Genomic DNA, 135836 nt, shown 5'->3' on the forward strand with positions numbered 1-135836 from the left:
ACTTGGTCCGAGTGCACTGGGAAGCCTTCTGTTGTGCTTTACAGGACGTCACACGATCTGATGTCACCCTTCACAAAGCTCCCTAAAAACCAGGGTGGGGGACAGGGCTACCCCGTGGGCCGAGGAGGAGGTCACCCAGGTAAGAAGCATGGTGGCCTGGACCAGAATGGGGCAGTGGCAGGAGGGACGTGTTCTGAAGGCACAGCCCGTGGGGGTCTATGGGAACGAAGGACGGGGCAAAGGTGGCATCCTGGGCCTCCGGCCTGAGCAGTGGTGGACAGGCCGCAGGAAGGGTATCGTGACGGCGTGGGCGGTCCCCAGGAAGTGGGGCCCCGGGGGGCAGGGAGAAGGGACCAAGCGTCCCCCAAGGGTGTCCCGCTGCTCAGGCCCCCCTGGGCCCCACGACCAGGGCTTTCATTTTCCACTGGCTGCCCCTGGCTGCCTCCGATGCATCATCTGAAGGCTATTTCGTGAGTGCCGTGCACGGTGCCTGGCACGGGGGGGGGGGGGGGGGGGTTCCAGCAGGCAGGCCGAGCGGGGGCCCGTGGGCAGTGGGGTGGAGGACGGAGCACTGAAGACCCCAGGCTCCCTAGAAAACGTCGGGTTCCCTTGGAGACCTTGCCCAGCTCAGGCATCGACGGCTCACCCGGCCCGGGGGTGCCCAGCCCCCACCGGGGACAGACAGGTCACCGGGCTCCGCGCATCCCTTGGTGAAGCCTCGGCACATCTGGCGAGAAGCTGGACCCCGCCATGGTGACAGAGTCACCCTATCCCGAGGCCAGAGGCTGCTCCGGGGGTAAACAGGAAGGCCCATCTCTCCTCCGCTCTGCGCTCTCGTCCCTCCTTCCTGCAGCCCTGGTCACACGCCTCGCCCGGTGCCCCTCGGCCTCAAGCCGCCTGAGCCGGCCTCTGCTGGGGGCTCGGTCTACCCTCTCCGGGGGCTGCAGAGACCGAAAGCTCGGTGGTGAGGGGTCCCAGGAGCTCCTGGCTGACCTATGCCACGCCCCATTGCCTGACCGGCACGCTCAGGGAAGGTAAGGCAGCAAGACCCCTTTCCAACCAACTTCAGAACTTTCAGGCAGACTGGGAGGCAGCTGCAAGGATCCAGCTCTGCTGTGCCTGGGGTGGGTGGGGGGAAACTGAGGCCCAGAGTCTCCAGCAATGGAAAGCAAGCTTTCTCCAGCCTTGGATGCCATGCCGGAAGCCGGCCAGGCTCCAGGCCCAGGTCTCTGAGCTGCCTAGGTCTGCCCGGGACCCACCCTGCTCTCAGGGGATATGGGCCTGGGGCTCAGGAACAGTGACTCCTCTCAAAGATGACTCCGTGAGGGCAGGCTGTGTGTTTCGTGAGTCTCCACGGGTGGCATCGGGGGTGGGAGGAGAGGCCGGGTGGGGGGTGGGGGTGGAGGGAGCCCCAGCCCACCCCTCCAGGAGGCCTCCTTCCACCCATCCATCACTCCGGGGCGGCCGTGGGGCAGAAGGCACGCCTCGCCCCTCTCCAGGCCCCCCGGGGCCTCCTGGAGTTCCCCCACACCCGTCTCCTTCCTTCCCGTCCCTAACGGGCCGGGTTAGGGCAGGACCCCAGCCCTCCTCCTGCGTCTGCCCCTCAGGCTCCGGGAACCTGAGAGTGGAGGGCACAGCGGGGTTTACATGACAAGTCAGGGCGAAGCTGGGCCCTTAGCGCCTGGACCCAAGGCCTCCTTTCCTTAGACCGGTTCCGATCTCAGCTCAGGGAGGGGCTGGAGGCAGGGCAGTGGGGGCTACAGAACAGGTGGGCAGCAGGCAGAGCCTGGGCCCCACCCTGGCTGGCACCCAGGGGCCAGGGAGCCCGGCTTTCTTTCCTCTCCCCGTGTTTGTATTGTACTTCTGTGCTCTGCGGCATCCTTCCAGAAAGTTCCCTAACAAGCCCAAGCTTTAAAGGGAAAGCTGAGCCATTAACCATTCCCATAATTGGCTAATTAGCTACACCCAAAGTCAGCACCCCCCTCTCGCCCCCCACCCCCACCCCCCACCCCCCGCACTGGCAGGGAAGGTCTGAGGGTGGGGGGCTGACCCCCTGAGGGAGCGGGGAGGCAGTCGTGGAGAAAAGAAAGGCAGAAGGAAGGAGCCGACCAGTCCCGCCCCGTTCCGGCCCTGCTCTGTCCCGCTGTTCACCTGGCGCAAGTCTCCCTCCCCTGGGTCTCAGTTTCCCCATATGTACACAAAACGGGGCCGGATGCAGCCAGCCCTGATGTCTGCTGGTCTCCCACCCAGGGGCTTGGAGCACATCTCCGGGTGGGGGTCTGGGTGCGGTGGGCCGCGGGGGCGCCTCTCTCACGCTCTGTCGAGTACATTCAGCCATTGCTGAATATGGGGCGAATGTGGGGGAGGGACGGCGCGGGGGGGTGGGGGGACAGGGAGGAGGGTTTCGGCTGCCAGCTCCAGCCTCGGGGCGGGAGGGGGGGCACCACCGAGAAAGGCCCCCCAGTCCTGTGGCTGCAGCAGACCCTGCCCCAACCGTGGGGGTGGGGAGGAGGCCGGTCGCTCTGGGGGAATTTTCCAAGCTGCCCTCCACCTGCCCCTCTTGGCCAGGACATCCAGCTGGGTGGGGCCGGAGGGAGGTAAGGGCCAGCAGAGGCGCTCAAGGCCAGAGAAATGAGGGTGTTCCAGGCTGCGGGCGGGAAGTGGCCGACCCTGGAGCAAGGCTCGAACCCCCAGGACAGCCAGGGTTTGGAGTGGCCCTGCGTGATCAGGGACCCTCTGCCAACTGTGTGGTCTGGGTGTGTCCTCAGCGGCTGCCCAGCCCCGCCTTGGGCACCCATGCACCCCGATCACAGCAACTGATGCCCAATCTGTGGGTCCCCAGCACCACCTAAATGAGGAAACAGGGTCAGTCCGGGGGGCTGGGGGCTGAACCCCCTGGCCAAACCGAGGAAGCACCCCCTTTGGCCGCCCAAAGGCTCCTGCATTCCTCCATTTCCACCCTCACCCCTCCCACCCCTCAGCCTTCTGGAGGCCGAAGGAGGAAGGAGGGCCAGGGGACACGCTTTCCCTGCCCCCAAGAGAGGCCCCGTGCTGGCACAGCTCCAGGACTGGGGGCTCACTGCCCCTTGGGGTGGCTTTCCTGGAGAAGGCTTCGAGCTGATGACTGTCCCTCCCTGTCACTCCTACCGAGCCACGCTGGGTCCCCGGGACACATCGAATGGGCTGCTCTCTGACTACCGGCCTACCTTGCCTGTCCCCAGGTCTCTTCTGGCTGGGTGCCCCCACCCAGGGCTGTGGGCCCTGCCTCCCACCCTGTGACACGCACATCTGGGGGTGCGGGTACACGCCCTAGGGGAGAGTCCAGGGGCACAGAACAAACAGTCCCTTCTGCAGAGCTGCAGGAACGTGGCCTGCGGTCCCACCAGGTGGCTGGGCCCAGGGCCTTCCCAGCCAGGTCCTCTGCCACACACAGGGACCAGTGGGTCCCAGGGTCGCCAGCCGGGCCTGAGGCTGGTCTCCGGCTGCTTCAGAGTTAGAGGTCCCGGGGGACGACTCCCCCACCCCTGCCCACAGTTCGGCCAGGCCACCCCCTTGACGGCCCCCGCCCGCCCCTGGGCCTCCTGTTTATTCGCTGACAGCTCCCTGTTATCAGCGGGGAACACACACAGGAAGTCCGGCCGGGAAGGGCCCATCCCAATCCTGATTTACACGGGACGGTGCATAAAAAGCCGCCCTTCCTTGCCCGGGAGGAGCCTCCCTGCCCTGACGGCTGCCCGCAGAGCCGAGAGGGAAGCTCCAGGGGGCAGGCCAGGCGGGCGGCCTCCGGAGGTGCCTCGGGGCGGCAGGACAGGGCTGGGGTCCACCTCTGGCCCCCGGAGGCAGCGATGGTGGCCACGGCCAAGCCCGGGCCTGGGCAATATCAGGTACGGCAGGGGTGACGTCGGCGGGGGGAGGGGGGGGGCAGGGAGCGGGCCCCGCTGACCACAGCAGCTGTCGGCTGGCGTGCACCTGTGTCACCTCTGAGCTCCAGCCGCCACCTCGTTTCTTCCCGATCGGTGCCATTCCCAACGCATGGAGGGCACCCGGGCCCCTGGGCCCAGGGTGCCCGCTACTGGGTGGCCCAGTCTAGATGGACTCTGGGGCCCCGGCTTGAACCCTTGGCCCTGGGTAGCCGAGCCTCTGCTGTGACCCCTGAAAGGAGAAGCCAAATGTGGCCTGTGCCCCCCACCCTCCACACACCCTCCTTCTGGCTGACTCTGCTGTCCTGGAAAGGCCCCCCGCCCCCGAGACTGGCTCAGCCCTCCTCTCAGGGAGCCTGGGGGCCCGGGGGCATCCTCAGGGGTGGGCAGGCACTCCTGAGGCAGGTCTGGGAGGGGAGGCAGAGGGGGCACTGGGCTCACAGGGAGGAGCCCCAAAGCAAAAGTGAATATGGGACCAGAAGGAGCCCCCCACTTCCTGCCGGGCTGGCTTCAGGAGCAGGGCTGGGGGGGCCTCAGGCAGAGAGAGGCTGAGGGGGGCCTGTTTTTCCTCTACCCCCTCCACCCAGAGGGCCCGAGTCCCCACCCAAAGACCTCAGCCCACGTGGAGGCCCCTCCGGCTTTGGCCGCTCTGTTGTCCCACGGCCCCATCAGCAGTGTGTCTGACGAACCCCCATTTCTCAGATGAAGAAGCAGAGAACGAGGCCTCAGCCCGGGTTACCAGCAGAGTGAGGACCAGAGGACCCAGCCAGGCTGCAGGGGCCAAAGGGTCAGGGACAGGATGGGGGCAGGGGACAGGGCAGGGAAGGCCTCCCCAGGCCTGGCTCTTAACTCTTTACCGCTTGGGTCTGAGCGAGGGCTGCCGGCTTGGGTACGAGGGCCGGGAGACCTGAAGTCCTTCCGCAGCAGGACCCCTCTGTCACCCTCTATATCCCAGCGGCAGCTGCCCCCACTGCCCTCAGACTACCTGCCAGAGGCTTCCGGGGCCCTCTTGTTCTGGGGGCTTCTGTTCAGGCACGTGGGGTCCCTCCCTTCCTTTAGCCCCCCCAGAGTGGGCCATGCTCAGACACCCCACAGCCACTGGCTCTGCAAGGAGCCCTCGCCGCGCCCAGGAGTTTGCAGGACCCTCCCCCAGCAGCCTGCCCGCGGGGACCCAAGGCCGGTCTGTCTCTAGGCTGACGGTGGGAGCACAGGCAGAACTGGAAAGACGCATCTGGCTTCAGCCATCACGGGGGTAGAGTCTGTTAGGGCAAATGCAGGCTGAGGCCCCACAGGGGCAAGGAGCCTGGCCCCCTTCCCAGCCCCCGGACATCGGGGTGACCAAGGTTGTGCGCCAACCCACGCTATGTCTCTGACCTGCAGACCTCAGCACGAGGGAAGCACGGGCAGCCCCCGCCACCCGGAAGAGCGGCTGCCACGCGAGCCCAGGGGATGACGGAGCCCCCTCCTCCAGGTGAGTCCACAAGGGGTCTGGCTGTGCCTGGGAATGTGTCCCACACACACGTGCACTTAGGTGACCAGGGCCCGGGCTCTGCTTCAAGCGCCCCCCCCCCCAGCCCCCACCGCGCCTCGCGCATGATGATGGCCGTGACAATCGTGGTCCAGAAATGACCCACTAATACCAGCGCTCCCAGGTGGGGCATATCTACACCCGGTTCCGGCTGCGTGAGCCACGTCTTGCACTGGGCACTGCTGCCCCTGGGGCTGCCTTAGTCTCATTACAAACGCAGAAACGGAGCCCGGGAGTCCCCGCTGGTGACGGTGGGATTCGGGTGCGGGGGCTCCCTGGGGGCCTGAGGAATACTCAGGGGTGGTCCTGACTGTCCTGAACGGAGGGGGGGTGCCCGGTGGGGGTCCCGCAGGCCCCCTGACCTGGCACTCTGGTTGGGAGGGTCGCTTAGTGTCACACTCAGGATCCAGCCGGGCTCTGGTCTAAGTACGGGGTCTCCGGGCCACCGGGGTCATTATGTCCACCCCGCGTGGGGCTGCAAGGTAGTGGCCAGCTTCAATCAGCCCCGGTGCCTAGCGAGCTGGCCACCCCGTTGTGACGGCCATCCCCAGCGTCTGGGGCTCAGCCTGCGGGGTCGAGGGCTCCCCACGCGGCCTCCCGGCTGGCTGGCGTCGCGGTCCGGCGTCCCCTGCGGCCGCGCGCCCCGCCGCGGGGCCTCGGAGCGGGCTCGGGAGGGGCGGCGCGCCGCAGCGGGTGCGCGTCCGAAGCCCCGGGTTCGGGCTGACTCACCGCCGTGCCCGGGGTGGGGGGTGGGGGGCGCCCTGGCCGCGGGCCTCAGTGTCCCCATCTGCGCAATGGGGGCGGGCGCGGGGCCTCGGGGCCCACCCGGGGCGTGCCGGGGGCGGGGGCGGGGCGGGGCGGAGGGCGGGGCCGGGGCCCCTCGGCGCGGCGGCGGCGGCGGCGGCGGCGGCGGCGCGTGCGCGCCCGGCTCGGGCGGTGAGTGCGGAGGGAGCGGGCGCCGGGCCGGGGGGCGCGGGGAGCGCCGAGGGCGGGGTCTGCGCGCTGGGGCGGGGGAGGTCGGGGGCCCTGGCGCGCGCGGAGCTGGGGGGCGACGCGGAGCGACCGCGGGGAGTCGAGAGGTGAGCGGGCCGGGGGCGCCGGGGCTGCCGCGCGGGGACGCGACCCCCGGCCCTGCCCGGATCCTGCGCCGGGTCCGGAGAATGGGCCCGGCGGCCTCGGGAAAGGGCGCCCCCTGCCGGTAACAGGCGACGAGCCGGGCCGCGCGGGGGCCCGAGGGGGGCGGGGGGCGTCGCAGCCCCTCACCCGCGTCTGGGCCCCGAGCGTCGCCCCCCCCACCCCGACCCAGGGCCTGACTCAGGGCCTCGCGGGCCCCAGACCCCGTGTCTCTCCCTCCTCACCCCCACCCCCCGCGGGGCCGGCGTGCAGGGGGAGGGGAGGCAAGGGGCAGGCGGCTGAGAGGACGCTTCCCCGGTGCCCCGTCACCCCGCCTTTCCGCCCTCCCAGGGTCCTAATGTCCAGGGCACCCCTCTCGGTGGAAGGGGGACCCAGGGCCGTCGCCTTGCGGCGAGTCGGGCCCCTCCCTCTGCGGACCCAGTCCTCCCCCGGGTGGGCGCTGCGGGGATGCCGCGCAGGCAGGTGGGAGGGAAGTGGGCTGGGCTCACGCTGACCCTCCGGGAGGGTGGGACGTTATCGCTTCGCAACCTGAGTCGCTGCGGCCACCCCCGCCCTGGCTCCTCCGCCCCAGCTGGGCTGTCACCGCGAAGGGAAATGACATTCTGCCAGCCTAGCACAGGCCAGGCAGCACCCTCGGCCTCCCCCAGCCCGGGAGGAAACATGACTTCAAACACTGACTCTCCTCTTTTAAAGCGTGAGCAGGGGAGGTGCTGGGGCGGCTGTGTGTGGGGGGGCAGTTACATCTGCAAGAACTGAGCCCCGCCCCCCCCCACCAGGCACCTAGCACGGGGGGGGGGGGGGGGGGGCACAGGGTCTGTGGGCCCCTGCTGGGCTCCTGCCCAGCTCTCTGACCCACCTCTGCCTTCCCAGGGCCTGGCCTGCTCCCCAATGCCACCTGCTCCCATCCTCTCGTGCTTGCCTAGACCTCCAGGAGTGTGCCCCCTAACGGTGTGCTGTGCTCCCCCCCCAGGATCCACTCCCGAGCTCCCCCTCCCTGGCTCTGACAGGACGTGCCCCTGCCCACAGACTGCTGAGAAGCACCACACAGCCCCCCAGACTAAGTCCCAGCACCTCGGCTTCCCCCTGCCCTCCCCGCTTGGCCACCGACCAAGAGCAGGGGTGCGGGAAGGAAGGACTCTCGTCCGGCTGCCTCCCCGCCCCACGTGGGTCCATGTGACGCAGGGGGGAACAGAGCGCCGACCCCACTCCCAGCCGACGGTGCAGACCAGCTGTGGTAGCACTCTCCCCTCGGGGTGGGGCTCTGCAGGCCTCACTCTTTATGGGACCAGCTGTCAGAGCCAGAGAAGGGGCCTCTGAGACCCTCGTGGTGTCCCAGAGAAGGGGGCGACCTACCCCGATTCTACCTCCTGCCCCCACAGAAGTTCAGCTTTTTCCTGTGTGCTTTCCTGCTGAATGCCCCGTAGGGCCAGGGGCTGCCCACTTGGGTGGGACCCAGCCCCTTGGGGGCCTCGGGTGCGGTGCCTGGAGCATGGGGGCGGGGAGCTCCCCGTCTACCCAGACGCTTGGCTGCACACATAGGTGGTAACCCCCCAGACCGCACAGCGCCCTCAGCAGGTTGTAGACCAGTAATTCTGGGCTGGGGTTTCTCACATTCCCAGGAATGCTCTCCCAGCCTCCTTGACTTCCATCCACAGCACAGAGGGATGGCCTCTGGCTCCACTGGCATGTGGGAAGGGCTCCTCCAGTGCCCCCCGACCCGCTGTCCTGGGGTCCCTGGGCCAGACCGGTCAGACCCCAGTGTAGGAGTGACCCCCTCCTATACGCAGGCTCTGCCCCGTTCTCAGGGCTCCCGCATGGCCCCCGCATGCTGAGCGCCTGTACCCTCATTGCCCCCCCCCCCCCCACGGCTGGCTCCCCATTTGGCAGATGAGGACACCGAGGGCCCGAGGGCCAAGCCAGCTGGGCTGGGTTCCAGCTCTGCTCACTAACGCCCCGTGTGCAGACTGAGATTGGTCCTGTCCTGCCAGGACAAGGAGGGCGCTAGCCAGGGAGTTAGAACGGGTGCAGAGGCTCCCCCTGGGCCCCCACCTTCCCAGGTGAACTTTGCTGGACCCGCAGACACCTTCACGGTTCACCCAGACCAACGTGCCTCCGCCCCCACCGTGAGGGTGCCGGCTTCTGGTCCTGGGCCCCTGTGACTGGCAAAGGGCCGGCCTCACCTGCTGAGACAGGTTGGGGGAGGACGGGGCTGGCACTGGCCTTGGGGCTCTCCTGCTGGCGAAGCGGCTGCGCGGGACGGGTGTCACAGACCCAGGGTGCCGTCGCCCGCAGAGGTACGGGCTCAAGGAGGGGTCCGCAGAGGGACTTAGGGGGTTGTGCCTTGTGCTCCAGGCCACCGTCAGGAGAAGGCCAACCCGCTGGGACGCACGGGCCATGTGTGACTCCAGGGAGCTGCTTCTGGGGTGGCTCCTGGTGCTGGCAGTGGGTGGCACTGAGCACGTCTTCCGGCCTGGGTGAGTCGGCCCTCTGGCCGCTGCGGGGGGGCGGGGTGGGCACAGAAGCCCTCGGCCCCTCCCCAGGGTCTGGGCTCCGGGAGCCCCGGGCTGACACGCTGCTCCCCCCCCCCCCGCCTCCGTAGCCGCAGGGTGTGTGCCATCGGGGCTCCCAGGGGCCCCGAGTCTGAGTCTTTTGTGCAGCGGGCGTACCAGCCCTACCTCACCACCTGTGACGGGCACCGAGCCTGCAGCACCTACCGGTGAGTGCCCCCCGCTCCCGGCAGGGCCCCCATCTGCCACACGTAAACCCTGAGGCCCAGGAGGGCGGGTCGCCCCAAGCTGGGAAACCCGGGCCCAGAGGGGTCAAAGGACTCACTGAGTGGACAGCAGAGGCCGGCGTCCCTGTCGACTTAGGCCGGTCCTGGTCCCGGGCCGTGGCTGTGGTTAAGCTCAGACATCATCTCCTCCCTGCCCGCCCCCCCATCTCCGGAGGGGGTCACCCATCTTGCCTGCTCCCCTCTGCTTTCAGGGGGGCTCGCCCGCTCCCGGCATGGCTGGCTACAAGTTCTTACCGCTTGAGATGCCTGCCTCCCCGACACCTGCCTCGGAGCCCCAGTGGGTCCCCCTCTCCCCGTGACAGCCCCAGTGGTCACCAGACAGAGACCCTGCCCCCACACACCCAGGACATCCCAGTGGCCAGCACGAGGGGGCGTGTCTCCCGTCTTCGGCTGGCAACTCGCCTTAAAAAAGATTTTGCTTTCTGCGGGGGTTCTCAAAGACCTCCCTGTGGGATATCCCCGCACCCCCAGCTGGCCAGGAAGGTGGGGGCAGTGTGGGTGGGGCCCAGGCTGAGACCCTGAGATGCACGCCCAGCGAGGGGTGGGGCCCTGTCCCCTGCACCTGCCACTGGGCGGGCCGGCCAAGGAGGGGCTGGCAAAGCCCCACTCGGGAGTCACCCCTTCCTGGGCCTGCTCGGAGCGGGGCTGGGCATCCAGGATCCCAGGCCGCAGGTGGTTCCTGCACTGGGGGCTTGAGCGGTGCTGGCCCAGGAGGGCACCCTCAGCATCCAGGGGCCCGGCGCCCAGGGAGGGAAGGCCGGCGAAGAGCTGGGAGGACCAGCCCGGGTCTGCTGACGCCCCACTGGCCCCGCACACCCCGCAGGACCATCTACAGGACTGCCTACCGTCGCAGCCCCGGGCCGGCCTCCACCAGGCCTCGCTACGCTTGCTGCCCCGGCTGGAAGAGGACCAGTGGACTCCCCAGGGCCTGTGGAGCAGGTGAGAGGTGCAGGGCCCCACAGCACCCAGTCAGCCAGTTAGCCAACTGCTCCTGCGGCCTGGTCATGCCACACCCCATCCCCCTTTCCAGACCCCGGGCAGAGCACCTGTTGCTTTCGCCTGAGTGGAGCGCCTCCTTGCTGCACGGCGCCCCTTCCCCGGCTGCCACCCCTGCAGGGCCCTGGGGCCCCCCCTCAGTCCGTGACAGGCCTCTCCCTCAACAGCAGTATGCCAGCCCCCGTGCCAGAACGGAGGGAGCTGTGTCCGGCCCGGTCACTGTCACTGCCCTCCAGGATGGCAGGGTGACACCTGCCAGACAGGTGAGGCTGGCTCCCGTCCCTCCGGAGGGGAAGGGTCCTGTGGACACCACCCTGGGTGTCCCGGGTGGCCTGCCGACTGGCGGGTGTTAAGGGGGCTCAGTGTGGGTGCCCCTCCCTGCCCACACCCCTCTCCCCGCAGACGTGGACGAATGCAGTACCGGACGGGGCCCCTGCCCCCAGCACTGCATCAACACCGCGGGCAGTTACTGGTGCCGGTGTCAGGAGGGGCACAGCCCGTCCGCAGATGGTGCCCTCTGCCTGCCCAAGAGAGGGACCCCCCGGCTAGCCCCGAACCCCACAACAGGTAAGCTTCCCCCTTGCCCCCGCCCACGTCCTTGCTGCTGTGCTGGGAGGTGGGACAGGGAGGGCCCGAGAGGGGGCTGGGCGTCACCCTGCCGATCTGTGCCCGCGAGCGTGGGGGCAGCCAGCCCCGGGCGGCAGGCCATCTCCCTGACCCGGGCAGAAGTGGGGGGTCTTCCCCAGGGGAAAGGCGGGTGGCCGTCCCCCCCGGCGCATCACGGGACGGGTTGCCGAGAGGGGGCCTCATCTCAGCCGAGAGAGCGGAAGAAGGCCCCCACCCCGCGTCCTCTCCGCGGCCCCTGCCCGGGCAGCCGGGAGACCCACACCTCCGCTGCCGACGGGACATTATTACTTTTGGTACGCGCTGTGACACTTCAAACTCGTACCGTGAGTAATAATGCGCTGTCGGCAGCCTGGCACCAGGAGCGCAGTGTGGACCTCGGCTCGGACCGCTCAGCACCGCGGGGCCCCTGGCACAGCGTGGGGGCCGGGGCGGGGGGCACCGAGGTGTGCGGAGGTGGTCTGCGGGCCCGCCTGGGCGCCTGCCGTAGGGGTGGGCTCGCGACGGCAGCTGGGTCTGTGACCGCTGGGGCTTGAGCCCCCGTCTCCAGACCCGTGCCCCACGCTCGGCGGAGGCCGGGAGGTCTCCTGGGGGAGGTGAGGAGCCAGCCTGGGGTGTGGGGCTGGGCCTGCCCGACTCAGCACCGGGATCTCCCCAGGACCAGACGGCACAGTCGAGGAGGAGGTGCGGAGGCTTCGGTCAAGGGTGGACGTGCTGGAACAGGTGAGGCCTGGGCCGGGACCCCCCCCCCCCCCCGTTGTCTCCCGTCACGTAGCTCAGACCCTCAGAGTGGTTGCGGGGTTCGGTGGGGGTGGTCCCGGGAAGGAGGCCTCCTGGGTACTGACGGCCGGGGCCTGGCAGGGGCAGCGGGCTGATGCCGGGGAGCCCCAGGGGAGGAGGGACCAAGCTTGGCCACGCCCCCTCAGGCGGGCAGAGGGCCCGAGCCCAGGTCCACCCCTACCCTTGTCCCTGCCGTCTTTCCATGGGCCCGTTGGCTCGATGACCCCTGGAAAGCTCTGGTCCACCCCTCCTAGATCCCCTGACCCGGGACCCTGGGCCTTGGGGACTGTCACTGGACTGGCCCATGTGGTGTCCCCCTGTGCCCCCCTGTCTGGCCCTCCTGGCCCAGAAGCTCCCTCGGGCAAATACCCAGGGCCCTGCAGAGCTGGGTGTGGGCGTCGGCAGGCCTTACCGGCCAGTGCTCCCTAACAGCTGCGGAGCAGAGAGGGTACCTTCTGCCTGCCCCACAGAAGCTGCAGCTCGTGCTGGCCCCGCTGCATAGCCTGGCCTCGAGGGCCCTGGAGCACGGGCTCCCCGACCCCGGCAGCCTCCTGGCTCACTCCTTCCAGCAGCTGGACCGCATCGACTCCCTGAGTGAGCAGATCTCCTTCCTGGAGGAGCAGCTGGGGTCCTGTGAGTGCCGGGGTCCCGGTGCCCACCTCCCCACCCACGGAGCTCCCTGGGAGCCTGAGGGCTCTGGGGGCTGGGGCCAGAGGGCGGGGTGGGGCAGCCCTGCCCGGGGCGGGGGTGGGGGGGGGAGGTGGTGGGGGGCACTGACCTCTGAGCTCAGCCCTTCACCCGCCCACAGGTTCCTGCAAGAAGGAGCTGTGACGGGTTCCCGGCTCTGGCTCCCGAGAGCCGGTCACCACGGTGCTGGGTGGGGCGGGATTCGTTCCTCCTAGCTATGAATCCAGCCTCCGCCTGGCCGGCACCTCTGCACCCCCGCCAGCAGGCCCATGGCGGAGGGAAGGTACGAGGGTCTTTGTCGCTGGGCAGCACATCGGGGGGCCCCTTGTGATCTGTGTCAGAATAAAGTGAAGGTTCAGGAGCCGCTGTGTCCTTGGTGGATTGTGGAGGGCATTCTGAAGCTGCCTGGGGGGAGGGGACGCCTGCTGCCTGGGGGGAGGGAAAGGTGGCAGCCGTGGGGCAGGGCAGGGGGCTGCAGCCACACAGCCCCTCTCTACAGCCTCCTATAGAGGGTCCCGGTCCTCCCTCTGCGGCAGGGGCTGGAGCAGGTGATTTCCGGGAAGGCGAAAGTAGCCTCTAGGTGGCAAGTTGGCTTTACCCCCAGGGGGCAAAGAGCAGATCTTCAGCCTCCTTCCCCAGATCCCCGGGACGCCCACAGCCCAGTTAGGTGGACACTGCCACCCACAGAAGACAGCAATGCAGGCTGATCGTGGGCCTGGCCCCTGGAGCAGGGAGGCAGAGGCTCCCACGCTAGGCGCACGGGAGCCGAGGGCTGTGGCGTCCCGCCCGCCCCCCGAGTGATCACAAGTCACCAGGCACTTGCGAGAGTTCTTTTATAAAAAACGGAATGCGGTGCCCGGGCGGCCGCCCTGCTCCCCAAGGCCAGTGGAGCAAGGACCTCTGCTTTCTGGCTCTCCGTGAGGCCCTGGTTGCACAGGACCGGGCGTCTGGCCCCCACCTAGAGTCCCGTTTCTCCCGGAGGGCCCGCCCTGCACCCCGCTTCTGCACCCCGCAGGCCCAGGCAGGAGGGTAAAGTGTCTCAGCGCCGGCCATCCACCCTGCGGCCGCCAGCCCGTCTGGGCCCAGGCCTGCTCCCAGATCCTCCGGGAGGCCCAAGGGTGGGCTCCGTGAGGAGGGTCCAGCTGACTCTCCCCGGGGGGACATCGGAGGCCTGGATCCGAGGCCCGTGACAGGAAGCAGTGGCCTGCATCCGGGGCCAAACCAAAGCTGGGAGAACCCCGTAGGAGCAGGACACAGTGACATTTAGCAGCTGGGGCAGGGGAGGAGGTCCCTCGGTCCATTCTCCGGTCAGGCCCTGCCCCCGGTCGGCCCCGTCCTGCCCCCAGGTCCTGCCCCGCTTCGGCTACTGGGCGGGCTGGGAACCAGGCCCTGCGGTGGCCCCGTTCTCCTGGGGTGTCTTGGAGATGCGGAGGAAGGTGGTCCTCATGGCCTGGTGGCAGCTATCCATAAGCTTGGGGACATCAGCGACGGTGAGGCCACTGGTGGGGACGGCATCCAGCACCTCCACCCTGATCGTTCCTGTTGGGGGGGGGGGGCATCAGTGGCCTGGGGGCCCCCGCCAGCACCTGCTGTCCGGGCGCCCGGGTTGCGGCCTCTCTTGGCTCCCGCGCCGCCCGCGCCCCCTTCCTCCTGCTCCTCGGCCGCCCACTGGCCTTCCCTGGAGCCTCCCAAGGCCCCACCAGGCTGGGTTCTTTCCTGGACACCCTGGTCTCAGATGGTTGGTTTTTAACGGAGAATAAGTGACACAACCAAAGCTCCAAGGTACACGCTCTGCAGGTTCTGACGGCTCTAGGCGCCCCTAACAGCCCCGCCAAGCTGAACACTTCTGCGCCCTCCCGGGCACCCACACCCGCCATCGCGCTCTCATCCCCCGTGATGGTTTAGGTGGTCGGGAGTCTCACATCTGGGGGCGGGACACAGCAAGGCTCCTCCCCCCCCACTGCCCTTCAACCTTTGGCCCCACCCTCCCACCCAGGCACCGGGTGCCCACACTTAGGGTCTGGAAGGAAGGGTAGCGGCCCCGAGTTCCCTGGCTGGTGGGCGCAGGGGTACCTGGGAGGCCGCTGCCCAGCCTGGGCCTGTGTGTGTGAACTCGGGCACCTACCCCACCCTCTGCCAGCCTCCGTGTCCTCATCTGGGAAATGGGCCCACTACTGCCCACCTCAGCTCGTGGCTGGGATTCCAGATTCCCGCCTGCCTTCTCCACTCACCACATGATCACGGAGGGGCAGGGTCTGGCCTAGAGGAGCCTCCCAGAGACGGGAACTATCCCACTGGGGTTCTGGGTGTCCTAGCGGCCGAGGGTGCAATGCCCGAGTGTGGGGACTGGTGGAGGGGGGGGGGGTGCCCACTACCTGAGGTGAAGAACTTCGTCTTGTAGTTGTAGAAAGAGGAGAAGCTGGAGTAAACCACGGGGATGATAGGCACCTGTGGACAGGAAGCCACGGTGCCTGAGGACACACAGGAGCCCACCCCTGCCCACCCGGAGCCCCAAGAATGAGCCACTGGGGAGCCCTGCCTGGCCACCCGCTTGCCTTCAGCCTGAGGAGGTCCTGGGAGTGCCATGGCCGCAGGACAGACGTGCTGACCTGCCTCAGGGCCCTTCTGCATACTGACCCCCCTGGGCCGGGGACACCTTTCGCGCCCTGGGTGGCCCAGAGTTCCGTAAACGCATCCCACATATCTTCACTCAAGCATTCCTTTCCACCAGGAAGCCTCCTGGGCTGGCACACGTCCTTACGATACACATCGGTGCCCCTACGGTGCTGATGGCCCAGGGGAGGGGGGGGCGGGGTTCAGGGTGTCCTGTCCAGTTTAGCAGGAGGTTACTGAGGTCTTTGGGCCCACCCCTCCCCCATCCCGGTGCAGCTCTAACCAGGGGAGAGGACAGGGGAAGATGCCCAACCTCCTGGCTGAGGCCGTCTTCCCCCCAGCTCTGCCACACCTCAGTGTCCCCTCTCTCACCACCCCTCTCTCCCATGCCACCAGCCCAGGGAAGTGACATCGGCCCCAGGCATGTGGCAGGAGTGCCTTCCACCTCCCAGCTGGAGGGGCCGCAGGTCCAGGGCTTGAAAGAGCCTTGCTGAGGCATTGCCGGGCTCCGGGCCCCTGGGCCCCATGCACCCAGCGCATCCGGTGTGTGAGCTGGGAGCCCCTGCGAGCCGTGCTCGGGGCCAGACACCAGGGGGCGCCAGAGGCCACCCGGCACAGGTGGAGATCAGGAGAGCAGACCCCTGCCCGGCCACCTCCCAGACCCCAACTGGGCAGGAGGACAGCCCCTTCCCCTGACCCCAGACGATGACTTTCCCCTACACGAACACCCTTCCCCTGACCCCAGACGATGACTTTCCCCTACACAAACACCCCCCAACAGGGCGTGGGACAGGGCGCCCGTTCCCCACCAGGAGACCCTGCCCCGCCGACGGATGCGCCCCCAGTTCTCCCAGCATCACCCCAAAGCCCCCCTTGGACAAACTGCGCCTTGGGGCAGAGCACAACGGCCCAGCGCAGAGCTCGCAGCTCGCTCTCTCCAGGCCCGCCTCTGGCTCTGCCCAGCCCTGCCCCTCTGGACCCGCTGGTGCCCCCGAAATCCCACTCCAGCCAGCGGTTCTGCAGGACCCAACGAGCACGCGGCCTTCCCGGGCGCTCAGCAAACAGGCCCGCCGCCTCTGCCTTTTACGCCGACCCCGGCCTCCCTGCGGGGGCCCCTCGCCTGGCCAGCTCCAACCCGGGGGTGCTGGAGCTCCAGGCACGGGCGCCCCGGTGACAAGCGTGAGTCCCACTGCCCACTGGACCCGATCAGCCACCAGCCCTAGTGCTCAGAGTGGGTGAAGAGGCCCGAAGAAATGCCCTCCGTCACGGGTCAGGAAGCAGGTGCCGAGGGGCGGTGGCCAGGCAGTCGCCTTCCGCCTGAAGCCGACCGGGACCCGCTTCCCTGCCCCCCTCCCCGGAGAGGGTGCTGCCCTGGCGTACCTGGGCCTGGATCGCCAGGTAGAAGGCACCCTTCTTGAAAGGTAGCAGGTCCCCGTTGTCGTTCCTCGTGCCCTCAGGGTAGACCCACACCTTGAGCTGCAGGGGAGAGAGGGGCAGCTGGAGCGGAACCTCACAGCCCGTCCCCTCCAAAGGAGCCCCGCTCCTCGGCCGAGACCACCGCCGCTAACGCGTAGGCACTGCTCCCGACGGGCCGTTCTGCACGACAACGTGGCAGCCTGTGCGGTGCCGAGCAGGCCCGAGCCCCACGTTCACACTGTCCCTGACCACGCGATTGCCCACGGCGGCCATCACGCCCACACTCACTCTCCCTGACCAGCGCTTGCCCCCCGCGGGCCATCAAGCCCACACTCACTCTGTCCCTCACCACACACTTGTCCCCGGCGGCCACCCCGCCCACACTCACATTCTCCCTGACCATGCGCTCGCCCACGTCGGCCATCACGGTCATGGCGGTCCTGGAGCGCTGCCGGTTGATGAAGAAGACACCCCCGAGGTACATGATCAGGCCCACAGGCCCCGTGAAGAGCAGCTCCCGCTTGGCAATCTGCACGCAGCGCTTGGGTAGGGCCTCCATAAGGCCTGCAGGTGGCCATGGGACACCAGGCAGGTGGAGGCCGTGCTCAGAGCCTGGCAGCCATCTTTCCCAAGGAGGAGAGTGCCAGCCCCGTGCCTTGACCACCAACAGGCCCGGGCCGATCATGCCCTCCCACTAGCCGCCCCTGCCTCCCGCCTGCCAAGGGAGGGAGCGAAGCGGCACTCCCAGCCGTCAGCGCCCCATGCGCAGCGTCAGACACATGCAGCTTTGTGTGGCTGCAGGGAGGCACGGGTCCCGCTGGCCCGGGTCAGCATCCCCTCGCCCGCCGGCTCATCCGGGCCCGGGCTCTACCTCCCTGAAGCATCTCCCCCACAGAGACCAGGGCAGGGTCCCGGGCTGGGCCTGCAGCTGGGAAGGGCCAGCTCTCCCACCAGCCCCTCCGCGGCCCCGCCTTACCCATCATGTCCAGGATGCTCTGGTGGTTAGAAATGATGACGCACGGGTGGTCCACCTCCAGCTTCTGGCGGCCCTTTATGTCAAAGCGAAGGCCGAATAGGTACTTGAAGGTCCGGACAAACCAACTGATGATGCTAGAGAGAGACAGCATCATTGAGCAGGGCCCCGCTGGCAGGGGCCCCGAGATCCCCACGGCAGACGGAGCCCCGGCTTGCCCTCTGTCTGGCAAAGGGGAGGGCGCCCACTTCCACATCTGCTTTCCAGGGACCTGCCCGTGTGACCTCGCCCTCACCCCGACACCCCTGCTTGCTCAGCCAAGTGGGGACTCAGCTGGAAGGAGGCTGGAGGCTGAGAGCCCCCAGGGCCAGCCTGGGTCTGGTTCCTGGCTGTGTCGGCGACTAAAAACCCAACGTGGAGGGGCGCCTGGCTGGCTCAGTCGGCAGAACGTGCCCCTCTTGATCTCAGGGTTGTGGGTTCGAGCCCCACGTTGGGTGTAGAGATTACTTATAAAATTTAAAAAATAATTATAGGGGTGCCTGGGCGGCTCAGTCGGTTAAGCGTCCGACTTCGGCTCAGGTCGTGATCTCGCGGTTCGTGGGTTCGAGCCCCGCGTCGGGCTCTGTGCCAACAGCTCAGAGCCTGGAGGCGGCTTCAGATTCTGTGTCTCCCTCTCTCTGCCCCTTCCCTGCTCACACTCTGTCTCTCTCTCTCTCTCTCTTTCTCTCTCTAAGGTAAATAAACATTAAAAACTTCCCGAGGGCACAGGCGAGAGAGGAAGGGAGCCAGGACGCACACAGGCCTGGGACACCACCCGCCCCCGCCCCCGCGGGTAGCTGCTCTGGAGCATCGGGGACCCTCAGGGGCCGCCTCCAAGCAGCACGTGGCGGGTGTGAGTGGGTATGTCTGTGGGGATGTGTCTGCAGGTGCTGGCGGGCCTTGGAGAACACAGGGAGGCAGAGTGGCCTGGGACGCTTTGCTCGTACCCCGGAAGGGACCCATCAGGGGTCCTGGGGGTGACGGAGCCCAAGGCGTGAGGCTCAGTGTCATGTCAACTCCTTGCAGGGCCCCTGGGTCTTTCCCATCCCCTGCGGGGGTGGGAGGGGGGGCAGGCGACTGAACATGTGCCCCCACGGACCCAAGGGTTCCTGACCCAGAAGTGTCTCCTTCTCCCCGAAGGTTCGGGCGCCCTCCAGCCCCTGAGTTAGCGGAGGCCGTCCATGGTCTTGATGGGAAGGGAGGGATTTCCCGCTTTATACAGAAGGGTGAAGTAACCGCCCAAGGCCCAGGGATGGCTGTCAGGAGAGCAGAGACTCAGCGCTGGACTCAAAGCCAGACTCCGGTTTTTTAAATCGTCGTAAAACACACATGACCTAAAATGTACTGTCTCAACTGCCGTTAAGCACACACAGCCCAGCGGCATCGTGCACATTCACATCCCAGAACAACCTCACCCTCCAGACCCAACTCTGTCCCACTGAACACGGACCCGACCCTCCCCCCGCTCCCTCCCACTCCCTGTGTCTGTGGGTCCGACTCCTCCGGGGCCCCCTGTGAGCTGAGGCTTCAGGGCTGGCCGTGCGTCTGCAAGCTGTGTCTCACCCAGCTGCCCCGTGTTGCAGAGGGGGACACTGAGCCCCAGGGAGGCGCAGCAGCTAACGTGGGGCTGCTGGGCGGGGTGATTAGGCCACCTCCCTCCCCGGACCTGCCAGCCTCGGCCAGCTCAGGCCACGCCTGCCCGTACATCCCTTCCCGCTCCGGGGCTGCGCTAGCCAGCTGCTGGCCTTCCACGGGCCCCAGTTTCTTAGCTGCAAAGACCACTTCTCGGTCACTGTGAGGACCGAGGGGACAAGGAGGGGTCACGAGCAGGTGCTTCGCAAAGAGGAACGATGGAAATGGCCAGTAAACAGGCAAAAGCCTCCGTTTCACCAGCGGTCAGAGCGAAGCACATGGGAACCAGAACCCTGGCTGCATCTAGAGGGGAATCGGCATCAGCCCTCGGGCGGCCGGCACAGCCAGGCCTGGAGGGCAGGTCGGCATTGCCCGGCAATGGGAAATTGCCACCAGGAAGTCGGGTGACTCTCCCGGGATCGGATCCTGAGGCCGGCCCTGCGCCCCTCCAGGGTGGTCCGAATCAGAAAACGGCAGCCGTCCAGGTGTCCCCCGCCCCAGGGAGAGGTGGATTCGCGGGGCGCTAGGCAGGGCGGCCAGGGAGACCCCCACTCACTCGGGGCGCCTCCCGCCGCCGCACAGGGTCTCGGGCCACACCTGCAAGTGCACGGCGTTCTCTCTGGTGGAGCCACCCGCCCGCTTCTCTCTCCCTTTGTATCTCTCTGTCTCCCTCTCTTTAAAAATAGAGGCAGGGGCGCCTGGGTGGCGCAGTCGGTTAAGCGTCCGACTTCAGCCAGGTCACGATCTCGCGGTCCGTGAGTTCGAGCCCCGCGTCAGGCTCTGGGCTGATGGCTCGGAGCCTGGAGCCTGTTTCCGACTCTGTGTCTCCCTCTCTCTCTGCCCCTCCCCCGTTCATGCTCTGTCTCTCTCTGTCCCAAAAATAAATAAAAAACGTTGAAAAAAAAAAAATAGAGGTAAAATACACGTGACATAAAACTCATCACCTTAGTCGTTCTTAAACGTCCAGCTCGGTAGCAATGACACACCCCCACTGAGATGTGGCCGTCCCCGGCGTCTGCCTGTCTCCAGGACTTCTCTCCCTTTTCTGCCAGGATTTCTTTTTGTATCTACTGGAAGGCATTGGCTGCGGACTGGTTTTTCCAGAACTGCAGGGAATATCGTGTGCGGACCTCAGGCAGCGTGCTGGGCGCACACACACACACACACACACACACGCACCACGACACTCGGCAGCTGCCGTGACCCGGGCAGGCTGCCAAAGCAAGGTGCACGCTGGGATTGGAGGAGGCACCGGTGCGTCCCCGGGGACACAGCATAGTCTCTGGAGGCAGCACGCCCCCACCTCTCCCTCTCCTGATGTCACGTCACGTCGCGTTCCAAGGTTTTCCGTAAAAGCGGTGAGCGAGGTGAACGGTTTAAGAGTTTCTCAACGTGAAGGAAGCAAAGCGAGGACGCTTCCGGGTGCCCCCCGCGCACCTCCAGGGACAGAAAGCGGGGCTCCCCCCACCCCCGGAGAGCAGTGGCAGGTGGGCACGCCCCTCCCCCACGCCTTGCACGTGCCAAGCACTGTGCCGAGGGCCTGATGGGAACCCTCACGTTCGGCTCAGACAGTAGCCCCGCGAGGTGGGCACGCCCGGGACGTCCACCCCACGGAGGAGGGAGTCCAGGCTCAGCAGTGAAGCCGCCTGCCCAAGGTCACAGCGCAGGGACGCCAGGTGGGCCGGGACCCACTCTTAACCCGGTTTTCGGAAAACAAGCAGAAGACGCCAGGCAAAGGGCAAGCGGGAGGCGGGGGTGAAGACTCGGGATTGCAAGACCGAATTCCAGAAGCTGCTGTGAGGCCTCCCTCCCCTCCCTGAGGCTCTGTAGACACCACCCAGGCAGAAGTGACGCTGTCCCCACTCGGCCAGCCCAAAGCAGCCGCCATTGTCCTGAGCCCAGCCCCACTGGGCCCTTCCGGCAGCCAGCCGCAGAGCGTAGGGGGGCCGCCCTCTTGGGAGCCAGGTGTCCCCGGTGCTGGCCCCGGGGACTCGGCCGCACAGCTCTGGGGGCTGTTCTCCATCCCTAGCCCCCAACTCCGTGACCCCACCTCCCCAGGTGGAGCCCAGGTGGCCTGGTAGGTGCCCGCTGCCAGGTGGGTGACAGGTGCCATCTTTCCACCTCATGGCGCGTGGCCCCCGGGAGCAGGATGGTTCATCGGGCAGATAGATGGGCTGTCCTGGCCCTTCCTGGATCTTTCTCAGGAGCCCTCTACCCAACCCAGAACCACCTAACCTCTGAGCACTAGGACGCCACAGATCCGTCCAGTGCCCCAGGGGAGCCCAGGCTCCTCAGACCTTCTGCACTTAGCCTGAGGACACGTGGGGCCTTCGCAAGCTCTAGGTGAGGCAGATCCGGATCCTGGCTCCCTTCTCTGGCCATGACTTTGGGCGATGCACCTGACCTCACTAAGCATTCACGTCTGCCTGTGAAAGGGGAAGGGTGTGGACCTTGAGCCCAGGAGGCTGCGACCCTGGGAGCAACTGAAAAGTGAAATGTGGTGTCGCAAGCAGGTAAGAATCCAAAGGGGATGAGAGTGACAGCCTCCCCCTGCCCCCCGCCCCCACCCAGCCAGCCAGCACTGTGCTCCAGCAGCTGGAAGGAAGTTCAAGGCCGGCCCCAGGCTGCCTGCTGACCTTTGCCCCCAGCCCCAGACTTGGGGGCGGGAGGTGCACCAGCCCGCAGCCTAACCCTCTGGGTTTGCACCCGTCGGCCCCCCCCCACCGCCGCCACCCCGAGAGCGAGGTCTCCGAGGGTTCATCTGGGGGACAGCCCTGCCAGGAAGGCAGCATGGAGCCATCGATCTGCTCAGGGGACAGGAGGCTCCAGAGAGGCCACCTGGCAGGGCAGTAATGTTTTCCACGTGTGCGACGTGTCAGAGCACAAGGAGGGGACAGGGGCCGGGTGGGGTGGGGTTTCCAGCCTGTGCAGCAGGACGCCCAGAGGTGTTAGGAGGGGCTGTGTGGGAATGGGGTGCACACCAGGGGGCTGGAAGGAGGGGGGGCCGGCAAGCTCTTAGTCCCCAGGCAGGGTCTCCAGGGCTCCGAGCAGCACATCCAGGGAAGGACACTGCCCCTGGCCGTCCTACCCCAAGAAAAACAAAGGCAGACCTTCCCGCAACACCAGGACCCCTGGCCAGCGCCCACGTGCCACATGACTTCCCGACTGCACCGTGCCCCCCTCCGTGCCCCCCCGCAGGACCACCGAGTGGCTGGCTAAGAGGCTGGGCTGTTCTGGGTTCAAACCCTGACCGGCATCGATAAGCCCCCGGTCTCCGGCCGAAACAACGCATCGGCTGCACAAACCATGCCTCGCTGCCCCCACCCCCCACCTCCTCGAAGCTAAGAGCTACGCCACCTGGATCCTGACAGTTCGGATGGACGCAGAAGCACGCGGGCCAAGCCCCAGCGGCCCTGCCACAGCAGCGGCATCCCGGACCCCGAGAACGGCGGAGCCACGGGCCGGAGGGGCCGGAAGCTTTCCGTGGACCTGGGCGGCCCGGCTCTGGTCTCCCTCGATGCACAAAAGAGTAAAGCCTCTTGGTTAAGCGGCTCTTACCAGGATCTCCTGACCCTGCGGCGGAACCTACTTCTCACACAGGCGGCACAGAAAAGCTTTATTTTTCTCTCTGTCAAATGGGTATATTAAGGGCCTCTCCTCCCAGGATGGGGAAGACGACCTAATAACTCCACCCACCCCAGCCAACAGGGCACAATCGGCCTGGGAGGAGTTCTTAGTCTCAGCCCCCAGCCGGGCCGGGGTCTCCTCAGCTCTTCTGTTCCCATCACTGTTCCCCGCACCCTGTGAACTTGAGTCCAACAGGCAAAGGTTCCCTGGGGACCTCCTTGGCAGAGCAGGGCTGCCCCCCCCGTCCCCCCCAGGGCTCCAGCGCCCAGAGCCTGGCATCCAGCCCCGCAGAGCTGGGTGGGCACGGAGGGAAAAGACAAAACACGCTCTTGGGAGTCATTCCCAGCGGGTCGGCACCCCAGTTCCGCCATGTCTAACTCCGGGACCCTGGGCGGCCACCTCCCCCGCCCCCCCGCACTGTGCAGGCCTTATATCTGCGGGTGTCGGTCACACCCCGGACTCCTCAGCAGTCAAGTGAGGCACAGGATAACGCCCGTCCCCACAGTGGAGGTACAGCAGCCCACAGGAGACGGGAGTAGAGGCTGTGGCCTCAGGCAAGGTGGCCTCTTCCAGAAGTCAGGGCGGGGCTGGAGAGCAGAGCAGCCAGGCACCCAGGGTGCTCAGGGCTCCAGGACAAGCTGGTGAGTGAAGACGAGGCATGTCCCAGCCCCATGGGGGCCTGTGGTGAGGGGGCAGGGAGCCTGTGTGCTCCGTCCCTCTGGCACCCCCGCTCCATCCTCCCGGGTCCCGTCCTGGGGCAACCCCCCCCACCCCGCCCCTTCGGGGAACTCCTCCTCACAGCATGCCCCACCAGTGCCCCCACTATTGCCAGGGGCTCACATCCCTGTGACCCACCCCTGTGGGACCTGACGATCCAGAGGAAGGAGGCTGTGGTCTCTCCCTGGGAGAACACAGCACCTGCCGTTACCTGGCAGTATCCTGGGGTGCCCCCCCCCACGCAGAGCCTGGATCCGGGGCTGCCCTAGGGAGGGGAGGGCAGCAGGAAGCCCCCCCCCACCATCAGAGCCTCTACAGTCCTGAGGAGGACACCGAGTGGGCCAGAATCTCAGGCCACTGGGACTAAGGAGAGCAGACCCAAGCCGGGGGGGTGGGGCCAAGGGCAGGCCCAGTCCTAGTGTGACCAGCCTGCCAGGTCCAGTCACCAAGTCAGAAAGGAGACTGGTGGCTTCTGATGTGACCCCTGGGAGGCAGCTTTGAAGTCTGAGTCAGTCCTTTTAAAAGACAAGAAAGCTGCTTCTAAAGAGGCCACCTGATGACACAAGGTGGGGGGAGGGGAGGGCCACCTCCCTGCCTCCTGTCGCTTCTGAAAACCTGCTCTGGGCCCAGCTCTCCCGCCTGCCCCCCCCCCCCTTGCCCCGGGACAGCTCGGCCCGGGGCTCCCCCCGCCTCAGAACCAGAGGTGCCATCCCCTGGCCCGGCTCTTGCCAGGCAGCACCACCTCCAAGAAGGCCCCCGGCCTGTGGGTCCCTGAACCCACACCTCTCCTCCTGCGCCCAGTGGAGGCCCCTGCAAGGGGCCGGGCCGTCACAGGCATTTGCAGCCTCAGGCACCCCTGCCCTGGAGTGGTGGGGGCCCAGCTTTGGGGACCCACCCCCAAAGGAGGCCCTGCCCTTCCCTCCCCACGAGGGAAGACGGCCCGGAAGGGCCACCCCCGGGCTGTCCCTGGGGTCTGCACTCCCGTGGACGCCTGTCTGGGCTCTGGTGGTGGTGGGCGGGGGACCAGAGACCCACTGAGCGCCCTCCAGTCCCAGTCCTCGCCTACTCCGGGTACCACGGGAAGCCACCACCCCCGAAAGACAGGGCCTGAGGACCCACAAAGTGTGGGCCGGCCCCGGCAGCCTGGATGGACAAGGACAGAGGTGGGAGCAAGCCAGCAACCCTCACCAACTGCCCTGTAACCACACAGGGGGCAGGGACCTCAGAGACCAAATATCCTCACGGCAGGTCACAGCCAAGAGGCTGTTGCAAAAGCCACGGACAGAAATGGTAGCGAAAGCCACGCCTGGGATCCCACAGGGCAGGAGGACGCCCCTGCTCAGGCAGCCTTGCCCCCCCTTAGCCTCTGGCCCGGAGAGGCCCCACCTGACCTCTCCTCCCCACCCCACGCCCGCCAGCCCGCAGCACCGCACCGCCCGGCTCCCAGAGTTGTCCAGAGAAAAGTTCCAGGCGCCGCTCCCTTCCTTCCCCAGGCTTGAGGCTGGACCCCGGGGCCCAAGCTACCCTTCCTTCCCACCAGGGAGCCTCGTACCTTAGAAGAAGGGAACGGAGGGGAGGTGTCGGAGCACAGGTGCGTTCAGGGGGCGGAGGCAGGAGGAGGTGCGGAGGGGACAGGGGCGCCGCAGACTCCACGGCGCTCCGGCGAAGCCCACCCCGGGGCCGGCCCCGCAGCCCGCGGGTGAAGCAGGAGCGCGCCGCTCCCAGCGGGCCCGGCGTCCTTCCGCGCCCGGAGCCGCTCGGCCCCCCGCCGCCCCCCGCCGCCCCCCGGCGTCCCCCGGCGCGTCCCGCGCGTCCCGCGGGCCCTTGGCGGGGCGGAAGGACGCGGCGGCGCGGGAGACCCAGACCTCCGAGGCGGCCGTCCCCGGGCGCGGGGGGGGGGGGGGGGGCGGGGGAGGGCTCCCGGGCGCGGCGACGTTGTGACGCGGGGCCCCCCGCGCCCCCGCGCGCCCGCCGGGGAGCCCCGAGAGGCGCGGGCGGGGCAGGAAGGAGGGACAGGCGAGAAGAAAGTTAGGGAAGCGGAAGCGGGCGGCGGCCGGCGCTCCGCCCCACCCGGGGCTGTCCCCGAGCCCCCCCTCCCCGGCCCCCGAGCCCCCGGCCCCCTTGCCTCAAGTTCTCCACCGTCCGGCCGCCGTGCCGCAGCAGGCAGATGACCGCGGCCAGGGTGGACCCCGACACGCAGAGCGCGCAGTACAGGGAGACCTTGGCGTAGAACCGGGCCGAGCGGCTCAGCTGCACCAGGAGCAGCAGCAGCAGCAGAGCCCCCGTCAGCCACGGCCAGAGCCCCATGGCCCCGCCGCGCCCCGACGGCGCCCGCCTCGGCCCCCCTGCGCGAAGGCGACCTGCGGGCTGGCGGCGGCTGGCGGGCTCCCGCCGCGCCCGCGCCTCTTATTGCGAGGGCGCAGGGGCGGGGCGGAGAGGGCAGCGAGCGCGCCCAGGAAGCGGCTAGGTGAGGCGCGCCCGCCCCGCCCCGCCCCGCCCCGGCCCGCCCCCGCCCGCCCCGCCCCGTCCCGTCACACTCCCCCGGGTCGCGCGGCTCCGGGCGGCGCGGCCCCCGTCCCAGCCCCGCAGCCGCGCAGCCCGGTGGCCTGGACCCCGACACCGCCGCCCGGCCCCCACCCCCACCCCGGCCGCCCCGCCCCTCCTCGTGTCCCCCCACGTCCCCGCTGCCCCTTAGCCCGGAACCGGAGCTCCAAAGGCGACCCAAGGACGCCACGGCCCAGGCGCCCCAGTGACTAACGGCCGCCTGGGCCATCTGCGCCTTCGGGTCCCCTCTGGCAGTTGCAGGGTGACCCGGCTGGCCGGCCGTCGGGCGTTCTCTTTCTACGGGCCTGGTGGGCGCACCGCGGAGGCCGTAGGGATGGGGCGGGTTTCTGGGCGGGGCTGGGGGGGGGTGGTCTGCTTTGCGTGCCAGGAACAGTGTGTCACCGCTCACCCACTGTTGGTGCGCCGCCAGGAGCAGATATCAGGCGACTGCGTTCACATCAGCTCAGCGGATCAGCCAGCCTGGCGGCATCGGTGCCCTTAGCGTTGGCTCGGGGTAGAGGGAGGGGCCCCGCCTGGGCGCCCAGATGGTCCCACAGAGCAGGCTGAGGTCGTAAGGCCACGTCTCCTTCCCGTGCTTCTGTCCTGGATGGCCAGGGTGCTTGCTGTGTCTCCTGCAATTTCCGGAACGCACTCGTATGCCTGGCAAGGGCACGGAGAACAATCTTAGAGGTCCCTTGGGTGTTTCAGATGCTGAGGCAACCTGCCACCGACACAGTCTCCTGGCACCCACCCCCCAAACTGGCCTGCTTTCGCTCAAAATACGAAAGCTTCGCTCTTAGGATGAATGGGGAGCTCTGGCTCCAAGGGAGGTGGGGTTCCCTGTGTGGGTGCGGTGGCCCATTCCCAGGTGGCCCTAGCATTTCAGCCGCCTTACGCCTGTCAGTGCCTGGGAGAGAATCCTGGTTCCGTCTCGTTCCCAGTCTGAGGGGCCACCACCTCGTGTCGGTGTCCACCATCTTACAGGTGGACAACAGCCTCCCAGAGGTAGGGGTCGCCCAGCCAGGAAGTGACAGGGAGGGAGACTGGTCCCGGCCGCTGTGTCCCACACCTGCTGCCCGGAGGCTGCCACGTGCTGGGGGGGGAGGGGAGGGTGCGGGGGGGGGGGGCTGCCCCGTCGTCTTCTTCCAGCTCCCAGGGGTGGTGGTTCCAGACCCGGTGCCAGGTCCTCATCGAGACACAGAGGCTGGGACCCACTTTCACCTCCTTCCCAGTCTCATCCTGGGGAAGCATCGCAAGAAAAGAAAAGGCTCTTCCTCGGATAGGAAAGGGGAAGCGGGGCGGGGGCTGGCGAGAGGTCTGCTGGGGGGGGGGGGGGCTGAAAGACATACTCAGTCCTGTAACGTCCTATTTGGAAAGCTAACAAAACCTTTTTGTTTCCAGAAAGTGAAACCCCAGAGAATCTTCTGGGTTGGTGGAGATGCTGAGAAAAGAGATGTTCTCTAAAATCGGTGATTCCCACGTAGGTGGGGACCGGCAGGACTCCCCTCAGGTTCCTCCCCAGAGCATGGCCAGAGCAGGGACACTCTGGTCTGACTTGCCAAGTGCCCCGAGTTCCCGCGGTGGCCCAGGTGACCCGGCCATGAGTCCCGCCCTGGTCCCTGCGGGGTAACAGCTGGGAGCCCTCCAGGGCATTTGCTGGGACTAAGCCAGACAGCACATGACACCAGGTGACATAATCAAGGCTGGGTTGGCACCCCCTCCCGAGGCCCGAGTGAGCCCGCAGCCAAGGGGAGGGGACGTCACTGGGCGCCAGGTGCTGGTGCAGGGGGAGAGGGAGCGGGCGGCCCCGGGGACCTGCGGGGTCCCACAGGCAGAGCCACAGAGGCCAGGCCGCCCACAGCCTCCTTCCTCCGGGGCAGGGTGGGGCCCTGTGGTCTGCGTGTCTCTCTTGGGTTGGGTGGCATGACTGGAGGGAAGGGCCAAGGCTCTCCGCTTCTGGAAGCCAAGATAAAGTGAGCACTGTGTGACCCCTCCTCACCACTTGGCAGCTGGAACAGGGGTGGGGCGCCTAACCGTCGAAGTCCCAAGATTTGGCTTCACACCCAAGTTACCCAGTGCGCCAGAACCTCAATTTCCTAGTCTGTAAAATGGGGACACTAACCCCACCTAGCACGGCTGGGATGAAATGAGCGCGTGGCCCAGGCTGGCCCAGCAGGGGCCACTCCTGACTTTGCCACTTGTGTCTGGAGAGACCTGCCCTGGGGGGAAGTAAGGGGGGGGGCAGGACGAAAGCCCAGGAGGGGGGTGTCTCAGAGATCACGCAGGATCAGGGAAGCGGGCTAGGGAGCAGCTGGTTGCATAGGGGGGCAGGGGCAGGAGGTGGGTGGCGGAGCCCCCCATGAGCGCCCTGTCGCCTCTGGGGGGCACCTCCTGGGGAGAAGGCCCAAGGGAGCCGGGCCTCTGGCGGGATGGGAAGAAGGGAAGTAGCCTGGGGAGCCCGGCCCGCATGAGGCGGGGGCGGTCCCAGGGGGCCCGGCTGGCGTCGGGGAGGGGGGCCCGGGGGGCCTGCACAAGCCAGGCCGGGCTGCCCCGGGGCGCTCAGGCTGAGCTCAACTCGGCCGACATGTTTTCAGGCCTCTCGCGCACACCATGCCAGCCTGCCACCTGTAAATAAAGCAGCCTGTGAATCTTTCATGGGCTTGTACTTAAAAATAGATGAGATGAGGCCTCTGGGCCCAATTCCCAGGTCTCTGCAGTGGGCAGGGCCAGGGCCGCGGGGAGGCGGGGAGGGGAGGGCGAAGGCTGCCGGCCAGGGCACGTGGAGCCTGGGACGTGCGGCCCCGGACTCAGACACCAATGGGCAAAATCACCATCTGGATGTGGTTTCTGGAGCGCCTGGGTCACAGGCTGGGAGGAGGGTCTGGGAGCCGCAGAGCGACAGCCAGCGAGACCCCTCTCCTCCCCAGAGGGATTTCTGGCTGGGACGTGAAGGGACAAAAGGGGACAGAGGGAAAGGCGGAGAGGTAGGGGGACACCGCTGGACAGCGCAGGGGAGAGGAGGCCCCACGAGGAGCCAGGGCTGGAAGTCTGGTGTACGGAAGGGCTGGGCCCCCCACGCGGCCGCCCCCACGTGGCCCCCGCAGCCGTGACACGCACGTCTGACCCCTGCGCTTGGGTCAGCAGCCCACGTGAAGCTCCACCAGCCGCCAGAGCCTCAGGTCTCAGATGAGTCCTCGCAGGTGGCCTCGCCCAGCCCCCTCCCCGGACACACAGGCACACAGGGACCCAAGAAGGCATCCCCGGGACCCCGGCCAGCAACACGGAGCCCAGAGCCAGACCCAGGTGGCCCCCGTGGCCCCCAGGTGACTTGGGACCAGCTCTTCCTTCCTCGGTTTCCTGATCTGTGCACCGTGGGCCAGGATGGGCGCCCGGGGGCCCGTGAGGCCGCGTGTGAGACACCAGGCCTGCGGGCCTCTCCTCCTCGGACAGGCTGCCTTCTGGTCAGCTCACCCTTGGCCCAGCTGGCATCCAGACTCCATCAGCTGCCCCAGCACACCCCAGGCCGGCCCACCCGCTGCCCTCTGCCCTGCCCCGCCCGCTCCTGGCTTTGGCTGCTGGCTGCGGGGCTGCGTCTCGGGGCCAAGGAGCCTTGGAGGAGCCCTGGCCCGCTCTGTTGCCCTCTCACTGCTGGGGAGAGAGGAGCCAACGAGCGGTAGAGAAGGGGCGGGGGGCTGGGAGGGGGGGGGGCCCTCCATTCTGAAGGCCGGCATCCTGCCTCTGGCACGGGCTGGGGGTCAGTGAGGTAGGTTGCAAGGAGGCCCGAGGGAAGGACCGGGGGACCGGGAGCGGGAGAGAGGAAGGCTGTGCCCTGCCCACCAGGCCCTGTGCACCCTTTCGGGAAGTATGCTGAATTCCCGCAGCCCTGAAGTCAGGGGGTCTGCTCCCCTCCACCGGACTGTGGCCAGGCGGGTGTCTGTCCCCCGAGCCACGCCGGAGGCACCTCGCGCACCCAATCTGGAGACTTAGACTCACCAGTTTGGAGGCAGGGGCCCAGCTCTGCAGAGACCTGGGCCTGAGTTCCACCCAGCGTCACTGGCTGGTGGCTCTTCCCCCTGTGGGCCACCGACGGTCCGGGCCCAGCGGGGCCCGGGAGATGGGGCCTCACCTTCCGTGGGTCCCCCTGCCGGTGCCTCGGTCCCAGAGCCATGTGCCCGGGGTGGCCAGGGCCCCCCGACCTCTGCGCCACACCAGGCCCCCAGCGCCTCAGCCTCTCTGTGCAGCTGCCCCTTCCATCCCCGGGGCTTGAGAGCGGCAGCACCCCCCCCACCCCGGCCCCCTGCCTCACCGGGTCTTGGTGAACAAACGAATGAATGAGGCAGTGAGGGGATGACGGGATAGAGGAATCCTCCCTCAGGAGCCCAGAGGGAGAGCGCGCGTGCTGAGTGGAGCCTGTCAGCTCACGGAATACCAGACGGGGGACAATCGGGGACACTGTCCATAGAAAGACACCAAGGAGCTCTGGAGGTCGGGGCGGCTGGCAGGAGCGGTCGATGTGTGTCTGTGCAGGCAGAGTGGCCAGCACAGCGATGGCCCCGCGGGTATCCAGACACGAGAACGCAACGGTCGCGGACATGGACCGAGCACCGCCGACCTGCACGCGGGCCTCAGGTGCCGCCGTCCGTCCCTCGGCTCTCCAGTTTCTCCGTGGAGACCCCGCCCCGCGAGGCCGGGCGTCCGACCGCTGTCTCTGCCCGCGCAGGCGCGCTTGCTCAGATAAGGGGGCGGGGTTGTAGCCCTCGAGGGGTGGAAAGTGAGTCAGAGCCCCTAGCTCCGTTCGTGAACCCAGTTAAAGTCCAGGTGAGTCCATGGTGTAGATATAACCAAGGAAACTCCTGCGGGAGCACAGGGGCCATGGTGGAGGCGGAAGCCTGGCCGGTGGGGAGGGCTCTGGGTGAAGAGAGAAGCAGACACTGCTCAGGACCACGCGGCACAGTATGCAGGCCCGGAGAGTGTCAGAACGCCAATGACAACTGCAGCTGACCTTTCCAGAACAACCGGATCTGGCCTTTGACCTCCAGCCACCGCACGCTCCGCCACCTGGAGGCCTGGACCAATGAGTCCTGAATCCTGCCGCGTCGAGTGAGAGGTCAGAGAGAGGCAAGGTCCCCCAGTTCAGCCCCACCTCACCCTGCCTCTGCCTGGATGCCAGCCAGGACGACTGCCAACATCCACCTGAGTCACCGCTCAGGGCAGGTGTGGCCTCCCGGTGGCCCGTCCGGACACAGTCACTGAGCTGATGAGCCTGGAACCAGAAGTGCAGCCCCGCCCTGGCTCCCTCTGCTTGCGGGCTGCTGTCGGTGCGGTCCCCGGAGGTAGGGTCACCAGGTCTAGCACGGGACGCTGTAGGAGTTGGATTTCAGATAAACAGGGACTACTTTCTCAGCCCAAGTATGTCCCGTGTCATATTTGGAACATATCTCTACTAAAAAACGTTGTCTTTCTGAAATTCAGGTCGAACCGGGCGCCCGGTGTTTTATCTGGCGACCCCTCCCCCAGACTGGAGCCGCAGCCCCTGCGCCCGCCCCTGGGTTCTCGGGCGTCCTCGGGCGTCCTCGGCCTCCGCCCGCCAGCCAGCCGGGCCTCTGCCAAGCGCCGGGCAGCGCTGCCCTCTAGCGGACGGACCCCGGGAGGGCGGGGGCAGGCCGGAAGGCGGGGCCAGGGCCAGGGGGAGGAGCTCCGAGAGGCCACGCCCCCGCGGGAAAGCCGACACCCGGGGATCAACCCGAGCGGCCCGCCCGCGCCGCGCCCGCCGCGCTGCCCAGTCACCCCCTCCCCCACCGCCCGGGCTGCAAGCAGGGTGGGCTCTGGCTGGTGGCCGCCCTGGTGGCCCGCCCGGAGGCCCCCAGACGGTGCTTGGCGGGTGGGTTGCCGGCACTCGCGGCTCTGTCGGGACGAGACTGCGGAGGGGCCTTTCCGTGCTCTTTTATGATCCTGCGCTCCGATGCGCGTGCACGGCTTCCCGTGTGTGGCGGGACAGAGCTCAGTCTGGGAAGGTGGGGAGTCACGGAGGGGACGGCTGCCCGACAGCGTGAATGCGCCAGACGCCTCCCAACCGTGCCCTTAACAACAGTTAAGAGGACAAGTCCTACGTTCTGTGTATCTTGAACCAGGAACAGTCATAATTAAAAAGGCAGTGGGTTTGGGGTACCGGGGTGGTTCAGTCGGTCGAGCATCCGTCTGTTGGATTCCGCTCGGGTCATGATCTCGCGGGGGGGGGGAGGGGTGGGTTCCAGCCCCGCGTTGGGCTCTGGGCTGACAGTGTGGGGCCTCCTTGGGATCCTCTCCTTCTCCCTCCCTCTGCCCCCGTCCCCCTCCTTCTCACGTGTGCCCTCTCGGTCTCTCAAAATAAATAATAGATGAGCGAAAAATAAAGAAAAAGTAAAACAAAGAAACCAAAAAGGCAGCGGGTCACCCCCCGGCCGCGGGGGCCCTTCCTTCCCCACTCCCATCCCAACGCGACCAGCTCAAAGTCTGCCTGTGTGTTTGGCTTGAGACATGGTTTTGGGAGTCCTGGGATCCTGCTGGTGGGGGGGGGCGGGGGCTGCAGGGGAGGAAATGTAAGTGAAAGTGGGGGTACAGTCTCCTTTACAAGGACTGCCGCACCTCGTGTCTGCCCCGAACAGGTTGTAACATCGACACCATTTCCTCATTGAACAGTGACTCAGAGAACATCTGCCCCCCCACAGCGGCCAAAGGTTGCTGTCCCCCAGGAGGCAGCCCGGGACAGCCTCGGGATCAGAACTGGTTGGGAGGCCAGAGGTCAGTGGCTAGGGGCCAGAGGTTGGGAAATGAGACGGAGGCACAGAGACAGAGAGAGACAGGGCGTCCTGGCCAGGTCTCCTGACTGGTGCCTCGCCTCCTAGATTCCCTTAGATGTCCTCTAGGCCTGCAGTCTGGAGCCCCCTCCTCCAGGGGGCCCTCTGGAACTTGGCCACCAGGTGCACCTCTCCTGCGCACGCGTCTGTCTTAGCCACCAGGCAAGTAGGTCGTCCACGGCAAGTGCAGGGCCGGGTGGAATTCACACGTGCGTCCCGAGCACCTGCTCGTGGCTTCTTAGTGACGGCCGGCACGGAGTTCCAAGCACAACAGGAGATTACCAAGTAGGTGCTGCTGGGGAGTTGGAGCACGAGGTGAGGCGGGAGCACGAGTGAGTTGAATTCATGTTCTCTTGACCTTCCTCGGTGGGAATCCTGTCCCTCTCAATCAGGGATGCTGGGAGAGACCGCAGCTGTGCGGGCGGGAGCCAGGGCCCCTGCCCTCGGGGCTCGCCTTGCACCTGCCCCGACAGAGCCCAGTTTGTTCCTCAGAGGCGGGGAAGCTCCTGGGAGTCATGTGAGCTCAGCGGCAGGGGCTCCTGCGTCCAGCAGTGGAGGATGGCGGCCGCCCAAAAAGACGTGTCCACATCCTCACCCCGGTGCCTGGGAATGGGACCTTATTTGGAAAAAGGGGTCTCTGCAGATGTCTTGAATTACGGATCCTGACATGAGCGGGTCACCCTGGATTATCTGGGGGGGGGGGTCCCTAAAGCCAGTGATCACCATCCTCATAGGAGAGGCACAGAGGACAGACAGGCAGACACAGGGTGAGGCCACGGGACTCGAGCGAGGGGGCCACAGCCCAGGAGAGCCCGGAGACAGCAGGAGCCGAAGGAGGCAGGAGGCACCCTCCCCGAGAGCACCCGAGGGTGAGCACGGCCCTGCCCACACCTGCATTCTGGACTTCCAGCCTCAGAACACTGAGAATAAAGTTCTGCTAGGTTTTTTTTTTAATTTTTTTTTTAACGTTTATTTATTTTTGAGAGAGGAAGAGAGAGAGAGTGGGAGTGGGGGAAGGGCAGAGAGAGAGGGAGACACAGAATCCAAAGCAGGCTCCAGGCTCCGAGCCATCAGCACAGAGCCCGATGCGGGGCTTGAACCCACAGACCGCGAGATCACGACCTGAGCCAAAATCAAGAGTTGGTCGCTCAACGCTCAACAGACGGAGCCCCCCAGGTGCCCCTGAGCAACTCTCCTTAAACTGGCAGCATTGTAGCCAAGGAGGTTTATCCGGGACACGGTTATTGCTAATTGAAGACTTTCCCCGGGGCACCAGGTTGGCTCGGGTCAGTGGAACATCCGACTCTTGACCTCAGGGGCATGAGTTGGAGCCCCACGCTGGGCATGGAGCCGACTTTGGAAAACAATGCCTTTTGGATTCTTTGTAACTTGTTTTTGTCTCAGAATATTCTCCCCACGGAAGATGCATCCAATTCCAAAAGTGTCCTGTGTCCTCCACCCCCCAGGAACCCTCTCCTCGGGGTCCTCTCGCACCCCAAGATACAGCAGGCTAAGACAGCGAACGGACCCACGGTCAGAGATTCAGGAGAAGCCCAGTGATGCGATTACGGCTGAGGGTCCCTGTGACCTTGTGCCAAAACGTCAGCCAGGCTCAGGGTCCTTCGAAGACTTGACTGGGGCTGGGGGATTCACAGGCCGCCAGCTGCTGCTGGCCGCGGGCAGGACACCTGGGCTCCAGGCCACACTGACCGCCTGCCTGGCCAGGCTGCTTCAGTGTCCTCACTGCCTGGGTGGCGGCTTCCCCAGGGCGAGGGGTCTGAGACAGCAAGGTATATGCCAACACCCCCACTGTGCCAGGAGGTGGGGTCTCTGGGGGCCCCCTGGGGGCCTGGCCACCATGGCCACGTGGGAATAAAACCACGGCGGGAGACACTGAGGTCAGACCCAGGGCAGAACTTTCTTACTGTAGCACCAAACCCTGGAACCTTCTGGGTCTCTGGGTCCCTGCCGCACGCCACAGTCCCTTCACGACTCTCACCGGGGGGCTCTACGTGGGGGACGATTCCTCGGCGCCTAACGGATGGCCGACCTGGGTCTCCGAGGGGGTGAGCAACCCCTCAGAGCCACTCGCTGTAGGCCCGGAACCTTCTTTCTGATTCCACATCTCAGCCTTCAGCCGCCCTCTGATGCCACTGCCCACAGCGTCTTGGGTGTCATGAGTGGTGGTCACAGCCCCCAGCCTGCCCCGCCGTGGCTATCTCTGTCCCTCCCTCCACTCCCCGCCCCACCCCTGCCCACATCCCGACCCCCTGCTGGTCCTGCAGGAGCTTCTCCAGGGATGCAGAGGTCGCCAGGTCCCAGGCAGAGGCAGACGTGGCCCTGGGTGCAGGGAGCGGGGGGTCCAGGGGAGAGCCCGACATGGATCGGGTGTGGGGGTCAGGGTCTGACGGGGAGTCCCAGCATTCAGGGGGCCCGGTGGCCTGTCAGACAGGGAGGGGGGCCTCTGTACGGTGGGACCCATCCAAAAGGGGTTGCCTGGGCGGGGAGGGGGGAGCTGCATGGGAGTCCTGGCAGGGGACAGCGTTCACAAAGCGCGAGGCAGGCAAGAGCAGGTGCCTTCTGGGACTGCAGGAACGGTGGGCTGAGGGGCGGCTCACAGAATAAGGTCAGTCCTTGGCCCCAGAGGACCGTGCCACCCGGAGGGAGAAGCAGCGGGCTAACCGCCCCCTCCACCAGGATGGCACCCTCGGAGTTGTCATAGTTAGGGGCCCCTGGCGGTGGCCAGGCGGGGCCCTGCCGAGCATTTATCATGGGAAACAGCTAAAGCCTTTGACCTGCAGGTACCGGGGCGAAAGTTAATCATTAAGGAATGGGGCACAGATTCAGCCAGAAGTCCACTCACCCAGCCTTGACGCAGGAAGGAGAAAGGTCAGACAACCCTAAACACCCACCAGGAGGCAACGGGTTACGTAAATCAGGGTGGCTTCAGGCAACAGAACATTGCGTCACCCTGGAAATGGCGCGGGGGCCCTGGGCTCTCAGACCCGAGCTTGGTCCGTTCTAACGGAGAAGCGTGTGCCCCAGGGTCCCGGAGGAGGTCTGCCCCAGGACCCAGGGGCCGCGGAGGTGCCCCTCGGGAAGTCCAAGGCGCTGAGGAAAACCAGTCTTTCTGGGGCCCAAGGGAAGCCTGTCTTTACCACGACGGTTAGACCATCTCTGTGATGTAGCATCAGAACGAACACACAGCATTTCGGACTTCACTGCCAACTGCGGGTCCCCGAGAATGGGACTGAGGACTCTGGTTCTACTGAGAGAAGCAGGTCAGGGAGCAGTTGGGGGGGGGGGGGGACGTGCAGGTGCACACAACAGCGGGGGGGTGGGGGCTGAACCGCACTCCATCCACACGCGCGCGTGCAAACAGCACTCGCGGCTGACACGACAGGCGCTCGCTTCTCCGGGTTCCGGAGCCAGGACGCTGGAGGTCAGGGTCGCTCCTGGTGAGAACTCCCCGGGCTTGCAGACGGCCGCCTTCTCTGGGTGCGCGCACCTGTGGGGAGAGGTGGGGAGACAGAGACGGGGAGAGAACCGGGGGCACTAACCCCGTCACCCCCAGCCCCCTCCCAGCAGCATCACCTGGGGGGTTAGAGCTCAAGCTGTGGAGCTGGGGACGGGATTCGGGCCACAGTAAGGCTTCCCCCCTTTTACGAAAAGCGGTCACAGGTACAGTCGGCTAAAGATGAGCTAACTACACACGGGAGGTTTACACGCACACATACACACGCGCCCCTTAAAAAAGTCCCAGAAAATCACAGGGAGGTTTGCCAAAGTATCCCCCTGTGGCACCCCCAAAATCATCACCGTGGGGACAGCCACAGCCATGCTTATTCTGGGTCGGTCTGTCGCGGCCACGTGGTTCTCTGCGGGTTCCCGGTGGCCCTCTCTGCCAGAGTCAGGCCGGGAGGCCGGTGCCCCTGCGGGACAGAGCTGGACCCAGGCCCCCGCCCTGGGCTTCTAGCTGCGCCCTGGGCCGGGAGAGAGTCACCCGAGCCAGGGGCCGGGACTTCCTACCTCCCTCGCGCCCCCTTCCTAAGGAATAAAGCCAACTTTTGGTCACTTAAAAATGCCGAAATACATACGGGTCATTACAAAGCGGACAGGGGCCCCCTCCTTCTCCCAGCCCATCCCCCAAGGGGAGCGCGGTTAACCAGCCTGCTTCCGAACACAAACACGCACGCGTTATGCGGGTGCGGCCGCACGCACACCACGGGCTCGCCGCCCACGCACACGGAGGCACGCACGTCTGTTAGTCACAAACACGGTATCATTGCACACGGACCGCTTTGCGATTTGCTTTTGTGGTTGTAGCGGGTTGAGCGGTGCCCCCACGCGGCAGTTATGTCCACCTGGAACCCGAGTGTGACCTTTGTGATCTTGGCAGAGGTGCTCGAGGATCTCGAGGGGAGATCGCCCCGGATCACCTGGACGGGCCCTGCTCCCAGCCGCTGCCCTTGCAAGAGGAGAGGACACCGCGGGGATCGGGCTGGGGCCCGGATAACTCCTGCCCCTGGCCCCCATGCCCTGCAGACAGAGATGGCCCGCGCCTGGGGAGGTGGCCCTGAGCTCCTGCCAGTATCCAAACTATCCTGCCCCGCCCCCGCCCCCCCCCCCCCCCACCTGGAGAGGTCGCCCTGGGGCCCTGAGAACTCCCAAGCTTCCTCCCCTTTCCAGAAGCCCCCCCCCCAACTGAGAAAGTGACCCTCCTCCCTGCATGCCTGGAGCCCCCCCCCCCCCCCTGCTGGGGAGGTGGCGCCCCAGACGATCCCCTTCCCCTCCCCCACCCCCCCCCCCCCCACCCCCGGCCTCCTTATCCCAGCCAGAGCGAGCCCTCTGGGCCACGCACTCACCGGCCGTTGGTCTGTGCCCCGTCCACGGTGATCCTGGGCCCTCCGGGCTGAAGTTCCACATCCAGAGCCCTCGTCAAGGGCCCTCAGGACCCCGTGCCAGCTGAGACCTCCAACCTCACACCTGCTATTTCATACCTGCCCGTTGCCTCTGGGCCTCTGCATACTCTGTTCCTCTGCTGGAACCGCACTCCTGCCTGGCCGCCCCCGTCCCTCATCCTGGAGGTCCCAGACATCACCCTCCCCGGGCCTGGCCTGGGTCCCCACCACGTGCTGGGCTCCTCATTCTCACCCCTCCCAGAACACCCATCTGAAGGGGACGACGTGGCCCCTGACCTCGGTCCAGAGGTCAGCGGGGCCCAGGGCAGTGGGATGGGTTATCCCTGGAAGGGCAGTCTTCCCCGGAACCATTTTCCCTGTGACATACTTGCGCTCAAGACTACGGGGTACCAGCACCCGGGAGTTTTAGTCAGATGTGTGACTATCCAGAGAAAGACGACGTTTCCCAGCCATCTTTGCAGCAAATAAGGTCATGTGACTAAGCTTACAGGCACTTGAACAGAAGTGATAGATTATTTCCAGGTCCTTAAAGGGAGAGGCATGCTTTTCACTTCTTTGCTCTTCCTCTGTGCTGGAGTGTGGAGGTGATGGCTGGAGCTGCGGCAGCCATTTTTGACCACAAGACAGAAACCATGTCTTGAGGACTGCAGCACAGAAGGCAGGAGTTTAAGTTCCTGACAACAGGGGTTCTCAGCCCTTGGATGCTTACCCTCTGAGCACAATATGAGAGATAAATAAACTTTTCTCCTGATTAAGCCACTTTTATTTCAGGGTCCCTTGGTGAAACCTGTTATGCTTCATGAATTCTTGAGCCTGTGATGTAGACGATGTAACTACTCGGTCTGTGTAGTGAGTTGGATAGTGTCCCCCCAGACTCATATCCACTTGGAACCTCAGAATGTGGCCTATTTGGAAATAGAGTCTTTGAAGGCCAGGTGTGAAGACGCAAAGACAGAGAGGGGACACACACGGGGACGGCCGCCATGTGACAATGCAGGGGAGGGACGGCGGCGATGCAGCCACAGGCCAAGAAGCACCAAGGATGCGGGAGAAGCAGGAAGGACCCTCCCCCAGAGCCTCCCCAGGGATGCCCCCCCCCCTCCGTTTCAGACTTCCGGTCTCCACAGCCCTGGCCCAATCGATTCCTTTGTCTTCAGCGGGTCCATCTGTGATACTTTGTTACAGCAGGCAGTTATGCCCTAGGAAACCAATAGGGTTTGCAGGGTGTTCTGGCGTTTTTTTGCTCTTTTGCAAAATTACAGATTAATGACGCCCCTTCTGGGTGCCGTGGACCGTAGGAATAAATGACAGCTGCTGACCGTGTGCGGCCACTTGTGCTCGCTCACGGCGGGCGCCTGCTCTCTCACCCCACCCACCAGAACTCATCTGCGAAGCAGCCGGCGCTTCCCAGTCGGCCACGGGCCGCCGTTGCCACGGGGATCCATCACGGCGACACCCCGTGTCACCGATGGGATGCAACACACGGGACTTTGCACTGACGCAGACCTGGTCACTGCACACCAGACCCGACTCCTGCCCAGGGCTGGCTCACCGATGGTGGGGGGGGCGGGGGTAGGCGGACACCGCCTGGGCGGGCGACCCTAGCTCCTGGCAAATGACTCCATCAGACTTGGACCCTCCCTCGGGCTATGCATCTCGCCTCCGACCTCACCCCTGCGCTGCTTCTCCAAGCCAAGGAGCTGAGGGGCCGTGGGTTTCGCCTGCAATCTGCAAGGTGGTTCTTTCATCACAAAGGACGCCCCGTGGTGGGCCGGGGCTCGAGGTGGCTGGGCCCTCCACGCGTCCTGCCGTGGTGTTGCTGACCCTTCCCCAGGGTTCGCTTATGAGGATTTCTGGCTCCACCTCTGTGCCCTCTTCCGGCCTGAGCACCAGGGCTGCCCCCAGACAGGCACACGTCTGCTTGATCCCCTCCTGGGTAATGACCAGGACGAAACGGTGGGGGTGGGGCCGCATAGGTCTTCTTTGGATATTCGGTATTCTACCCTGACCCTCCTGAGCAGGATGCTGTGTCTTTCCTCCCAGGGCACCCTCTGGCCGGCCGGGAGACCCATGGGACGCAAAGTTGATTCTGGTCGAACAACCTGGACCCCCCAGCGCGACTGTCCAGGCCCTAGACCCAAGGATAACCTGGTTGAGGACACTGGGTGCCTGCAGAAATTGTTGGCGATCTGCTCGCTGCGATTTTCTGGGACACCAGCCTCCAGGGTGCCGGGGACAGCCGTGCACTGTGTCTCACTGGGAGCACTCCACTGCAAAACCACACAGGAGTTCATCTTTTCAACAAATGTGTTCGAACAACTAGATAGCCATGTGCAAAAAAGGCCAACAAAGAAAAATCCCAAAACACAGAACCAAAAACCAAACTACTCCCTGGATCTATCTCCTGCACCACGTACAAAAGTTAGCTCTAATGCTATCACTGACGTACATGTAAAACTTAATACAGTAACTCCCCCCCCCACCCCCATCCATAGGGGATACATCCCAAGACCCCCCAGTGGATGTGGATGATACTGAACCTTACACGTACAGACCTATGTTAAAGTTTCATTTGTAAATCAGGGGCTGAAACAGAGTAACAGTAACTAAAAGTTGGATGGCTGTAGCAATATGCCCTAATAAAGTAACAGGGCTGCCAGCTCTCTGTCACAACATCTCACTGCCCTGAGGCTGCCCGTCTCCTGAGGCTCTGGGAGGATGAGGTGCCCACGTGATGGGATGAAGGCGGCCAGATCTGCCAGAAGGAAGGTCACGTGGTTCTGGACCCCGGCGACCCCGGGGGGGGGGGGGGCGGTAAGCGGCAGACACAGCTGTTGCAAAACCTCTAGAAGAAAACCCAGATGTTTGCACTGCTCAGTTAGGCAAAGATTTCTTAGATGTGACAGACGTGAAATGCACAAACCACAGGAGGAAAAAATGGGTCACTTGGACTTCGTCGACCTCAGGAGCTTGCGCTCTTTTATGTTACTTAATTTCCTTTTTTTGGGATCTTGCGCTCTTTGAAAGACACTCGAGGGAAACAGAAGACAAGCCACAGACGGGGAGAAAATCTTTGCAGATCACCTGTTTGATAACGTAGCGGCAACGATGGTACCAAGGACTCTCAAAGCTCAATGACAAGGAAACAACACAGTAAAAAAGAAAATAGGGAAAAATACATTTAAAAACATACACGTTTGAGCAGGGAAGCCATACGGGTGGTTAAGAAGCTCGTGAGAAAAAATGTTCGACATCGTCAGTCGACAGGGAAATGCGGGTCCAGCCACAAAGAGACACCGCGGCGCGCTCGCCAGCGCGGCCAGAGCTCCCGCTCCCGCCAGCAGGTGCCGCGAGGACCAGGACCCGGGGCGACGCCCCGCTGACCCCAGCCCGGCGGAGTCCGGGCTCACATCTCTGCCAGCCTCCTCCACGCGGGAAGGGAAAACGCACCCTCTCACAAAACCCAAGGCGACGTTGAAGGCAGCCGGGCCCCCGCCCCTGCCCCCCGCCCCCCACGTCCGCGGGAGCGCCGACCGAGCCCGGCACCGGTGCGGGCGCGCGGCTCCGCGGGCACACGGGCGCTCAGTGAATTTCTGGCTTCTGCCGGCGACAGGCCAGACCCCAAGGCTGTCCCTGCCCTCTTCCGTTTATGGGCCGCGGGGGCGCCGATCAGGGCCGGGGCTGCGGGGGCTCGAAGGGAGGGGGCCCGCTGGTGGGGGCGCTGCGGGGCTGCACGCAGACGCCCCGGCGGAACCGCGCACAGAGAAGGGCGCACTCACCGCGTTCCCTGAAAAATGGAAGAAGCGGGCCAAGGCTCGCACTGCGTCCGTCCACCCCTCCTCCAGGCCCGCCGGGTGGCTGGCGCCGGACGCCCCCTCCGCGCCCCCACGCGCCCGACCCTCCCCAGGGCGCCCTGCCGGCGGCCGGCTCGTCCCTCCGCCCGGCGGGTCCGCCGCAGCTCGCGGTGACGGCTCGCGGTGACAGCCCCGCCGCCAAAGCCCGGGGGTGCGGGGCCGGGGCGGGGCCGCGGGTGCCCCCTCCGCCATCCGCCCCTCCCCCGCTAGCCCCCTCCCCTCCCCGCCGCTCCCCGGCGCTCCTCCCCTCCTCCCCCCGCCCGCGTCTCTCTCCCGGCGCCCCTCCCCTCCTCCTCCCGCGCCCCCGCCCCTGCCCCTCGCCCGCGCCCGCGCCCGCGCTCGCGCTCGCGGCCCCGCCCGGGCCGACCGGCGGAGTGCGCCCTCGCGTGGACGTGGACGCGGACGCGGGCGCGGGCGCGGGCGCGCGGGGAGGCGGCGGCGGAGGGCGGCCGTTGCGGGCCGGCCCGCGGGGCTGAGGCCGAGCCGAGCCGGGCCCGCGCCCGCGGGGGGCCCACCATGCGGCGGCTGCGGCGCCTGGCGCACCTGGCGCTCTTCTGCCCCTTCTCCAAAGGCCTGCAGGTAGGCGCCCCCCACCCCCCTCCCCCGGCCTCCGTGCCGCCCGCGGGCTGGGAGGGGCTGGGGTCGGGACGTCGCGGGCCGGCGGGGGCTGCGGGGTGGCCGCCCCGGCCCGCGGGGCCGCAGAAGCCCCTCCCCCACGGGCGGGACCCCTCCCCCACCCCCCTTCCCAGAGGCCCGGAAACCGCGCCGAGTCCGCGCCGGCCCCGCACTTGGAAGAGGTGAGGTTGGTTTTCCTGTTGTGGAAAACTTGGGACCCGCAGAAACGCCGTCAGAAGGACATAACCTCCCCGTGGGTCGTCTCCCAGCCGGCCCGACCTCAGGGGTGTGCCCTGACCCCACCATGACCTTGGACGAGTCTCCGTCCCCGCCAGGGGGCCCGCTGTCTGCGGGGGAAGCGCAGGCTGCCTTGGGAACCTCGGTGGGAAGCCTGTCACCGCTGCTTTGGGTGGTCGGGGCCAGGCCCACCCCCGAGACCGAAATGCACCTGCCCTCCGCAGCCCTGTTCGGAGCAGCCCACACCTCCCTGGCCTCTGCAGGCCGTCCTGGGGCAAGAGGGTCCCTGCCGTGGTGCGCCCTTGGCCCCGGCCTGGCTGTCCTCCCGTCCCCTCCGGGAAGAAGCCTGGGAGTCAGGAAACATTCGGGTTTTGTGTCTGTGGGGGACGCCCTCCCTGCCCACCTGGGCCTCAGGGTGCATCCTGGTCTCCACCCAGCCCTGGGCAAGATGGGAGCTGAGGGGTCTGAGGGCGCACCCCCAGGCCTGGGAAGTGGGGTGTGCCCTCCCCGCCCCCCCCCATCCTGAGGGAGGGGCCTTGACCAGGTTGCTGCAGAGGAGGCCCAGAGTTTGACCTAGGTACTGGGATGGTCTGGTTCCCAGGGGTTGGAGCCAGCCCCGCCCACCTGCTATTAAGGGGCCACATTCAGAGCCTCAGTCTCCCTGTCCGTGAAACATCCTTCTGGGCTAGAGGTAAGGGTTGGTGCCATGGTGCGCGTGGGGTGCTGGTGCATGGGTGACGTGGCTGTTACTGACCCCTGAGTGATTCTCCTTACTCCCCAAGTGGCTTGATTAGGAACTGAGGCCAGGTGGGATCGGGGAGCTGCATGGGACTCGCCCAAGAGTAAGCCTGTCCTGCCCCAGGGGCTCACTCACTGGTGGGAGACGGGACGCTTGGAGGGCAGGCACGGCTCCTAGAGGAAGGACCCATGTAACCCATCCAGGACCCAGTGCGTGGGGACCGCATACTGGGAGAGCGTGGAGGGAGTCTGGCAGGGCTGAGGAGCTCTCTGTGCTGGGCCCTGCAGGCAGGCTCCTGGGCCCGCGGTCACCCCGTGTGCCTGGGTCCGCCCCAGGTCCCCCCAGGCCCAGCGCTGCTCCGGCCTGCCCTCCTCCTACCCATCAACCTCTGACCCCTGCCGCCAGCCTTCAGGGCCCTCTGGGAGCTGAATGCCCACCCAAGGCCCCGCTCCCGCCACCTCACGGCATTGTGCGCCGCCGGCCGGAAGTCTTCTGACCTTGTCCTGCCACAGCGACACCCCCCAGCTCCCGGCCCCCCATCCACTGTTTCTCTGCTTTCCTGTTTTTCATTTTGAACAAATGTGACGGAAGCAGATGTGGTGGCAGGGACAAGGAGGGCTGAGGCCCAAGCCTTCCTGTTCTTCCCTGGTCCTTGCTGCCCCTCAGCGGCCCCTGGAGCTCCCCGGGGCCCTCCTGCCGCAACCCCTCCCAGGGCGGGAGCCAGGGAATCGGGAGGTGAGGCCCCCACCCAGTCCTCACTGGAGAGCCGGTGGCCCTGTCTCTCAGCGCCAGCCCCAGCCTTCAGCTAGCCGGGACCCCGGACTACGAGGACTGGAGCTGCCGCCCTGGGGCACGTAGTGTGGCTGGAGGGAGGTGGGGGGGGGGGGGGCACGGGGACCTGAAGCTCTGGGCCCTCCTGCTCTCCTGGCCCCCTGGGTCCCAGCCCTTTTCTCTGGGGTTCACCCCCCCGCCCCGACTGAGACATTGGTAACCCCATCCCCTCCGCTGGCTGCTCTAGGACGGTGGTCTGGGAGGCCTGTGATCTGCCAGGGCAGGGGGTGGGGCTGGGAGGTGGTGTCCCTGGAACCCAGGGGTTTGGGAGCTGGGTGGGACACCGAACCCTCAGCCCACCTGCTTGTGCAAGGGTCTGGGGCCCTCATGTCCTGCGATTCTGCTCATCAGCTGGGGAAACCTGGCAGAGGGGGCTGAACCCCCACACCCCAGACATCTGGGACAGGGCCTCTGGCAGTGGGGGCAAGGGCTATTTATCTTATTTATTGTTTACTGTGGGAAAATACACACCATATGAAGTTTAGTATCTTAACCATTTTTGAGGGCACAGTTCAGGGGCGTCAGGCACATTCACGTGGTCGTACAGCCGTCCCCCCGTCTGTCCCCAGAACGTGTTCATCTTCCCAGACTGGACTCTGCCCCGTTATACACAGACCCTCCCCTCCCCGCCACACCTGTGGATCCGACTTCTCCAGGGCCTCCTGTGAGTGGATCCTACAGGACTTGTCCTTCTGTGACAGGCTCATCTGAGGACAGTGATCTCAAGGTTCATCCTCGTTGTAGCCTGTGTTGGGATTCCCTGCCTTTTAAAGAGCGGATGACGTTCCACGGTGTGGACGGACCCTGTTTTATTTCCCCCCTCACCGGTCGGTCGACCCTTGGGTTGTGCCTCTCTTTGGCCCTCGGGACAATGCGGCCGTTCTCGTGGGTGTGCGAGGTCGTGTCCCTTCCAGGCTCCCCGGGTGGGGGCTGCTGAGACCCTGCCCCCTGTGCCAGCGCCACCCCAGCCCCGTCCCCCGTGCTGGCCCTGGCCCAGCTGGAACTGCCCACCGGTCAGAGGACAGGGTGCACGGGTGGTGATTTTCCACCTCGACCTTGTGCAGAGGTTACAACGTCGTCATGAAATGAGGCAAGACGGGAGAGAATTTGTCAAAAAAGGTCTTTATTCGTCAAAGTAGACTTGCCTACTCTAGGTGTCCCTTCGGTTTGAAATTTATTTTTGCCTGCCTGCGTGATTTAAAAGTCTGGGAGCACCGGGCAGCGGCCCCCAGCCCGGAGTGGGTGCACCGAGGGCGGAGGGAGACTGGGAGGAGAGACGTAGGGAGTGCCCCCGGGCGGTGGGCAGCTTTGGAAGCCGGAGCCGGGCAGGGTGCTGGCCCCGGGGGTGGGGGGTGGGGTCGGCCGGGAAGGCCGGGGTCAGTGGAGGGGGAGGTAAACGCACCCTGAACGTGGCGCTTCCTCTCTCCCCCCAGGGCCGGCTCCCGGGCCTCCGGGTCAAGTACGTCTTCCTGGTGTGGCTGGGCATCTTTGTGGGCAGCTGGCTGGTGTATGTGCACTACTCGACCTACGCGGAGCTCTGCCGCGGGCACGTCTGCCAGGTGGTTATCGTAAGTGTCGCCTCGTGGGCTGGCGCGGGGCCGGGGGCGGCATGCCCTGGACCCTCAAGACGCCAGCAGGGTGGGCTTTCAGGTGGGCCCAGGAGCACCGTGCAAAGCCGTCTCTGGCTGGCTGCGGAAGAGACGGGGTGGCGGGGAGGGGGGCACCGTGGGGACGCCAGTGCAGGTGTGCAGGACGGCACGGGCTGGCGGCTGGGCGCGTTCACAGAGGTCTGGGGGGAGGCCTTTCAGCAGGGAGACTGGGATGGACAGTGTGGGTGGCCTCGAGGGCCCCTCGCTAAGGGAGGCTGTGAGGCATGGTCCTCAGAGCCTCCCGTGGTGGGGGGGGGGCGGTCACTGCCTGTGGCCTCAGGGAATGTGACGTGTGTGAGCCACTCATGAGCGTGTATGTTTGTGGGTGTGCGTGGGAGGGGAGGGGCGTGACGAGCTTGCGTGTGCTCATACACGTGAAGGTATGTAGACTCGTGTGTGCACGCCTAGCTCACGTCCTGCTTCTGTGGACACTCGGTGACTCGGGCGGGAGGTAGGGGCCGCGCCAGCCCACGGGGCACCGACAAGCCCCAGGCTCTTCTGACCCCCCTCGGCACCCTGCCTGGCCTTCTCCCGGGCAGTCTGGAGCCCCTGGTGAGCGGGTGGCCAGGGTACTGCCGCCCCCTCGATGGGCCTGCAGGACCCACCCCGGAGCACCAGGAACTCGGGGCTCTGCACCTGCCCCACCGCAGCCGGGCAGCCTGGAAGATGAAGGGGGCCTTGTCTCCGGCGGGGGGGGGGGGGGGTCCTGTGTGGGGCTGAAGCTGGCCACGGGAGGGCTCAGGCAGGCCAGCTCTGGCCTAGAGCCCCCAGGGGCCCCAACTGGGAAGGTCCAGACGTGGCAGTGGGGAGGGAGTGGGGGGTCCGGAGGTGGGAGAACCCATGTGATGGGGTTTTCAAGAGTGTTGGTTAAGCACCTCCTCAGGACAGGCCAACACCGGGCCCCGAGGACACGGTGTCCAAGCTGGGGGGACGGCTTTCCCATTTTCTGCCTGTTCTCGGTGGCCTCCAGGAGCCAGGCCTGAGCTGGGCACCAGACACAGGGCTCTGCCCTCACGGTCCAGGGGGTCCAGGGACACACAAGGGCAGACGGGGGGGGGGGGGCTCTGGGTGGGGAGAGGCCCTGCTGTGTGGACAGCTTGGTGGGGCTGGGGAGGGCCAGGATGGGCCTGGGGAGCCAGGTGCAGGGCAGGCGACCTGGGGCCCTGGGAGGCCTGTGGTGAGGGTTGTGGGGGGATGCAGGGTGGCTGGGGTGAGGGTGGTGGGTGGGGCAGGGAGATCGGGCAGGAGGTGAGGGTTGGGGATCTGGCCTAGGGGTACAGGGAGCAGCCAACTAGAGGGTCTGCTGGGGGACCAGCAGGGGACTGCCCCTCTCCCAACAAGGGGGACTGTAGCTCCTCCGTTCCCCCCACCCTCCCCCAGGGTCTCTCGGCTGCTGAGCGCCTGGCCCTCGGTCCATGAGGACGTTTCTGCCTCGTGGGGGTATCTTCTGTCTCGCACAGGCCCCACAGCGTGTGCACGACCACGCGGCAGGGCCACGGGCAGGAGTTCGGGTCAGGTTCTCCGCGGCCTCTGGCTGTCCGGTGGGTACTAGCCTTGAGCCCCTGCCGCGGCCCGTGTGCAGGTGGGAAGCAGGCTGGGAGGCGAGGCGACACGCTGCCCCCTCAGCCTCTGTGGGAGCCCCTCCCCGGGCCCAGAGGGCAGTGCGCCCCCGCCCACCCACCTCCAAGGCTCTGCAGTTCCGTGGGGTTCTGGGGGGTCACACCCCTCGTGGCGGAGGGCGTCCCTACGAGGTGGGCGAATGGGATTTTCTTTTCTTTTGCCATCTTGATGACGGCATCGTTTGAGTGGCGCCGCGGCACGGACCCTCCTTCCCGGCTCCCCGAGCTGAGCCGCGGCCTCTGGGTTTTGTCCCCGGGCCTGCCCGCCCTCCCCCCTGCACTTTGGGCGCCTCGCTCTCCTTCCTCCAAGCCCGGCTCGGCAAGGGCCTGGGCTCCATGGCAACGGTGATGCACTTCCAGGAATGTACCCCACAAGCTCCAGTGCTCCAGATGGCCGCACCTCCCGCCTGGGGGGGGGGGGGGGGGGGAGAAGGGCCGCACTCCGTCACCGCTGAGCTTTCCCACCCTCCTCAGGGTCAGCCCAGACCCCCGGGCTTCAGGGGGCCGCAAAGGAGGGGGCCCGACCTGGTTATTGCTGCGAGCGGCTGACTGGCTGTGGGTCTGGCTAAGCCCCGGGTGTCGGGACACGGGGAGGGGCCGCGCCAGTGCCCCCAGCTGGCCCCCAGCCTCCCTGTACGCCACCCTCGGGGCAGAGGCGGGGCCCACGCCAGGGAGCAGCAGACTCCCAGACCTGGCAGGTGGGGGGCTGGGTGGCGGGGGGTGGGGGTGGGGGGGGCAGCTCTCAGGCCCTGGGAGCAGAGGCCCTTGCCAGCTGCTCCGGGTGTGGCCGGAGGCTGCAGTGGTGGTGCCCTCCCAGAGGGAGTGTCGCTTGAGAACCAGGGGGCACCTGGCAGGTGTGGTGGGGCCTCGAGCTGCCCACCCGGGGTGCCCCACGTGGATGATGGGGTGAGGACTGGGCCTGGGGAGGGGCCCCGCCTCCTCAGGCCGCTCCCTGGTGTCCCCACCCGCAGTGTGACCAGTACCGCAAGGGCATCATCTCTGGCTCCATCTGCCAGGACTTGTGCAACTTGCACAAGGTGGAGTGGAGGGCCTGTCTCTCCTCTGTTCCTGGCCGGCAGGTAAGCCCAGCGGGGTCGCAGGGTCGGGTGTGGGGCAGGCCCTCCGCTGTCATCCACCCCCCCCCCCCCACCGACATCTGCACAGAGGGCTCCTCTGGCCCCACCCAGGTATACAGCGGGCTGTGGCAGGGCAAGGAGGTGACCATCAAGTGTGGCATCGACGAGGGCCTCAACTCCAAGGCCAGGTCGGACGCGGCCCCCCGGCAGGAGCTGGTACTGTTTGACAAGCCCACACGGGGCACCTCGATTAAGGAGTTCCGAGAGATGACCCTCAGTTTTCTCAAGGTCAGTTGGCTCCTGCGAGTTGGGTGTGGAGTTGACCCCAGGAATGTGTGCACAGGGCAGGAGGCAGGCTGGGTCGGGGCCGTACCCACCAGACAGGGGTCTGGCTAACCTCGGCTGCAAGCAGACGCTTGCTCAGGGGGCCACCCCCTGGGTGCAGAGGACCCCTTCCCTGGCCCGGGGCATCTGTGGGGGGGAGCAGGGAGCTGTGTGTGCATGGAAGGTGGGGGTGGGTGGGAGCAGATGAGAAGCCACCGGCCCAGCACACCTCTCACCTCTGTGCCGAGGTGCCCACTCCCAAGCTCCCTGAGCACCAGAGGAGACCAGAAAGCCCCAGAAACAGCTCCTGGAGAAATGAAGGTGTGCCAGTGGCCAGGGAGGGCTCCCAGGAGGTGGTGAGAGGTCTTCCCACCTCCCTGGGCCGTCCCCTCCTGCTTGTGTGCGCTTGGACGGGCTCTCCCAAGCTGGCCGATGCACGGGGTCCCAGGGGCTGAACCAAGTAGGTCAAGGCTGGCATCCTGCCAGCCTAGAAACCCACCATGAGGTCAAGCCCGCGGGCCCCGAAATGACTCGGTTTCCCTCTCCCTTGGTCTCCGATGTCAGGCGAACCTGGGGGACCTGCCGTCCCTGCCGGCGCTGGTCGGGCGGGTCCTGCTCATGGCGGACTTCAACAAGGACAGCAGGGTGTCCCTGGCGGAGGCCAAGTCGGTGTGGGCCCTGCTGCAGCGGAACGAGTTTCTGCTGCTGCTGTCCCTGCAGGAGGACCACGCCTCCAGGCTGCTGGGCTCCTGTGGGGACCTCTACGTCACCGAGGGCGTCCCACACGGCTCCTGGCATGGGGCCGCTCTCCCGCCCCTCCTGCGCCCGCTGCTGCCCTCCGCCCTGCACACGGCCCTCCAGCAGTGGCTGGGGCCCGCGTGGCCCTGGAGGGCCAAGATCGCCATCGGGCTCCTGGAGTTCGTGGAGGAGCTTTTCCACGGGGCCTACGGGACCTTCTACATGTGCGAGACCACGCTGGCCAACGTGGGCTACACGGCCAAGTACGACTTCAAGATGGCCGACCTGCAGCAGGTGGCGCCCGAGGCCGCCGTGCGCCGCTTCCTGCGGGGCCGCCACTGCGAGCACAGCGCGGACTGCACGTACGGCCGGGACTGCAGGGCCCCTTGCGACAAGCTCATGCGCCAGTGCAAGGGCGACCTCATCCAGCCCAACCTGGCCAAGGTGTGCGAGCTGCTGCGGGACTACCTGCTGCCCGGCGCCCCCGCCGACCTGCGCGAGGAGCTGGGCAAGCAGCTGCGCACCTGCACCACGCTGAGCGGGCTGGCCAGCCAGGTGGAGGCGCACCACTCCCTGGTGCTGAGCCACCTCAAGACCCTGCTCTGGAAGGAGATCTCCAACACCAAGTACTCCTGATGGCGCCCCCCTCCCGCCCTCCCGCCCTCCCGGGGGCGCCCGGGGCCCTAGCGGGCCACTCCTCCCTCTTCACCCGGCCGGGCCGGGCCAGGACCGAGGCGGGGAGGGGGCCCAGCCAAGCGGCCGGTCTGCACAGAAGCCCGGGAGGTGGTGTGGAGCCCTTCCCCCACCCCCCCGCCTTCCCAGCTCTCCAGACCCCACGACCAGACAGAGGGGCTGTTGAGCTGGACCGGGAGGCTGGGGTGGGGGCGGGGGAGCAGGACGGGAGTACCCAGAGCCTGACCACCAGGGGCTGAAGGACCCTCCCAAGGTTTTGTTACCTTTAAGGACTCGTGATGTAAATAAACAGCTTTTCTGTGAGTGCCCCGGAGTCCTTTACCCTGGACCCTAGACCGGCTGTCAGCCACCTGGGCTCAGAAGTGGGGGCTGCGGACGGAAGACACGTGGCCCCCAGGGTCTAGCTGTGGGAAAAGGCCTCAGTGGGCATCGCGCTGGGGTCTCCTAGAGCCCAGCCACATCCTGGGGGTGGTGGCGGTGGGGGCAGGAGCGGTGGGGATGGGACCGAGACTGCTGAGGTTACGGCGCAATGGCAAAGGTGCTCAGGGAAGAAGCGTGGAGCCCAGCTCTGCACGGCTACTGACAAGCAGCCCATTTTCTGGCTCCAGACCACCCCTCCTGCGGTGCCGGGCTCACAGAACACACTGGAGGAATTTGGTGGGTTTCAGTGAACCCCAACGTGGAAAACCCACTATCTGGGAGAGTCTAGCATTTTCCCTGCCCCTCCCCAAAGAGAAGCTGCAGGAGCCTGGCACCACTCCCCGCCCCTCGGGGTCCCCACTGTTGAGGAGCCCAGGCCTGTGCAAGGAACGGAGAATCTGCAGGCTGCCACCTGCCCCACAGAAGGGGCAGGAGCCAGCCCCAGGGTGCGGGCAGGTGGCTCCCTCTCTCGTCCTGGGGTCACGGCTTCAAGACCTCTACAGAGTAACTGGGGACTGACTTGGCGAGCTGGGGTAAGCACACCTCCCTGCCCCAGGTCACTGGGGACAACTCCCGAGGCAGTGGGCTTTTGCAGACTGAACTCCAAGGGGTTATTTAAAGCCCTGCCTGGGAAGTGACTCAGGAACTTGGGGCGGACACCCCAGCCCACGCCCTTCTCTAAATGTCACCCGGTCAAACAACCAGGTGGCAGCTCAGCGGAGCAAAGCCGCCCCACCCCCATACCCACCGGTGCGTGCGCCCACCCACCCCGTCGCCACGGGGCCTCCGCTAAGCAGGCTGAGGAGAAGCCAAGTCAAGACGGCTTATTCAAGACCGATTTAGTCTCGAGTTTTGCCAACAGAGCAACAGTTTTATTGAAACATAAAAGCATTAAATCGTTCAGCTTACTTCACCACCGTTTGCTTAAAGCTGTTCCCAATTCCGGCCGTCCTACCGCGTTTTCAGTGTTAGTTCCTAGCACCCGTTCTACCTTAGTTGAAATAACTTCTCCCCGTCCGGACTTTCCTCCCTTGTCTGCGGGGGAAACAGTCCGCACGCGGCACAAGCAGCAGTTTAGAATCATGGACTCCGGGCAGTTCGAAACCTCTGCTGCCGAAGCCTTTGCTCCCCGAGGGACGCAGTGGCCGGGGAGGAAGAATGAGGACCCGAGACCCCCGCGCGGGGCGGCCTCCGAGTGGGGGCTCCTCCTCTGAAAGCAGAGGCGAGGCTGCTCTGCCAACAATCACTGCATCAAAAGTGGAGGCCCTGGCCCCCCGATGGATCTTGACCCCTTGTCTCTGCTCTCAACCACGTTTACTTTTCTTGGATTTTTTGCAGTCAGAGGGGGCTCAATTAACAGTTCAACACTCCCCGCCTCGCCCCGCAGACCCACAACACAGGACCGCTTTCCAACACGCCAACACTCTGCACAGGCGTTTCAGAAAGCAATGCAAAATACCTTGCTACTTCTCTGCTTTGTATCAGGGAGTGTCTCACCCTGAGCGGACGGCCTGGATCTCGCCTGGCTGGGCCGGCTGGGCTCTCCACCTGAAAACAAGGCAGGGCAGCCCTCGTCACAACCGCTACCCGAGTGCCGTTTACCAAGACCGCCCCCCTCCACTCGCCAGCGCGCTGGTCTGGAGGGTCACGCGTAGGGTTCTAGGTGGCATTGCGGCGTCTCCTTGGCAGGACAAAGCCCTCTGGTGTTCCCCCACCCGCCCTCCAGGCCCACCTCCTGCTCTGTTGTCTCAAGGGTCCTTAGAGCAGGGTGTGGGGGAGCAGGGCTTAGAAGCCCCAGCCACTCGTAGCAGCCGGGAGTGCAAAACACACACGCCCAAAGACCTCCAGAAAGCCCTCCCCAGACAGACCTACAGAACGATTGCTTCCAAGAGGGAGGCCCTCTCCTGGTCAGTCCCAGTGGTCCAAAGGCCGGCCACATGCTCACCTCCATGCGCCCGCCCCCCCCCCCCCCCCCCAAGGGTCATCTTACACAGGAGAACCCGAAGAGCAAAGCGGCTGGTGCCCTGCTCGGCGTTCCCAGCTAGAAGCCCGGAGGCAGGTCTACCTGCGGCGCGTAAACACCCGGCAGGCATGTTCGGCTACAAACCATTCTTAGTGCCCACGGTTCTGAGCACTGAGCGTAGAAATAGCCGCTTCCTCTTTGCCCCAATGTCACAGGTGCAGCAGAGAAGCTGTGTCTGTGGTGCCGGGAGGCCCGGCGTCTGAGGGGCACAGCCACCCCCCCCCCGACCCCCAGCGAGGAGACGGGGTGTGGGGGGGGTAACACCTCACCTGGTGGGGCCAGCGTCTCCTCTCCACCTCGGTCTGGACGGTGACGGTGTTATTCCGGCCCACGTGCACAGGCTGGCAGTCCCCTTCCTTCCTGGATTAAGGAACAAATACCCTGACCCCCAAAAACCACCGTGTAAAGTTGGCCGCCATTATTACTGTTACCAAGTCAGACACCAGCCTCTACCTCTGCAGGACTGTGACAGCCGTCTGGCGAGGCGCGTGGCACGGAGGCGCTTTCGAGCGGTCTCGTCCTGCCCGTCACTCGTGTTTACAACCCCGGCTGCTACGGACGAGGTGATCCTTTTTAACTTTTCTGCGGTCACCTTTAGGAGCCCCAACGGGCAGGCCGCACTGGCGCCTTAGTGCCCGATGTAGCCGGGGGGACCGCAGTGCAGCCGGAGGAGGGCCTTCCTTCCTGAGGTTGCTCAGGAAGGGTTGCTGCCCGCCCCCACTCCCCCCACCCCGAAAACTACTAACCAACGGACCAGAAAGCCACAAACCAGGGGACGGGCCAGGAAGCAGTGCCCTGCAATTCTTAAAACCGGACAAAGCCAGGATGGCCGGCCTGCGCCACGGTCTCCGCATTGTCAGAACCCTGCAACTTGACAGCTTGAGTTTCTGGCTGTGCAGCGCATCCAACTTGCGGCAGGAGGCAGAGCACGCTGACGCTCTGACCCAGAGTCATTTGAAGCAGGTTAACGGTTGGGTGCCGGTGCTCGGCCTCCCCCGAAGGAAACTTCAGGTGCCTTCATTGTTTTCATCCCCTGGGACGGGGAACCCTCAGCCCTTCAGCAGGTCAGCCTACCTGAAATCCACTCACCTCTTCTGCTCATCCCTGCTTGTCGGCGACCCACTCCTACCTCCTGCTGTCAAAGGCCGGACCGCCTCACCAACCGAGGCCACCCAAGAGCTGCGACACAACGGAAGGGCTTTCACGCGAGGCTCCAGGGTGCCAGGAAGCACATCTACGATCTAGCTCCCCGTCCGCTGTCAGACTATTAATCATCCAGACGTTCTGCAGCCGGAACGCTGGGCGTAGACAAGCCTCCCTTCTCTCTGCCGCCGAATGACACAAATGTGACACAAACGCAGCCACACCTGCAACGCCTCTGGGGGCAGTGAGCTCTGTGCCGGGAACACCAGCAACTCAAGGGTTATTCCCCTGACCACGCGGACGGTGGACTGGCCCCGTTCAGAAAACCACATCACACGTCGGGGCGGCCTTGTTCCAGCGCCTCCGTGTCGACTCACCTGAGACCCCAGGACGCCCTCCCAGGTGCTCGGTCTCTAGCAAACTCCCTAGAGAAAAAGGAAAGCAGCCCTTTCTAAAACTCCGGCGAACCCACAAGGAGCCACTTCTCGTGGGCTGTTCCGCTTGCATTGGGCGTCCAGAGACCCTGCCACCAGGCCTACTTGCGGCCAGGAACCCCCAAAACCCATTTACCGTCCCCCTCCCCGGTCCCCGCCTAACTCGAGTGTGGAAAACTAAGGTCACTGGCTGGCCGCGTATGGAGCCCGGGGGCCAGGTCTAGGAATGCCTGCTCCCACCGGGCCCCCGGCTAAGCAGCGGCATTCACACCACCACGCTTCGGAAGCCGCCTTTCGGCCACACCCGACCAGGGAATGAGGGGCAGCCGACCCGCTTTTTAAAGCAAAAACAACGCGTGGCCAGAGGCGGGAGGCCACTTTCTACGGGTCTCAACCCGCGAGGGAGGGCGGCGGGCGCTCAGCAAGGTCCGGACCCGCCCGGCGCCTGGCCCGGGGCCCGCCGTCCCTCCCGCGGCCGGCCCGGCACCGGGGGCGCACGGCCGCAGCTCGGATCACGGCTGGCGAGGCCCTGGCGGGGCGGCGGGCGCCGGGGGCTCCGGGAACCAGGCCGCGCGCACCACGCGGAGACGCCGCCACCGCCCGGAAAGGACGCGCGCACGCGCGGCGCGCCTTTTATAGTGCGTACGGCGGCCCGCGAGGGCCAAACCGCGCCGTCGTCCCCAGCACGCCGCCGCAGCGCCCCCTAGCGGAGTCTTCCGGCCTCTGCTGCCGCCTGTCGCTCCCCGGGAGCCGTCCCCAGAGACTGCCAGGCCCCACCGGCTGGAGCTCCCCCTCTCTGCCGGCGCCCCCGGCTCGGTCCGCTGCGGGCGGCAGCCCCGGGTCCTCCTCCTGGAGAGTGCGAGCCTGCGAAACGGAGATCCGGTGACCTACGTCCCGTGGGGGGGCAGGATTGCAGGAATCGATCTGTGCAAAGCACCTGTCCCGCACCCCGAGAGCGGCCCCGAACCTGGGGCCTCCTCTCTGCGAGGCTAGGCTGAGCCTCTGCCGGGCGGCGGGGGGTGGCCCTCAGGAGGATCCCCTGCGGGGAGCGCCGCCTTCACCGCCTCGGCGGGGGTCTCCTGGGCTCGGCTTCTCGCCGAGCGGGGCGGGGCCGCTAGGGCACCAGGCAGCGCCCCTCTGCTTCCTCCTTGCACCTGGAAGCTTCTGGGGTCGGGTCGGGAAGGACCCTCCAGGGATTCATTAGCCTCCTGGAGCTTTTCCCCAGCTAACAAATTACCGCTAACTGGGGCCGATGGGGCGTGGCCTGTGGAGCCGGGGTCAAGTCAGGGTAAGTTACTGCTGAGGACTGAGGACAGATCCACGAAGAATGCTACCGTGCCCTGGGGGCAGAGTGGGGAGTCCCAGGGTGCCCCCAGACCTGGCCCGCCCCAGGCATGTCCATTTTTGCCGCAAGCTCGATTTGGCTGTGAGCGCTCTGGGCAGCTCTGGGCTGCTTTGGGGAAGGAAGTACACCCTCCCCGCTCCCCATTTACCTAACAGCCCGCGGGAGGCTCTGGGAGGCTCCGTCCCAGTGGGAGGGACCAGCCAACTCTAGCTGGAGGCCTAACTCTGAGGAAAAGAGGAGTTTCTTATGCTCTGGCCACTCGGATCCAGTGCTCCAGCACCCTGGCCCTGTGCCCGGCCGTCACACTCTGGTCTTCGAAGCAGCAGGCCACTCTGTTGACCTGGGTGACCGTGGCACTGACCGTGGGAGCCAGCTGCCCGTTTCCCTTTTTGTCCCACTGGGACCGGATGGATCCCAGGTGGTGGCAGGGTGCCACCTTCTCAAACAGCATCTGGGGATCAGGGGGAGTGCCAGCAGGCCTTGCCACGTCCCAGAGCTTGGCACCCATGGTCTCCCCAGTTCCAGGGAGGGTCCCTGCTCAGAGCTTGAGCTCAGGAAGCTGAAGACATACCTCAAGAGTAGGGGAAGCCCTGGGTTTGTTCCTGCCCACCGAGAACACCCCACACAGGATGACCGGGACCCCACACTGGCCGAAAGGGAAGCGGCATGCCACTTCCTCCAAGCACCAGAAGGCAGCTCCTACCGCCCGCCTGGAGGGGGGAGGGCCATCCTTGCACCCCCCTCCCCACCAGTCCCCTGCTCAGCGGCACACTTCCTGTGGCAGCTCTACTGAGGGCTGCGTTTCTGTCTCCCATGTAGTCAGGTTCACATCAACTGCCTGATCGGTGCTGTGGCCTGAGAGCCTCTTGGGCAGATGCGAGGAAGGCGAGAGCCGTGGAGCCCCCTCTGTCCCCAAACGGGCCAGATCCCATCCAGCTTTACATCTGTTTTGCCTTCTGGAATGGTCACAGCCCATCCGAGCGGATGCACGGGGAGTGTCCTGTCCACAGTTGGAGGATAACCGAGGCCCCAGGGTTAACAACCTTGCCCAGGCCGCACGGTTCGCAACGGTGGAGCCGGGACTGGGACCACGGAACGGCGGGTCTGGGCCGCCGATGCCAGAAGGAGGCTCCCCTGCGTCCCCGTATCCAGCTCAGGTGCTCGCTGCGTCCAGCAGCCTGGCTGGGAGGGGACCCCCGGCAGTGAGGCTTCTCTTCACTCACTCCGGTCTCTGCAGCCCCAGGAAAAGGCTGGAGGGCCTTTGCTGGTGGAGCTGGCTTTGGGCTGGCAGGTCACATCCTGGACACAGACAATGGGTCTTACAGCAGATGACCCCTAGGTCTCCCAGTCCCCACGCACGTAGAGACCTCACACCCACTCTACTGCTCAACTCATTTCTCTCCCCAACGTGGACCAGAACCAAGGGTCCCATCACTGTTCCCAATCCCTTATGTCCACCACTGCTATGATGAACACCCCCAAAACAACACCTTTGAGAAACTGCGCCAGGGTTTCTCTGCTGATCCCGGGACCAGCCCTGCTGGGGGAGGGTATGCGCCTGCGGCGTAGATGGGGGCTGCGCTCTGTTGTCCCAGAGAGGGGAGCCTGTCACACTTCTCGCTGGGGATCGGCTGGGGCCTCTGCTTCCTCACGTGTCACCTGGGCTGCTGGTCCCCAGACCAGAAACCTGCCCCTCTGAAGGTGCCCAGCGCTGCGTCCCTTGGGTTTCACTTGCCCGAGTCCCTCCCAGGGAGGCCCCGCATCTCTGACGCCTGCTCCCATGGGGGTCACCTCCCCTTGGGCTGGGATGGGTCTGGTCTCCATCCCGGGGAACGCACTGATTTGGCGCATTATTTGGCCCAGAGGCCTGTGAACCGTTCTGGCCCTGGGTCGTGAGGGATGCTCTCCCCACTGTGGTGTGACCGTCCAGCCTTCTGCATCTCCTGGTTTCTGTTTGGGCCACGGGAGTACCGGCCATGTCCTGGCTGGCGTCGGGCTGTGGTGTCACAGCACGCACAGGGGTCTCCACCCCAAGACCATTGTCACCGAAGGGGCCTCCATTTTCCCACCTAATCTTTAATCCATTGCGATTTCAATATCAAAGGAGAAAGAGTCTATTTCAAACGAACACAAAGTACGAAAATGAATCTTTCTTGTCTGAAAAGTCGGTGCAGACCCAAAGGTATCTCTGGCGAGATTCCACTTGAAGGAAACCTCCAGAGTAGGTAACGGAACACGGAGAGAAAGCAGACTGGGGGTTCCCAGGGGCTGGCGGGGGCACGAATGGGGAGTGAGGGCTCAAGGTACACGGTGACCCTTGGGGACCGAGATTTTCTGCAACAATATTCTGTGGCGTGGTTCACAGTGTCGTGAGCGTGCCCAGTGCTCAGGAATTGCACAACGTAAAACAAACAAAAATTTTTATTGAAGATTAATGTGGATTATAAGGAAACAATGAACAAATAAAGTAACAGCTAAATAGAAGAGGAGAGAAAGGATAAGGTAGAAGAGGAAGAGACATTCTGGTGGGGGGTCATGGTCCGGGAATGGAACAACAATTAGATATAGAAGAAACACCCTGTGAGAGCCTTCAGGCCCTTCATTTGTGGCTGGCATCCATGTGGGAACAAGGGCAGTGGCAGGGGCAGGGGCAGGAGCGGGGAGAAGGGCAGTGGCAGGGGCTGGGAGAAGGGCAGTGACAGGAGCGGGGGCAGGAGTGGGGAGAAGGGCATTGGGAGGGGCGGGGAGAAGGGCAGTGGCAGGGGCGGGGGCAGGAGCTGGGAGAAGGGCAGTGGCAGGGGCGGGGGCAGGAGCGGGGAGAAGGGCATTGGGAGGGGCGGGGAGAAGGGCAGTGACAGGGGCGGGGGCAGGAGCGGGGAGAAGGGCATTGGGAGGGGCGGGGAGAAGGGCAGTGGCAGGGGCGGGGGCAGGAGCGGGGAGAAGGGCATTGGGAGGGGCGGGGAGAAGGGCAGTGACAGGAACAGAGTTGGGAGCAGCAGCGGGAACTGTGAAAGCAGCAGAGGCAGGAGCAGAAGCAGGACCCAGCTGACTCTGTTCAGGTGCCCGCTGTCCCAGCACAGGTCCCAGGTCATCTGCTGGCTCTCCGGCCCCAGCAGGAGTCGCCCCAGACTCCACCCCTGCCTGCAGAGATGCCGAGGACCCCGATGCCATTGGGCAGGGCTCTGGAGCCGCACCGGCTTCTGCTCCTGCCCCGGACTCTTGAGAAGGAAACAGAGTGATGGTTGCAGCGGCTCCAAGGCCTCAGGGTGAGAGGAGGGATGGTCCCCCACCCACCCAGCGCGGGCCCCCCACCCAGCACGGGCCTCTCCAGGGGCCTTTGCAGAGACACAACTCACCCCAGAGCCTCCCCGAGAAGCCACGGCCAGGAACCCACACCAGAACCTCTGCCCCCCTGCAGGCCGCAGTCCAGGGCTCTCAGTCTCTGCTCCTGGCCCCACACCAGCCCCTGGAGGCTCCTCCCTGGGTGGCCCAGCACCGCCCGGGCCCGAGAACACACATCTCCCACCCCAGCCTTCTCACCCTCGGGCTCTGGCTCCGGGGGTTCCGGGTCCTCATCCCAGGACCGGTGAACCAGGACCCTGTGGAGGGGCCACGGCGGTGAAGGAGGCCTTCCCAGGCCAACTCTAGGCTCTGCTTCCGGAGACCTCCGTGTGGCCACTCTCTCCCTGGGTCCAGGGTGGCCCTCCTGGGCAACGGGGCACACGCACAACTCTGTAGGGCAGGTGAATCGGGATTCGGCCAGACGTTTCCCGATTTCATCGGTTGATTTCTGTAAAGACAGTGACCCGCGGACGGCCCGGAGACATCACAGCCCCGCCCAGTCATCCTCACAGTCCTTCCACCCTCTCCACCTGTGGCTCCCAAATCGGACACAGACCTGAATGTGCACAGACCTGCCCCTGGGACACAGTGACATCCACCAGCAGGGCTTGTGATGAACCTCCAAGACAAGAGGACCACCCCAGCAGACCCTGTCCCTCCCATCGACCCTTGACGGGGATGTGAGCCTGACCCGCCCACCAGGCATCTGACCCCTTCATCAGTCTGCCCCTGCTCAGGTGGGCCCTCCACACACGACCCCTCCTTCCACACAGACACACACAGACACACACACACACACACACACACACACACACACAGGGGGACATGGGGGCGCACAGGTCAGATCAGAGTGGTGTCGGGCTGGACTGGATATCCCTAGGTCTCCCTGTGTTACCTCTGGGTCCCTGCGAGATAGAGACCTGAGGCGTCCTGTGCACGACCTGACCCACTGTCTCAAGGGTCGGGAAGCATCGCGGCCTCGGGCTCCCCTGAGCCGGCAGCCGGGGGACACGGGCACACAACAGGAGAACATGTTTGTCAGGCGAAGGTGTCCCAACGAATGAGCCCAGTCGGGCGCTGTCTCCAGAATGTGGGTGCCTGGTGACCCGGGTTCCGAGTTCTGTTGGGCTCTGTTACCAGGGAGGTGAGGTCACTTCCTGGGACCCCCTTACCCGGCTTCCTGCTCCCACAAGAGCCCCTCCCAGGCTGCAAAGGGCTCCCCTCCATCCCATGCCCTGTCCCTACAGTGACACCAACACAGCCCAGACATGTTCCCGCAAGGCCAGGTGCAGCCGGGGCCGTGGCTTTGGGGCCACAGCGCTGGGTTCAGACCTGGGATTTCCTCCTGACCAGTGCTGGGGCCCTGCACAGACCCCGTGCCTTCTAGGGTCCCCCGGTCTCCCGGTCTGCACAGTGGGGTCCTTGTGGCATCTACTTGTAGGGGCGCCATCAGGGAGCCACCTGTAGACACGTCCCGTGCCTGCTATCCCATGAGGCTCGTGGGCACACGTGGCCGTGGAAAGATGAGGAAGGGGTGGGCCTGGCACGGAACACACTCACGTGGGCCTGGGTCCTCTCCGGGTCCAGGCACAGCCACCCCTCCTGCCTGGGTCCCAGGCCCGGGGGAAGGTGGAGGTGAACTCGTTCAGACCCTGGACCCACCGGACACGCACGCCAGGGGCTCCATTACATTTGGGCTCGGGTCCCAGTGCCTGGTCTGGGCCTACTTGCTGGGCAGTCCCCACTGTGGCTCCCAGCCTTCCCGAATCCTAGTCCCACGTCCCTCTGTCACCCCTCCCGTCCCGGGTGGGCGGCCCATGTGACCGGGTTTAAGGGCTAGTATATAATGACTGGGTGTCATTTCCGGGCCGATTCATGGAATTTCTGGTTTCCTCTCTCCTGGGTCCATTCTCTGTCTCTGCCTCGGACTCTGTCTCTCTCTGTGTGTCTCGCAGGAGCAGGCCCTTTGGGCTCCAGGGTCCGGGTGACAACCCTCAGAAGCCTCCATTGTGGCCCGTGTCCCTCCCCAGGCCCGGTGCTCAGGTCCCTCACGAGGCCTCCTCGCCCCAGCCAGGGCACTGCCTGGGGAACCACTTCCTAATGAGGACCCGAGGCTCCAACAAGGAGGGTCTTGACCTCGGTCCCCACACCAGGGTCCATGCTTGGCCATGTGCTGCGCACCCAGGTCCTCGGTCCTCCAAGCCCCCAGGCTGCCCTCTGCTCAGAAGGACCCTGAGGGAGTAGGAAGCATTTTCCCAGGAGGGGAGATCAGAGGGCCAGGGATGAAGATCCCAGGACACAGAGTCATCTATGAGCCTGTGGGGCACTTGGGACACTGTCTACGCAGCCCATTTTAGGAGGAGAAAGCTGAGTCCTTCTGTGCTGTAGCCCCATCCGCACTTCCTAGCTCCAGGGGCCCAAGGTGTTGAACATAGGACCCCAGACCACATCCTCCTCTAGTTCCTGGCAATCCCCCCGGACACCTTGGGGACCCCCTGACCCTCAGCCGGCATGTCCTCCTCCCCATGCTGTGGGTCCCGGGCTATTGCCAAGAATCCTGATGTCCCTGCCCCATGGCCCCACTGCCTCCAGCCTTTCTCTTCTTTCCCCCGTACTACCCACCCCCTCCCAGTGTGGACTCCCCTCTGATCCCCAGCTGGGCAGTCAGTGTCAGCGTGTGCGTGTGTTTCTGTGCATGTGAGCCTTTCTGGAGCTTCCCAACAAAGCCAACCCCAGAGCCTGACGCTCTCACTGGTGCTTTGGCCAACACGGTTCAAGAAGGATCCGTCGTTGCAGGACGAGCTTTGACAAAATCTACAACCTTTCATGACAAGTGCTGCCAATGAAATAGAAATAGGAGATTGCATTATGACAAAGGGTATTTAGGAAAAAACTCACATGTGTGTCATTCTCAGTGGTTAAACACTGACCGTTCTCCCTTATGATGGTGAGTAAGGGAAGGATGCCCTCTTCCAACACTTCATTTCAACAGCGTAATGGAAGTTTGGTCACAGCTACTACACAAGATGGATAATTTAAAAGTTCTCGAATGGACAAGAAGGAAAATACGTGTATATATTCCATGACCTTACGGGCAAAATATCATGGAATAAAAACATTCTGTGTGAGATTATAATACTTTCACCAAGCTATGGGCAGAGAAGTCCAACACATATGGATCAATGGAATCCAACTGGGAATCAATGAATAAATCCGTACGGGTATGGTCACTTGTTTATGAACATGGGTGCCAAGACCGTTCCGTGCGGTAAAAACGGAGTATTCGCAAACGGTGTTGGGAAACCAGATTCCACACAGAAAAGCGTGAACTCAGAACATTACCTGACACCACGGAAAACAATGATCTCCAGGGGCACCTGGGTGGTTCAGGCAGTGAGTGGGTCATCCAACGTCAGCCCACGTCATACCTCCCAGTTCAGGAGTTTGAGCCTTGTAGCTGGCTCGTTGCCGTCATCATGGACCCCGCTTCGGATCCTCTGTCCTCCCCCCCACCGCCGCTTGCCCACTCATGCTCTCCCTCTCAAATATAAGGAAAACATTTTCTCAAGGGCAAAAATCTTAACGCCCCAGAAATCAATAAAGAGCACTTAGAGGGTAATCTTCATTCCCTTGGGTTTGGCAGTCGTGTCTCTAATGTAGCACCGGAGGCAAGGCAACCAAGGAGAAAAGAGACACACGGGACTTCATCATTGCCAAAACGTTTTGTGAATGCCTGACAATCTCAAACGAATGTAAAGAAAACCCAAAGAATGGTAGGAAATGTTGGCGCACCGTAATTCCGATAAGGGTATTGCATCTGGAATATACAAAAAAAGGGAAATGCAACCCGACACCGCACCACCACAGTAACCCGCCTTCCCACACCCACAAGGAGGGGCTCTACTGAATACACCGACATCACACCTGTTGGGGAGGATTTCGAGAACTCGGAACCCGCTTACGTAGCCGAGGGAGACGTAAAATGGTGGAGCCTCTGTAGCAGAACGTTTGGCACGTTCTCGAAGAGTCGGGCGTATGCGTATCATTTCACCCAAGTTGTCTATCGTATAACCAGAAGAATCGAGTTCGGGTGCTCTAACGAAAGCCTGTACGTAAATACTCATAGCAGCACCATTCACAATAGCCCTTTATTCGTTCGGGCACAAAGGACTGAAGTGTGGATACGGGCTACAGTGTGATGAACTCGGTGTTTGTTTCTTCAGAGAGAGAGAACGTACACAGAGTGTGAGGGGCAGAGGGAGAGGGAGAGAGAATCTGAAGCGGGGTCCACGCCCAGCACAGAGCCCGTCTCTGGGTTCCACTTCGTGACCCTGAGATCATGTCCTGAGCTGCAGTCAAGAGTCTGATGTGTAAGCAACTGAGCCTCCCAGGCGCCCCCGACATAGGCGAACTAGAAAACGTTATACTAAGTGGCAGAAACCAGACACAAAATACCACACGCTGTAGGATCCCACCCGTGTGAAAAACTCATAATGAGAAGTAAAGAAATAGTGACGGGAGCCACGTCGCTGGTTGCCGGGGAGCACGGGGGGTCGGCAAGAGCAAGCACCTGACCCTCGGCGGGGACTGGTTTTCTGCCTGGGGTGATGGGGATGTTTGGAACTAGATAGCGGTGATGGCGCCCGGCAGAGGAAGCCTAGTTAAGGTCAGGGACTTGTACCATGTTAAATGTTTAAAAGGAGAAAGTCGAGGGGCACCTGGGGGGCTCAGTCAGTGAAACGTCCGACCTCGGCTCAGATCATGATCTCACGGTTCGTGAGTTCGAGCCCCGCGTCGGGCTCTGTGCTGACAGCGTGGAGCCTGGAGCCTGTTTCAGATTCTGTGTCTCCCTCCCTCTCTGCCCCTTCCCCGCTCACACTCTGTGTCTCTCTCTGTCTCAAAAATAGACATTCAAAAAGTTAAAGCGAGAAAGTCGATTTTATATTACATTTAAGACATCAATACACGTACTCATGAAAAGCAACAAACCAAGAAAAGAGAAAGAATGCCTTCCCGGATGAGGACGGGAAGACTCCGGTCTGGAGCTGGCACTGGCCGTGTCTCGTAAGCGGTGCCGAGGCAGGCGGGAGCCGGGTTTGGCTCTGGAGCTGGTGCTGGCGGGGGTCTCGCCGTGTCGAGGGCACCGGCTCCGCGTCAGGAGGGGATGCGAGAGCGAATGCGGGGCCGGCTCTAGTCTGGGCCTTTGGCGGGCTCTGTCTCCGCGAACGTGTCAGAGCGGGTCACGGCCCTGGAGCTGGGAGCCCAGCCGACACCAGGGCGGGTGACAGAGCGACTCTGTCTCTGGAGTCTCCGGGCAGTGACCGTGGGAGGAGGTGGAGAGAAGGAGGGGGAGGCGGGAGGTGACAGGCCGATCCTCTCCTTGCCCGTACTTGGTGTCCACCGTCTCCTCCAGGCCCCCTGCCCCGGCCGTGCACCCAGCTGGACCCTGGGGGGGAGCGTGGGGTCTGTGACAGCTGGGACGGTATAGGGACATTCGGCGACCCTCGTGTACCCGCGTGTCCAACCCACCCGGCCCTCAAGTCTGCAGCCCACTGGCTGGGGTGAGGCTGATCCGAGGGCTCACAGGATTTGGGGTTACAGGGCAGCGGTCTGGAGGCAGGGTGCACACGGGATCAGTGGCACGGAGCCCCCCGGGGAGGGCACACAGCCGTGCCAGGCCGAGGACACGAGACCCAGCTGCCCTTTGCTAGGGAGGCCTGTGTGCCTGGCACATCTCCTCTCCATCCACCCAGGAGGAGAGCCTGGGCCCTGTCCACGCTGACGTCACTCCACGCCCAACCTCAGGGCCAGGTGGGAGACTGAGGCCAGGGACCGGCCCAGGACACGTGAGGTGGGCAGAGTCCAAGCAGTGGGGGTCTCCGTCCTAGGCCAAACTCAGTCCTCCCCTGGGGTTCGCCCTGGGAAGGAGACCCCTGAGATCCCGTCGGATCCCTATCAACCCCATACGAGGTGGGGCTGTTATATCTGCATGTCCCCAGACCGTACAGGCAAGCACACGCACACACACACACACACACACACACACGCACACACACACACACACACAGACACACACGCACACTGACCACCCGGCAGCGGCTCAAGGGGAGTACACCCTGGAGGGGGGAGGTGACACCGGGGCAAGAAGAAGGGGACTAGAGGCAGTTCTGCCACGGGGCAGGGGCGCCCAGTGTGCTGGCAGCATGACCAGGGCTCATACGTGGGGTGGGGAGACGTGCCAGCCTGATGGCCAGCGGGGTCTCCAGGGTACCCAGGGGGCTGCCTGGGCTGGGCACTTCCCCAGGGCACCCGAAGAAGACGGGATCTGGGGTCCTGTGTCCACCACCAGCCTGGATCTAGAAGGAGACACCCCCCTAGTGGGAGGGGGCTACGGGACAGGCCTCAGCTTACTCCTGTGTAAATTGGGCTGCATAGACGTGGTGTCCCAAGGGTCCCACAGGCTTGTCTGCTGGCCCTGGACCTCTGCCCCTGCCCCAAGATGCTCCTGGTCCTGGGAAAATGCTATCTCCTCCCTCAAGGTCCTTCTGAGCGGAGGCATCCTGCGAGCTTGGAGGACTGAGGACCTGGGTTTGCAGCACGTGGCCAAGCAGCGGACCCTGGTGTGGGGACCGAGGTCAACACCCTCCTTGTCGGAGCCCCGGGGCCTCATTACGATGGGCTTCCAGAGGTAGTCCCCTGGCTGGGGTGAGGAAGCCTTAGGAGTGAACGGGGCACCGGGACGGGAGAGGTGGAACGGGGGCCAAGGGAGGCTTGTGAAGTCCTCACATCGCCCCTGGAGCCCGCAGGTCCTGCCCCTGTGCCCCCCTAGGGCCAGGGAGGGCTGCTGCCTGGACTACACCCAAACAAACGTGTGTGTTTTGTTTTCTGGTTTCCCTGCCTGGGGCTGTCATGCAGGTGCTGACCACCAGGGGGCAGGCTGTGTCCACTGTGCTCAGTGAAGCCTCTGGAGGGGGAAGGGACGCTCAGGGGTCAAGGTGGGCGTCCCCTGCCCCCAACCCAACATGTACCTCTTACTATTAGTCTGCATGTCCACAGCGTGAGCTGCTCAGAGGCAGGTAGGGGCTCTGAGATCCTCTCTGGACGCATTCAGCTCCTGTGCCTCTCACCCTGAGCAGGGGCTGTGTTGGGCCCGGGGGCCTGAGTCAAAGGTCCCGTGAGGTCCCAGCCCTCCAGGAGCTCACAGCCCAGAGGGGGAGGTGGGTCAAAGCACAAGAGTGAATCCGTGTGAAAGGAAAGACCAACACTGTCGGGAAATGAAGCAGGGTGAAGGAGGGCGGCCAGGGGCCCTGGGTGGGTGGGGGTCTCACAGGCTTCCAGGGTGGCTCTGATGCTGGGACCCAGAAGGACAAGAGGAGCCAGTCCCACACACGTCTGCAAGCAGTGTGCTCCGGGGACAAGCAAAGCTGCAGAGACTCAGAGGCACGGAGGGTTTGTCCGGAGAGGAGCTGAGGAGGAGCCAGTGTGGCCGGAGAGAGCTCGGGAGGGAGAAGGGCGGGCCCGGGCCCCAGCCTGGAGAATGGCCTGTTGTGTATGCTGGGGGACACATTCACCTTACTTGGACCACCTCACACTTTCTGTACGAGTCTCCCGGCTCGGCTCAGCTGGGAGCCTCAGCCCCACGGTCACCCAGGAGGCCAGGGCTGCAGCCTCAGCGGAGGCTCGACTGGGGCAGGGTCCGCCTCCAAGACCGCGACCGGGCACGTGCTCTTGGCAGGATTCGGCCGGGACTGGGGGGTCTCAGGACTTCTGTGTCTCAGCCCGGAGCCTCTGCAGGTTCTTGGCACTGGGCCTCCTGGGGCAGCTCATATTGTCTGCTCTTGCTTCGTCAGAGAGAGACACACACACAGACACACAGACTGACACAGAGACAGAGAATGGACCCGGGAGAAAAGGAACCCAGAGAAACCACAGGCTTTCATGAACCAGCTTGGAAGCGACACCCATCGTTATATTCTCTCCCTCAGAACCGGTCACACGGGCCTTCCACCGGGGAGGGGAGAGGATGTCACGAGGATTCAAGAGGCTGTGTTAGTAAAAGAGGGCACGTGTCAGAGATAGAGACCCCTGTGCGTGCTGTGACGCCACAGTCTGACGCCAGCCAGGACAGGGCTGGTCCTCCCGTGGCCCAATCACAAACTGGGAGATGCAGAAGGCTGGACGGTCACACCACAGAGGGGAGAGCATCCCTCACGACCCAGGGCCAGAAAGGTTCACAGGACTCTGGGCCAATTAATGCACCAAAGCCAGTGCGTTCCCCGGGATGGAAGCCAGACCCGTCCCAGTCCAAGGGAGGCGGCCCCCACGGGAGCAGGCGTCAGAGATGCGGGGCGTCCCGGGGAGGGACTCTGGCAAGTGAGACCCAAGGGAGGCATTGGTGGTCTCTTCAGACGGGCAGGTTTCTGGTCTGGGGACCGGCCGCCCAGGTGACAAGGTGAGGAAGCACAGATCCCCAGTTCAGATGTGATGGGCTCCCGTGTCTGGGAGAGAGTCCTCAGGCGGAGAGGAGGGACCAGGGGGCTCCAGGGGGATGTGGCAAGCCTGCCGGGAACCAGCCCCTCCGGCTGCAGGTGAACCCAGGTGCCAGAGGGACCTGAACGGGACAGCAGTGCGTGGCCGGCCTCGCTTTCCCCATCCAAGGCCAACGTCTTCTGCAGCCCTTGCCACACCGCCCCTCGTCTCCAAGCAAAGTGGTCTCTTCACTCAGGTTCCCTGGTGCCCGTTCAGGACAAGGATGCCTCCCGGTAAGAAAGAGGAGAGCCGGCGGGGCTCACCCAGCGCGGGGGCCCTGGCAGACAAGCTGGCACTCGGCCTGCGGACCACGGCCCTCTCCTGCCCCCACCGGCACCGTCTGCCCTCTGTCCGCTGACCCCCACCTCCCAGGAGACGAATCCAGCCCGAGGACCGCCTCGGGGTCAGCCTGGGAAGATCTGGGTGGAAGGACAGGTGAGGGAAGACACAAGGGGTGTTCTCGACTCCCAAATCTGACGACCCAAGTCTGGGAGGAGAGAGGAAGATGGGAGGAAATGCAGGGTGTGCATTTGCACGTCTTCCTAAGAGTAGAGGTGGGTGGGTGACCCAGGGACTCGGGCGGAGACCTGACGCCTTCAAGGGAGCCGGGAGGAGGATCCGAGAGAACCAGAGCAAACCCACAAAAGCACAGGGGCGGCGGGAGGTGCCGGAGACCTACGTGTGCGGGTCCTCCAGGGCCCCCACCCTTCGCTCTGTGTGTGTGTGTGTGCGCGTGTGTGTGTGTGTGTGTGTGAGTGTGTACAACGGTTAAAAACCTTGGTGAATATGGCTTACGTGTCTTCTTAGGGTGAGGAGGGCCATGGGGACGGCGCTCCCCTTGCTGGCTGACGGGTGAGAGGCCGTACCACCTCCTGGGTGGGGTCCGGGGCTCGCTTTTGGGATCCAGGTTCGGGCACACAGCGAGGAGCAGACAGGGTGCCGAGGGCAGGCATGGACGCATCCACAAAGGGACAAGGACAGAAGCGGTTTCAGTCAATGACAGCACCTTTCGCATATCAATTCATCTGCTTATTCGAGAAAGGTAAACGTCCACTACATTGCGGGAAGGTTCTGGGGACTCGGACTTAGAACAATGAGCCAACCTAGTTCCTGCTCGCATGGAGCTGACTGGAGCAGGGAGGGGTTCACTGAGGAATTCTGGTGACAGCCATGTGGTCTCGCTGGGATCAGCGGGCTCGTCCAGCAGCTTAGGACCAAGCCAAGTGAGGCCCGCGGTGGAGGGCCTATGCCCGAGCCACCCCAGATAAGCAAGCCTCCGTTCCCTTGGCCTCTCCTTAGATTTCCCATCTGTCCCACGGGTGTGTAGGGAAACAAGCCCCTCGATTTGTCCGTGAACTTGGTCTCGACTCTTCCGGGCAGATGAGGAAGAACTTCCTGGTGGTCGGTCTCCCCACTGGTAACTCCAGGAGAGGGGTTGACGTCACCAAGGGGATGGGGCGGCACCCCCGGGGGAATGGCTAGGGATCCTTTTCTGGTTAGCGGCCAAGCTGGACTGGGAGCCCTGGCCTCCAGACTCCGTCCTCAACCTCCCTCCCACCCAGATCCTCCCGCTTGATCCCTTGCTGTGACCTCCGCCTGAGATCCCGGAGGAGGCCCGGGAATGTCTCCCAGGAAGGAGGGGCTACGTGGTCGAGCATGTGTTGGCACCCTGGAAGGAGCAAGAAGACAGGGCTCCCCAGACCTTCATCTCCAAGGGCAGGTGGAGGCAGGGCCTCTAGCCCAGTGAGTGCATGCACCTCCCTTTTGTTTGGAGGGAAGAACCTTCTGTCTGGAGCAAGGGCCAGCGTTTTCCCGGAGCCCAGCAGACGGCTCTGGAGAGCTCAGGGTAGACCCAGACATCCATGTCAGTCCCCGCGGGGCCTTGGTACCGGGACTGGGCGACAATAGGAGACGTGTCTCTGTGGACAGATGCCAGGTCTCAGGCCACCTGCCACGGGCTCTGCCCTCCAAGTTCTGGGTGACCTTGGATAAAACCTCAGTGTTCCCTGCTATAAAAAGAAGTGATAGGTTCCTCATGGGCTCGTCAAGCTGTGCTTCTGGGATTGGGGGTCGGGCCTCTAGGGGGCCGTGGACGTTCGGGGAGTCCACGCCTCATCCCGGTGTCACCCTGAGCAGCTCTGTCCCGTGTTTGCCACACAGGGCTTCTGCCTTAGGTACCGTCGGGACAGCGTACGCCCGCCCCCATATAGGTGAGGTTTAAAACCGTAAGGGCAGGTGAGCACCGGGCCAAGCCTGTCCCTCCGGGTCTCTGCTCCTCTGTTCCTTGTTGTCCTGTGCGCTCAGGGGGGACCAGTGGGTATGCAGTCTGGTTGCTCAGTCTACGGGAGTCCAGCTGAACCTGCAGGTCATTCTTTTACCAAATCCCATTGTCCCGCACTCACTAAGTCCAGGCCTCGACCCACAGCCCCCATCCTGTCCCTGATCCCACGCTGGTCATGGGGAGCAAATCTGCAAGCTCCTCTGAGACCAGCAGGCCGGGACCCCAGGAGCAGACCCAGGGAGAGGAGAGGGCTCCCCCTGCATCCGGCAGAGGAGCTGAGGGTGGGGCAAGGGGCCCAGACCCACATGTGAACGAGGGCATGTTCGGAGGGGCCTGTGTGCCCAGCAGGCTCACCCTGGGCTGGAGAGAAGGACTTGCACTTTGGAGAAGGCTGGGAGGGACGAAGGTCCAGCCTCCCTCATCCACTGTGGGGGTTGGGGCCGCCTTGCCGTTCAGGCTCCACAGGCTGGGACCTGGGGCAGGTGGTCTGGACCTTCTGGACTCGTGCTTCCTTGAGGCACATGTGCAGAGGCCTCCCTCCCAGACTCGTCAGAGGAGACACGGCCAGGAACATTCAGACCCTGAAAAGGAAGATGCCACGTGGGGGACCCCGTAGGGTCGTGCTCACTGAAGAGGTCATGGTGCTCAGCACACAGCAGGGACCTGAGTTCCCTAGCTGAATTAGGGAAGGAGGAAGGGAAGGAGGCAGGGAGGGAAACCATAGAAGCAGGGTCCACACCAGGTCAGGTCAGAGGTCCGGTCAGAGGGCGTCACAACTCGGGCCCTGGAAGGGGGCACGGGACACGTCCTTCTGTCCCTCCAGCGCTGACCTTCCTCTACGTGGGACCTGTTGACCTCCTGGATCGTCTCCAACTCCTCCGCAAACAACGCTGAGTGTTCCCAGAAGGGGGTGGGCAGGCAGGGGCCAAAGAGGGGCTACCGGAATCCTGCGCCCTGGGGGACTCTGGGACAGCCTTCCAGGTGGCCCTTTATGTCCTCCGGCACCAGGCCACGATTCCACCTCATGTCTCAGGGAATGTGCCCACCCATCTAGAAGGCCCGTTACGTCCCCATGTCACAGATGGGGACACCGAGGCTAATAACACAGCCTGGGTCACTAGTAAGACGAGCTGGTCAGGAAGCCCATCTCCTTGACTTTGGATTGTCCTACCCGCAGGTGTGCATCTTGGCGTCCTGGGGCTCGGGGTCCCTCTTCCTGGGAAACCCCACCCCTGAACTCTGGGGAGCAGAGCTGACCACCCTGCCTGGGGCCCCACATGGGGCTGGGGAAGTGCCGACTCCGGGCTCTGGGGGCTCTCCCAGTATTGGGCCAGCCAGTCCCCTGCAGGGCGAGGACTTCTCGGTGGGGATCGCTGGGGTCTCTGCTTCCTCACGTGGACACCTAGGCTGCCGGTCCCCAGGCAAGAAACGTCCCCTCCCCCTGCCTTCCTGAGAGCCCCCTCTCCCGACAAGCTCCCTCACTTCGGAAACCTTCACCTCCCTGCTTTCATCCCCCACACACCCACCGGAGGTGGGAGCCGCCGACCCCATCTGCAAAAAGAGCACCGAGGTCCCAGAAGCTGGCATAGAGCTTGCGTGTCACAGGACTCTGACGTGGTCCCGCTGTGGATGTGAGCCCAGGTCGCTCTGACCCGGAGCCTGGGCTTTGGCAGGATCCCGAAGAGGTGACCTCTGAAGCCAGCCTTAGAGGTGAGGGTGTTCTGGATGGGAGCCATGGAGCGGGGCGGTGGGAGCAGGGGGCTCGAGGGGCAGGGATGGTGGGCTCCCTGGGGGAGGAAAACACTAGGGAGGGGGGAGGGGAACACCCCGGGGAGGGCATCTGGCCCAGTTCACTCGGGGCTCTGGACGTCAGGTAAGGAGTCGGGGGTCACCGCAGCTTGCCAGGCGCAGGGACGTGACCAGGCAGTGTCGTCAGAGCCACGGCATCCTAAATGTGCAGGGAGCTCGTGGGCTTGGTATTTGCCCCCAGGCAAGCATGGATTCCCAGGCACCGGCCTGGGAGGACGATGCTGCCTCAGTCTCCCCCTCTGTAGAGCAGAGCAGGTCGTCGCCTCCTCCCGGGGCTGGATTCCCCGGCAGGTCCAGAGATGGTCTCCTGTCAGAGGCGTTGTTCAAGTGAGGTCTGTACCCGGAGAGGTCTCGGAGAGGGGACCAAGGGACGCGCCCCCTGCCAGCTCGGCGGATGCTCTCGTCCAAGCTGCTGATCGTCACGTCCAGGCCGGCACCGGTGATGCGGTGTCGCCCGCCGGCTGGGGGGACACGGGCAGTGAGGAGCTGTGCTTGCGGACCCTGAGAGGCAGAGCTCGTGAGGGCCCAAGGCTGCCCCGGGGCGTGTGGCGGCTGAAGCTGAGCTGAAGCCCGATGTCTCTGAGAAGGACCGGGAGGACAACCTGGGCCCTGGGGTCTCCGGGAGGCACTGGGAGGACAGCGCAGGCCCTGGAGTCTCTGGGAAGGACCGGGAGGACAGCCCGGGCGCTGGGGTCCCGCCTTGTTCCTGCCACGGGAGGGGTCAGTCTGCATCACCCATTTCACAGAGCAGGAGAGTGAGGCCCAGAGAAGGGAGGCAGGTGTTTCTGGGCACAGGGCTGGTCAGCAGAGCGCTGGAATACCACCTCCAGAGCCCCCGCCAGCCCGGCAGGGACCCCCCGAGCCGAGGGCGAGCCTTCCCCTTCTGCCTGGCCACGCATTCTTCCCAGACCTCGACGGTGGCCTGTTCCTTTTGGCCACAGACATTGCTGGCCGAGCAGGAGGGAGTCCAGCTGGTAGGACAGGTGTAGCTGCAGGGCACAGGGACACCTGTGAGCTACCAGGAGCCACATTGTGGTCTCTGTCCCCGAGCCTGCCCGGCAGCCGGGGTCCAGGTGCCCTAGGGGTCAGCACACACCTGGGTCTGGGCTGAGCAGGAGGCCATGACCTCAAGGAGACTCCACTCGGCCCTCTCCTGGCTCCTGCCCGGTCTCCCCTGTCCTCCTGAGGGGCTCCAGGGCCCGGATCCAGGCCCCTGATGGCTGCTCGGGCTCCAGCCGCGAAAGATGTAGAGCCTCTGGAGCCGCGGAGTTCGTGGGGCTGGAGGGAGAGCCGGCCACCGACGGGGCCTCGGCTGGGGAGGATGCGGGCCTCGTGGGATGAAGAAGGGGCCGGGACTCGGTCCCGGGGTCACGGCTCATGTATACAAAGGGCTGACATCACCGAGTGCCCGGGAGATGGCCAGTTACAGTAGCCCCCTGACACTTGGTCATCCTGGAGGTGGCCCCCGGCCTCCCCGGGCAGCTTGCCACCCTCTGACTGCTCTCGGGGCTGCAGCCAGGCACAGGCTGGACCTCTGTCCAAGGTCCTGCCAGGAAGACAAGGCGGAAGGAGGAAAGGAGAAGGGCAAGGGGCAGACCGACTTCTCCCTGCCCTGAGTCGGCCTCCACTGCTGCCTCCAGGAGCCCTGGCCCAGCCATGTCCCAGGGTCCATACACCTGGACCCTGGGGTGGAGTCTGCGGTCCAGGCCAGCTGGGTGGGATGGGTGTAGTCACTGGCCATCGTGTCCCCAGATGTCCAACCCACCTTGCCTCGCACCCTGAGGCCTGCCTGGATGGGGCGGGCATGCTTTTGGGGCTGAGGAGAGGTTCGGTTCCCAGAGCAGTTGGTGGAGGTGGGAACATGGGGGACCAGCCAGGTGGGGAGCGGTTGGATTCATGCACATCACCGGACCATCTGGATCATCTACAGGTGCTGGGTGCAGGTCCCTGGGCACACCTGGCCACCCCACGACCCAGCCGGCCCTGGGGAGGGAGGCCTGGGTACCCGGGGCACCTCCCCTCCCCTACCCCAGGGGTGAGCCTGGGCCCTGGCCACACTGATGCACTTCCCCGTCTGACCCCCAGGGACAGAGCGACCCTGAGGAGAGGCAAGGACTGGCCTAGGACATGTGAGGTGTGCAGGGTCCAAGGAGCAGGGCTGGTCTCCAGTCCTAGGCCAGCCTCTATCCCCCCCCCCCTCATGGGGATCCCCCTGGGAATGAGAGCCCCTGAGATGCTCAGGGGTCCCTATCCACCCCGTCCCTGTGAGGCTGTGACCTCTGGGCCTCTCCAGAAAGGCACGTGCACACACACACACATTCTGACTGTCCAACTGGAGATCAGAGGGGAGTCCACACTGGGAGGCCGTGGGTAATAGGGGGAAAGAAGAGAAAGGCTGGAGGCAGTGGGGCCATGGGGCAGGGACATCAGGATTCCTGGCAATAGCCCGGGACCCACCACATAGGGAGGGGATATGTGCCGGCTGAGGGTCAGGGGGTCCACAAGTGTCCGGAGGGATTGACAGGAACTAGGGTAGAATGGGGTCTTGGGGTCCTGTGTCCACGACGCTGAGCCCATGGAGCTAGGAGGTGTGGATGGGGCTATGGCACAGAAGGACTCAGCTTCCTCCTCCAAAATGGGCTGCGTAGACAGTGTCCCAAGGGGCCCACAGGCTCATAGACGACTCTGTGTCCTGGGATCTTCATCCCTGGCCCTCTGTTCTCCCCTCCCGGGAAAACGCTTCCTACTCCCGCAAGGTCCTTATGAACAGAGGGCAGCCTGGGGGCTTGGAGGACCGAGGACCTGGGTGTGCATCACGTGGCCGAGCAGCGGACCCTGGTGTGGGGACCGAGGTCAAGACCCTCCTTGTTGGAGCCTCGGGTCCTCATTAGGAAGTGGTTCCCCAGGCAGAGCCCTGGCTGGGGTGAGGAGGCCTCGTGAGGGACCTGAGCACCGGGCCAGGGGAGTGACACGGGCCACAAGGGAGGCTTCTGAGGGTTGTCACCTGGACCCTGGAGCCCACAGGTCCTGCACCTAGGAGACACAAAGAGAGAGACAGAGTCCGAGGCAGAGACAGAGAATGGACCCAGGAGAGAGGAAACCAGAAATTCCATGAATTGGCCAGGAAATGACACCCGGTCATCATGTTCTAGCCCTTAGAACCCGGTCACACGGGCCGTCCACCCGGGAGGGGAGGGTGGACAGAGGGATGTGGGACCGGGAATTGGGAAGTCTGGGAGCCACAGTGGGGACCGCCCAGCACGTAGGCCCAGACCAGGCACTGGGACCCGAGCCCAAATGTAATGGAGCCCCTGGCGTGCGTGTCCGGTGGGTCCAGGGTCTGAACGAGTTCACCTCCACCTTCCCCCGGGCCTGGGACCCAGGCAGGAGGGGTGGCTGTGCCTGGACCCGGAGAGGACCCAGGCCCGCGTGAGTGTGTTCCGTGCCAGGCCCACCCCTTCCTCATCCTTCCACGGCCACGTGTGCCCACGAGCCTCATGGGATAGCAGGCACGGGACGTGTCTACAGGTGGCTCCCTGATGGTGCCCCTACAAGTAGATGCCACTAGGACCCCACTGTGCAGACGGGGAGACCGGGGGGCCCCGGGAGGCCCAGGGTCTGTGCGGGGTCCCAGCACTGGTCAGGAGGAAAACCCAGGTCTGAAACCAGCTCTGTGGCCCCAAAGCCCCGGTCCCGGCTGCACCAGGCCTCTCGGGGACGTGTCTGGGCTGTGTTGGTGTCACTGTAGGGACAGGGCATGGGGTGGAGGGGAGCCCTTTGCAGCCTGGGAGGGGCTTTTGTGGGAGGAGGAAGCCGGGTAAGGGAACCCCAGGAAGTGCCCTCACCTCTCTGGTCACAGAGCCCAATTGAACTCAGAGCCCGGGTCACCAGGCACCCACGTTCTGGAGACAGCGCCCGACTGGGCTCATTCGTTGGGACACCTTCGCCTGACGAACATGTTCTCCTGTTGTGTGCCCGTGTCCCGCGGCTGCCGGCTCAGGGGAGTCCGAGGCCACGATGCTTCCCGATCCTGGAGACAGTGGATCAGGTCGTGCACAGGACGCCTCAGGTCTCTAGCTCGCAGGGACCCAAAGGTAACACAGGGAGACCCAGAGACAGCCGGTCCATCCCAACAGTGCTCTGATCTGACCTGTGCGGCCCCAGGTCCCCTCCCGTGTGTATGTGTGTGTGTGTGTGTGTGTGCGTGGAAGGAGGGGTCGTGTGTGGAGGGCCCTCCTGAGCAGGTGCAGGCTGATGAAGGGGTTAGATGCCTGGTGGGCGGGTCAGGCTCACATCCCCGTCAAGGCTGGAAGGCAGGGACAGGCTGTGCTGGGGTGGCCCTCTTGTCCCCAATGTTCATCCAGAGCCCTGCTGGTGGATGTCACTGTGTCCCAGGGGTAGGTCTGTGCACATTCAGGTCTGTGTCCGATCTGGGAGCAGCGGGGAGTGAGGGCGGAAGGACATTGAGGATGGCCGGGCGGGGCTGTGATGTCTCCGGGCCGTCCGCGGGTCACTGTCTTTACAGAAATCAACCGATGAAATCGGGAGGCGACTGTCGGAATCCCGATTCACCTGACCTACAGAGTTGTGCGTGTGCCCCGTCGCCCAGGAGGGCCACCCTGGACCCGGGGAGAGAGTGGCCACACGGAGGTCTTGGGAAGCAGAGCCTGGAGATGGCCTGGGAAGGCCTCCTTCACCGCCCCGGCCCCCCCACAGGGTCCTGGTTCACGGGTCTTGGGACCAGGACCCGGAGCCCCCGGAGCCCCCGGAGCCAGAGCCCGAGGGTGAGAAGGCTGGGGTTGGAATATGTGGGTTCACAGGGCTGGGGGGTGCTGGGCCACCCAGGGAGGAACCCCCGGGGGCTGGTGTGGGGCCGGGAGCATAGATGCAGAGCCCCGGGCTGTGGACTGCAAGGGGGCAGAGGTCCTGGTGTGGGTTCCTGGCCGTGGCTTCTCGGGGAGGCTCTGGGGTGAGTTGTGTGTCCCAAAGGCCCCTGGAGAGGCTGGCGCTGGTGTGAGCTGGGACCTACCCTCCTCTCACCCTGACGCCTTGGAGCCACTGCAACCATCACTCTGTTTCCTTCTCAAGAGTCCGGGGCAGGAGCAGAAGCCGGTGAGGCTCCAGAGACCAACCCAACAGCATGGGGGCCTCGGGGGCTCTGCAGGCAGTGGTGGTGTCTGGGGCGACTCCTACAGGGGCCCGGGAGCCAGCAGGTGACCTGGGCTCTGTGCAGGGACAGCGGGCACCTGAGCAGAGTCAGCTGGGTCCTGCCTCTGCTTCTGCTTCTCCTGGTTCCACTGTTCCTGCTTCTGCTCCCAACACTGTTCCTGCTACTGCCCATCTCCCCGCCCCTGCCTCGCCCCTGTCAACACCCTTCTCCCTGCCCCTGCCCCTGCCCCCACCCTTGCTCCCATATGGATGCCAGTCAGAAATCAAGGGCCTGAAGGCCTACACGGGGTGTTTATCTTACTTTATTTTTGTTATGTTTTATTTCAAATTTATTCTCTAATCCCTGACTCCGACCCTCCACCAGAATATCTCTTCCTCTTCTCCCTTATCCTTTTTCTCTTCTACTTTTTAGCTGTTACTTTATTTGTTCATTAGTTATAATCTATGTTAATCTTCAATAAAAAGTTTTATTTATTTTACCTTGTGCAATTCCTGAGCACTGGGTACGCTCACAACGCTGTGAACCACGCCACAGAATTTTGCTGCAGAACATCTCGGTCCCCAAGGGTCACCGTGTACCCCGAGCCCTCACTCCCGATTCGTCCCCCACCAGCCCCTGGGAACCCCCAGTCTGCCCTCTCTCCGTGTTCCGTTACCTACTCTGGAGGTTTCCTTTAAGTGGAATCTCACAAGGGATACCTTTGGGTCTGCACTGACTTTTCAGACAAGACAGATTCATTTTTGTACTTTGTGGCCGTTTGAAATAGACTTTTTCTCCTTTGACCTTGAAATCACAATGGATTAAGTATTAGGTAGGAAAAAAGAGGCCCCTTTGGTGACAATGGGCATGGTCTTGGGGTGGAGACCCCTGTGCGTGCTGTGACACCACAGCCTGACACGAGAGAGGACACGGTGGTCCTCCCGTGGCCCAAACAGAAACCGGGAGATGCGGAAGGCTGGACGGTCACACCACAGAGGGGAGAGCATCCCTCACGACCCAGGGCCAGAACGGTTCACAGGCCTCTGCGCCAAATATTGCTCCAAATCAGTGCGTTCCCCCGGATGGAGGCCAGACCCGTCCCAGTCCAAGGGGAGGCGACCCCCATGGGAGCAGGCGTCAGAGATGCGGGACGTCCCGGGGTGGACTCGGGCAAGTGAGACCCGAGGGAGGCAGCGCTGGTGGCCTTCAGACAGGCAGGTTTCTGGTCTGGGGACCGGCAGCCTAGGTGTCCACGTGAAGAAGCAGAGGCCCAGCCGATCCCCAGCGAGAAGTCCTTGTCCTGCAGGGGACCTGCTGGCCCAATACAGGGAGAGCCCCCAGAGCCCGGAGTTGGCCCTTCCCCAGCCCCATGTGGGGCCCCAGGCAGGGTGGTCAGCTCTGCTCCCCAGAGTTCAGGGGGGGCCTCAGCGGGTGGTGGGGTCCCCCAGGAAGAGGGACCCCGAGCCCCAGGACACCAAGATGCACGCCTGCGGGTAAGACAATCCGAAGTCAAGAGATGGGCTTCCTGACCCAGGTCATCTTACCAGTGACCCAGGCCGTGCTATTAGCCTCGGTGTCCCCCTCTGTGACATGGGGATGTAACGGGCCTTCTAGATGGGTTGTCGCATTCCCTGAGAGATGAGGTGGAATCGTGGCCTGGTGCCTGGAGGACATAAAGGGCCACCTGGAAGGCTGCCCCAGAGTCCCCCAAGGCACAGGACTCCGGAAGCCCTTCCTTGGCCCCTGCCTGCTGTCCCCCTTCTGGGAACACTCAGCGTTGTTTGCAGAGGAGATGGAGACCATCCAGGAGGTCAACAGGTCCCACGTGGAGGAAGGTCAGCGCTGGAGGGACAGAAGGACGTGTCCCGTGCCCCCTTCCAGGGCCCGAGTTGTGACGCCCTCTGACCGGACCTCTTACCTGACCTGGTGTGGACCCTGCTTCTATGGTTTCCCTCCCTGCCTCCTTCCCTTCCTCCTTCCCTAATTCAGCTGGGGAACTCAGGTCCCTGCTGTGTGCTGAGCACCGTGAAATCTCCACTGAGCAGGACCCGATAGGTCCCCCACGTGGCATCTTCCTTTGCAGGGAGTGAATGTTCCTGGCCGTGTCCCCTCTGGCGAGTCTGGGAGGGAGGCCTCTGCTCACGTTCCCGACAAGGAAGCACGAGTCCAGAAGGTCCAGACGACCTGCCCCAAGTGCCAGCGTGTGGAGCCTGGACAGAGGGTGGTCCCTGGCAGAGGAGGACCTGGGCCCACGCAGCCCGGAGGAGGAGGGGGAGCACCGTGGCGGCCTGGCGCTCAAGTCCGCTGGGAGACGGTGTCCTACCCGGACCGGCCCTGTCCCCAGGGCATTCAGGGTACCTGCGCTCTCAGGTGGCAGGCTGGCCCCGGCTGGCAGGAGAGGAGGCGCCCCTGGGGCAGGACAGAGCCCTCAGGCAGAGAGGAGGGTCGCAGGTGCTCCCCCAGGGGCAGGTGGACTCGGGCGCCCTGAGGGGGCGTCACCGGGACAGCTTGCCTTGCCAGCCGCAGTTCCCCAAATCCAAGCACAAGACCCTAACAGCCTCTGCCCCACCCCCCAGAGCAGAAACCGCTTCTGTCCTTATCCCTTTGTGGATGCGTCCTTGCCTGCCCTCAGCACCCTGTCTGCTCCCCGCTGTGTGCACGCACCTGGATCCCAAAAGCGAGCCCCGGACCCCACCCAGGGCCTCTGGGCCACAGCCAGCAAGGGGGAGCGCCGTCCCCATGGCCCTCCTCACCCTAAGAAGACACGTAAGCCATATTCACCAAGGTTTTTAACTATCGTACACACACACACACACACATAGAGTGAAGTGTGGGGGCCCTGGAGGACCCGCACACGTAGGTCTCCGGCACCTCCCGCCGCCCCTGTGCTTTTGTGGGTTTGCTCTGGTTCTCTCGGATCCTCCTCCCGGCTCCCTTGAAGGCGTCAGGTCTCCGCCCGAGTCCCTGGGTCACCCACCCACCTCTACTCTTAGGAAGACGTGCAAATGCACACCCTGAATTTCCTCCCATCTTCCTCTCGCCTCCCAGACTTGGGTCGTCAGATTTGGGAGTCGAGAACACCCCTTGTGTCTTCCCTCAACTGTCCTAACACCCAGCGCTTCCCAGGCCGTCCCCGAGGCGGTCCTCGGGCTGAATTCGTCTCCTGGGAGGTGGGGGTCAGCGGACAGAGGGCAGACGGTGCCGGTGGGGGCAGGAGAGGGCCGTGGTCCACAGGCCCAGTGCCGGCTTGTCTGCCAGGGCCCCCGGGCTGGGTGAGCCCCGCCGGCTCTCCTCTTTCTTGCCGGGAGGCATCCTTGTCCTGAACGGGCACCAGGGAACCTGAGTGAAGAGACCACTTTGCTTTGAGACGAGGGGCAGAGTGGCAACGGCTGCAGAGGACGTTGGCCTTGGATGGGGAAAGCGAGGCCGGCCACGCACTGCTGTCCCGTTCAGGTCCCTCTGCCACCCGAGTGCACCCTCAGCCGGAGGGGCTGGTTCCCGGCAGGCTGGCCGCGTCCCCCTGGAGCCCCCGGTCCCTCCTCTCTGCCTGAGGACTCTCTCCCGGAGACGGGATTCCGTCACACTTGTCTCTGGGGACCTGTGCTTCCTCACCTTGTCACCTGGCTGGCTGGTTCCCAGAGCAGAAACCTGCCCGTCTGAAGGCAACTAGCGCTGCCTCCCTGGGTTTCACTTGCCCGAGTCCCTCCCCGGGACACCCCGCATCTCTGATGCCTGCTCTCACAGGGGTCGCCTCCCCTTGGACTGGGACGGGTCTGGCCTCCATCCCGGGGAATGCACTGATTTGGAGCATTATTTGCCCCAGAGGCCTGTGAACCGTTCTGGCCCTGGGTCGTGAGGGATGCTCTCCCCTCTGTGGTGTGACCGTCCAGCCTTCCGCATCTCCCGGTTTCTGTTTGGGCCACGGGAGGACCAGCCGTGTCCCTGCTGGCGTCAGGGTGTGGTGTCACAGCACGCACAGGGGTCTCCACCCAAGACCATGCCCATTGTCACCGAAGGGGCCTCTTTTAACCCACCTAATCTTTAATCCATTGTGATTTCAAGGTCAAAGGAGAAAAAGTCTATTTCAAACGACCACAAAGTATGAAAATAAATCTGTCCCATATGAAAGGTCGATGCGGACCCAAAGTATCTCTGGCGAGATTCCACTTGAAGGAAACCTCCAGAGTAGGTAACGGAACACGGAGAGAAAGCAGACTGGGGGTTCCCAGGGGCTGGCGGGGGCACGAATGGGGAGTGAGGGCTCCGGGTACACGGTGACCTTTGGGGACCGAATTATTCTGCAACAATATTCTGTGGCGTGGTTCACAGAATCGTGAGCATGCCCAGTGCTCAGGAATTGCACAACATAAAAAAAAATAAAATTTTTATTGAAGATTACTGTGGATTTTAAGCAAACCATGAGCAAATAAAGTAACAGCTACAAAGTAGAGGAGAGAAAGGATAAGGGAGAAGAGGAAGACTCATTCTGGTGGGGGGGCGGAGACTGGGATTGGAGCAAGAATTAGAAATACAATAAACACCCCTCGAAGGCCTTCGGGCCCTTGATTTGTGGCCGGCATCCCTGCGGGAGCAAGGGCGGTGGCAGGAACGGTGTCGGGAGCAGAAGCAGGACCCAGCTGACTGTGCTCAGGTGCCCGCTGTCCCCGCACAGGTCCCAGGTTACTGCCCGGGGACTGCAGAGACAGAGACGCTCTGTCACCCGCCCCGGTGTCGGCTGGGCTCCCAGCTCCAGGGCCGTGACCCGCTCTGACACGTTCGCGGAGACAGAGCCAGCCAAAGGCCCAGACTAGAGCCGGCCCCGCATTCGCTCTCGCATCCCCTCCTGACGCAGAGCCGGTGCCCTCGACACGGCGAGACCCCCGCCAGCACCTGCTCCAGAGCCAGACCCGGCTCCCGCCTGCCTCGGCACCGCTTACGAGACACGGCCAGTGCCAGCTCCAGACCGGAGTCTTCCCGTCCTCATCCGGGAAGGCATTCTTTCTCTTTTCTTGGTTTGTTGCTTTTCACTAGTACGTGTATTGATGTCTTAAATGTAATATAAAATGGACTTTCTCGCTTTAATTTTTTGAACGTCTATTTTTGAGACAGAGAGAGACACAGAGTGCGAGCGGGGGAGGGGCAGAGAGGGAAGGAGACACAGAATCTGAAACAGGCTCCAGGCTCCACGCTGTCAGCACAGAGCCCGACGCGGGGCTCGAACTCACGAACCGTGAGATCATGATCTGAGCCGAGGTCGGACGTGGCACTGACTGAGCCCCCCAGGTGCCCCTCGACTTTCTCCTTTTGAACATTTAACATGGTACAAGTCCCTGACCTTAACTAGGCTTCCTCTGCCGGGCGCCATCACCGCTATCTAGTTCCAAACATCCCCATCACCCCAGGCAGAAAACCAGTCCCCGCCGAGGGTCAGGTGCTTGCTCTTGCCGACCCCCCGTGCTCCCCGGCAACCAGCGACGTGGCTCCCGTCACTATTTCTTTACTTCTCATTATGAGTTTTTCACACGGGTGGGATCCTACAGCGTGTGGTATTTTGTGTCTGGTTTCTGCCACTTAGTATAACGTTTTCTAGTTCGCCTACGTTGGGGGCGCCTGGGAGGCTCAGTTGCTTACACATCAGACTCTTGACTGCAGCGCAGGTCATGATCTCAGGGTCACGAGGTGGAACCCAGAGACGGGCTCTGTGCTGGGTGTGGACCCAGCTTCAGATTCTCTCTCCCTCTCCCTCTGCCCCTCACACTCTGTGTACGTTCTCTCTCTCTGAAGAAACAAACACCGAGTTCATCACACTGTAGCCCGTATCCACACTTCAGTCCTTTGTGCCCGAACGAATAAAGGGCTATTGTGAATGGTGCTGCTATGAGTATTTACGTACAGGCTTTCGTTAGAGCACCCGAACTCGATTCTTCTGGTTATACGATAGACAACTTGGGTGAAATGATACGCATACGCCCGACTCTTCGAGAACGTGCCAAACGTTCTGCTACAGAGGCTCCACCATTTTACGTCTCCCTCGGCTACGTAAGCGGGTTCCGAGTTCTCGAAATCCTCCCCAACAGGTGTGATGTCGGTGTATTCAGTAGAGCCCCTCCTTGTGGGTGTGGGAAGGCGGGTTACTGTGGTGGTGCGGTGTCGGGTTGCATTTCCTTTTCTTTGTATATTCCAGATGCAATACCCTTATCAGAATTACGGTGTGCCAATATTTCCTACCATTCTTTGGGTTTTCTTTACATTCGTTTGAGATTGTCAGGCATTCACAAAACGTTTTGGCAATGATGAAGTCCCGTGTGTCTCTTTTCTCCTTGGTTGCCTTGCCTCCGGTGCTACATTAGAGACACGACTGCCAAACCCAAGGGAATGAAGATTACCCTCTAAGTGCTCTTTATTGATTTCTGGGGCGTTAAGATTTTTGCCCTTGAGAAAATGTTTTCCTTATATTTGAGAGGGAGAGCATGAGTGGGCAAGCGGCGGTGGGGGGGAGGACAGAGGATCCGAAGCGGGGTCCATGATGACGGCAACGAGCCAGCTACAAGGCTCAAACTCCTGAACTGGGAGGTATGACGTGGGCTGACGTTGGATGACCCACTCACTGCCTGAACCACCCAGGTGCCCCTGGAGATCATTGTTTTCCGTGGTGTCAGGTAATGTTCTGAGTTCACGCTTTTCTGTGTGGAATCTGGTTTCCCAACACCGTTTGCGAATACTCCGTTTTTACCGCACGGAACGGTCTTGGCACCCATGTTCATAAACAAGTGACCATACCCGTACGGATTTATTCATTGATTCCCAGTTGGATTCCATTGATCCCTATGTGTTGGACTTCTCTGCCCATAGCTTGGTGAAAGTATTATAATCTCACACAGAATGTTTTTATTCCATGATATTTTGCCCGTAAGGTCATGGAATATATACACGTATTTTCCTTCTTGTCCATTCGAGAACTTTTAAATTATCCATCTTGTGTAGTAGCTGTGACCAAACTTCCATTACGCTGTGGAAATGAGGTGTTGGAAGAGGGCATCCTTCCCTTACTCACCATCATAAGGGGAGAACGGTCAGTGTTTAACCACTGAGAATGACACACATGTGAGTTTTTTCCTAAATACCCTTTGTCATAATGCAATCTCCTATTTCTATTTCATTGGCAGCACTTGTCATGAAAGGTTGTAGATTTTGTCAAAGCTCGTCCTGCAACGACGGATCCTTCTTGAACCGTGTTGGCCAAAGCACCAGTGAGAGCGTCAGGCTCTGGGGTTGGCTTTGTTGGAAAGCTCTTGGTACCGCTTCAGTCTCTGCACGTATTCCAGGTCTGCTCGTGGTTTCCATTTCTTCTGGAGTCAGTTCTGGTAGTTTGTGTGTGTCTCAGAATTGATGCGTTTCATCTCAGCCAATTTCCTGGTACGAAATTGTTCAGTTTTTGTCTATTCTGTCAATTTTGTAAATCTCTAGAAGAAAGAATGTTGTTTTCACCGATTTTCTCGAGGGCTCCTCTGTTTCCTCTATCGTTATAATTTCTTTCGATCTAAGATATTTAGGTTGCCTTTGATCTCTTTTCTAGTTACCCAGAGGAACCTTCTACCTGTTGTGGACACCAGCCATCCACAGGGCCACTGTCCAGGTTTGGGTTGTTGGGTAGATAAGCAACTACAGACAGGAGTGGATGAGGCTTCCAGGCAATTTCTACCTCAGCTGGCATCCCAGGCCACCCCTACACTGCAGCTGTGTCCAGGACCCCTCCTTTTGCCAGGCTGGGTGCCCAGCATCACGCTAACCTGGCTTCCCTGGACCACTCACAGCCTTAGGTCCCTTCTGCGCTCGGGGAACAAGAAGAACCATGAAGTGAGGCAGTGGTAGCAGGGGGCTCTGAGGGGCCAGGGATGGTGGGCTCCCTGGGGGAGGAAAACACTAGGGAGGGGGGAGGGGAACACACTGGGGGGGGCATCTGGACCAGTTCTCAGGGGGCTCCGGATGTCAGGTAAGGAGTCGGGGTCACCGCAGCTTGCCAGGTGCAGGTGCATGCTGATGCACTTCCCCATCTGATCCTCAGGGACAGTGGGGACACTGAGGTCAGGAGAGGCAAGGACTGGCCCAGGACATGCGAGGTGTGCAGGGTCTAAGGAGCAGGGCTGGTCTCCAGTCCTAGGCCAGCCTCTACCCCCACATGGCATTCCCCCTGGGAATGAGAGCCCCTGAGAGGCCGGGGCTTCCCTATCCACCCCGTCCTTGTGAGGCTGTGACCTCTGGGCATCTCCAGAAAGGCTCACACGCACAGAAACACACACACACGCTGACACTGACTGCCCAGCTGGGGATCAGAGGGGAGTCCACACTGGGAGGGGGTGGGTAATACGGGGGAAAGAAGAGAAAGGCTGGAGGCAGTGGGGCCATGGGGCAGGGACATCAGGATTTTTGGCAATAGCCCAGGACCCAGAGCATGGGGAGGAGGATATGCCGGCTGAGAGTCAGGAGGTCCCCAAGGTGTCCGGGGGGATTGCCAGGAACTAGAGGAGGATGTGGTCTGGGGTCCTGTGTCCAACACCTTGGGCCCCTGGAGCTAGGAAGTGCGGATGGGGCTACAGCACAGAAGGACTCAGCTTCCTCCTCCTAAACTGGGCTGCGTAGACAGTGTCCCAAGTGCCCCATAGGCTCATAGATGACTCTGTGTCCTGGGATCTTCATCCCTGGTCCTCTGTTCTCCCCTCCTGGGAAAACGCTTCCTACTCCCTCAAGGTCCTTCTGAGCAGAGGGCAGCCTGGGGGCTTGGAGGACCGAGGACCTGGGTGCGCAGCACGTGGCCAAGCATGGACCCTGGTGTGGGGACCGAGGTCAAGATCCTCCCTGTCGGAGCCTCGGGTCCTCATTAGGAAGTGGTTCCCCAGGCAGTGCCCTGGCTGGGCCGAGGAGGCCTCGTGAGGGAGCTGAGCACCGGGCCAGGAGAGGGACACGGGCCACAAGGGAGGCTTCTGAGGGTTGTCACCCGGACCCTGGAGCCCAAAGGCCCTGCTCCTGCGAGACACACAGAGACAGACAGAGTCCGAGGCAGAGACAGAGAATGGACCCAGGAGAGAGGAAAGCAGAAATTCCATGCATCGGCCTGGAAATGACACCCAGTCATTATATACTAGCCCTTAAACCCGGTCACACGGGCCGTCCACCCGGGAGGGGAGGGGGGACAGAGGGATGTGGGACCGGGAATCGGGAAGTCTGGGAGCCACAGTGGGGACCGCCCAGCAAGTAGGCCCAGACCAGGCACTGGGACCCGAGCCCAAATGTAATGGAGCCCCTGGAGTGCGTGTCCGGTGGGTCCAGGGTCTGAACGAGTTCACCTCCACCTTCCCCCGGGCCTGGGACCCAGGCAGGAGGGGTGGCTGTGCCTGGACCCGGAGAGGACCCAGGCCCACGTGAGTGTGTTCCGTGCCAGGCCCACCCCTTCCTCATCTTTCCACGGCCACGTGTGCCCACGAGCCTCATGGGATAGCAGGCACGGGACGTGTCTACGGTGTCTCCCTGATGGCGCCCCTACAAGTAGATGCCACAAGGACCCCACTGTGCAGACCGGGAGACCGGGGGACCCTAGGAGGCACGGGGTCTGTGCAGGGCCCCAGCACTGGTCAGGAGGAAATCCCAGGTCTGAACCCAGCGCTGTGGCCCCAAAGCCACGGCCCCGGCTGCACCAGGCCTCGCGGGAACATGTCTGGGCTGTGTTGGTGTCACTGTAGGGACAGGGCATGGGATGGAGGGGAGCCCTTTGCAGACTGGGAGGGGCTCTTGTGGGAGCAGGAAGCCGGGTAAGGGGGCCCCAGGAAGTGACCTCACCTCCCTGGTAACAGAGCCCAACAGAACTCGGAACCCGGGTCACCAGGCACCCACGTTCTGGAGACAGCGCCCGACTGGGCTCATTCGTTGGGACACCTTCGCCTGACGAACATGTTCTCCTGTTGTGTGCCCGTGTCCGCCGGCTGCCGGCTCAGGGGAGCCCGAGGCTGCGATGCTTCCCGACCCTTGAGACAGTGGGTCAGGTCGTGCACAGGACGCCTCAGGTCTCTATCTCGCAGGGACCCAAAGGTAACACAGGGAGACCTAGAGACATCCAGTCCAGCCCGACACCACTCTGATCTGACCTGTGCGGCCCCATGCCCCCCGTGTGTGTGTGTGTGTGTGTGTGTGTGTCTGTGTGGAAGGAGGGGTCGTGTGTGGAGGGCCCACCTGAGCAGGGGCAGACTGATGAAGGGGTCAGATGCCTGGTGGGCGGGTCAGGCTCACATCCCCGTCAAGGGTCGATGGGAGGGACAGGGTCTGCTGGGGTGGTCCTCTTGTTCTGGAGGTTCATCACAAGCCCTGCTGGTGGATGTCACTGTGTCCCAGGGGCAGGTCTGTGCACATTCAGGTCTGTGTCCGATTTGGGAGCCACAGGTGGAGAGGGTGGAAGGACTGACTGTGAGGATGACTGGGGAGGGCTGTGATGTCTCTAGGCCGTCCGCGGGTCACTGTCTTTACAGAAATCAACCGATGAAATCGGGAAACGTCTGGCCGAATCCCGATTCACCTGCCCTACAGAGTTGTGCGTGTGCCCCGTCGCCCAGGAGGGCCACCCTGGACCCAGGGAGAGAGTGGCCACACGGAGGTCTCCGGAAGCAGAGCCTAGAGTTGGCCTGGGAAGGCCTCCTTCACCGCCCTGGCCCCTCCACAGGGTCCTGGTTCACCGGTCCTGGGATCAGGACCCGGAGCCCCCGGAGCCAGAGCCCGAGGGTGAGAAGGCTGGGGTGGCAGATGTGTGTTTATGGGACCAGGGCGGTGCTGGGCCTCCCAGGGAGAAGCCCCCAGGGGCTGGTGTGGGGCCGGGAGCAGAGACTGAGAGCCCAGGGCTGCGGCCTGCAAGAGGGCAGAGGTTCTGGTGTGGGTTCCTGGCCGTGGCTTCTCGGGGAGGCTCTGGGGTGAGTTGTGTCTCTGCAAAGGCCCCTGGAGAGGCCAGCGCTGGGTGGGTGGGGGACCATCCCTCCTCTCACCCTGAGGCCTTGGAGCCGCTGCAACCGTCACTCTGTTTCCTTCTCAAGAGTCCGGGGCAGGAGCAGAAGCTGGTGGGGCTCCAGAGCCCGACCCAAGGGCATCCGGGTCCTCGGCGTCTCCGCAGGCAGGGGTGGAGTCTGGGGCGACTCCTGCAGGGGCCGGAGAGCCAGCAGGTGACCTGGAACCTGTGCTGGGACAGGGGGCACCTGAACAGTGTCAGCTGGGTCCTGCTTCTGCTCCCGACACCGTTCCTGCCACCGCCCTTGCTCCCGCAGGGATGCCGGCCACAAATCAAGGGCCCGAAGGCCTTCGAGGGGTGTTTATTGTATTTCTAATTCTTGCTCCAATCCCAGTCTCCGCCCCCCCACCAGAATGAGTCTTCCTCTTCTCCCTTATCCTTTCTCTCCTCTACTTTGTAGCTGTTACTTTATTTGCTCATGGTTTGTTTAAAATCCACATTAATCTTCAATAAAAATTTTATTTATTTTACGTTGTGCAATTCCTGAGCGCTGGGCATGCTCCCGATTCTGTGAACCACGCCACAGAATATTGTTGCAGAATAATTCGGTCCCCAAAGGTCACCGTGTACCCGGAGCCCTCACTCCCCATTCGTGCCCCCGCCAGCCCCTGGGAACCCCCAGTCTGCTTTCTCTCCGTGTTCCGTTACCTACTCTGGAGGTTTCCTTCAAGTGGAATCTCGCCAGAGATACTTTGGGTCCGCACCGAACTTTCATATGGGACAGATTCATTTTCGTACTTTGTGGTCGTTTGAAATAGACTTTTTCTCCTTTGACCTTGAAATCACAATGGATTAAAGATTAGGTGGGTTAAAAGAGGCCCCTTCGGTGACAATGGGCACGGTCTCGGGGTGGAGACCCCTGTTTGTGCCGTGACACCACAGCCTGCCACGAGAGAGGACACGGCTGGTCCTCCCGTGGCCCAAACAGAAACCGGGAGATGCGGAAGGCTGGACGGTCACACCACAGGGGGGAGAGCATCCCTCACGACCCAAGGCCAGAACGTTTCACAGGCCTCTGGGCCAAATAATGCTCCAAATCCGTGCGTTACCTGGGATGGAGGCCAGACCCGTCCCAGTCCAAGGGGAGGCGACCTTCATGGGAGCAGGCGTCAGAGATGCGGGACGTCCCGGGGTGGGACTCGGGCAAGCGAGACCCCAGAGAGGCAGCGCTGGTGGCCTTCAGATGGGCAGGTTTCTGGCCTGGGGACCGGCACCCTAGGTATCCACGTGAGGAAGCAGAGGCCCCAGCCGATCCCCAGCGAGAAGTCCTCGTCCTGCAGGGGACCGGCTGGCCCAATACTGGGAGAGCCCCCAGAGCCCGGTGTCGGCCCTTCCCCAGCCCCATGTGGGGCCCCAGGCGCGTTGGTCAGCTCTGCTCCCCAGAGTTAAGTGGGGGCCCCCGGCAGGTGGTGGGGTTTCCCAGGAAGAGGGACCCCGTGCTCCAGGACGCCAAGATGCACGCCTGCGGATAGGACAATCCAAAGTCAAGGAGATGGGCTTCCTGACCAGCTCGTCTTACTAGTGACCCAGGCTGTGCTATTAGCCTCGGTGTCCCCATCTGTGACATGGGGATGTAACGGGCCTTCTAGATGGGTGGGCACATTCCCTGAGACATGAGGTGGAATCGTGGCCTGGTGCCTGGAGGACATAAAGGGCCACCTGGAAGGCTGTCCCAGAGTCCCCCAGGGCACAGGATTCCGGTAGCCCCTCTTTGGCCCCTACCCACTGTCCCCCTTCTGGGAACACTCAGCGTTGTTTGCGGAGGAGGTGGAGACGATCCAGGAGGTCAACAGGTCCCACGTGGAGGCAGGTCAGTACTGGAGGGACAGAAGGACGTGTCCCGTGCCCCCTTCCAGGGCCCGAGTTGTGACGCCCTCTGACCGGACCTCTGACCTGATCTGGGGTAGACCCCACTTCTATGGTTTCCCTTCCCTCCCTCCTTCCCTTCCTCCTTCCCTAATTCAGCTGGGGAACTCAGGTCCCTGCTGTGTGCTGAGCACCATGACCTCTTCAGTGAGCACGACCCTACGGGGTCCCCCACGTGGCTTCTTCCTTTGCAGGGTCTGAATCTTCCTGTGCCGTGTCCCCTCTGACGAGTCTGGGAGGAGGCCTCTGCACATGTGCCTGCAAGGAAGCACGAGTCCAGAAGGTCCAGACCACCTGCCCCAGGTCCCAGCCTGTGGAGCCTGAACGGAAAGGCGGCCCCAACCGCCTCAGTGGATGAGGGAGGCTGGACCTTCGTCCCTCCCAGCCTTCTCCAAAGTGCAAGTCCTTCTCTCCAGCCCAGGGTGAGCCTGCTGGGCACACAGGCCCCTCCGAACATGCCCTCGTTCACATGTGGGTCTGGGCCCCTTGCCCCACCCTCAGCTCCTCTGCCGGATGCAGGGGGAGCCCTCTCCTCTCCCTGGGTCTGCTCCTGGGGTCCCGGCCTGCTGGTCTCAGAGGAGCTTGCAGATTTGCTCCCCATGACCAGCGTGGGATCAGGGACAGGATGGGGGCTGTGGGTCGAGGCCTGGACTTAGCGAGTGCGGGACGATGGGATTTGGTAAAAGAATGACCTGCAGGTTCAGCTGGACTCCCGTAGACTGAGCAACCAGACTGCATACCCACTGGTCCCCCCTGAGCGCACAGGACAACAAGGAACAGAGGAGCAGAGACCCGGAGGGACAGGCTTGGCCCAGGGCTCACCTGCCCTTACGGTTTTAAACCTCACCTATATGGGGGCGGGCGTACGCTGTCCCGACGGTACCTAAGGCAGAAGCCCTGTGTGGCAAACACGGGACAGAGCTGCTCAGGGTGACACCGGGATGAGGCGTGGACTCCCCGAACGTCCACGGCCCCCTAGAGGCCCGACCCCCAATCCCAGAAGCACAGCTCGACGAGCCCATGAGGAACCCATCGCTTCTTTTTATAGCAGGGAACACCGAGGTTTTGTCCAAGGTCACCCAGAACTTGGAGGGCAGAGCCCGTGGCAGGTGGCCTGAGACCTGGCATCTGTCCACAGAGACACGTCTCCTGTTGTCGCCCAGTCCCGATACCGAGGCCCCGCGGGGCCTGACATGGATGTCTGGGTCTACCCTGAGCTCTCCAGAGCCGTCTGCTGGGCTCCCGGGAAAACGCTGGCCCTTGCTCCAGACAGAAGGTTCTGCCCTCTGGTAACAAATGGGAGGTGCATGCACTCACTGGGCTTGAGGCCCTGCCTCCACCTGCCCTTGGAGATGAAGGTCTGGGGAGCCCTGTTCCTGCTCCTTCCAGGGTGCTAACACATGCTCGACCACGTAGCCCCTCCTTCCTGGGAGACATTCCCGGGCCTCCTCCGGGATCTCAGGCGGAGGTCACAGCAAGGGATCAAGCGGGAGGATCTGGGTGGGAGGGAGGTTGAGGACGGAGTCTGGAGGCCAGGGCTCCCAGTCCAGCTTGGCCGCTAACCAGAAAAGGATCCCTAGCCATTCCCCCGGGGGTGCCGCCCCGTCCCCTTGGTGACGTCAACCCCTCTCCTGGAGTTACCAGTGGGGAGACCGACCAGCAGGAAGTTCTTCCTCCTCTGCCCGGAAGAGTCGAGACCAAGTTCACGGACAAATCGAGGGGCTTGTTTCCCTACACACCCGTGGGACACATGGGAAATCTAAGGACAGGCCAAGGGAACGGAGGCTTGCTTATCTGGGGTGGCTCGGGCATAGCCCCTCCACCGCGGGCCTCACTTGGCTTGGTCCTAAGCTGCTGGACGAGCCCGCTGATCCCAGCGAGACCACATGGCTGTCACCAGAATTCCTCAGTGAACCCCTCCCTGCTGCAGTCAGCTCCATGCGAGCAGGAACTAGGTTGGCTCATTGTTCTAAGTCCAAGTCCCCAGAACCTTCCCGCAATGTAGTGGACGTTTACCTTTCTCGAATAAGCAGATGAATTGATATGCGAAAGGTGCTGTCATTGACTGAAACCGCTTCTGTCCTTGTCCCTTTGTGGATGCGTCCATGCCTGCCCTTGGCACCCTGTCTGCTCCCCGCTGTGTGCCCGAACCTGGATCCCAAAAGAGAGCCCCGGACCCCACCCAGGAGGTGGTACGGCCTCTCACCCGTCAGCCAGCAAGGGGAGCGCCGTCCCCATGGCCCTCCTCACCCTAAGAAGACACGTAAGCCATATTCACCAAGGTTTTTAACCATTGTACACACTCACACACACACACACACACACACACGCGCACACACACACACACAGAGCGAAGGGTGGGGGCCCTGGAGGACCCGCACACGTAGGTCTCTGGCACCTCCCGCCGCCCCTGTGCTTTTGTGGGTTTGCTCTGGTTCTCTCGGATCCTCCTCCCGGCTCCCTTGAAGGCGTCAGGTCTCCGCCCGAGTCCCTGGGTCACCCACCCACCTCTACTCTTAGGAAGACGTGCAAATGCACACCCTGCATTTCCTCCCATCTTCCTCTCGCCTCCCAGACTTGGGTCGTCAGATTTGGGAGTCGAGAACACCCCTTGTGTCTTCCCTCACCTGTCCTAACACCCAGATCTTCCCAGGCCGACCCCGAGGCGGTCCTCGGGCTGGATTTGTCTCCTGGGAGGTGGGGGTCAGCAGACAGAGGGCAGACGGTGCCGGTGGGGGCAGGAGAGGGCCGTGGTCCACAGGCCCAGTGCCGGCTTGTCTGCCAGGGCCCCCGGGCAGGGTGAGCCCCGCCGGCTCTCCTCTTTCTTACCGGGAGGCATCCTTGTCCTGAACGGGCACCAGGGAACCTGAGTGAAGAGACCACTTTGCTTGGAGACGAGGGGCGGTGTGGCAAGGGCTGCAGAAGACATTGGCCTTGGATGGGGAAAGCGAGGCCGGCCACGCACTGCTGTCCCGTTCAGGTCCCTCTGGCACCTGGGTTCACCTGCAGCCGGAGGGGCTGGTTCCCGGCAGGCTTGCCACATCCCCCTGGAGCCCCTGGTCCCTCCTCTCTGCCTGAGGACTCTCTCCCAGACACGGGAGCCCATCACATCTGAACTGGGGACCTGTGCTTCCTCACCTTGTCACCTGGGCGGCCGGTCCCCAGACCAGAAACCTGCCCGTCTGAAGAGACCACCAATGCCTCCCTTGGGTCTCACTTGCCAGAGTCCCTCCCCGGGACGCCCCGCATCTCTGACGCCTGCTCCCGTGGGGACCGCCTCCCTCGGACTGGGACGGGTCTGGCTTCCATCCCGGGGAACGCACTGGCTTTGGTGCATTAATTGGCCCAGAGTCCTGTGAACCTTTCTGGCCCTGGGTCGTGAGGGATGCTCTCCCCTCTGTGGTGTGACCGTCCAGCCTTCTGCATCTCCCAGTTTGTGATTGGGCCACGGGAGGACCAGCCCTGTCCTGGCTGGCGTCAGACTGTGGCGTCACAGCACGCACAGGGGTCTCTATCTCTGACACGTGCCCTCTTTTACTAACACAGCCTCTTGAATCCTCGTGACATCCTCTCCCCTCCCCGGTGGAAGGCCCGTGTGACCGGTTCTGAGGGAGAGAATATAACGATGGGTGTCGCTTCCAAGCTGGTTCATGAAAGCCTGTGGTTTCTCTGGGTTCCTTTTCTCCCGGGTCCATTCTCTGTCTCTGTGTCAGTCTGTGTGTCTGTGTGTGTGTCTCCCTCTGACGAAGCAAGAGCAGACAATATGAGCTGCCCCAGGAGGCCCAGTGCCAAGAACCTGCAGAGGCTCCGGGCTGAGACACAGAAGTCCTGAGACCCCCCCAGTCCCGGCCGAATCCTGCCAAGAGCACGTGCCCGGTCGCGGTCTTGGAGGCGGACCCTGCCCCAGTCGAGCCTCCGCTGAGGCTGCAGCCCTGGCCTCCTGGGTGAACGTGGGGCTGAGGCCCCCAGCTGAGCCGAGCCGGGAGACTGGTACAGAAAGTGTGAGGTGGTCCAAGTAAGGTGAATGTGTCCCCCAGCATAGACAACAGCCCATCCTCCAGGCTGGGGCCCGGGCCCACTCTCCTCCCTCCCGAGCTCTCTCCGGCCACACTGGCTCCTCCTCAGCTCCTCTGCGGACAAACCCTCCGTGCCTCTGAGTCTCTGCAGCTTTGCTTGTCCCCGGAGCACACTGCTTGCAGACGTGTGTGGGACTGGCTCCTCTTGTCCTTCTGGGTCCCAGCATCAGAGCCACCCTGGAAGCCTGTGAGACCCCCACCCACCCAGGGCCCCTGGCCGCCCTCCTTCACCCTGCTTCATTTCCCGACAGTGTTGGTCTTTCCTTTCACACGGATTCACTCTTGTGCTTTGACCCACCTCCCCCTCTGGGCTGTGAGCTCCTGGAGGGCTGGGACCTCACGGGATCTTTGACTCCGGCCCCTGGGCCCAACACAGCCCCTGCTCAGGGTAAGAGGTACAGGGGCTGAATGCGTCCAGAGAGGAACTCAGAGTCCCTACCTGCCTCTGAGCAGCTCACGCTGTGGACATGCAGACTAATAGTAAGAGGTACATGTTGGGTTGGGGGCAGGGGACGCCCAGCTTGACCCCTGAGCGTCCCTTCCCCCTCCAGAGACTTCACTGAGCACAGTGGACACAGCCTGCCCCCTGGTGGTCAGCACCGGCATGACAGCCCCAGGCTTGGAAACCAGAAAACAAAACACACACGTTTGTTTGGGTGTAGTCCAGGCAGCAGCCCTCCCTGGCCCTAGGGGGGCACAGGGGCAGGACCTGCGGGCTCCAGGGCGATGTGAGGACTTCACAAGCCTCCCTTGGCCCCCGTTCCACCTCTCCCGTCCCGGTGCCCCGTTCACTCCTAAGGCTTCCTCACCCCAGCCAGGGCACTACCTCTGGAAGCCCTTCCTAATGAGGCCCCGGGGCTCCGACAAGGAGGGTATTGACCTCGGTCCCCACACCAGGGTCCGCTGCTTGGCCACGTGCTGCAAACCCAGGTCCTCGGTCCTCCAAGTCCCCAGGCTGCCCTCCGCTCAGAAGGACCTTGAGGGAGGAGATAGCATTTTCCCAGGACCAGGAGCATCTTGGTGCAGGGGTGGAGGTCCAGGGCCAGCAGACAAGCCTGTGGGACCCTTGGGACACCACATCTATGCAGCCCAATTTACACAGGAGTAAGCTGAGGCCTGTCCCGTAGCCCCCTCCCACTAGGGGGGTGTCTCCTTCTAGATCCAGGCTGGTGGTGGACACAGGACCCCAGATCCCGTCTTCTTCGGGTGCCCTGGGGAAGTGCCCAGCCCAGGCAGCCCCCTGGGTACCCTGGAGACCCCGCTGGCCATCAGGCTGGCACGTCTCCCCACCCCACGTAAGAGCCCTGGTCATGCTGCCAGCACACTGGGCGCCCCTGCCCCGTGGCAGAACTGCCTCTAGTCCCCTTCTTCTTGCCCCGGTGTCACCTCCCCCCTCCAGGGTGTACTCCCCTTGAGCCGCTGCCGGGTGGTCAGTGTGCGTGTGTGTGTGTGTGTGTGTGTGCGTGTGCTTGCCTGTACGGTCTGGGGACATGCAGATATAACAGCCCCACCTCGTATGGGGTTGATAGGGATCCGACGGGATCTCAGGGGTCTCCTTCCCAGGGCGAACCCCAGGGGAGGACTGAGTTTGGCCTAGGACGGAGACCCCCACTGCTTGGACTCTGCCCACCTCACGTGTCCTGGGCCGGTCCCTGGCCTCAGTCTCCCACCTGGCCCTGAGGTTGGGCGTGGAGTGACGTCAGCGTGGACAGGGCCCAGGCTCTCCTCCTGGGTGGATGGAGAGGAGATGTGCCAGGCACACAGGCCTCCCTAGCAAAGGGCAGCTGGGTCTCGTGTCCTCGGCCTGGCACGGCTGTGTGCCCTCCCCGGGGGGCTCCGTGCCACTGATCCCGTGTGCACCCTGCCTCCAGACCGCTGCCCTGTAACCCCAAATCCTGTGAGCCCTCGGGTCAGCCTCACCCCAGCCAGTGGGCTGCAGACTTGAGGGCCGGGTGGGTTGGACACGCGGGTACACGAGGGTCGCCGAATGTCCCTATACCGTCCCAGCTGTCACAGACCCCACGCTCCCCCCCAGGGTCCAGCTGGGTGCACGGCCGGGGCAGGGGGCCTGGAGGAGACGGTGGACACCAAGTACGGGCAAGGAGAGGATCGGCCTGTCACCTCCCGCCTCCCCCTCCTTCTCTCCACCTCCTCCCATTGTCTTCCTGCCAGAACCCGGGACACAAGGGGCAGCCTGTCCCTGGCCGCAGCCCTGGCCGGGTCAGAGGGGTGGGAGGGAGACCCGGAAGGAGGGGGCACATCGTGGGGATGTCTGAGTGTTGGGGGTGGTTAGAGTTGCTAGGGACTCCCCGGGGTGCTCACTGACTTCACCCCTTCTTATACATGAACTGCGGCCCCGGGATCAAGGGCACTCAGCTCTAAGCGACCAAGGCCAGCGGTGAACGGGAACAAGGGACTCAGTCTTCACCCTCATGGAGCCCTGCCCTGACCAGCCCAGGTCTTGTCCTGGGTTGGGGCTCCCCCAGCCAGGTGACCCCCGTGCCTCCTGCTCACCTTCCTGAGATGGGAGTCACGGACCCCATTATCAACGAAGAAAATGAGGCTCTGACCCCCACCACGTGAGTTTGTGGGTCACAGGGCTGGGACATGACCCTATTGTGGGTTTGCCCCCAGGACAATCCGACCCAAAGCCTGAGCTCGCACGGGAGCCTGAGGAGGCTCCAACCCTGGAGATGAGGACGTCCTGGGTGGGGGCCATGGGAGGGGCGGTGGTGACAGGGGCCTCTGAGGGGCCGCGGCTCCGTGGGCTCCCTGGGGGAGGAAGGCCCTAGGGAGGCCGGAGTGGGGTGAGGGCTGCCCACAGGGGAGGGCGTCTGGACCAGCTCACGCAGGGCGCCGGAAGTCGGGCCAGGAGTCGGGGGTCACTGCAGGTTGGGGAGGGTGGGGATGCTCTGCCTCTGTGGCCCCAGCTGCTGACTGTGGGGGAGACGCCGTCCCTCCACTTAGGCTGTGAGCCCGAGGGCAGGGTGGTGTCTGGGCTTCACCATCGTGTGCGGGTGCCTGCACACAGCAGCAGACAGACACGGGTGCTGACGCCTGCGGTGATGAATGAATGGACACGAGGCCGCGGCTCCCATGTGTCGCTGTAAACAGCGGGGCCCGCGTCATGCGGCTCTGGGACGGTCCCAGTGAGTCAGCGAGATGTGAAGTGTTATTCCTCACCCGGCACAGTTTGAGGGCTGAGAATCCAGCAGGGAACGGGACGGGGTGTGTGCGCCTGGAGCTGACCGGAGCGGGTGCCGCTCGAGCCGGGCATAGACGCCAGAAATACGTCGCTTGCGGGTGTTCTCGTCGGCCCTCCCTCTCCGGCTGGGGACGTGGTGGCCGCCGGCCTGCAGCAGAGGGAGTAGCGGGAGGGAGCGGAGTCCACACGGCCCCCAGGCGAGGGGCAGGGGCAAGCACAGAGCTGACGCGGAGGGGCAGGGAGAAGCGCCCGGGGCCTGCAGCCTGCCCGTCTGGACACGCGTGGGGGCTAAGCAGGTGACCTCTAGCCGGTCAGTCCCTGGAGCCCCGACACTGGGGCGTCCGAGGGTGATGCCGCAGAGAGCCAAGCACCCTTTTCCCAGTTTGATGCCGACTCAAACGCCCAGGACCCACCTGGGAGCCAGGGGAGGTGGAGGTCAGCGGTGGGATTATGGGGTGTCTCCGGGCCCATCACTGTTCTTTTTCTCATTTCTAGCATCCTGTAGGAAATATGCCAGTAACTGGAACAAGGTATCACACACGATGTCTGCATAACACCCTGTTCTAGATTTTCTGAAACGAGATCCTCTACAATTAGGGTCATGGCAGACGCTGGACCCCGGCCAGCACCCCGGCGGGAGACACCGTGGCTGGCGTGCAGGGTCTGGGGCGGCAGGGCCGCCTGGCGGGGGCGGGGATGTTGGGGGACGCACATCTCCTCCAGAATCCTGCTGTGTTTCTTGGGTCTCAGCCCTCCCTGCAGTGTCTACATTTTATATTCCACCGGAAACTGGCCCAACCTTTCGTTCCAGAATTTCACATGGCCAGTAACAGCCGGGACAGAGGAGTGAGCACACAGGTGTTTCCTACAGCTGCCCTGGGCCAGTGCCCGCCTTTCCTGGCTTGTTTCCCAACTGTCCCCGAGGGCCTGAGGTGGAACCACATCGCTCACCCAGCCTGGGGGCAGTGTGGGCTCCCAGCAGGGCTGGAGGGTAGCAGGAGGCAGTGGGTGGGGACGTCGGAGGCAGGGGTGGGGACACTGGGGCAGGACTGGGGCCCTCCAACCAGGGCAGGAGAGGAGACACACGCCTGGGGCAGGGGAAGGGAGGCTCGGGCTCAAGTCGCGGGCCTCTGTCCTCACTTAGCCACGTCCTGGGACCCAGCCAGGAGGGCGCGCATCCCGCCCGGGAGTCTCCGCCCCTCCTGGTCCCGCGTGGCGCACGTCCGTGGGGGTGTTGGAAGGGTTCCTCCAGCCGCTGTGGGGCCTCGTCGTGCGCACTGGGTGTGCGCAACCTGTTGCAGGGCGACCCGTGCCCGCCCACAGTTTGCAGCCCTTGCACGGGGCTCAGCCGGTGCCCAGAGTCCACTTAGGACTTTCCGGTGCTGGGGCAGGTCTGGGTGCCCTTCGACTGCCCAGCTGCCCCGGGGGACCGGGGATCCTTTGCCTGTCCCCGGGCCTTTGTCTTGCACTGTCCTTGTTTGTGTATGAAGGGACCGGCTGGAGACCTCCGTCCCTCCATGGAGGATCGGGGACCCCCGTCATCCAGCAGGTGAGAGGGCGCATCCTCGGTACCAAGGGGAGCACCGTCCACCACCACTGCCCTCGACCCCCTCGGGGCGCCTGGGGGCAGGGGCACACCTGAGGTCATTTTTCCTGTAATGACCTGGTAGCAGGTGCCCAGCTGTAGCTAGGGAGGCTGTGTTGGGCCTCTTCTATACACAGAATAACGCGGATGTGCTGGTTTCCGAAGGCTCCTTTAAATGCAGCTGATGTTGTCAAGGTTCACCGTGAGTGCGGCATGGACCGGGAGTTCAGTCGGTCTCAAGCCTGATCATGTTCTTCAAATCATTTTTATGGTGTAGATAGGCCGTGTTCTGTATCCACTCAGCAGTCGATGGACATTGGGGGCGTTTCTACCTTTGGGCAACTGTGAGTGGCAATGCTGTGAATGTTCACGGTCAGGCTTTTCACAGGTTTTCATCCCTGGATCATATGGATACTCCGTGTTTACGTTTTGAAACATGGCCAGACTGTCTCCCAAAGGACTACATCACTTTATATTTCTGCCAGCATAGGAGGAGGACCCCAACGTCTACAGATCCGTGCCAACACTTCTTAATATCTATCATTTTAATGACAGCCGTCCTGGTGGATGTGAACTTGTATGTCATGGTGGCTTTGATTGGATTTCCATCCTAAAGAACGATGTGGAACATTGTTGGTCACTTGTTTATCGTTTGTCGAGAAATGTCTCCTCAGCTGCATTTCCCTTTTTTTTTTAATTTTTTATTTAAAAAAAATTTTTTTTTCAACGTTTATTTATTTTTGGGACAGAGAGAGACAGAGCATGAACGGGGGAGGGACAGAGAGAGAGGGAGACACAGAATCAGAAACAGGCTCCAGGCTCTGAGCCATCAGCCCAGAGCCTGACGCGGGGCTCGAACTCACGGACCGTGAGATCGTGACCTGGCTGAAGTCGGACGCTTAACCGACTGCGCCACCCAGGCGCCCCTGCATTTCCCATTTTTAAAAAAAATTTTTTCATGTTTATTTATTATTGAGAGAGACAGAGGCAGAATGTGAGTGGGTTAGGGGCAGAGAGAGAGGGAGACACAGAAGCAGAAGCAGGCTCCAGGCTCTGAGCGGTCAGCTCAGAGCCCGACGCGGGGCTCGAACTCACGAGCTGTGAGATCATGACCTGAGCCGAAGTCGGACACTCAACCGACTGAGCCACCCAGGCGCCCTGCATTTCCCATTTTTAAATTGGATGCGTGGTTTCTTCCTATTGAGTTGTAAGATTTAATATGCATTCCACATGCGAGTCTCTTAGGATATATGTCCTTAGCCGATTCATTGTCCCATTCAGTAGGGTGCCTTCTAGCTTTCGTGATGCTGTCTTTCAGTTCACCTACTTGTAGTGTTTCTTTTTGAGAGAGAGAGAGAGAAAGACAGAGTGCAGGTGGGGGAGGGGCAGAGAGAGAGGGAGACAGGGAATCCGAAGCAGCTCCAGCTCTGAGCCATCAGCACAGAGCCCGATGCGGGCTTGAACCCACGAACTGTGAGATCCTGAGCTGAGCTGAAGTCGGCCGCTTAACCGACTGGGCCCCCCGGGCGCCCCTGATTTTGTTGAACGGACGCGTGGCATTCAGTCCGTTCCGTATGTACCTCGATGATTGGGTAGCTGTGTGTATGGCCGAGTGATCACACAGCAGGGCCTGTTAACGTCCATCTGCACACGTAGTTGCACATTTTTTCTTGTCACAGAGACTTTTCAGATTTACCCCTTTGCAGTTTCCACACATGCAATGCAGTATTAACTATAGTGACCAGGCTGCACATCACGTCCCTAGGCTTATTTATTTTATCACCGGCAGCTTGTACCTTTCGCCCACCTTCCCCGGTTCGCTCATCCCTTAGCCCCTGCCTCTGGCAACCACCAGTGTGATTGCTCTGTCTGTGAGTTCTTTGAGCTCTGTTTTTAAGATCCCACTTACAAAGGAGACATGATATCTGTTTTTCTCCGTCGGACTTATTTCCCGTAGCATAATATCCTCGTCTGTGTTGTCACAAACGGGTTTCCTCCTTGTTTATGACTGACTAGTATTCTATGATATGTACGTTTCTGTGTGCGCACACTCCCACATCCTCTTGATCCGTCCATCCATCGTGGACGTTTGGGTTCCTTCCACGTCTTGACTCTGTAAGTAGTGCTGGGAGGCGGGGGTAAGATATCTTTTGGCGTGAGTGTTTCGTTTTCTTCCCCTAAATACCCGAAAGTGGAATTGCCGGATTACATGGTGTTTCTATTTTCGATGTCTTGGGGAGTTTCCATGCTGCTTTCCGCATTGGCTGCACCAGTTTACCGTCTCGTACAATTTCTTTGTTGGTACTGTGCTTGTATCCTGCAGCCTTGCTGAACTATTTTATTACTTCCGGAAGCTTTTCTGTGTATTCTGTATGATTTCCCATGTCCACAGTCATGTTCTTTGCAACTAGAGACGGCTTTCCTTCATTCCCTCCGATCTAGATGTCTGTTATCCCCCTTTCTTGCCTCGTCGACACGGCCCAGACCTCTAGGACAGCGTGGGCTGCTGCCGGGGGCTTGGGCCTCGTCCGTCTTGCTCCTGAACTCAGGGACAAGGCTTCCAGTCTTGTCTCCGTTCTGGGTGACGGGAGCTGTGGCTTGTTCGTAGGTGGCCTTTAGGAGCGCTCAGGGAGTTCCCTTCTGTTTCTGCTTTGAGCGTTCGTATCACGAAATGGTGTTGGATTCTGTCAAGCGTTTTCTGTACTTAGTGGCGATCGGATTTTACAGCAGCGTGAAAACCACGAAGTCGTGTCGCTTTCCCTCTTCCTCTGTCTTTCTCCCTCACACAAACACACAGAACTTCTCTGGAAGCTCATCAGGATCCGGATGGGAGCTCTTTGGTCCTGGTTATCCTCGTTCGGGCCGCTGTGTGCCTGGGGGTGGGCCCGTTCAGATGACACGCCCCACAAGGGACAACTAGAAATCAAAATAGTAACGATGATCTTCCAGGTGGTGGCTGCCTCTGGCACGCGTATGCCATAATTTCCTCCTCTCTGTCCCGACGATAGAGTGAGAATTTTTAGCATCAATGGAGTCGACTGTACGGGAAACAGAGCATATCAAGCATGTGTCCTAACGGGTAATGACAAGGAGGCAAAAACCCCTGCTCACCCGAGACGCATGGCAGAAGGAATACAGCATCTTCTGTACTGACTTCCTTTGTGGAAGTCCACATTCCGAAAAGACCGTTTCTGGCTTGTTTTCTGAGGCCTCGCGTCGGGAGGCCCGTTTTTCTCTTCCGGGAGTCTGGGTGCTGACGGTGTTTCCGGCCGGTCTCGCGAGCGGCAGCCCTGAGCCCACAACTTGGCCTCTTCCAGGTAAGAGGGCTTGGGGGGTCACCTGTGTCCTCAGCCAGGAAAGCATCAGCCACGCACTTCTCGGCATTCCCAGGAGGTGCCCGCAGAGCCCAGTACGCAACACGAGGCCTGGACCGGGGAGGCACTTTGCACGCTGCGTGGCGCTCGGTCTCTAAGGCCCGCAAGTGACAGAGACTCTTAAAGTGGGAACAGGAAGGCAGTTTAGCGCTGTGGTCGTTGAGGTTCTCCAGGTTTAGCTCCAAAGAAAGAGAGTGAGAAAGTCATCCTCCCTCCTAACGTAGCACAGCTGTCCCACGTACAGTTCAAACCATACAAATCCTCTCCCCGAGGAGGATGCTGAGCTCTCAGGGGACGTCCACGCTAGTCTTCGATATCCTGTGACTTACATCCTATGATGTGAAGTGAGCCGTTATTAATGCATCTTATATGATGTTACACGATAAGATGTTACACGATAAGAAGGAAGGGAAGAAAAGAAAGGTATTTGATATTCACGCATACGGTCTACAGGTGAGGAAGACGCCCTGGGGTGGATCCTCGGGCTGGGGCTTCTCTGCGCGGCGCTGGAACGTGTTCTGGTTTTGCAAAGGCACGTGGGAAGGCGCTCGCGTGGCCAATTTTCGTCCTCTTGCGGCACCAGTGCCGACCACGGTGCCGACCACGGTGCCGGCTCGACCCCCGGCTCCAAAGCTCGCACCGCCTTCAGGGCCAGCTCTTTGGTATCGAATCCGGAGTTAGGGGCGTCTCCGGCACAAGCCCAGCAGCAGATAGAGCGGCAGGTAAGGAGCGCGGGCCGGCTCTCCCACCTGAGCCAGTGTCAAGTCCAGAGCTGTTGTTCTCACATCGGCTCACGTGAGAGCCCCGGAACCACGGCCAGCTCCAGCACCGGCTCCAGGACCAGCGGAAGGGCTGGAACCAGCACAGGCACCCGCGGTATCACCGGCTGCAGAGACAGAGGCAGCTCTGTCGTCACCCGACTTGCCAGGTCCGGCACCAGCCAGCTCTGGAGTGTGGGTCGGACCGACGTACATTCCAGAGCAACGGACAAGGCAGGAGCGAACTAGACCTGGTCCTCATCGCTCCCGGCAGCACGACTAGAGCTACAGGCATCTCGAGGGCTGGAACCGTCTGCACAGCCAGCGTCAGCCCCGGAAGTGGCTTCAGCGCCAGATCCCACCCGAGAGCCAGCTCCGGCACCGGCTCAAGAGCTTGAGAGACCTGCAGAGCCAGCCAGCTCCTGCCGAAGCTCCAGACCCAGAGTCAGTCTGAGCCCCGGCCTCTGCGTCTGAGCCACTGCCACAGCGGGTTCTGTCACCAGCCCAGAACCACAGCCAGAGCCGGCTCCAGGGCCCGAGGTCAAGCCACTTCCCAGCTCGAGTCAACTCCAGGTCCGGCACTGATTCAACTGCCGAGACCGAGGCCGCTCCAGCTTTAGCTGTGGTGCCAGGTCCAAGGTCAGGGTCGGTGTTCTCCCGCCAGCCAGCCCTGGCTCGATGCCGGCTGTAGCGCTGCCTCCAGAGACGGCGGCCGCTCTCTGGCCAACTGCAGTGTCAGCCCCGGTGGTCGTTCCAGTGCCCACTTGAGAGAGAGAAGCTGCTCGAGGCCCATGTAGCGCCGGTGCCAGGGTGCACGGAAGAGCCAGCTCCAGCATCGGCTCCAGCATCGGCTCCAGAACTAGAGTCCGGACCGAGTTGAGGGTCAGAGCCTGCCACAGCAGCAGTTCTCATACCGGGTCCGGAGCAGAAGCCCCCGCAAGTGCCAGCTGCTGCGCCCGCTCCAGAGCGAAAGCTGCCTTGGGCACCAGTGGTAGACGCAGAGCCGATGCCACCTCCGGACAAAGAACCAGCTCCGGCACCGACATCCCAGCCACGTCCTGCTCTGGCACCGGCTCCGTCACCGCCTCCTGTGCCGGAGCCCGTGTCCGCTCCAGCGCCGGCTCTGGTGTCGGCGTCCGCCCGGACGCCGGGTCCGCAGGTGGAGCCAACGCCGGGGCTCCGACCAGCTCCCCCGCCGGTTTCCCCACCAGCCGGAGGGCCAGATCCAGGACCGGCGATGCAAGCGGGGCCCCCGGCACCGGGCGCGGCATCGCAGCCGCGACGAGAGCCAGCTCCGAACCAGAGCAGCTCCAGCACCATGGACAGCTCCCGCAGCGGTTCCGGGCTCGGATCCCCCGGGACTCTGGCACCGGCTGCGTCGCTCGCACGGGCTGCACGGCCAGCTGCACTTCCAGGGCCAAAGCTGAAGCCGCTGCAGCACCCACTCCGGAGCCAGAGCCAGAGCCAGAGTCCACAGCAGAAGCTCTAGCTTCAGCTCCAGAGCCATATCCGGCTGCAGAAGCAGGTCTGGGTCCTCTCTGGAGGTGCCTGCGGCTCTAGCACCTTCCCTAGAGCTGGAGCCCCGTCCAACACCGCCTCTTGCCCCAGCTGCACAGATGGGGCCGGCTCCGGCTTCAGCCCTGGGGCCAGTTCCGGGGTTAGAGCCCCCGTTCGAGCCAGAGCAGCTCCGGCACCAGCTGTGGAACTACCCACACGAGTGTCCGCTCCTTCCTCGTCCACCGCCACCATCGTGGGGGCCGGTATGGGGCTGGGGTCAGGACGGTCTTTGCTGGGCCGGCCACCCCAGGTACCCTGGTCACTCCACTCAGAGCTCGCCTGCCCGATCCCTCCTGGAGATCACAGTCCCGGGGCTCTGCACCCCCGTTTTCCCAAGCAAGGATCTCAGTGGCCCGGGAGACCGTGGAGGTTGAAAGCCGAGGCTTGTACCTGACACATGATATAAAATTTGACCCAGAAAGTCCACTTGACGGCTTGTGTCCTGAAAAAGGAGAGATTTATGCACACAGTTGACCCCTTGAGGAAGCTGGGAGTGAAAACTCACAAACGGCCCATGTTCCAGGGCTGGGGCGCTTTGGAAATTCTGATGTGGGGACACAGGATGCAGAGGAAGAGACTTGAGTGGCCAGCACCCAGCCCCAGGGAAAGCTGGCTCGGGAAGAGCACCTACCTGGCACCCGCCTCACCCCACACGCTGCACCAGAGTTTCTCCGCTGGTCCTGGGACGAGCCCTGCTGGGGGAGGGTCCGCGCCTGTGGCCGCGGATGGGGGCTGCGCTCTGTTGTCCAAGAGAGGGGTGCCGGTCACACTTCTCGCTGTGGATCGGCTGGGGCCTGTGCTTCCTCACATTGTCACCTGGGCTGCGGGTCCCCAGACCAGAAACCTGCCCGTCTGAAGGTGCCCAGCACTGCGTCCCTTGGGTTTCACTTGCCCGAGTCCCTCCCCGGGACGTTCCGCATCTCTGACGCCTGCTCCCATGGGGGCTGCCTCCCCTTGGACTGGGACGGGTCTGGCCTCCATCCCGGGGAACGCACTGGCTTTGGAGCATTATTTGGTGCAGAAGGCTGTGAACCGTTCGGGCCCTGGGTCATGAGGGATGTTCTCCGCTCCGTGATGTGACCGTCCGGCCTTCTGCATCTCCCGGTTTCTGTTTGGGCCACGGGAGGACCAGCCGTGTCCTCTCTCGTGTCAGGCTGTGGTGTCACAGCACAAACAGGGGTCTCCACCCTGAGACCATCGTCACCGAAGGGGCCTCTTTTTCCCACCTAATCTTTAATCCATTGTGATTTCAATATCAAAGGAGAAAAAGTCTATTTCAAACGAACACAAAGTACAAAAATGAATCTGTCTCGTCTGAAAAGTTGGTTCAGACCCAAAGGTATCTCTGGCGAGATTCCCCTTGACGGAAACCTCCAGAGTAGGTAACGGAACACCGAGAGAAAACAGACTCGGGTTCCCAGGGGCTGGAGGGGACACGAATGGGCACTGAGGGCTGCGTGTACACGGTGACCCTTGGGGACCGAGATATTCTGCAACAAAATTCTGTGGCGTGGTTCACAGCGTCGTGAGCGTACCCCGTGCTCAGGAATTGCACAATATAAAATAAATTTTTATTGAAGATTAATGTGGATTTTAAACAAACCATGAACAAATAAAGTACCACCTAAAACGTAGTGGAGAGAAAGGATAAGGGAGAAGAGGAAGAGTCATTCTGGTGACGGGGTCGGTGACTGGGACTGGAGCAACAATTAGAAATACAATAAACACCCCTCGAAGGCCTTTGGGCCCTTGATTTGTGGCCGGAATCCATACGGGAACCAGGGCGGTGGCAGGAACGGTGTCGGGAGCAGAAGCAGGACCCAGCTGACACTGTTCAGGTGCCCGCTGTCCCAGCACAGGTTCCAGGTCACCTGCTGGCTCTCCGGCCCCTGCAGGAGTCGCTCCAGACTCCACCCCTGCCTGCAGAGACGCCGAGGACCCGGATGCCCTTGGGTCGGGCTCTGGAGCCCCACCAGCTTCTGGTCCTGCCCCGGACTCTTGAGAAGGAAACAGAGTGATGGTTGCAGCGGCTCCAAAGCCTCAGGGTGAGAGGAGGGAAGTTCCCCCCGCCCCCCACCCACCCAGCGACGGCCTCTCCAGGGGCCTTTGCAGAGACACAACTCACCCCAGAGCCTCCCCGAGAAGCCGCGGCCAGGAACCCACACCAGGACCTCTGCCCCCCTGCAGGCCGCAGCCCGGGCTCTCAGTCTCTGCTCCTGGCCCCACACGAGCCCCCGGGGGCTCCTCCCTGGGTGGCCCAGCACCGCCCGGACCCCGTGAACACACCTTCCTTCTCACCAGCCTTCTCACCCTCGGGCTCTGGCTCCGGGGATTCCGGGTCCTGATCCCAGGACCCGTAAACCAGGACCCTGTGGGGGGGCTGGGGCGGTGAAGGAGGCCTTCCCAGGTCATCCCCAGGCTCTGCTTCCCAAGACCTCCCTGCAGCCACTCTCTCCCTGGGTCCAGGGTGGCCCTCCTGGGCGACGGGGCACACGCACAACTCTGTAGGCCTGGTGTATCGGGATTCGGCCAGACGTTTCCCGATTTCATCAGTTGATTTCTGTAAAGACAGTGACCCGCGGACGGCCCGGAGACATCACAGCCCCGGCCGGCCATCCTCAGTGTCCTTCCACCCTCTCCACCTGGGGCTCCCAGATTGGACACAGACCTGAGTGTGCATAGACCTGCCCCTGGGACACAGTGACATCCACCTACAGGGCTTGGGATGAACATCGGGGACAAGAGGGCCACCCCAGCACACCCTGTCCCTCCCAACCAGCCTTGACCGAGTGTGAGCCTGACTTGCCCACCAGGCATCTGACCCCTTCATCAGCCTGCACCTGCTCGGGTGGGCCCTCCACACACGACCCCTCCTTCCACACAGACACACACACACACACACGGGAGGGCACATGGGACCGCACAGGTCAGATCAGAGCGGTGTCGGGCTGGAACGGCTATCTCTGGGTCTCCCTGTGTTACCTTTGAGTCCCTGCGAGATAGAGACCTTAGGCGTCCAGTGCACGACCTGACCCACTGTCTCCAGGGTCGGGAAGCGTCGCGGCCAAGGGCGCCCCTGAGCCGGCAGCTGCGGGACACGGGCACACAACAGGAGAACATGTTCGTCAGGCGAAGGTGTCCCAATGAATGAGCCCAGTCGGGCGCTGTCTCCAGCACGTGGGTGCCTGGTGACCCGGGTTCTGAGTTCAATCGGGCTCTGTGACCAGGGATGTGAAGTCACTTCCTGGGGCCCCCTTACCCGGCTTCCTCCTCCCACAGGAGCCCCTCCCAGTCTGCAAAGGGCTCCCCTCCACCCCATGCCCTGTCCCTACAGTGACACCAACACAGCCCAGACACGTCCCCGCGAGGCCTGGTGCGGCCGGTGCCACGGCTTTGGGGCCACAGAGCTGGGTTCAGACCTGGGATTTCCTCCTGACCACTGCTGGGACCCTGCACAGACCCCGTGCCTCCTGGGGCCCCCCATTCTCCCCATCTGCACAGTGGGGTCCTTGTGGCATCTACTTGTGGGGGCGCCATCAGGGAGCCACCTGTAGACACGTCTCGTGCCTGCTATCCTGTGAGGCTCGTGGGCACACGTGGCCGTGGAAGGATGAGGAAGGGGTGCGCCTGGCACGGAACACAGGAGAGGGCCGAGTGGAGTCTCCTTGAGGTCATGGCCTCCTGCTCAGCCCAGACCCAGGTGTGTGCCGACCCCTAGGGCACCTGCACCCCAGCTTCCGGCCGGGCTCGGGGACGGACACCAGAATGTGTCCCTGTGTCCTGTAGCTCTACACAACTCACCCTGTCCCTCCCGGTCACCCTTGACCTGGGGTGTGGACATGACCCTCCCATCAGCCTACTCCTGCTCTGGGTGGCTTCCCCCCCACGTCCCATCCTTACAAACACACACAGCCTCACACACACTCACAGACACAGGGAGGCTCGTGCGACTCACAAGTCGGATCAGGCTAGTGTCAGGCTAGACCAGCCAGTCCTGGGCCTCCCGGTGTCACCTTTGCGTCCCTCCGGGCACATGACCACAGCCTTCGGGGGTGAGACCTGACCCCCCGTCTGCAGGTGGGAAAAGGCTCTCCCTGTGGGCTTTCCTGAGACCACAGCCTCGAGGTATCAGGACACAGCATGAGAACACGTCGCGCATTCGAAGGTCTCCAACCACGGGAGCTGAGTGGGGTGCTTCTCTAGAATGGGGGTGCCTGTGATACACACGGGGGTATCTGGGGGTCCCCTGGCCATCGGCCTGGCGTGGCTCCCCTCATGGGCATGTTCCCTGGAGACAAGGTCCCCGCCCCACACCTCTTCTCTTCCCCAACCCCTGTCACCTCCAGGGTCCACTCATCCTTTGACCCCCACGCGGGTGGTTAGTTACTGGGGGGCGGGGGACTGTGTTTCCATGCAATTGCGTGGACCTGTGCCCACTCGGGGATGCCCAGAGGAAAGGACCCCACACGGGATGGGTTCAGTGGTCCTCCAGGATGTTAGAGGCTCTCATTCCCTCGAAAACCCCCTGGGAAAGTGAAGCCCTGGCCTAGGACCTGAAACCTCCCCCAGCCCCTCTAGGCTCTGCTCACCTGGTGGGTCCCCGGCTAGTCCCTGCCTCTCCTGGCCTCAGTTTCCTGACTGTTCCATGAGCGCTTGGAGGAGGAGCTTCACCAGTCCGGCTAGAGTGGCCCCTGGCTCCCACCTTTGGGCAGGATGTGGCGCGGGAGCCTTGGGGGCAGGGAGGTGCTCCCACCAAAGGTCGAGGCAGGTGGAGCCTGGGCAGGTGCACCGGGACCACGGGACTGCGCGCACGGGACCACCTCGCGGCAGGAGCCCACGACACCTGGGTCGCACGTATCCGATCTCCGACGCCCGCTCAGTGACCCTCATATCCTCTTAGGCCTGGGCCCACGGCCACTCCACCCAGGCAGGGCGGCTGGACGCAGCGGGTATGGAGACACGGGGGCAAGAGGGAAACGAGACACACCCCCACCCTGCTGACCTGGCCCCCACACTCCACTCCGCTATTCATGCGGGCGCGTGGCTGAGCCAGGAGGAGGGGGAGGTGGACACCAGTCTAAGGGGGGAGGTCAGGCCGCCTTTCCTTCTTCCCCATCCCCTCCCCCTGCCTTCCTGAGAGCCCCCTCCGCCCACAAGCTTCCCCACTTCGGAAACCTTCACCTCCCTGCTTTCATCCCCCACACACCCACCGGAGGTGGGAGCCGCCGACCCCATCTGCAAAAAGAGCACCGAGGTCCCAGAAGCTGGCATAGAGCTTGCGTGTCACACGACTCTGACGTGGTCCCGCTGTGGGTGTGAGCCCGGGTCGCTCTGACCCGGAGCCTGGGCTTTGGCAGGACCCCGAGGAGGTGACCTCTGAAGCCAGCCTTAGAGATGAGGGTGTTCTGGATGGGAGCTATGGAGCGGGGCGGTGGGAGCAGGGGGCTCGAGGGGCAGGGATGGTGGGCTCCCTGGGGGAGGAAAACACTAGGGAGGGGGGAGGGGAACACCCCGGGGAGGGCATCTGGCCCAGTTCACTCGGGGCTCCGGACGTCAGGTAAGGAGTCGGGGGTCACCGCAGCTTGCCAGGTGCAGGGGACGTGACCAGGCAGTGTCGTCACAGCCACGGCATCCTAGATGTGGAGGGAGCTCGCGGGCTTGGTATTTGCCCCCAGGCAAGCATGGATTCCCAGGCACCGGCCTGGGAGGACGATGCTGCCTCGGTCTCCCCCTCTGTAGAGCAGAGCAGGTCGTCGCCTCCTCCCGGGGCTGGATTCCCCGGCAGGTCCAGAGATGGTCTCCTGTCAGAGGCGTTGTTCAAGTGAGGTCTGTACCCGGAGAGGTCTCGGAGAGGGGACCAAGGGACGTGCCCCCTGCCAGCTCGGCGGATGCTCTCGTCCAAGCTGCTGATCGTCACGTCCAGGCCGGCACCGGTGATGCGGTGTCGCCTGCCGGCTGGGGGGACAGGGGCAGTGAGGAGCTGTGCTTGCGGACCCTGAGAGACAGAGCTCGTGAGGGCCCAAGGCTGCCCCGGGGCGTGTGGTGGCTGAGGCTGAGCTGAAGCCCGATGTCTCTGGGAAGGACCGGGAGGACAGCCCAGGCCCTGGGGTCTCTGGCGGGGGGGGGGGGGGGACTGGGAGGACAGCCTGGGCCCTGGGGTCTCTAGGAGAGACTGGGAGGACAGCTTGAGCCTGGGGTCTCTGGGGGGGACCGGAAAGACAGTCCGGTCCCTGGGGTCCCTGGGGGTACTGGGAGGTCAGCCAGGGCATTGGGGTCTCCAGGAGGGACCGGGAGGACAACACAGGCCCTGGAGTCTCCGGGAGGGACTGGGAGGACATCCTGGGACCTGGGGCGCCTGGGGGGACCTGGAGGACAGCCTGGGCCCTGGGGTCTCTGGGGGGGGGGGACCGGGAGGACAGTCCAGGCCCTGAGGTCTCTGGGAAGGACAGGGCTCCAAACTGAGACTCACAAGCTGCCGAAGCAACTTCCTGCCGAGTTTTCAGTGAAACCGCCTCTCAGTGTATATGGTGAATTCGGGGGCTCACACATTCAAGTGCAGAGTCACAGCCAGTATAACCCGCTGACCCCCTACCATCGCCAGGGAAATAGTCACGGGGAAGAGCTCTCTGGGCTGGGGGAGCGCTCCTCCCATTTCTCCTGGCCTGGGGGGACCCCAGAGAACGTCTCCATTGTTCTCTTTCCCTCTGAGGGAGGAGCTGCCCCGAGCACCCCTGCACCCTGGGTGTCCCCGCCCCCGGGTCCCCACTGCTGAGAAAGAGGCCACAGTGACCTGTGTCCGGAGTCTGGTCGGCCACCGCTCCTGGGGCCATGCCAGGCCCTGGTGGCTGCATGGAAAGGCTGGATGGCTTTGGGGGCGGGGCCTCACTGGCGTCCCCTCTCCCCTTCCCCACTGCGGTCTGCGATCCGGGCCCTGTACGGGTGCTCCATCCGTCACCGGTACCTGCCTTGTCCCTGCCATGGGAGTGATCGCCCTGCATCACCCATTTCACAGAGCAGGAGAGTGAGGCCCAGAGAAGGGAGGCAGGTGTTTCTGGGCACAAGGCTGGTCAGCAGAGCGCTGGAATACCACCTCCAGAGCCCCCGCCAGCCCGGCAGGGACCCCCCGAGCCGAGGGCGAGCCTTCCCCTTCTGCCTGGCCACGCATTCTTCCCAGACCTCGACGGTGGCCTGTTCCTTTTGGCCACAGACATTGCTGGCCGAGCAGGAGGGAGTCCAGCTGGTAGGACAGGTGTAGCTGCAGGGCACAGGGACACCTGTGAGCTACCAGGAGCCACATTGTGGTCTCTGTCCCCGAGCCTGCCCGGCAGCCGGGGTCCAGGTGCCCTAGGGGTCAGCACACACCTGGGTCTGGGCTGAGCAGGAGGCCATGACCTCAAGGAGACTCCACTCGGCCCTCTCCTGGCTCCTGCCCGGTCTCACCTGTCCTCCTGAGGGGCTCCAGGGCCCGGATCCAGGCCCCTGATGGCTGCTCGGGCTCCAGCCGCGAAAGATGTAGAGCCTCTGGAGCCGCAGAGTTCTTGGGGCTGGAGGGAGAGCCGGCCACTGTCGGGACCTCCACTGGGGAGGATGCGGGCCTTGTGGGATGAAGAAGGGGCCGGGACCCAGTCCCGGGGTCAGGGCTTATGTATACAAAGGGCTGAAATCACTGAGTGCCCGGGGGATGACCAGTTACAGTAGCCCCCTGACACTTGGTCATCCTGGAGGTGGCCCCCGGCCTCCCCGGGCAGCTTGCCACCCTCTGACTGCTCACGGGGCTGCAGCCAGGCACAGGCTGGACCTCTGTCCAAGGTCCTGCCAGGAAGACAAGGCGGAAGGAGGAAAGGAGAAGGGCAAGGGGCAGACCGACTTCTCCCTGCCCTGAGTCGGCCTCCACTGCTGCCTCCAGGAGCCCTGGCCCAGCCATGTCCCAGGGTCCATGCACCTGGACCCTGGGGTGGAGTCTGCGGTCCAGGCCAGCTGGGTGGGATGGGTGTAGTCACTGGCCATCGTGTCCCCAGATGTCCAACCCACCTTGCCTCGCACCCTGAGGCCTGCCTGGATGGGGCGGGCATGCTTTTGGGGCTGAGGAGAGGTTCGGTTCCCAGAGCAGTTGGTGGAGGTGGGAACATGGGGGACCAGCCAGGTGGGGAGCGGTTGGATTCATGCACATCACCGGACCATCTGGATCATCTACAGGTGCTGGGTGCAGGTCCCTGGGCACACCTGGCCACCCCACGTCCCCGCCGGCCCTGGGGAGAGAGGCCTGGGTACCCGGGGCAGCTCCCCTCCATCTACCCCTGGGGTAAGCCTGGCCACACTGATGCACTTCCCCGTCTGACCCCCAGGGACAGAGCGACCCTGAGGAGAGGCAAGGACTGGCCTAGGACATGTGAGGTGTGCAGGGTCCAAGGAGCAGGGCTGGTCTCCAGTCCTAGGCCAGCCTCTATCCCCCCCCCCTCATGGGGATCCCCTTGGGAATGAGAGTCCCTGAGATGCTCAGGGGTCCCTATCCACCCCGTCCCTGTGAGGCTGTGACCTCTGGGCATCTCCAGAAAGGCACGTGCACACACACACACATTCTGACTGTCCAACTGGAGATCAGAGGGGAGTCCACACTGGGAGGGGGTGGGTAATACGGGGGAAAGAAGAGAACGGCTGGAGGCAGTGGGGCCATGGGGCAGGGACATCAGGATTCCTGGCAATAGCCCGGGACCCACCACATAGGGAGGGGATATGTGCCGGCTGAGGGTCAGGGGGTCCACAAGTGTCCGGAGGGATTGACAGGAACTAGGGTAGAATGGGGTCTTGGGGTCCTGTGTCCACGACGCTGAGCCCATGGAGCTAGGAGGTGTGGATGGGGCTATGGCACAGAAGGACTCAGCTTCCTCCTCCAAAATGGGCTGCGTAGACAGTGTCCCAAGGGGCCCACAGGCTCATAGACGACTCTGTGTCCTGGGATCTTCATCCCTGGCCCTTTGTTCTCCCCTCCTGGGAAAACGCTTCCTACTCCCTCAGGGTCCTTCTGAGCAGAGGGCAGCCTGGGGGCTTGGAGGACCGAAGACCAGGGTTTGCAGCACGTGGCCAAGCAGCGGACCCTGGTGTGGGGACCGAGGTCAACACCCTCCTTGTCGGAGCCCCGGGGCCTCATTAGGAATGGCTTTCAAAGGCAGTGCCCTGGCTGGGGTGAGGAAGCCTTAGGATTGAACTGGGCACCAGGGCAGGAGAGGTGGAACGGGGGCCAAGGGAGGCTTGTGAAGTCCTCACATCGCCCCTGGAGCCCGCAGGTCCTGCCCCTGTGCCCCCCTAGGGCCAGGGAGGGCTGCTGCCTGGACTACACCCAAACAAACGTGTGTGTTTTGTTTTCTGGTTTCCAAGCCTGGGGCTGTCATGCCGGTGCTGACCACCAGGGGGCAGGCTGTGTCCACTGTGCTCAGTGAAGCCTCTGGAGGGGGAAGGGAAGCTCAGGGGTCAAGCTGGGCGTCCCCTGCCCCCACCCCAACATGTACCTCTTACTATTAGTCTGCATGTCCACAGCGTGAGATGCTCAGAGGCAGGTGGGGACTCTGAGATCCTCTCTGGACGCATTCAGCCCCTGTACCTCTTACCCTGAGCAAGGGCTGTGTTGGGTCCGGGGGCCGGAGTCAAAGGTCCTGTGAGGTCCCAGCCCTCCAGGGCCACTCCGCCCCTCGTCTCAAAGCAAAGTGGTCTCTTCACTCAGGTTCCCTGGTGCCCGTTCAGGACAAGGATGCCTCCCGGTAAGAAAGAGGAGAGCCGGCGGGGCTCACCCAGCGCGGGGGACCTGGCAGACAAGCCGGCACTCGGCCTGTGGGCCACGGCCCTCTCCTGCCCCCACCGGCACCGTCTGCCCTCTGTCCGCTGACCCCCACCTCCCAGGAGATGAATCCAGCCCGAGGACCGCCTCGGGGTCGGCCTGGGAAGAGCTGGGTGGAAGGACAGGTGAGGGAAGACACAAGGGGAGTTCTCGACTCCCAAATCTGACGACCCAAGTCTGGGAGGCGAGAGGAAGATGGGAGGAAATGCAGGGTGTGCATTTGCACGTCTTCCTAAGAGTAGAGGTGGGTGGGTGACGCAGGGACTCGGGCAGAGACCTGGCACCTTCAAGGGAGCCGGGAGGAGGGTCCGAGAGAACCAGAGCAAACCCACAAAAGCACAGGGGCGGCGAGAGGTGCCGGAGACCTACGTGTGCGGGTCCTCCAGGGCCCCCACCCTTCGCTCTATGTGTGTGTGTGTGTGTGTGTGTGTGTGTGTGTGTGCTGTGGTTAAAAACCTTTGTGAATATGGCTTATGTGTCTTCTTAGGGTGAGGAGGGCCATGGGGACGGCGCTCCCCCTTGCTGGCTGTGGGTGAGAGGGACTCTTTTTTCCCACCTTATCTTTAATCCATTGTGATTCAATATCAAACGAGAAAAAGTCTATTTCAAAAAACCACAAACTACAAAAATGAATCTGTCCCATCTTAGAAAGTCGGTGCAGACCCAAAGGTATCTCTGGCGAGATTCCACTTGAAGGAAACCTCCAGAGTAGGTAACGGAACACGGAGAGAAAGCAGACTGGGGGTTCCCAGGGGCTGGCGGGGGCACGAATGGGGAGTGAGGGCTCCGGGTACACAGTGACCCTTGGGGACCGTGATATTCTGCAACAAAATTCTTTGGCATGGTTCACAGCGTTGTGAGCGTACCCAGTGCTCAGGAATCGCACAACGTAAAATAAATAAAACATTTTATTGAAGATTAATATAGATTATAACTAATGAATAAATAAAATAACAGCTAAAAGTAGAAGAGAAAAAGGATAAGGGAGAAGAGGAAGAGACATTTTGGTGGGAGGTCGGGCTCAGGGATTGGAGAATAAATTTGAAATAAAGTATCATAAACAAAAAATAAAAGAAAATAAAAAAGGCACCCTGTATAGGTCTTCAGTCCCTTGATTTTTGGCCGACATCCATGTGGGAGCAAGGGCAGTGGCAGGGGCGGGGAGAAGGGCGATGGCAGGAACAGTGTTGGGAGCAGAAGCAGGAACAGTGGAACCAGCAGAAGCAGGACCCAGCTGACTCTGCTCAGGTGCCCGCTGTCCCCGCACAGGTCCCAGGTCGCCTGCTGGCAACCGGGTCCCTGCAGGAGTCGCTCCAGATACCACGCCTGCCTGCAGATACGCCGAGACCCCCGATACCGTTGGGCCGGGCTCTGGAGCCCACCCGGCTTTTGCTCCTGCGGCGGACTCTTGAGAAGGAAACAGAGTGACGGTTGCAGCGGCTCCAAGGCCTCAGGGTGAGAGGAGGGAAGGTCCCCCCCGTGCCGGCCTCTCCAGGGGCCTTTGCAGACACACAACTCAACCCAGAGCCGCCCCGAAAAACCGCGGCCAGGAACCCACACCAGGACCTCTGCTCCCCTGCAGGCCGCAGTCCAGGGCTCTCAGTCTCTGCTCCTGGCCCCACACCAGCCCCCAGGGGCTCCTCCCTGGGTTGCCCAGCACTTCCCAGGCCCCGAGCATCCCATCCCCCACCCCCAGCCTTCTCACCCTCGGGCTCTGACTCCGGGGACTCCAAGTACCGGTCCCAGGACCAGTGAACCAGGACCTTACAGCGGCGCCGGGGCGCTGAAGGAGGCCTTCCCAGGCCAACTCCAGGCCCTGCTTCCCAAAACCTCCGCGCAGCCACTCTCTCCCCGGGTCCAGGGTGGCTCTCCTGGGCGACGGGGCACACGCACAACTCTGTAGGGCAGGTGAATCGGGATTCTGCCAATCGTTTCCCGATTTCATCGGTTGATTTCTATAAAGACAGTGACCCGCGGACGGCCCGGAGACATCACAGCCCCACCCGGCCATCCTCAGTGTCCTTCCGCCCTCTCTCCCTGCTGCTCCCAGATCGGACACAGACCTGAGTGTGCACAGCCCTGCGCCTGGGACACAGTGACATCCACCATCAGGGCTCTGGATGAACCTTGGGGACAAGAGGGCCACCCGAGCACAACATGTCCCTGCCGTCCAGCCTTGACCGGGGTGTGAGCCTGACCCGCCCACCAGGCATCTGACCCCTTCATCAGCCTGCACCTGCTCAGGTGGGCCCTCCACACACGACCCTTCCTTCCACATGCACACACACACACACACACACACACACAAACGGGAGGGGACCTAGGGCCGCACAAGTCAGATCAGAGCGGTATCGGGCTGGACCGGCTGTCTCTGGGTCTCCTGAGTTACCTTTGGGTCCCTGCGAGCTAGAGACCTGAGGCGTCCAGTGCACGACCTGACCTACTGTCCATGGTCGGGAAGCGTCGCGGCCGCGGGCTCCCCTGAGCCGGTGGCCAAGGGACACGGGCACGCAACAGGAGAACAAGTTCGTCAGGCATAGGCGTCCCAACGAATGAGCCCAGTCGGGCGCTGTCTCCAGAACGTGGGTGCCTGGTGACCTGGGCTCTGAGTTCAATTGGGCTCTGTGACCAGGGAGGTGAGGTCACATCCTGGGGTCCCCTTACCCGGTTTCCTGCTCCTACCAGAGCCCCTCCCAGGCTGCAAAGGGCTCCGCTCCACCCCATGCCCTGTCCCTACAGTGACACCAACACAGCCCAGACACGTCCCCTCTTCTGTAAACTGGGCTGAGTAGACAGTGTCCCAAGGGTCCCACAGGCTCATAGATGAGTCTGTGTCTTGGTATCTTCATCCCTGGCCCTCTGATCTCCCCTCCTGGGAAAACGCTTCCTACTCCCTCAAGGTCCTTCTGAGCGGAGGGCAGCCTGGGGGCTTGGAGGACCGAGGACCTGGGTGTGCAGCACGTGGCCAAGCATGGACCCTGGTGTGGGGACCGAGGTCAAGATCCTCCCTGTTGGAGCCTCGGGTCCTCATTAGGAAGTGGTTCCCCAGGCAGTGCCCTGGCTGGGCCGAGGAGGCCTCGTGAGGGACCTGAGCCCCGGGCTTGATGAAGGACATGGTCCACAAGGGAGGCTTCTGAGGGTTGTCACCTGGACCCTGGAGCCGACAGGCCCTGCTCCTGCAAGACACACAGAGACAGACAGAGTCCGAGGCAGAGACAGAGAATGGACCCAGGAGAGAGGAAACCAGAAATTCCATGAATTGGCCAGGAAATGACACCCGGTCATCATGTTCTAGCCCTTAGAACCCGGTCACACGGGCCGTCCACCCGGGAGGGGAGGGGGGACAGAGGGATGTGGGACCGGGAATCGGGAAGGCTGGGAGCCACAGTGGGGACCGCCCAGCACCTAGGCCCAGACCAGGCAACGGGACCCGAGCCCAAATGCAATGAGCCCCTGGAGTGCGTGTCCGGAGGGCACAGGGTCTGAACGTGTTCACCTCCACCTTCCACAGGGCCTGGGACCTAGGCAGGAGGGGTGGCTGTGTCTGGACCCGGAGCAGACCCAGGCCCGCATGAGTGTGTTCCGTGCCAGGCCCACCCCTTCCTCATCCTTCCACGGCCACGTGTGCCCACGAGCCTCATGGGATAGCAGGCACGGGACGTGTCTACAGGTGGCTCCCTGATGGCGCCCCTACAAGTAGATGCCACAAGGACCTCACTGTGCAGACGGGGAGACTGGGGGGCCCCGGGAGGCCCAGGGTCTGTGCGGGGTCCCAGCACTGGTCAGGAGGAAAACCCAGGTCTGAAACCAGCTCTGTGGCCCCAAAGCCGCAGCCCCGACTGCACCAGGCCTCGCGGGGACGTGTCTGGGCTGTGTTGGTGTCACTGTAGGGACAGGGCATGGGGTGGAGGGGAGCCCTTTGCAGCCTGGGAGGGGCTCTTGTGGAAGGAGGAAGCCGGGTAAGGGGGCCCCAGGAAGTGACCTCACCCCCCTGGTAACAGAGCCCAACAGAACTCGGAACCCGGGTCACCAGGCACCCACGTTCTGGAGACAGCGCCCGACTGGGCTCATTCGTTGGGACACCTTCGCCTGACGAACATGTTCTCCTGTTGTGTGCCCGTGTCCCGTGGCTGCCGGCTCAGGGGAGCCCGTGGCCGCGATGCATCCCGACCCTGGAGACAGTTGGTCAGGTCTTGCACAGGACGCCTCAGGTTTCTATCTCGCAGGGACCCAAAGGTAACACAGGAGACCCAGAGACATCCAGTCCAGCCCGACACCACTCTGATCTGACCTGTGCGGCCCGAAGTCCCCCCGTGTGTGTGTGTGTGTGTGTGTGTGTGTGTGTGTCTGTGTGGAAGGAGGGGTCATGTATGCAAGGCCCACCTGAGCAGGGGCAGACTGATGAAGGGGTCAGATGCCTGGTGGGCGGGTCAGGCTCACATCCCCGTCAAGGCTGGATGGGAGGGACAGGGTCTGCTGGGGTGGCCTTCTTGTCCTCGAGGTTCATCCTGAGCCTTGCTGGTGGATGTCACTGTGTCCCAGGGGCAGGTCTGTGCATATTCAGGTCTGTGTCCCATCTGGGAGCCACAGGTGGAGAGGGTGGAAGGACTGTGAGGATGACTGGGCGGGGCTGTGATGTCTCCGGGCCGTCCGCGGGTCACTGTCTTTACAGAAATCAACCGATGAAATCGGGAAACGTCTGGCCGAATCCCGATTCACCTGCCCTACAGAGTTGTGCGTGTGCCCCGTTGCCCAGGAGGGCCACCCTGGACCCAGAGAGAGAGTGGCCGCACGGAGAACTCCGGAAGCAGGGCCTAGAGTTGGCCTGGGAAGGCCTCCTTCACCGCCGTGGCCCCTCCACAGGGTCCTGGTTCACCGGTCCTGGGATGAGGACCCGGAACCCCCGGAGCCAGAGCCCGAGGGTGAGAAGGCTGGGGTGGCAGATGTGTGTTCACAGGGCCCGGGCAGTGCTGGGCCACCCAGGGAGGAGCCCCCAGGGACTGGTGTGGGGCCAGGAGCAGAGACTGAGAGCCCTGGGCTGCGGCCTGCAGGGGGGCAGAGGTCCTGGTGTGGGTTCCTGGCCGCGGCTTCTCGGGGAGGCTCTGGGGTGAGTTGTGTCTCTGCAAAGGCCCCTGGAGAGGCCCGCGCTGGGTGGGGGGGGGACCATCCCTCCTCTCACCCTGAGGCCTTGGAGCTGCTGCAACCATCACTCTGTTTCCTTCTCAAGAGTCCGGGGCAGGAGCAGAAGCCGGTGCGGCTCCAGAGCCCGGCCCAACAGCATCGGGGTCCTCGGCGTCTCTGCAGGCAGGGGTGGAGTCTGGGGCGACTCCTGCTGGGGCCGGAGAGCCAGCAGGTGACCTGGGACCTGTGCTGGGACAGCGGGCACCTGAACAGAGTCAGCTGGGTCCTGCTTCTGCTCCTGCCTCTGCTGCTTTCACAGTTCCCGCTGCTGCTCCCAACTCTGTTCCTGTCACTGCCCTTCTCCCCGCTCCTGCCCCCGCCCCTGCCACTGCCCTTCTCCCCGCTCCTGCCCCCGCCCCTGCCACTGCCCTTCTCCCCGCCCCTCCCAATGCCCTTCTCCCCACTCCTGCCCCCGCCCCTGTCACTGCCCTTCTCCCAGCCCCTGCCACTGCCCTTCTCCCCGCTCCTGCCCCTGCCCCTGCCACTGCCCTTGCTCCCACATGGATGCCAGCCACAAATGAAGGGCCTGAAGGCTCTCACAGGGTGTTTCTTCTATATCTAATTGTTGTTCCATTCCCGGACCATGACCCCCCACCAGAATGTCTCTTCCTCTTCTACCTTATCCTTTCTCTCCTCTTCTATTTAGCTGTTACTTTATTTGTTCATTGTTTCCTTATAATCCACATTAATCTTCAATAAAAATTTTTCTTTGTTTTACGTTGTGCAATTCCTGAGCACTGGGCACGCTCACGACACTGTGAACCACGCCACAGAATATTGTTGCAGAAAATCTCGGTCCCCAAGGGTCACCGTGTACCTTGAGCCCTCACTCCCCATTCGTGCCCCCGCCAGCCCCTGGGAACCCCCAGTCTGCTTTCTCTCCGTGTTCCTTACCTACTCTGGAGGTTTCCTTCAAGTGGAATCTCGCCAGAAATACTTTGAGTCTGCACCGACTTTTCATATGGGACAGATTCATTTTCGTACTTTGTGGTCGTTTCAAATAGACGTTTTCTCCTTTGACCTTGAAATCACAAGGGATTAAAGATTAGGTGGGTTGGGGCGCCTGGGTGGCTCAGTCGGTTAAGCGGCCAACTTCAGCTCAGGTCACGATCTCACGGTCCGTGAGTTCGAGCCCCGCGTCGGGCTCTGGGCCGATGGCTCGGAGCCTGGAGCCTGCTTCCGATTCTGTGTCTCCCTCTCTCTCTGCCCCTCACCCGTTCGTGCTCTGTCTCTCTCTGTCTCAAAAATAAATAAAACGTTAAAAAAAAAATTTTAAAGATTAGGTGGGTTAAAAGAGGCCCCTTCGGTGACAATGGGCACGGTCTCAGGGTGGAGACCCCTGTTTATGCCGTGACACCACAGCCTGACACGAGAGAGGACACGGCTGGTCCTCCCGTGGCCCAAACAGAAACCGGGAGATGCGGAAGGCTGGACGGTCACACCACAGAGGGGAGAGCATCCCTCACGACCCAGGGCCAGAACGGTTCACAGGCCTCTGGGCCAAATAATGCGCCAAAGCCAGTGCTTTCCCCGGGATGGAAGCCAGACCCATCCCAGTCCAAGGGGAAGCAGCCCCGATGGGAGCAGGCGTCAGAGATGCGGGGTGTCCCGGGGAGGGACTCGGGCAAGTGAGACCCGAGGGAGGCAGTGGTGGTCCATTCAGACGGGCAGTTTTCTGGTCTGGGGACCGGCAGCCCAGGTGACACGTGAGGAAGCAGAGGTCCCCAGAGACAGGTGGGACGGGCTCCCGTCTCCGCGAGAGAGTCCTCAGGCAGAGAGGAGGGACCGGGGGCTCCAGGGGGACGCGGCCAGCCTGCCGGGAACCAGCCCCTCCGGCTGAGGGTGCACTCGGGTGGCAGAGGGACCTGAACGGGACAGCAGTGCGTGGCCGGCCTCGCTTTCCCCATCCAAGGCCAACGTCCTCTGCAGCCGTTGCCACTCCGCCCCTCGTGTCAAAGCAAAGTGGTCTCTTCACTGAGGTTCCCTGGTGCCCGTTCAGGACAAGGATGCCTCCCGGTAAGAAAGAGGAGAGCCGGCGGGGCTCACCCAGCCCGGGGCCCTGGCAGACAAGCCGGCACTGGGCCTGTGGGCCACGGCCCTCTCCTGCCCCCACCGGCACCGTCTGCCCTCTGTCCGCTGACCCCCACCCCTCAGGAGACGAATCCAGCCCGAGGACCGCCTCGGGGTCGGCCTGGGAAGATCTGGGTGGAAGGACAGGTGAGGGAAGACACAAGGGGTGTTCTCGACTCCCAAATCTGACGACCCAAGTCTGGGAGGCGAGAGGAAGATGGGAGGAAATGCAGGGTGTGCATTTGCACGTCTTCCTAAGAGTAGAGGTGGGTGGGTGACCCAGGGACTCGGGCGGAGACCTGACGCCTTCAAGGGAGCCGGGAGGAGGATCCGAGAGAACCAGAGCAAACCCACAAAAGCACAGGGGCGGCGGGAGGTGCCGGAGACCTACGTGTGCGGGTCCTCCAGGGCCCCCACCCTTCGCTCTGTGTGTGTGTGTGTGTGTGTGTGTGTGTGTGAGTGTGTACGATGGTTAAAAACCTTGGTGAGGGGCACCTGGGTGGCTCGGTCAGTTAAGCATCCGACTTCGGCTCAGGTCATGATCTCACGGTCCGTGAGTTCGAGCTCCGCGTCAGGCTCTGTGCCGACATCTCAGAGCCTGGAGCCTGTTTCAGATTCTGTGTCTCCCTCTCTCTCTGCCCCTCCCCTGTTCATGCTCTGTCTCTCTCTGTCTCAAAAATAAATGAACGTGCCCGCTGTCCCCGCACAGGTCCCGGGTCACCTGCTGGCTCTCCGGCCCCTGCAGGAGTCGCTCCAGACACCACCCCTGCCTGCGGAGCCCCCGAGGCCCCCGATACTGTTGGGCCGGGCTCTGGAGCCGCACCGGCTTCTGCTCCTGCCCCGGACTCTTGAGAAGGAAACAGAGTGACGGTTGCAGCGGCTCCAAGGCATCAGGGTGAGAGGAGGGAAGGTTCTCCCTGGGGATCGGCTGGGGCCTCGGCTTCCTCATGTTGTCACCTGGGCGGCCCGTCCCCAGACCAGAAACCTGCCCCTCTGAAGGCGACCACCGCTGCCTCTCTCGGGTCTCACTTGCCCGAGTCCCTCCCCGGGACACCCCGCATCTCTGACGCCTGCTCCCATGGGGGCCGCCTCCCTTGGACTGGGACGGGTCTGGCCTCCATCCCGGGGTCCCTCCATCCTGCTCCCCCCCAACCCAGCGCCGGCCTCTCCAGGGGCCTTTGCAGAGACACAACTCACCCCAGAGCCTCCCCGAGAAGCCGCGGCCAGGAACACACACCAGGACCTCTGCCCCCCTGCAGGCTGCAGCCCGGGGCTCTCAGTCTCTGCTCCTGGCCCCACACCAGCCCCTGGGAGCTCCTCCCAGGGTGGCACGGCACCGCCCGGGCCCCGTGAACACACATCTGCCACCCCAGCCTTCTCACCCTCGGTCTCTGGCTCCGGGGGCTCCGGGGGCTCCGGGGACTCCGGGGACTCCGGGTCCTCGTCCCAGGACCGGTGAACCAGGACCCTGTGGAGGGGCCAGGGCGGTGAAAGAGGTCTTCCCAGGCCAACTCCAGGCCCTGCTTCCCGAGACCTCCGTGCGGCCACTCTCTCCCCGGGTCCAGGGTGGCCTTCCTGGGCGATGGGGCACACACACAACTCTGTAGGACAGGTGAATCGGGATTCGGACAGTCGCCGCCCAATTTTATCGGTTGATTTCTGTAAAGACAGTGACCCGCAGGTGGCCCGGAGACATCTACAGCCCACACGGCCATCTTCAGTGTCCTTCCGCCCTCTCCACCTGTGGCTCCCAGATCGGACACACACCTGAATGTGCACAGCCCTGCTCCTGGGACACAGTGACATCCACCAGCAGGGCTCTGGATGAACCTTGGGGACAAGAGGCCCACCCCAGCACACCCTGTCCCTGCCTTCCAGCCTTGACCCGGTGTGAGTATGACCCGCCCACCAGGCATCTGACCCCTTCATCAGCCTGCACCTGCTCAGGTGGGCCTTCCACACACGACCCCTCCTTACACACAGACACACAGACACACACAAACACACGGGGGGGGGGGGGGGACATGGGGCCGCACAGGTCAGATCAGAGCGGTGTCGGGCTGGACCAGCTGTCTCTGGGTCTCCTGCGTTACCTTTGGGTCCCTGCGAGCTAGAGACCTGAGGCGTCCTGTGCACGACCTGATCCACTGTCTCCAGGATCGGGAAGCATCGTGGCCTCGGACTCCCCTGAGCCGGCAGCCGCGGGACACGGGCACACAACAGGAGAACATGTTCGTCAGGCGAAGGTGTCCCAACGAATGAGCCCAGTCGGGTGCTGTCTCCAGAACGTGGGTGCCTGGTGACCCGGGCTCTGAGTTCAATTGGGCTCTGTGACCAGAGAGGTTTGGTCACTTCCTGGGGTTCCCTTACCCGGCTTCCTCCTCCCACAAAAGGCCCTCCCAGGCTGCAAAGGGCTCCCCTCCACCCCATGCCCTGTCCCTACAGTGACACCAACACAGCCCAGACACGTCCCCGAGAGGCCTGGTGCAGCCGGGGCTGCGGCTCTGGGGCCACAGAGCTGGGTTCAGACCTGGGTTTTCCTCCTGACCAGTGCTGGGACCCCGCACAGACCCTGGGCCTCCTGGGGCCCCCCGGTCTCCCCGTCTGCACAGTGGGGTCCTTGTGGCATCTACTTGTAGGGGCGCCATCAGGGAGCCACCTGTAGACACGTCCCGTGCCTGCTATCCCATGAGGCTTGTGGGCACACGTGGCCGTGGAAGGATGAGGAAGGGGTGGGCCTGGCACGGAACACACTCACGCGGGCCTGGGTCCTCTCCGGGTCCAGGCACAGCCACCCCTCCTGCCTGGGTCCCAGGCCCGGGGGAAGGTGGAGGTGAACTCGTTCAGACCCTGGACCCACCGGACACGCACGCCAGGGGCTCCATTACATTTGGGCTCGGGTCACAGTGCCTGGTCTGGGCCTACGTGCTGGGCGGTCCCCACTGTGGCTCCGAGCCTTCCCGATTCCTGGTCCCACATCCCTCTGTTACCCCCTCCCCTCCTGGGTAGACGACCCATGTGACCGGGTTCTAAGGGCTAGAACGTGATGACCGGGTGTCATTTCCTGGCCAATTCATGGAATTTCTGGTTTCCTCTCTCCTGGGTCCATTCTCTGTCTCTGCCTCGGACTCTGTCTCTCTCTTTGTGTCTCGCGGGAGCAGGGCCTGTGGGCTCCAGGGTCCAGGTGACAATCCTCAGAAGCCTCCCTTGTGGCCCGTGTCGCTCCCCTGGCCCGGTGCTCAGGTCCCTCACGAGGCCTCCTCACCCCAGCCAGGGCTCTGCCTGGGGAACCACTTCCTAATGAGGACCCGAGGCTCCAACAAGGAGGGTCTTGACCTCGGTCCCCACACCAGGGTCCGCTGCTCGGCCACGTGATGCACACCCAGGTCCTCGGTCCTCCAAGCCCCCAGGCTGCCCTCTGCTCAGAAGGACCTTGAGGGAGTAGGAAGCGTTTTCCCAGGAGGGGAGATCAGAGGGCCAGGGATGAAGATCCCAGGACACACACTCATCTATGAGCCTGTGGGACCCTTGAGACACTGTCTACGCAGCCCAGTTTCAGAAGAGGATGCTGAGTCCTTCTGGGCCATAGCCCGTCCACACTTCCTAGCTCCAGGAGCCCAGCGAGGTGGACACAGGACCCCAGACCTCATCCTCCCGTAGTTCCTGTCAATCCCCCCAGACACTTGGTCATCGTGGATGTGGCCCCCGGCCTCCGGGGGCCTCTTGCCACCGTCTGACTTCCCCCAGGGCTGCAGCCAGGCACAGGCTGGACCTCTGTCCAACGTCCTGCCAGAAAGACAAGGCTGAAGGAAGAAAGGAGAAAGGCAAGGGGCGGACCGACTTCTCCCTGCCCTGAGTCGGCCTCCACTGCTGCCTCCAGGACCCTGGCCCAGCCATGCCCCAGGGTCCATGCACCTGGACCCTGGGGTGGAGTCTGCGGTCCAGGCCAGCTGGGTGGGGTGGGTGTAGTCACTGGTGTCATGTCCCTAGATGTCCAACCCACCTGGCCTCGCACCCTGAGGCCTGCCTGGATGGGGAGGGCATGGTTCTGGGGCTCAGGAAGGTTGGGGTTCCAGGGTAGTTGACGGACGTGGGAACATGGGGGACCAGCCAGGTGGGGAGCGATTGGATTCATACACGTCAGCGTCACCTCTGGATCATCCACAGGTGCTGAGTGCCGGTCCCTGGGCATACCTGGCCATGACACAGACCTGGCTGACCCTGGAGAGGGAGGCCTGTGTACCCGGGGCACCGCCCATCCACCTACCCCCGGGGGCGAGCCTGGGCCACGGCCACGCTGATGCACTTCCGTCTGACCCTCAGGGACAGGGGGGACACTGAGGTCAGGAGAGGCAAGGACTGGCCTAGGACAAGTGAGGTGTGCAGGATCCAAGGAGCAGGGCTGGTCTCCAATCCTAGGCCAGCCTCTACCCCCACATGGGGTTCTCCCTGGGAATGAGAGCCCCTGAGATGCTCTGGGGTCCCTATCCACCCCATCTGTGTGAGGCTGTGACCTCTGGACATCTCCAGAAAGGCTCACACGCACAGAAACACACACACACGCTGACACTGACTGCCCAGCTGGGGATCAGAGGGGAATCCACACTGGGAGGGCGTGGGTAATAGGGGGAAAGAAGAGAAAGGCTGGAGGCAGTGGGGCCATGGGGCAGGGACATCAGGATTCCTGGCAATAGCCCGGGACCCACCACATAGGGAGGGGATATGTGCCGGCTGAGGGTCAGGGGGTCCACAAGTGTCCGGAGGGATTGACAGGAACTAGGGTAGAATGGGGTCTTGGGGTCCTGTGTCCACGACGCTGAGCCCATGGAGCTAGGAGGTGTGGATGGGGCTATGGCACAGAAGGACTCAGCTTCCTCCTCCAAAATGGGCTGCGTAGACAGTGTCCCAAGGGGCCCACAGGCTCATAGACGACTCTGTGTCCTGGGATCTTCATCCCTGGCCCTCTGTTCTCCCCTCCCGGGAAAACGCTTCCTACTCCCGCAAGGTCCTTATGAACAGAGGGCAGCCTGGGGGCTTGGAGGACCGAGGACCTGGGTGTGCATCACGTGGCCGAGCAGCGGACCCTGGTGTGGGGACCGAGGTCAAGACCCTCCTTGTTGGAGCCTCGGGTCCTCATTAGGAAGTGGTTCCCCAGGCAGAGCCCTGGCTGGGGTGAGGAGGCCTCGTGAGGGACCTGAGCACCGGGCCAGGGGAGTGACACGGGCCACAAGGGAGGCTTCTGAGGGTTGTCACCTGGACCCTGGAGCCCACAGGTCCTGCACCTAGGAGACACAAAGAGAGAGACAGAGTCCGAGGCAGAGACAGAGAATGGACCCAGGAGAGAGGAAACCAGAAATTCCATGAATTGGCCAGGAAATGACACCCGGTCATCATGTTCTAGCCCTTAGAACCCGGTCACACGGGCCGTCCACCCGGGAGGGGAGGGTGGACAGAGGGATGTGGGACCAGGAATCGGGAAGGCTGGGAGCCACAGTGGGGACCGCCCAGCACCTAGGCCCAGACCAGGCAACGGGACCCGAGCCCAAATGCAATGAGCCCCTGGAGTGCGTGTCCGGTGGGCACAGGGTCTGAACGAGTTCACCTCCACCTCCCGCGGGGCCCGGGACCTAGGCAGGAGGGGTGGCTGTGCCTGGACCCGGAGCAGACCCAGGCCCGCGTGAGTGTGTTCCGTGCCAGGCCCACCCCTTCCTCATCCTTCCACGGCCACGTGTGCCCACGAGCCTCATGGGATAGCAGGCACGGGACGTGTCTACAGGTGGCTCCCTGATGGCGCCCCTACAAGTAGATGCCAGAAGGACCTCACTGTGCAGACGGGGAGACCGGGTGGCCCCAGGAGGCACAGGGTGTGTGCGGGGTCCCAGCACTGGTCAGGAGGAAAACCCAGGTCTGAACCCAGCTCTGTGGCCCCAAAGCCGCGGCCCCGGCTGCACCAGGCCTCGCGGGGACGTGTCTGGGCTGTGTTGGTGTCACTGTAGGGACAGGGCATGGGGTGGAGGGGAGCCCTTTGCAGCCTGGGAGGGGCTCTTGTAGGACCAGGAAGCTGGGTAAGGGGGCCACAGGAAGTGACCTCACCCCTCTGGTCACAGAGCCCAATTGAACTCACAACCCGGGTCACCAGGCACCCACGTTCTGGAGACAGCGCCCGACTGGGCTCATTCGTTGGGACACCTTTGCCTGACGAACATGTTCTCCTGTTGTGTGCCCGTGTCCCGTGGCTGCCGGCTCAGGGGAGCCTGTGGCCGCGACGCTTCCCGACCCTGGAGACAGTCGGTCAGGTCGTGCACTGGACGCCTCAGGTCTCTAGCTCGCAGGGACCCAAAGGTAACACAGGGAGACCCAGAGACAGCCAGTCCATCCCAACAGTGCTCTGATCTGACCTGTGCGGCCCCAGGTCCCCTCCCGTGTGTGTGTGTGTGTGTGTGTGTGCGCGTGGAAGGAGGGGTCGTGTGTGGAGGGCCCACCTGAGCAGGTGCAGGCTGATGAAGGGGTTAGATGCCTGGTGGGCGGGTCAGGCTCACACCCCAGTCAAGTCTGGAAGGCAGGGACAGGCTGTGCTGGGGTGGCCCTCTTGTCCCCAAGGTTCATCCAGAGCCCTGCTGGTGGATGTCACTGTGTCCCAGGGGTAGGTCTGTGCACATTCAGGTCTGTGTCCGATCTGGGAGCAGCGGGGAGAGAGGGCGGAAGGACATTGAGGATGGCTGGGCGGGGCTGTGATGTCTCCGGGCCGTCCGCGGGTCACTGTCTTTACAGAAATCAACCGATGAAATCGGGAGGCGACTGTCGGAATCCCGATTCACCTGACCTACAGAGTTGTGCGTGTGCCCCGTCGCCCAGGAGGGCCACCCTGGACCCGGGGAGAGAGTGGCCACACGGAGGTCTTGGGAAGCAGAGCCTGGAGATGGCCTGGGAAGGCCTCCTTCACCGCCCCGGCCCCCCCACAGGGTCCTGGTTCACGGGTCTTGGGACCAGGACCCGGAGCCCCCGGAGCCCCCGGAGCCAGAGCCCGAGGGTGAGAAGGCTGGGGTTGGAATATGTGGGTTCACAGGGCTGGGGGGTGCTGGGCCACCCAGGGAGGAACCCCCGGGGGCTGGTGTGGGGCCGGGAGCATAGACGCAGAGCCCCGGGCTGTGGACTGCAAGGGGGCAGAGGTCCTGGTGTGGGTTCCTGGCCGTGGCTTCTCGGGGAGGCTCTGGGGTGAGTTGTGTGTCCCAAAGGCCCCTGGAGAGCCTGGTGCTGGTGTGAGCTGGGACCTACCCTCCTCTCACCCTGACGCCTTGGAGCCACTGCAACCATCACTCTGTTTCCTTCTCAAGAGTCCGGGGCAGGAGCAGAAGCCGGTGCGGCTCCAGAGACCAACCCAACAGCATCGGGGGCCTCGGGGGCTCTGCAGGCAGTGGTGGTGTCTGGGGCGACTCCTACAGGGGCCCAGGAGCCAGCAGGTGACCTGGGACCTGTGCAGGGACAGCGGGCACCTGAGCAGAGTCAGCTGGGTCCTGCTTCTGCTCCTGCTTCTCCTGGTTCCACTGTTCCTGCTTCTGCTCCCAACACTGTTCCTGCCACTGACCTTCTCCCCGCCCCTGCCCCCGCCCCTGTCAACGCCCTTGCTCCCATATGGATGCCAGTCAGAAATCAAGGGCCTGAAGGCCTACACGGGGTGTTTATTTTACTTTATTTTTGTTATGTTTTATTTCAAATTTATTCTCTAATCCCTGACTCCGACCCTCCACCAGAATATCTCTTCCTCTTCTCCCTTATCCTTTTTCTCTTCTACTTTTTAGCTGTTACTTTATTTGTTCATTAGTTATAATCTATATTAATCTTCAATAAAAAGTTTTATTTATTTTACCTTGTGCAATTCCTGAGCACTGGGTACGCTCACAACGCTGTGAACCACGCCACAGAATTTTGCTGCAGAACATCTCGGTCCCCAAGGGTCACCGTGTACCCCGAGCCCTCACTCCCGATTCGTCCCCCACCAGCCCCTGGGAACCCCCAGCCTGCGTTCTCTCCGTGTTCCGTTACCTACTCTGGAGGTTTCCTTTAAGTGGAATCTCACAAGAGATACCTTTGGGTCTGCACTGACTTTTCAGACAAGACAGATTCATTTTTGTACTTTGTGGCCGTTTGAAATAGACTTTTTCTCCTTTGACCTTGAAATCACAATGGATTAAGTATTAGGTAGGAAAAAAGAGGCCCCTTTGGTGACAATGGGCATGGTCTTGGGGTGGAGACCCCTGTCCGTGCTGTGACACCACATCCTGACACGAGAGAGGACACGGCTGGTCCTCCCGTGGCCCAAACAGAAACCGGGAGATGCGGAAGGCTGGACGGTCACACCACAGAGGGGAGAGCATCCCTCACGACCCAGGGCCAGAACGGTTCACAGGCCTCTGCGCCAAATATTGCTCCAAATCAGTGCGTTCCCCCGGATGGAGGCCAGACCCGTCCCAGTCCAAGGGGAGGCGACCCCCATGGGAGCAGGCGTCAGAGATGCGGGACGTCCCGGGGTGGACTCGGGCAAGTGAGACCCGAGGGAGGCAGCGCTGGTGGCCTTCAGACAGGCAGGTTTCTGGTCTGGGGACCGGCAGCCTAGGTGTCCACGTGAAGAAGCAGAGGCCCCAGCCGATCCCCAGCGAGAAGTCCTTGTCCTGCAGGGGACCTGCTGGCCCAATACAGGGAGAGCCCCCAGAGCCCGGAGTCGGCCCTTCCCCAGCCCCATGTGGGGCCCCAGGCAGGGTGGTCAGCTCTGCTCCCCAGAGTTCAGGGGGGGCCTCAGCGGGTGGTGGGGTCCCCCAGGAAGAGGGACCCTGAGCCCCAGGACACAAAGATGCACGCCTGCGGGTAAGACAATCCGAAGTCAAGAGATGGGCTTCCTGACCCAGGTCATCTTACCAGTGACCCAGGCCGTGCTATTAGCCTCGGTGTCCCCCTCTGTGACATGGGGACGTAACGGGCCTTCTAGATGGGTTGTTGCATTCCCTGAGAGATGAGGTGGAATCGTGGCCTGGTGCCTGGAGGACATAAAGGGCCACCTGGAAGGCTGTCCCAGAGTTCCCCAAGGCACAGGACTCCGGAAGCCCTTCCTTGGCCCCTGCCTGCTGTCCCCCTTCTGGGAACACTCAGCGTTGTTTGCAGAGGAGATGGAGACCATCCAGGAGGTCAACAGGTCCCACGTGGAGGAAGGTCAGCGCTGGAGGGACAGAAGGACGTGTCCCGTGCCCCCTTCCAGGGCCCGAGCTGTGACGCCCTCTGACCGGACCTCTGACCTGACCTGGTGTGGACCCTGCTTCTATGGTTTCCCTCCCTGCCTCCTTCCCTTCCTCCTTCCCTAATTCAGCTGGGGAACTCAGGTCCCTGCTGTGTGCTGAGCACCGTGAAATCTCCACTGAGCAGGACCCGATAGGTCCCCCACGTGGCATCTTCCTTTGCAGGGAGTGAATGTTCCTGGCCGTGTCCCCTCTGGCGAGTCTGGGAGGGAGGCCTCTGCTCACGTTCCCGACAAGGAAGCACGAGTCCAGAAGGTCCAGACGACCTGCCCCAAGTGCCAGCGTGTGGAGCCTGGACAGAGGGTGGTCCCTGGCAGAGGAGGACCTGGGCCCACGCAGCCCGGAGGAGGAGGGGGAGCACCGTGGCGGCCTGGCGCTCAAGTCCGCTGGGAGACGGTGTCCTACCCGGACCGGCCCTGTCCCCAGGGCATTCGGGGTACCTGCGCTCTCAGGTGGCAGGCTGGCCCCGGCTGGCAGGAGAGGAGGCGCCCCTGGGGCAGGACAGAGCCCTCAGGCAGAGAGGAGGGTCGCAGGTGCTCCCCCAGGGGCAGGTGGACTCGGGCGCCCTGAGGGGGCGTCACCGGGACAGCTTGCCTTGCCAGCCGCAGTTCCCCAAATCCAAGCACAAGACCCTAACAGCCTCTGCCCCACCCCCCAGAGCAGAAACCGCTTCTGTCCTTGTCCCTTTGTGGATGCGTCCTTGCCTGCCCTCAGCACCCTGTCTGCTCCCCGCTGTGCGCACGCACCTGGATCCCAAAAGCGAGCCCTGGACCCCACCCAGGGCCTCTGGGCCACAGCCAGCAAGGGGGAGCGCCGTCCCCATGGCCCTCCTCACCCTAAGAACACACGTAAGCCATATTCACCAAGGTTTTTAACTATCGTACACACTCACACACACACACATAGCGAAAGGTGGGGGCCCTGGAGGACCCGCACACGTAGGTCTCCGGCACCTCCCGCCGCCCCTGTGCTTTTGTGGGTTTGCTCTGGCTCTCTCGGATCCTCCTCCCGGCTCCCTTGAAGGCGTCAGGTCTCCGCCCGAGTCCCTGGGTCACCTACCCACCTCTACTCTTAGGAAGACGTGCAAATGCACACCCTGCATTTCCTCCCATCTTCCTCTCGCCTCCCAGACTTGGGTCGTCAGATTTGGGAGTCGAGAACACCCCTTGTGTCTTCCCTCACCTGTGGTAACACCCAGATCTTCCCAGGCCGACCCCGAGGCGGTCCTCGGGCTGGATTTGTCTCCTGGGAGGTGGGGGTCAGCAGACAGAGGGCAGACGGTGCCGGTGGGGGCAGGAGAGGGCCGTGGTCCACAGGCCCAGTGCCGGCTTGTCTGCCAGGGCCCCCGGGCTGCTTTGCCCCCGCCGGCTCTCCTCTTTCTTACCGGGAGGCATCCTTGTCCTGAACGGGCACCAGGGAACCTGAGTGAAGAGACCACTTTGCTTGGAGACGAGGGGCTGTGTGGCAAGGGCTGCAGAAGACGTTGGCCTTGGATGGGGAAAGCGAGGCCGGCCACGCACTGCTGTCCCGTTCAGGTCCCTCTGGCAACTGGGTTCACCTGCAGCCGGAGGGGCTGGTTCCCGGCAGGCTTGCCACATCACCCTGGAGCCCCTGGTCCCGCCTCTCTGCCTGAGGACTCTCTCCCAGACACGGGAGCCCATCACATGTGAACTGGGGACCTGTGCTTCCTCACCTTCTCACCTGGGCGGCCGGTCCCCAGACCAGAAACCTGCCCGTCTGAAGAGACCACCAATGCCTCCCTCGGGTCTCACTTGCCAGAGTCCCTCCCCGGGACGCCCCGCATATCTGACACCTGCTCCCGTGGGGACCGCCTCCCTTGGACTGGGACGGGTCTGGCTTCCATACCGGGGAACACACTGGCTTTGGTGCATTAATTGGCCCAGAGTCCTGTGAACCTTTCTGGCCCTGGGTCGTGAGGGACGCTCTCCCCTCTGTGGTGTGACCGTCCAGCCTTCTGCATCTCCCAGTTTGTGATTGGGCCACGGGAGGACCAGCCCTGTCCTGGCTGGCGTCAGACTGTGGCGTCACAGCACACACAGGGGTCTCTATCTCTGACACGTGCCCTCTTTTACTAACACAGCCTCTTGAATCCTCGTGACATCCTCTCCCCTCCCCGGTGGAAGGCCCGTGTGACCGGTTCTGAGGGAGAGAATATAACGATGGGTGTCGCTTCCAAACTGGTTCATGAAAGCCTGTGGTTTCTCTGGGTTCCTTTTCTCCCGGGTCCATTCTCTGTCTCTGTGTCAGTCTGTGTGTCTGTGTGTGTGTCTCTCTCTGACGAAGCAAGAGCAGACAATATGAGCTGCCCCAGGAGGCCCAGTGCCAAGAACCTGCAGAGGCTCCGGGCTGAGACACAGAAGTCCTGAGACCCCCCCAGTCCCGGCCGAATCCTGCCAAGAGCACGTGCCCGGTCGCGGTCTTGGAGGCGGACCCTGCCCCAGTCGAGCCCCCGCTGAGGCTGCAGCCCTGGCCTCCTGGGTGAACGTGGGGCTGAGGCTCCCAGCTGAGCCGAGCCGGGAGACTCGTACAGAAAGTGTGAGGTGGTCCAAGTAAGGTGAATGTGTCCCCCAGCATAGACAACAGCCCATCCTCCAGGCTGGGGCCCGGGCCCACTCTCCACCCTCCCGAGCTCTCTCCGGCCACACTGGCTCCTCCTCAGCTCCTCTCCGGACAAACCCTCCGTGCCTCTGAGTCTCTGCAGCTTTGCTTGTCCCCGGAGCACACTGCTTGCAGACGTGTGTGGGACTGGCTCCTCTTGTCCTTCTGGGTCTCAGCATCAGAGCCACCCTGGAAGCCTGTGAGACCCCCACCCACCCAGGGCCCCTGGCCGCCCTCCTTCACCCTGCTTCATTTCCCGACAGTGTTGGTCTTTCCTTTCACACGGATTCACTCTTGTGCTTTGACCCACCTCCCCCTCTGGGCTGTGAGCTCCTGGAGGGCTGGGCCCTCACGGGATCTTTGACTCCGGCCCCTGGGCCCAACATAGCCCCTGCTCAGGGTAAGAGGTACAGGGGCTGAATGCGTCCAGAGAGGAACTCAGAGTCCCCACCTGCCTCTGAGCAGCTCACGCTGTGGACATGCAGACTAATAGTAAGAGGTACATGTTGGGTTGGGGGCAGGGGACGCCCAGCTTGACCCCTGAGCGTCCCTTCCCCCTCCAGAGACTTCACTGAGCACAGTGGACACAGCCTGCCCCCTGGTGGTCAGCACCTGCATGACAGCCCCAGGCTTGGAAACCAGAAAACAAAACACACACGTTTGTTTGGGTGTAGTCCAGGCAGCAGCCCTCCCTGGCCCTAGGGGGGCACAGGGGCAGGACCTGCGGGCTCCAGGGCAGGTGAGGACTTCACAAGCCTCCCTTGGCCCCCGTTCCACCTCTCCCGTCCCGGTGCCCCGTTCACTCCTAAGGCTTCTTCACCCCAGCCAGGGCACTACCTCTGGAAGCCCTTCCTAATGAGGCCCCGGGGCTCCGACAAGGAGGGTGTTGACCTCGGTCCCCACACCAGGGTCCGCTGCTTGGCCACGTGCTGCAAACCCAGGTCCTCGGTCCTCCAAGCCCCCAGGCTGCCCTCCGCTCAGAAGGACCTTGAGGGAGGAGATAGCATTTTCCCAGGACCAGGAGCATCTTGGGGCAGGGGTGGAGGTCCAGGGCCAGCAGACAAGCCTGTGGGACCCTTGGGACACCACATCTATGCAGCCCAATTTACACAGGAGTAAGCTGAGGCCTGTCCCGTAGCCCCCTCCCACTAGGGGGGTGTCTCCTTCTAGATCCAGGCTGGTGGTGGACACAGGACCCCAGATCCCGTCTTCTTCGGGTGCCCTGGGGAAGTGCCCAGCCCAGGCAGCCCCCTGGGTACCCTGGAGACCCCGCTGGCCATCAGGCTGGCACGTCTCCCCACCCCACGTAAGAGCCCTGGTCATGCTGCCAGCACACTGGGCGCCCCTGCCCCGTGGCAGAACTGCCTCTAGTCCCCTTCTTCTTGCCCCGGTGTCACCTCCCCCCTCCAGGGTGTACTCCCCTTGAGCCGCTGCCAGGTGGTCAGTGTGCGTGTGTGTGTGTGTGTGTGTGCGTGTGCTTGCCTGTACGGTCTGGGGACATGCAGATATAACAGCCCCACCTCGTATGGGGTTGATAGGGATCCGACGGGATCTCAGGGGTCTCCTTCCCAGGGCGAACCCCAGGGGAGGACTGAGTTTGGCCTAGGACGGAGACCCCCACTGCTTGGACTCTGCCCACCTCACGTGTCCTGGGCCGGTCCCTGGCCTCAGTCTCCCACCTGGCCCTGAGGTTGGGCGTGGAGTGACGTCAGCGTGGACAGGGCCCAGGCTCTCCTCCTGGGTGGATGGAGAGGAGATGTGCCAGGCACACAGGCCTCCCTAGCAAAGGGCAGCTGGGTCTCGTGTCCTCGGCCTGGCACGGCTGTGTGCCCTCCCCGGGGGGCTCCGTGCCACTGATCCCGTGTGCACCCTGCCTCCAGACCGCTGCCCTGTAACCCCAAATCCTGTGAGCCCTCGGGTCAGCCTCACCCCAGCCAGTGGGCTGCAGACTTGAGGGCCGGGTGGGTTGGACACGCGGGTACACGAGGGTCGCCGAATGTCCCTATACCGTCCCAGCTGTCACAGACCCCACGCTCCCCCCCAGGGTCCAGCTGGGTGCACGGCCGGGGCAGGGGGCCTGGAGGAGACGGTGGACACCAAGTACGGGCAAGGAGAGGATCGGCCTGTCACCTCCCGCCTCCCCCTCCTTCTCTCCACCTCCTCCCATTGTCTTCCTGCCAGAACCCGGGACACAAGGGGCAGCCTGTCCCTGGCCGCGGCCCTGGCCGGGTCAGAGGGGTGGGAGGGAGACCCGGAAGGAGGGGGCACATCGTGGGGATGTCTGAGTGTTGGGGGTGGTTAGAGTTGCTAGGGACTCCCCGGGGTGCTCACTGACTTCACCCCTTCTTATACATGAACTGCGGCCCCGGGATCAAGCGCACTCAGCTCTAAGCGACCAAGGCCAGCGGTGAACGGGAACAAGGGACTCAGTCTTCACCCTCATGGAGCCCTGCCCTGACCAGCCCAGGTCTTGTCCTGGGTTGGGGCTCCCCCAGCCAGGTGACCCCCGTGCCTCCTGCTCACCTTCCTGAGATGGGAGTCACGGACCCCATTATCAACGAAGAAAATGAGGCTCTGACCCCCACCACGTGAGTTTGTGGGTCACAGGGCTGGGACATGACCCTATTGTGGGTTTGCCCCCAGGACAATCCGACCCAAAGCCTGAGCTCGCACGGGAGCCTGAGGAGGCTCCAACCCTGGAGATGAGGACGTCCAGGGTGGGGGCCATGGGAGGGGCGGTGGCGACAGGG

General features: G+C 63.3%; 4 protein-coding genes, 3 long non-coding RNA genes and 2 other non-coding genes across 21 annotated transcripts; 5 read left to right on the plus strand and 4 right to left on the minus strand.

The window, feature by feature from the left end:
• The first annotated feature begins 5294 nt into the window (after positions 1-5294).
• Positions 5295-12824, plus strand: EGFL7 (EGF like domain multiple 7). Of its 5 annotated transcripts, none has more exons than XM_058693575.1 (9): positions 5295-5391; positions 8935-9056; positions 9182-9298; positions 10200-10315; positions 10540-10635; positions 10775-10939; positions 11655-11719; positions 12209-12409; positions 12585-12824. In XM_058693575.1, exons 2-8 carry the CDS (start codon positions 8977-8979, stop codon positions 12368-12370), a joined length of 801 nt encoding a protein of 266 aa, XP_058549558.1. In that variant the 5' UTR covers positions 5295-5391; positions 8935-8976; the 3' UTR covers positions 12371-12409; positions 12585-12824. The 5 variants fall into 5 exon arrangements, with proteins under 5 accessions (XP_058549558.1, XP_058549556.1, XP_058549557.1 ...); XM_058693573.1 differs by having other exon boundaries at positions 12247-12409; XM_058693574.1 differs by having other exon boundaries at positions 10543-10635; positions 12247-12409.
• Positions 12825-13655: 831 nt separating this feature from the next.
• On the minus strand, positions 13656-25898 carry AGPAT2 (1-acylglycerol-3-phosphate O-acyltransferase 2). The gene is made up of 6 exons (XM_058693572.1): positions 25606-25898; positions 17469-17602; positions 16881-17056; positions 16457-16552; positions 14839-14911; positions 13656-14002 (listed from the first exon to the last, which is right to left on the minus strand). Exons 1-6 carry the CDS (start codon positions 25785-25787, stop codon positions 13827-13829), a joined length of 837 nt encoding a protein of 278 aa, XP_058549555.1. The 5' UTR covers positions 25788-25898; the 3' UTR covers positions 13656-13826.
• Positions 25899-28792: 2894 nt separating this feature from the next.
• On the plus strand, positions 28793-37480 carry LOC131491076 (uncharacterized). 6 transcript variants are annotated; one of them, XR_009251298.1, is made up of 6 exons: positions 28793-29697; positions 30552-31357; positions 31497-32804; positions 32919-33192; positions 35662-35749; positions 37260-37480. It is a non-coding gene; the product is annotated as an uncharacterized LOC131491076 (long non-coding RNA). The 6 variants fall into 6 exon arrangements; XR_009251299.1 differs by having other exon boundaries at positions 30552-30653; positions 31035-31357; positions 31497-33192; XR_009251297.1 differs by having other exon boundaries at positions 28793-29008; positions 29169-29697; positions 31497-33192.
• A 4506-nt stretch (positions 37481-41986) lies between these two features.
• DIPK1B (divergent protein kinase domain 1B) lies at positions 41987-50142 on the plus strand. Of its 3 annotated transcripts, none has more exons than XM_058693579.1 (5): positions 41987-42215; positions 45492-45626; positions 48298-48405; positions 48514-48690; positions 49291-50141. In XM_058693579.1, the coding sequence occupies exons 1-5, from the start codon at positions 42153-42155 to the stop codon at positions 50098-50100; spliced, it is 1293 nt and encodes a 430-aa protein (XP_058549562.1). In that variant the 5' UTR covers positions 41987-42152; the 3' UTR covers positions 50101-50141. The 3 variants fall into 3 exon arrangements, with proteins under 3 accessions (XP_058549562.1, XP_058549563.1, XP_058549561.1); XM_058693580.1 differs by lacking the exon at positions 41987-42215 and adding an exon at positions 43200-43962 and having other exon boundaries at positions 49447-50142; XM_058693578.1 differs by lacking the exon at positions 41987-42215 and adding an exon at positions 43204-43962.
• Positions 50143-51391: 1249 nt separating this feature from the next.
• On the minus strand, positions 51392-54779 carry LOC131491079 (uncharacterized). 2 transcript variants are annotated; one of them, XR_009251301.1, is made up of 4 exons: positions 54121-54779; positions 53690-53779; positions 52870-52981; positions 51392-52125 (listed from the first exon to the last, which is right to left on the minus strand). It is a non-coding gene; the product is annotated as an uncharacterized LOC131491079 (long non-coding RNA). The 2 variants fall into 2 exon arrangements; XR_009251300.1 differs by having other exon boundaries at positions 52870-53779.
• LOC131492279 (small nucleolar RNA SNORA43) lies at positions 52667-52802 on the minus strand. Its single transcript, XR_009251983.1, has one exon. It is a non-coding gene; the product is annotated as a small nucleolar RNA SNORA43 (small nucleolar RNA).
• On the minus strand, positions 53856-53989 carry LOC131492281 (small nucleolar RNA SNORA17). The gene has a single exon (XR_009251985.1). It is a non-coding gene; the product is annotated as a small nucleolar RNA SNORA17 (small nucleolar RNA).
• Positions 54780-55363: 584 nt separating the features above from the next.
• LOC131491080 (uncharacterized) lies at positions 55364-57025 on the plus strand. Its single transcript, XR_009251302.1, has 2 exons — positions 55364-55465; positions 56342-57025. It is a non-coding gene; the product is annotated as an uncharacterized LOC131491080 (long non-coding RNA).
• Positions 57026-86394: 29369 nt separating this feature from the next.
• Positions 86395-121331, plus strand: LOC131490939 (uncharacterized). The gene is made up of 5 exons (XM_058693339.1): positions 86395-86715; positions 87150-87399; positions 119157-119416; positions 121110-121126; positions 121265-121331. Exons 1-5 carry the CDS (start codon positions 86578-86580, stop codon positions 121329-121331), a joined length of 732 nt encoding a protein of 243 aa, XP_058549322.1. The 5' UTR covers positions 86395-86577.
• The last annotated feature ends 14505 nt before the right edge of the window (positions 121332-135836 follow it).

This window comes from Neofelis nebulosa, chromosome 12 (genome assembly GCF_028018385.1).
Source record: "Neofelis nebulosa isolate mNeoNeb1 chromosome 12, mNeoNeb1.pri, whole genome shotgun sequence".
Taxonomy (NCBI): domain Eukaryota; kingdom Metazoa; phylum Chordata; class Mammalia; order Carnivora; family Felidae; genus Neofelis; species Neofelis nebulosa.

Bases quoted from the DNA above. Each gene is read 5' to 3' on its own strand.
- LOC131490939 (XM_058693339.1), top strand. From the start codon at position 86,578: ATGTTCTCCTGTTGTGTGCCCGTGTCCGCCGGCTGCCGGCTCAGGGGA. The intron at 86,716-87,149 runs GTAACACAGGGA...CTGTCTTTACAG, and splicing joins TATCTCGCAGGGACCCAAAG to AAATCAACCGATGAAATCGG. The intron at 87,400-119,156 runs GTGAGAAGGCTG...TTCCTTCTCAAG, and splicing joins CCCGGAGCCAGAGCCCGAGG to AGTCCGGGGCAGGAGCAGAA.
- EGFL7 (XM_058693573.1), top strand. From the start codon at position 8,977: ATGTGTGACTCCAGGGAGCTGCTTCTGGGGTGGCTCCTGGTGCTGGCA. The intron at 9,299-10,199 runs GTGAGTGCCCCC...CACACCCCGCAG, and splicing joins CGAGCCTGCAGCACCTACCG to GACCATCTACAGGACTGCCT. The intron at 11,720-12,246 runs GTGAGGCCTGGG...CCTGCCCCACAG, and splicing joins GGGTGGACGTGCTGGAACAG to AAGCTGCAGCTCGTGCTGGC.
- AGPAT2 (XM_058693572.1), bottom strand. From the start codon at position 25,787: ATGGGGCTCTGGCCGTGGCTGACGGGGGCTCTGCTGCTGCTGCTGCTC. The intron at 17,057-17,468 runs GTAAGGCGGGGC...GGCCACCTGCAG, and splicing joins GAGCATCCTGGACATGATGG to GCCTTATGGAGGCCCTACCC. The intron at 14,912-16,456 runs GTACGCCAGGGC...TCCTGTCCACAG, and splicing joins ACCTGGCGATCCAGGCCCAG to GTGCCTATCATCCCCGTGGT.
- DIPK1B (XM_058693578.1), top strand. From the start codon at position 43,822: ATGTGGTGGCAGGGACAAGGAGGGCTGAGGCCCAAGCCTTCCTGTTCT. The intron at 45,627-48,297 runs GTAAGTGTCGCC...CCCCACCCGCAG, and splicing joins ACGTCTGCCAGGTGGTTATC to TGTGACCAGTACCGCAAGGG. The intron at 48,691-49,290 runs GTCAGTTGGCTC...CTCCGATGTCAG, and splicing joins TGACCCTCAGTTTTCTCAAG to GCGAACCTGGGGGACCTGCC.